Source organism: Oncorhynchus keta, chromosome 36 (assembly GCF_023373465.1).
Source record: "Oncorhynchus keta strain PuntledgeMale-10-30-2019 chromosome 36, Oket_V2, whole genome shotgun sequence".
Taxonomy (NCBI): domain Eukaryota; kingdom Metazoa; phylum Chordata; class Actinopteri; order Salmoniformes; family Salmonidae; genus Oncorhynchus; species Oncorhynchus keta.
The window spans coordinates 17,975,267-18,110,371 of NC_068456.1; the positions used below are offsets into that span (position 1 = coordinate 17,975,267).

Here is a 135,105-nt window from a genome sequence, read left to right on the forward strand (position 1 = left end):
GAGTGGCTACTCCTGGCTAACGTCTCTGTCCCGAAGCAAGCAACAGTTAGCCTGGAGCTAGCCTCGAGCAAGGCCCATCTCCCGGCTAGCTGAAGATGTCCATCAGCCAATTCTTGGGCTACAATACCAATTTTGCCAATTGGCCTGGACCATTTTCCTGCCGACACGCAGCCCCGCCGATCCATCACGACTGCTCTGCCAACGTAACCGTTCGAGGGGGTCCCAAAAGGCTCTTCCGTCACGATGTTCCCAGAAGGCACTTCTGTTAGCCTGCTATGCCCGGCCCGCTAGCAGTCTGAATTGCCATGTCTCCAGCTCGCCAAGCTACTCACTGGACCCTATGATCACTTGGCTTTGCATGCCTCTCCCTAATGTCAATCGGCCTTGTCCATTGCTGTTTTGGTTAGTGATTATTGTCTGTTTCACTGTAGAGCCTCCAGCCCTGCTCAATATGCCTTAGATAGCCATTTTGTTCCACCCCCCACACATGCGGTGACCTCACCTGGCTTAAATGGTGCCTCTCGAGACAAAACCTCTCTCATTGTCACTCAATGCCTAGGTTTACCTCCACTGTATTCACATTCTACCATACCCTTGTCTGTATATTCTTCCTCGCCCATAACTTTGCTCCTTTTACTCTCTGTTCCAAACGCACAAGACGACCAGTTCTTATAGCCTTCAGCGGTACCCTTGTCCTACTCCTCCTCTGTTCCTCTGGGGATGTAGAGGTTAACCCATGCCCTGCAGCGCCTAGCTCCACTCCCATTCCCCAGGGACTCTCATTTGTTGACTTCTGTAACCATAAAAGCATTGGTTAACATTAGAAGCCTCCTCCCTAAGTTTGTTTTATTCACTGCTATAGTGTAACGGATGTGAAACGGCTAGCTTAGCGGTGTGCGCTAAATAGCGTTTCAATTGGTTACGTCATTTGCTCTGAGACCTTGAAGTAGTAGTTCCCCTTGCTCTGCAAGAGGCCGCGGCTTTTGTGGAGCGATGGGTAACGATGCTTCGTGGGTGACTGTTGTTGATGTGTGCAGAAGGTCCCTGGTTCGCGCCCGGGTATGGGCGAGGGGACGGTTTAAAAATTATACTGTTACATTGATGCTGTTGACCCGGATTACTGGTTGCTGCGGAAAAAGGAGGAAGGTCAAAAGGGGGTGAGTGTAACGGATGTGAAACGGCTAGCTTAGCGGTGTGCGCTAAATAGCGTACAATAGCACACTCCACCAACCCAGATGTCCTAGCCGTGTCTGAATCCTGGCTTAGGAAGGCCACCAAAAATCCAGAAATTTCAATTTTACAACAAGAACTGACAAAGGGGGCAGAGTTGCAGTCTACTCCAGAGAGTTCTGTCATACTATCAAGGTCTTTGCCCAAACAATTCGAGATTCTACTTTTAAAAATCTACCTTTCCAGAAACAGTTGTTATAGACCCTCTTCAGCCCCAGCTGTGCCCTGGACACCATATGTGAATTGATTGCCCCCCCCCATCTATCTTCAGAGTTCGTACTGTTTGGTGACCTAAACTGGGACTTGTTTAACACCCCGGCAGTCCTACAATCTAAGATAATATAGGTGCCCTCAATCTCACACAATCTACCACACTCAATCTACCAGGTATAACCTTATATCTGTAACCATGGGCACCCTCTTAGATATCATCCTGACCAACTTGCCCTCTAAATACACCTCTGCTGTCTTCAACCAGGATCTCAGCGATCTCATTGCCTGCATGCATAATGGATCCGTGGTCAAACGACCACCCCTCATCACTGTCAAACACTTCCTAAAACACCTAGAATATGTGGACAACTACAAATACAGTTGAAGTCAGACGTTTACATACACCGTAGCCAAATATATTTAAACTTGGTTTTTCACAATTCCTGACATTTAACATTCACCACACATCACTGTCAAACGCTCCCTAAAACACTTCATCGTGCAGGCCTCTCTAATCGACCTGGCCCGGGTATCCTGGAAGGATACTGACCTCATCCCGCCAGTAGAGGATGCCTGGTTGCTCTTCAAAAGTGTTTTCTTTTCTATTTTAAATAAGCATGCCCCATTCAAAAAATGTATAACCAGCACAAAAGCATCCTGTTGCGTTCTGCATTAGCATCGAATAGCCCCCACAATATGCAACTTTTCAGGGAAGTCAGGAACCAATATACTCAGTCAGTTAGGAAAGCTAAGACTGGCTTTTTCAAACAGAAATTAGCTTCCTGTAGCACTAATTCCCAAGAGTTTTGGGACGCTGTAAAGTCCATGGAGAATAAGAGCACCTCCTCCCAGCTGCCCACTGCACTGAGGATAGGAAACACTGTCACCACCAATAAATCTATGATAATCAATCATTTCAATAAGCATTTGTCTTTACGGCTGGCCATGCTTTCCACCTGGCTGCCCCGGCCAACATCTCAGCACCCCCTACAGTAACTTGCCCCCACCCCCACCCCCACCCCTGTTGCAACCCCTGTTACTAGCCTATCCAACCTCTCTTTTGTATCCTCTGAGATCCCCAAAGATTGGAAAGCTGCCTCGATAATCCTTCTCTTCAAATGGGGAGACACTCTAGACCCAAACTGTTTTAGACCTACATCCATCCTGCCCTGCCTTTCTAAAATCTTTGAAAGCCAAGTTAATCAACAGATCACCGACAATTTCGAACCCCACCGTACCTTCTCCACTATGCAATCTGGTTTCCAAGCTGGTCATGGGTACCTCAGTCACGCTCAAGGTCATAAACAATATCATAACCAGCATCAATAAAATACAATAATGTGCAGCTGTCTTCATTGACCTGCCCAAGACTTTAGTCTCTGTCAATCAGAGCATTCTTATTGGCAGATTCAATAACCTTGGCTTCTCAAATGGCTGCCTCGCCTGATTCACCAACTACTTCTCAGATAGAGTTCAGTGTGTCAAATCGGAGGGCCTGTTGTCCGGACCTCTGGAAGTTTCTATGGGGGTGCCACAGGGCTAAATTATTGGACTGACTCTTTTCTCTGTATATATCAATGATGTCCCTCTTGCTGCTGGTGATTCTCTGATCCACCTCTACGCAGATGCCACCATTCTGTATACATCTGGCCCTTCTTTGGACACTGTGCTAACAAACCTGCAAACAAACTTCAATGCCATACAATACTCCTTCCGAGGCCCCCAGCTGCTTTTAAATGCAAGTAAAACTAAGTGCATGCTCTTCAACCGATTGCTGCCCGCACCCTCCCGCCTGACTCGTATCACTACTCTGGATGGTTCTGACTTAAAATATGTGGACAACTACAAATACCTAGGTGTCTGGTTAGACTGTAAACTCTCCTTCCAGACTCACATTAATCATCTCCAATTCAAAGTTAAATCTAGAATCGGCTACCTATTTTGCACAAAGCCTCCTTCATTTATGCAGCCACACATACCCACCCACCCACCCCTAAAACTGACTATCCTGCAGATCCTTCACTTTGGCGATGTCATTTACAAAATAGCCTCCAACACTCTACTCAGCAAATTGGATGTAGTCTATCACAGTGCCATCCGTTTTGTCACCAAAGCCCCATATACTACCCACCACTGCGACCTGTATGCTCTCGTTGGGTGGCCTCACTACATATTCGTCGCCAAACCCACTGGCTCCAGGTCATCTACAAGTCTATGCTAGGTAAAGCCCCGCCTTATCTCAGCTCACTGGTCACCATAGCAACACCGACCCGCAGCAAGCTCTCCAGCAGGTATATTTCACTGGCCATCCCCAAAGCCAACACTCCCTTTGGCCGCCTTTTATTCCAGTTCTCTTCTGCCAATGACTGGAACGAATAAGTATCAGCTGTCAGAGCAGCTTACCGATCACTGTACCTGTACACAGCCAATCTGTAAATAACACACCCAACTACCTCATCTCCATATTGTTACTTATCCTCTTGCTCTTTTTCACATCAGTTTTTCTACTTGCACATCATCATCTGCACATCTATCACTCCAGTGTTAATGCTAAATTGTAATTATTTTGCCTCCATGGCCTATTTATTGCCTTACCTCCCTACTCTTCTACATTTGCACACACTGTACATAGATTTTTCTATTGTGTTATTGACTGAACGTTTGTTTATGTTTAACTCTGTGTTGTTGTTTTTGTCGCACTTGTAACACACTTCTATGCGTAGTGGATGCGGCATAGTGAGTTCTGCGCCTGCCCATTACGCTCGGGGTGATAACCCGAGGTCAGGCTAACCGAGACCCCCAGACGCTCCATAAACGCCCTCCACACTCGGGACATGAACTGGATAAGCAGGTGAATCGATAAGGAAGAGACTAATCCGCTCCCTATGATCCCCCTGCGTTACCATGTCCAGTGGAACCGTGGCCTCCCTGACCAGCCCTGACCCTAATGGTCGGCTTTCTAAGGAGTGCACGGGGAAGGGAGGAATCCATCGGCACCAGCGGAATCCCCAGCTTACGGGCGAGTCCGCGATCCATAAAGTTCCCAGCTGCACATGAATCGACTAGCGCCTTATGCTGGAGAGAGGGAGAAAACTCAGAAAAATAAATTAATACAAACATGTGACCAATCAGGGAGGGCTGGGTGAGTTTGGTGCTGACTCACCTGGGGTGACCGAGAAGTGTTCTGCCTGCCCTCTCGAGCTCCTCCAGCACCAGTCGGAAGTGTGTCCTCCCCGACCACAGCTGGTGCAGGAGGAGCCTCCTCCTCCGGTACCCCTCGATGCGGCCCCCCCTACCTCCATAGGTATGGGAGTGGGAAGGCCAGAAGGTTTAACTGACAGGACCCTTTCTGAACGCCCGCGGGCAGCTAGCAGATTGTCCAGCCGGATCGACATGTTTATGAGTTCATTGAGGGAGAGAGTGGCGTCCCAACAAGCTAGCTCACTGCGGACGTCCTCCCGGAGGCTGCACCGGTAGTGGTCCATCAGGGCCATGTCATTCCACCCAGCCCCAGCGCCAAGGTCCGGAAGTCCAGTATGAATTCCTGCCCGCTCCTTGTCTCCCGTCTAAGGTGGAACAGCCGTGAACTCTGGGTAGTGGTCCCTAGCCGAGTCTGGGCCATTCCAAACTGCGTTGGCCCACTCCAGGGCTCGGCCCGTCAGGCAGGAGACGAGGACACTCACACTCTCTTCGCCCGAGGGAGTCTGACTCACTGTAGCCAGGTACAGCTCGAGCTGAAGCAAAAATCCCTAGCACCCAGCCGCTGCTCCATCTCCCATCGGTCCATTCTCTCCATCATTTGGTCTATCGCCGACCCAATCCAATGGAGGATGGCCGTATGATTGAGGACGTGCTCCTGCCTGACTCCATGAAAGGTGCGGGCTTCTGTAACGCACTTCTATGCGTAGTGGGTGCGGAGTCAGGCACAGGAAGCAGAGGGTAAAGGACAATGTTTTATTCCGGCGCAGGGCAATGGTCACGTCAAAACACTAGGCTCAATAACAAGATCAAAACCAGGACCCAACCAGCCCGGAGAAAAAAACCCAAGAAAAAACGCACAACCACAAACATGAAAAGAGGAAAATAAGCCCGCACAAAGAGCAGGCCGGCATTACCGGATTAAATAGCCCAACTAAAACCTAAACAAGAAACAGGTGTAACCAATAAGACAAAAGCAACAGAAAAGGGAAAAGGGATCGGTGGCAGATAGTGACGACCGCCGAGCACCGCCCGAACAGGGAGAGGAGCCACCTTCGGTGGGAGTCGTGACAGCACTGCTTTGCTTTATCTTGGCCAGGTCGCAGTTGTAAATGAGAACTTCTCAACTAGCCTACCCGATTAAATAAAGGTGAAATCATTATTGACTTTTTTTTTTAAATTAACAAAAGAGAAAAAAAGAATAAGAAACCAACATTGCAAAAAACAAAAGACATTAAGGACAACAAAAATCATTACAGCAAGGCCAACTGAATATGTTTGTGCATGTATGGCACTATTTACATGTGTGTGTGTCCATGTATGTGCACGTGTGTGCGTTTGAATGAGAGTGTGTGTATATGCATGTGTACAAACACCTGCGCGACATCACCCTCAGGCAAACAGGCATTAGCCGTAACAACGTTGCCCCACAGTGCCCATCAAATCCACTCCCACTTATCTCCAATTCCACATCCCAACCCTCAGCTTCCCTCAGCCCATCCCACCCATCTCTACTGGCCACCCTCTTTCGATTTCTACGCACAATATCTTTCATTTTTTATTCAAATATTTTTTGGTGTGAATTTCGACCAGCCCACCAGCAGTAGCGTAGACATGCTGGTCCTTCAGAAGTCAACCTTAGAGTGTGAGTCAGTCCTGGTATGAGTCAGTTACTGTATTATTCCCACCTGGGACATCATTTGGAAATTCACAAGACTAAGACTACACCACCCCTTATTACTTTAGCCCCACCATCACCCCAACCTCAGTCTCCCTACATTGCAGAGGTAAGAAAGAAGGCATCACGCTAAAACAGAGAAGATCAAGAGATTATTGATATCCCGTCCATGACATACAGTTCATGGCCCCTTTCGTGCTTTTTCGGTGTCAGTCTTTTTAAAATATTCATGATGGGGTTGCCTTATGGGTGTACAGCTGAATTTCTAATAGGGCAGTCAGTAGATAAACAATATGGCCATAAGCAGGACCATCACAGTGGTCAGCTCAAACAGAGATATCCTGATTTGGCCTGAGGGCTAATTAGCAGTAAGCATGCCCTGTTTGCAGGGGTTTCACCTGTGGGCCAAAGGATCGCTGAATTCACCTTAAATCACAGCATCCTGCCTTTGAAGCTACAAGAACTCCCTGTCTATAGCGTAATGACTGGGAGGTGAAGCACTTCTACTGTGTAACATGATAATCATCAATTAAAGTAGGGGAAATGGCAAGACGAGCGGATTTTAGCTCATTAAAACAATCCCACAAGAAAATGAAATATCTCTAGGTTTTTTTTCCCATTCCTCACTCTCTCCTGTCAATGTCTCCCATCGTTAGTTTTGTTTTTAAAGGTGAGCGGACATTTTGGGATTTCATTATGAAGCCGGGAAACAGACATACAGTACTAATGTAATGTGGCTAACATATGAATGACATTTGTTGTAAGAGGAGATTGGCTTGTCATGGTTTTTTGTCACACTCATTACTTGTCGATATCATTCAATTATGCCAACTGTCATGTTACTGCACAGTGTGGCAGCCGCTAAGGTCTGTCATTAATTCCTTAATGATCCCGGCAGATAAGTATCCGAATCTGACTCCATGGACACTAGCTGAAGATCTAATGGATGGAAATCTGAATCTGCTAATCCACAGATCATCATACTAATATAAACCAATCAGATTGTAGTGAGTGACCCACATATTTACAGTATTTGGCAAAATTGGTTAGAGTACAATGTTTCTCCTTCTACAGTGCACAAAACAGTTAACCGAGACCTGCTAACACAATCAGTATAGCCCAGTATAGTCCAATCATTATGTCTCGATGATGCCAGCATTACCAAATCGTTAACGTGGATCCAGGTAATTTGTTAGCATGCTGAGGCGGCTGCTATAAGGACATATAGCTCATCGCTACACTGGATATCCAGACATGAAAAAGAATTTCAGATTTCCCAGACTTCTTTGATGATGCGCTTCTTTTGAGAGAGGGTTTCTTTTGAGCATATCCAAATGTTTCTTTTTCCATCTGATATATGGACCAACTCAACATAATCTAATATAATGTACCAAGGATAATCTTCTGATACACAACAAAAGTTGTTGGTAAATTCACCATATAAATTGGTGATAAAAGAGTTTTCAAGGTGTTACTCAACTGTCTTACTGTATGATTCCTCTGCAATGCAGTATACAATAAACATGATGCTGACAACATAGCCAATATAACAGATCTAAAACTCTAATATGTGATTAGGCAATGCTAGAGCTCAATCTATCATGTTATGTCAACCTGACATTTGATCATATCTGTGTGGAAGGATTTCGGACTTCAGTCCTGAGGGTCATCAGTAATTATCCTATACTGTATATGGGGATGGGAAAGTGTGTCAGTTTCAAACACACACACACACACACACACACACACACACACACACACACACACACACACACACACACACACACACACACACACACACACACACACACACACACACACACACACACACACACACACACACATTCCTGAGAGATTTACCAACCAAAGACTGGTCCTTTAGTATGGAGATTATGGTTATTTACTTATTTTTTTAATGAAAAACCTTTCCCTAATTTGCTCATTAATGAGATGCAAATATATGTCTGGTGTGGCCCAAACTTTGAAAAAGATGTGCCCGTTGAGAAAGATGTGCCCGTTGAGAAAGATGTGCCCGTTGAGAAAGATGTGCCCGTTGAGAAAGATGTGCCCGTTGAGAAAGATGTGCCCGTTGAGAAAGATGTGCCCGTTGAGAAAGATGTGCCCGTTGAGAAAGATGTGCCCGTTGAGAAAGCTCTAAATGTAAACATTTGAAAAGGAATTAGTAAAGGGACCTTTTCATTCTTGTTCTGTAAAAAATTATATATATTCATATTTATTTATTACAATGCTGGCTGTCTATCAATTTGCCCGGACTAACAGAAATTAAAAGTGACAGCAATCTCATCAAGAATGAATGCCATTGTCTTCTACATAGAGCATTAATGATGGGGGAATTCCGGGAATGAAATACATACTTTGGCAATCTGAGTGAAACGTTGAGGACACCTATAAATCCTTGAGTAACAAAGACAATATATATTTTTCTTAATATCTTTTCAGTGATAGACATAAACACTTAAATGGGTATCGTTGTTCCAAAACTTACTTTCCAAGATCCATATTTTCCAAATATAAGGACCAATTACATACTGATAGATAAGTAGCAACATTAGTTGCTTTAATTGCAGTATTTCCTTGTGTAACTGATTGCAGTTTAAGATCCAAAAGACATTCATATTTTCTAGTATTACTCATTACAGTGTAGTTGTGATCTGAGAATGCTGCTGCTAAATGGTCAGGTTCCCATGTGAGCCAAATAAATGAAATATTAGTTTATTACATATTTAAATCTCTCTCCCCAGGCAGTTTTTCCCTCTCTTTCTGGGTTTTTGCATTATAATGTTCACCAAACAGTTTCCCAGCTAATGGCTTGCAACAACGTGGTCCTGCTTTTCCCCTTGATTTTGGTCTACATTTTCATAACAAATTACCCTGGTACTCTGAGGGGAGGGAGAATACTCAGACTTCCTGAAGAGGCAAGAGGGAAAAAATCTGTCTTTAAAGGGATACTTCAGGAATTTGGCAGATGAACTCATGGATACCAGTATGAAGGAAGTTAGAGGTAGTTTCATGAGCCAATGATAACTAGCGTTAGTGTAATGACTGGAAGTCTATGGTATCTACTAGCATGCTAGCAGATACTATAGACTTCTAGTCATTGCGCTATTGCTAGTTAGCAATTGCGTTAACGTTAGTTAGCAATTTCCTTCAAACTGCACGCGGAGACAAAAATGTGTCCACAAGTTCATTTGACTCAGGGGAAGTAGATAAAGAGCTTCATTGCCAAAATCCCGAAGTATCCCTTTAAGCGGTACAAAGTCGAGCATTGCTGATGGAACATTTTCACAGTGTGTGTCCGTTAAACATTGAGTAGACAATCAACTGCGGAAAAGTAATTTTTGTCCTGAGCCCTGAAAAAAAGTGAAAATCAATATTTTGCTAATCAGTATTAGGAGGTTAATTCATAATATTTGTTTTTCTTGTGTGAAACAGTCTGATTCCAGTGATGAAATAACAATGGAACATCAAGTTCAAGGCCACCTTTTTCATCTCAGATCTTTCCAAACTAACAATGCAAGAATCATCCTTTTAGACGCCAATACAGGAAAACAGAGGCCCCAAAAAGAGAGACATGATCTTTGACGGGCTCTGAATAATCATTAGGGCCCCCCCCATTCTCGTCATCTCAGGTGTGTGATTAAAATCAATTACATCACTCCTCCTGGTGTCAACCGAAAAAGTCTCCTGACAAATGAAACGGTGCTTTAGGAGGAGGAGGATGTTTCTACTAGTCCCTGGTCCTGTCGGCGCTTCGCTCATATTCACAAATGAGATTAAGATTAGGCTGCTCAGGGATTTCAAAGGGCTGTTTTCCATAAGAGCATGGAATACCCTAAGAGGCAGTGTAGGCTACATTAAGTCGACTTGAAAGTGTCTGCTGGAGTGATCAGCCATCGGCCCACAGCAAGGGGAACAGCATGGCTGAGAAAAAATAAAATGCTATTTACCTGTTCCTGTTAGGCATACATTAGAATATTTATTTATGTGATATTTTGAAGATACATATTAAATTGAATACACTGTACCATGAGTTTGTTTGACAATATACATTCTATGTTTATGTCTGCTGAGTCAGACAATCTACTGCTATTGTGTCTGCCTTTTCAATTTCATCAAGACAATGATGGAATATACAAATATCAATTAGATGAAAAATTGTTTCTTTGGTAGATACGGCACCACTTTCTATATTTAATCTACAAGAGTGTAATTTATGTATCTCTCTCTCTCTCTCTCTCTCTCTCTCTCTCTCTCAGACCTGTGTTGATCAGATGGGAGGCGAGAAATGAGGACTCCCCTTGCACCGGCCTCTTTATGATGAGGAGCAGACAAGTGAGATCTGCTGATCCCATCTCCAGTGGGCCTCTGTAGCCCTCCTCTGTAGCCCTCCTCTGTAGCCCCCTCTGCAACATTACGCAAGGCGCTAAATCAAAGTGTGGAGTCAGCCCGCTGTGTGTTTATTGTCCCCCTGCTCTTGTCACCAACGACCAGGGGCGGGCTGCCACGTGTCCTTGGCCTATCCCCTGGTGTCCTATCACTCCTTTATCTGTCCACAGGGCATGGCCCCTTTACCAAACACAACCACACATGCATGCTCAAGGAGGAGAGGTTTCTTCATCTCAACACTCAGGGAGGAAATGAGACGTTCCAAATATTCCTCCCCAGCACATATCTCTCTGTTTAAGACAATCATATTCAAACAGCTTAATCATCTGGCACATATTTATGGATGGGCAGTATGTGCTTTTATACAGTCTACTATTCATACAAAAATTGAAGTTCCAAGCGCAGATCTCAAATCAGAATTTAGCTTGTAAAGTGCTGTATAACACATCTGAAATGCCATAGGGAAGAGAACAAATCCAAAACTTACAGCATACCTACAGTATATAGGACACTGACCTGCATTTCATTTTGAAGTTAAAAAAACATTATAAAATACTTTTTAAACTCTGGGGTTCTACGGGGAAAACAATCAAAGACAGAATGTTTTTTCTCAGTGATGCAACACAGCACAAAGAAAGAGCATCTATGCCAAGGGATTTCAGTTATTCTCGAAAAGTGTGTAACCAATATTCCCAGGACTTTTGTGAAACGAGGGATCAAATTGAGCAGTAAAGTACATTTGATATTTTTTTGCCTGTCTTTGCTTAATGAGGAGGATAATCCCTTAAAGGGCAACTTTATGAATTATTTCATTTTTTTTGGTTAACTGACTAAGTCAGATTTAGCTGAAGATATCTACTTAAAACGTAAAAAAGATCTCATTTAGATAATATCCATAATGTTATTCCTCAATCTTGGTCAGCAAATTAAGTCATTTTTGACATGATGATACAAGTAGAACACTAGAATCAGGCAAAACTGTTTGAATGATACATTTCTGGAAAGAACTGATTTACAATAGCATGGCCTCAGTTGGGATGACAATATTCTTCCATTTTTAATAAGGCCTTATTTCCCATGGGGCACCAGGGCTTTGGGGGTCAGGAGTGTAGCAGAGGCCACAGCTTGTTCACCACAATTTAGACCCACTAATTGCTTGAGGTTCTGTGTGTTACTCTGTCAATTTGTCATAGTGGGGAAGGTCCTGACTGTCCCATTCTCAAAACAAAAGGAAGGCGTGCATTACCATAGTTACTTCGTTATGTAGCATTGTTAGCGCCATCCAATGTATTCGCTAGTATGTGGAAATTGATAAACAAATGTAGGATCTTAATGAGACCTGTATTGTCACAGAAGAATAACCCTGCCACAACAGGATTTTTATATTTAGTCCAATATGTTGCTTGATCTGTGGTCAGGCTATTAGCTGGTCAAAAGTAGTCTAAATGAGAAGTAAAATACTGTTAATATAACCATGTGTTAGTGTGGGTTTACTGTGAATTTAAGTAAATCACAAAGCTCATTTGCATTTCAAGCAGTGCAGGAAAATTCTCAGCAACAAAAGAGTGAACAAATTAAGATCCTACAGCTGTAGCCCTAATTACGCATTTCAGATTTGTTTTGAATTCTTGTTTTCACTTTATCCTGGGGTGTCCCCCTCCCTTTTTCCAATTGTGGTAATGTTATAAATGTAACAGAAATATTTGCAGTGATCCCCTGAGTGCGTGGTCTAACTCCATCATAATAACCCAGGGCAGTGTCTGTCTGACTCTCACCCATTCTCATTCCTGATTGCAGCTGATGCTCTAACCACAGCTCCTTTCCTGCAGGCAGTGCTGAAGGCTAGTTTAGAGCAGGTACACGCACACGCGAACGCGCATACGCACACACACATGCACACGCGCACACACACACGCACGCACGCACGCACGCACGCACACACACACACACACACACACACACACACACACACACACACACACACACACACACACACACACACACACACACACACACACACACACACACACACACACACACACACACACACACCACCCCCAAGGGATGAGGCCTCGGTTACAGTGCTTCTTACAAGAATCAAGAACCAAGAGGAGCCAGATAAAAGTGTTCCACAGTGGCCGGTAGCCACTCTCTACCGTGGTGATGTCCAGGTGTGTGTATGTGTGTGTGTGTACACACACTTTCATTCTCTCCATTTCTCCTTCTCACTCTGTTTTCAGTCAAGTTACTGTTACTCACCAGATGAATACAGGAATTAGTCACCAGAGAAATGCAGGAGGCACTTTTCAGAGGTTTTATGAGTTTAAAACGCTGATTACAGAAAGTGGCAAAGTTGTTGTTGTGGCAAAGTTGCGTTGTGAGACCACTTCAGCTCTAAAAAAAAACAAGTGGCTTTCATTGAACTCCAAAGAGTTCCTACTGGCAGGCAAACATGTTTTCCCTGTGAAACATCTCACGGTACAGAGCAGTAATGTCATAAGGGGATTTGATCAGTTTTACCTGCTCTGAAAAAGCTTCCTCTTTCAGCACAAAGGGAGAGAGGAGATCATTGATCAATATAAATGTGGCTTTTTGGAAAGAAGCTGTGGATTGATCAGTAATCGTCCCTCACACTGGAAAAAGAAAAATCACAGGAAAGAAAGTGAAAAGTTAAGTAGGACACTGTCAGACGCTCCCAGGGCTCGAGTCTCAGAAAAACTGTACAGCACAAATGAAAAAGAACAGAGGGAGCTGGTTGGGGAATTCAAAAAAAAGAATAATTAAAAACTCAAATCTGGATCTTAACTGTGAGAAGAGTGGTGTTTTACATCCACCAACAAGATACACTGGGATTGAGAAGTGTGTCTGCCGTAGGCTATTAAAATATTAACCACCGCTGTCTGTCCGAGCTGAGCCTTTTCCTCCTGGTATAGTGCAGTATCCTCGGCAGGCACATGGCCAAGGAGAGAGTGGGTTTGCTCCTGCTCGCTATTGCCCTGTGGGAGCCTGGCTTCCATGAGGAAGTGTTTTAATGTTCTTCAGTTTCTTGGCTCACTCAGGGAGCTTTGAGAGGGAAACTATCCACTGAGTGATTGAAGGTGTGCACACAGGGAGCGAGCTAGGTACTGAAGCTATAGCTGTGGGCTCGGTACGGTCCTGGGCTTGTGTCAGGAAAGGAATTTGGAGGAAGTGAACTTTTTCCACTCCCCTGTATTGGAAATCTTACAAGGGTTAGCCAAAGTAACACGTCATTGACTTAAGTTCCAATACTAATGTGTGTTTAGTGGCATTTTAAAATACATGTACAAAATACCTCATACTTACGCTCTGGGTAGCTTGATTGATCAAGAGCTTACAACCAACACATATTATGTCAAATAAATGGGATTATTTCTAAAGCATTTGGCAGAATGTCACACATGGTGGACTGCATATTCTTTTATTTCAAATGGCTATGTTTTAGAGGCTTTTACTAGCTTTAACAGATAACAGCGATTATTTTCAGTGAGTGTGTGTTTTAAACTCTGCCAAATGCAAGTTGGCAGTTTACAAAAAGACAAGTGATTCTCTTTGATACACAGATAAAATACAAGGGAGTTTTTTTTTTTAATAAACTATATTAAGTTGCCAGCTTTGTTCAGGTTGAATATTTAAATTAAAACGGAATACACAGAGTATATCAAATGATGAACTGGAATTTAAACGGTAAACAATTACCATTGTATGGATTTTTTTTTTTAAATGGCTACGTATGTGAAAGTTAAAAGGGCACTTCGGGATTTAGGATATTAAGCCTTTTTTCCTACTTAGCCAGAATCAGATGAACTCATGGATAACATTTGTATGTCTCCGTGTGCAGTTTGAAGGAAGTTGAAGCAGGGAAATAGTACTTCTAACTAGTCTAAAGCTGGGTGGTTGGTCATTTATAGTCTTACAAAGCTATACAGTAATCAATATTTTATAAATGTGTTCATTTGACTGATAAGAAACAAGATTCTATCCACTTCTTCATTCTATCCCGTTGTCGGCTAAAGATGTATAGGGATTGCAACGCTGTATCTGTCCCATTATGGCGTCTGTGAGCGCACGGGCAGCACCATTGAGACAGGAACACCTTCCTAATATTTAGTTTGCCCTCAGAATAGCCTCAATTCATAGGGGAATGGACTCTGTAATGTGTCAAAAGCGTTCCAAAGGGATGCTTGCCCATGTTGACTCCAATGCTTCCCGCAGTTGTGTCAAGTTGACTGGATGTCCTTTGGGTGCTGGACCATTCTTTATACACACAGGGAACTATTGAGCATAAAAAACCCAACTGCATTCTAGTTCTTGACACAATCCGGTGCGCATGGCACCTACTACCATACCCGGTTCAGAGGCACTGACATGTATTGTCTTGGCCATTCACCCTCTGAATGGCACACATACACAATCTATGTCTCAGCTGTCTGAAGGCTTAAAAATCCTTCTTACCCGGTCTCCTCCCCTTCATCTACACTGATTGAAGTTGATTTAACAATCACCTGGTCAGTCTATGTCATCGAAAGAGCAGGTGTTCCTAATGTTTTGTACACTCAGTATAGATTGGAATGTTGTATATGTCTCAATGGTGTTGCCCGTTCACTTACAGACACCATAATGGGACAGATACAACATTGCAATCTCTATACATCTATAGGCGACAACGGGACAGAATGAGGAAGTGGATAGAATTCTTCCAATTATCAGTCAAAATTAATGGATTTAAGGGCCTCCCGGGTGGCGCAGTGGTTAAGGGTGCTGTACTGCAGCGCCAGCTGTGCCACCAGAGACTGGGTTCACGCTCAGGCTCTGTCGCAACCGGCCGCGACCGGGAGGTTCGTGGGACGACGCACAATTGGCCTAGTGTCGTCCGGGTTAGGGAGGGCTTGGCCAGTAGGGATATCCTTGTCTCATCGCGCACCAGCGACTCCTGTGGCAGGCCGGGCACAATGCGCGCTAACCAAGGTTGCCAGGTGCACGGCGTTTCCTCCGACACATTGGTGCGGCTGGCTTCCGGGTTGGATGCGCGCTGTGTTAAGAAGCAGTGCGGCTTGGTTGTGTTGTGTATCGGAGGACGCATGACTTTCAACCTTCATCTCTCCCGATCCCGTATGGGAGTTGTAGCGATGAGACAAGATAGTAGCTACTAAAACAATTGGATACCACGAAATTTGGGAGAAAAAGGGGTAGAAATTCAACAACAACAAAAAAATAATGGATTTCTAAAATATTGATTACTAGCTACAAATGACGAACCACCCAGCTTTGTAGTAGAAGGTCAGAAGGTATATTTCCCTGTTTTTGAGAGGAGCCGGCTAGTAGTTCCTAGAGACTTCCAGAAATTGCGCTAAGCTAACGATATGCTACCATTAAATCCACATCGCGGAAGTTCAGCTGAATAACTGAATAAAAATGCCTCCTGTAAATGCCTAAATCCCTTTAAAACCAATGAACCAGTTGTCAGTGTAGCAAAGAATCATTAAACAACAAACTGCCAAGCACTAAAACTGCAGAGTACAGGCCTTACAGACTAACACGTTCTTGAGTTGTGCGGACGACCGCGGACTGAATAAAGAACCAGCTGGTCAGACATCATCACTTTCTCTCCATGAGGTCACAAACACTAAACAGACTAACACCACTCGACCCAACTCCGTCCCCGCTTCCTTCCTTACTTCTCCTCTTCTCCTCATCCCTCCTCCCGCTTATATGCGCGGTCTAGCAGGCAGATGGGGCAGATGAGGATAGCAGGGATTGGCTAATCCCTATTCTGCTCTCCTTGCCACTCTGGACCACTAAAAGAGAGAGAGAGAGAGAGAGAGAGAGAGAGAGAGAGATGGAAAGAGACGATAGAGGAGATGGAGCCAGCTGTCAGATGGAGGAGAGTCTTTCATGGTCCTGCGCACAGAACAGCTGTAGAGGGCCCGCCTGCTCGGCTCTGCATTATTAAGCATCTTTTTAGTTGATTCCAGATGCAGGCCTAGCTGTGTTTACCCAGCCTTTGTGCATTTCACATTGCCCCCCTACCTCCTCCCTTTCCCTTTCTCCGTTCACTCGTCCTCACCTTTTTGTGTTGCTTGGCGTAGTCATCATTTCATATGTGTCCCCATTTTGATGTATCAGCCAAGTACATCACCATTCACCTCAGCTCTCTGGACATGAGGGGACTAAAACAGGGGCTAAAAATCTAACACGTGTCATTGGCAAAGTGGGAGTTGTGGCGGTCCAATGTTGGGCAGGGTGCGGCAGCATAGAAAAAGGCATGATGTGAATTTATGTCCGTCTTACGTATTTAATCTCCCCATAAATCCTCTACAGTGGAGGCAGTGTTGCTTTTTCCATGTTAGGATATTGGATGATTGTCAAAAGGTGTAACCACAAGGTAACTATATTGCTTACCTGCAATTACATATCCTTGAATTGTTTCGACAATTCCAACTTACTTGGACACAGTCAGACACACAGGCATGCGTGCATGCGCACACACACACTAACCTTTTGTGAAAGCTGGGCTTTGAGGGGCTAATCTGAGCTCCAGCCTCGTCGCTTGTCAAGTTCAAGAGGGTTAACAAATCTTTACCTCCAGAACAGCCCTCCTCTTCCCCTTTTCATGTCCACATTTGTTCGCTGGATGTCCAAAAATCTACAGAGGCTCGTCCTGACTCAGTTGGGATTGGTTAGCTGGAGCGCTGGAGGCCTTTCAGTGGCTGGCATCTGTTGTTCCTCATCCCAGAGCTGAGCTGCTGGCAGTGAGTTAATGGCCAAGCTTGGGAGGCAGAGAGAGAACAGTGGCTGATTTCCCTAAAGCCAGCGCACCAATCCCAGCTCACCACCCTCTCCAGATGAGCCACCAGCAGCTAGACCATTCCAGCTAATGCTCCACTTCTCAGAGGAGCTGAGGGCAGATGTTGCTCACTGCACTGTCTTTTCCATGGCTTCTCCAAATGTCTTTTGGTGTTGGTCTTGTTTGAATGGTTTGATTTAATGTAAATCAACAATATACTTTGATTGATATTGAAAGGTGCCATGGACAAGATGTTCCCTCGTGAGAATAATAAAGTTATTGTAATCTTAACAGCCAGAACTTTCTTACTAATGTGGATAGGAATTAGAAGTCATGTTTTGAGTACCCGTGTGTGTCTGTTTCTTTTCAGTGCTGTGATAATGCTTCCAATGGATGTTATGGTTGGCCCTGATGTGCACTCCTCTACGTCTCCTTGATAGTGAAGGAGGATACTATGATTTAGTCAGTATCTTGTGACCCTAGAGAGTACGTCTGGATATGTTATCACAGAGGCTGTTCAAATGAATAATTAATTAATTAATTAATGCATTGATGATTAGCCGTCACATAAGCAATTAAAATTACTACAAATTATTCATTTTCAGAAAGGTACAGCAAAAAGGAGAGTGGGATTGCTTCAAAATGTCTTACATTTGAGCTGAAAATGTTATGTACTTGTTATTTTCAGTATTCAAATATTCATATTGTATTACTGTTCGTTCATAATGTTTTAGTCTCTCCTTAACTTCAGCGGCTTAGTAATAGTCACAAAGATATTTCTAACAAAACTATGGACAATACACAATGTTTTGTCTTTGGAATTGTACTCTGGTCTTCAGATGAACTAGTCAGTATTTGTTAGCATCATTGGTGTAAGGCTTAACTGCTCTGTGCTTTTGTCAAAGAAACAACAAAACTATTTGTGGCTCATGCTCCTTTTCGGAATAAATGATTAATTGTGACTGGCATAGTCAAATCATCCTCACAACATTCTCTTTTCTGACAGCCGCAGCAACACACACTTGACAGCTCAGGACCTCGAATCCCACAATGAATTACGTCCCTGACACATCCTTAATGACAGTCATCTTGATGATAGTAAATACATTATCATATCAGATCACGTCTGTGTCGCAATCGTCACCTCCATTTCCTTTTAATTAAACAGCAAAGCTGACGCCACATCTGTCAAAAAGGATGTGAGACTTTTTGAAAAAGGTGTGAACCTCAACTTCCCTTGCTTACTTTACTCATCTCTTTCCATGAACAATAGAGGAGGAAATGGCTTTGAAAGTTGCAAGCATTATCAATGGTTATCTGTCTCCTGTCAATGTCTTTCTTTCTCTCTTTCCTTCTCTCCATTTCGTCCTCTTGCGCTCTCCCTTTCTCTCTCTCCTCTCTGCTCTACTTGAAAGTCAGTGCAATGAGAAGGCTGTGTGAGGGTGTCTGACTGACTGTCCACAGAACACCAGTTGTCTGCAGAAGAAGTGAACGTTTACTGCAAATGAGACGACGCCAGTAAATTCCTTTTTATTCAGATTACTGTCATCATACATTGCCGCTTCCCTTGTAAACATTTGGCCCCGGCCTTTGTGACGAGGTGCCATTATTTGCCAGATTAGGTTATTAAGCTATTAACACGTCAAGTACGGAGGAAAACAATGCGGGGCCACACTTAAACAAGCAGAGGAGAATGGAGGAGGTGTCACTGACTTGACATATGAAGGCAGTTAAAAGCTACAGCGCCGAGGACTGAGGAGCAAAATTAAATAGACAGCTTTCAGAGGGAAATGGAGAGAGCTATCGCAAGTACTCTGCAGTGACAGAGCTGTTTCGTTTAACATAGTGATTATTTCCTGAGCTGAGATCACACGTTTTCTGTACCAAGACAATAAGAAACATATTTCATCTTTGTGTGTATGTTTATTGTATTAAGATGTTATTGGTATCAGTATTAGTGGGGACAGCTTTCATTTTTTCTATTTTGCCAACAGAGCAGACTGTATTTAATGGAGCACGTCAAATAAAACAGGCATTGTAGATATCCATCATAGCATTCTGACTCATTGTTTAACCAGTCTTAAAATAAGAGGACATTATAGACATTCATGCCATGGGCTTATTTTGAAATTACTGGGAAAATCTGTTTTGTTTTGTTCACCAGATATTAAATAAAACATGTCTTCATCATGAAATAAACAGAAGTCCCTAAGGTCACATGAAGGGACAGTATACATGGAAAGCCAAGTCAATGATTTCCAGTGGAAAATCCACGGTAACCTATTGAAACGGTTCAACTACAGCCAAAATCAGGCACAACAACAGCTACTTGAGCCAGCAACCCAGTTCAGCCAATCCGACAGCTTAGCAGTCTTAACACACAATCCACCAGTTATCATCGTCGGCATCCAACACCATGCACACTCGACCATGAAGAGGCTTGAGTTAAGCTGGTTAAAATAACACAAGACAATACAGGCACAACAGCTTCCGCTCTCCCTTTTGATGCCTGCTTAATTTGAATGGCACAATAGGCTGCCCTACCAGAGGACCACGGAGCTCTGTCCATCTCCCTTCCACATCAGGGGCTGCTGGAGGAGACCGGGGCCCCCTGGTACTGTGTGGCCTTGGCTGATAAAGGCTTATTGCAGGGCCTTCCAGTCAGTCTGTATCCCAATCCCCATAAGGGACACGGACAGACATTAAGGCAGGCTGACACTAGAAACGGGAGAGAGGGCAGATAGAGAGAGAGAGAGAAAGAGGGTGAGAGAGTGTGTGAGAGGGTGAGAGAGAGAAGGGGGCAGAGAGAGAGAGAGAGAGAGAGAGAGAGAGAGAGAGAGAGAGAGAGAGAGAAAGAGGGTGAGAGAGTGTGTGAGAGGGTGAGAGAGAGAAGGGGGCAGAGAGAGAGAGAGTTTGCAATGCATATGACACATTAGTTTGGTAGTTTACCATTTAATTTATTTCACTTTTCTTCTTGTTTTCGAGGGGTATGGTTTACCTCATGGTTTTAGACTTACCTTTTAGGTGCTGACACATGACTGAGGTCCTATTACTGCCACCCTGTTAGCTATTGAGACAACTGATACTCACAGACTGGTTCTGCTCCTGTGAAACATTTTACCTTGGGCTCATCGAGGATCTGACATGACCTTTGAACCCGAGGAGCACAGCTGTCAAATTGTTCCCCCTGCCTTTCCCTTCAGAGACACACTGATTCCTCACAGGCCCCCACACACTCAGCCGAAACACACACGCACGCACCCCCGCACACATGCCAGATGCACGGACGCAGGCAAATGCGCACACACAGTTCCCAAACTAGACCACAAAACCCAGAATACTGTGGATAGCAACAATTATTTGAAAACATTGGATGTAGTTTCATGAATAACCCCACAACTAAAAAGTTAGAGGAGGAGAACAAGGGAAGGAGGACATTAGATGTTAGATATACAAGCCCTGTTTTGGTGATTTCAAAACATATTCGGATTGTACACGGAAAACATTGTTTTGAAATAACTGTTCTTAATCCTTCATATTCAAATCAAAATTTGCATGGTTACTCCATATCTTGTCAGGCAGTTTTCTTCAGCCAAGCTTCCACTGATTCTGAAAAGAACCCATGCAATGACTGTAACTGCAGCCCCACCAACTGGCCAAATGATGTCTCACCGTTACAAACAAACTGACTTTTACCTCTTATGCTATTCACTAAAAGATTACTCACATGTATTCCATTGCCATTTCTTAATCTAAACAGTCTTGATATATTATTAGTGTGATCTTAAAAACAACAAGAAGGGAAAAAGTGTTTTCCCCCACCTCCAACCCCCTCGGAGTGGTTGACTTCATGGTATCCATCATCATGCATCTTTAATGACGTCAGGCCAGGGTAAAATCACTGTAGTGGCCCCAGGCTAAAACCAGCTAAAATGAGGTGCCCGTCCCATATGGAGGGAGGCGTACACACACTCAAGCACACACACCGGCCGAGAGGGAGAGAACATCACACCCATCGATCGCTGGGGCTGTAGCAGCCTGGCGGCCACTCACTGGTTTTAATGGATACGTTTGTACCCCCAAAAACTCTGGGTTGGATCGTGGTGGACCTCAGCTGAGAAGCGGCGAGACGGAGAGGTGACAGACGATAGACGCCTTGATTTATGGGTTCCCTTGCCTGACTGGGGTAAGGATAAGTTCCCACCCAATTTGGTTTCAATGTGAAAGGCCTATAGAGAGTTATCCAACAGTCCTGAAAAAGTAGAGACACTTTCTCCATTCAAAACAGCAAGAAGGTAACACAATGTGCTTTTGTCTATCTACGTAGTTATTGCAAGGTACAGTGTGCCTTGCCGTTGCTTTTGACATTGTCTCTTGTCTCTTGTCTCTTATCAAAGTTTGCAAAATCAAGTATTACAGTATTTATTCCCATTGGTGAATGGACAGAAGTGTAGTTGACCTTAATACTATTTTCTCAAATATACACTAGTGGACATTCAATACACAGCTTTATTAAATACAGCTCTGTGGCAAAACATGTTTTATGATGAACAGAGCAGAACACAAGAAACAAGCAATTAAATATCTCCCATATTCCCAGCCTCTCTCCTGTAAAACTATACGATAGTTAGTGTGGCTTGGAAACATCTTTCATTTGCCGAACCCCCAGCCTTGACCCCAGGGGTCAAAGTCAGTCAGGCTCTTCCTGTCTGTGGCTTTTCCCAGGATCCCCTGCCTGTCGACGTGTCAGCACCTCTCCTGTCTCCTCACCAACTCAGGATGTTGCTTTTGCCTTCCAAGAGTTTCCTGAAACTCGAGAAAAAAATATCTGTTTCCATGCAGGGGTCAGCTTATGTTAAAAAAGAAATACCATTAAAAATGTTTTACGCACGTTACAAATGTACGCTGTACAGTACTACGCTCTGACTCGTTCCTATTTGTGGAAACGAGGATGCGGGAACCTTAGGGACCATAGTTGCACAAGAAGAATTATTCCTACATTGGGCGTTTACAAGATCCACCCACCTCCTGTTCAATACAATTCAGAAATAATGCTTCAGCCGCCCATTCAAAACAACTCCGGCTCACAATTTTACCTCCAGTTTCCAGTCTAGACATTAAACAATAAGTACTAACACTGAAGGCTTTGAATACCGACAGTGAGCATAATACTACTTACTTTCACCCTTTTGATTGGCTTTACCATACAGTAAGCTCTACAGGAATTAGAAGAAAATGTGCTGAAATCCAATGCAGATTTTCCAATGCTCGACCAGCCAGATAATGAAGCAGAACATTAAAATGGGGTCAAGTTCCTAATGGTCACATTAGAGGGCAGGATGGACCATTAAGGATGACGCTGCTAAAATAGCAGAGGGTTTGTACGGAGGTGAGTGGAAATGGGGCACATCATTAAACACTATGCAGGTGCCTCTCCAGGTACACAGGAAGAATGAGTGCCGATGACAAGGTCGCACTCGCGGCTACACATGTCCTGATTACTTTGTCTCACAATCACCTCAGTAGCCTACCCATTGGCTTTATACCACTCTAACAATGGTCTTTATACCACTCTAACAATGGTCTTTATACCACTCTACCCATGGTCTTTATACCACTCTACCCATGGTCTTTATACCACTCTACCCATGGTCTTTATACCACTCTACCCATGGTGTTTATACCACTCTACCCATGGTCTTTATACCACTCTACCCATGGTCTTTATACCACTCTGATATAAGCATGCATCATTCTGGCGATCCTCTCAATTTCATTTAGGGCGTAATTCAATTCATGGTAGAAAATAAACAATTACTCCAAAAACATAAAGCAGTTTGAAAATCTTTTTACCCTGGCCTCTATTCCCTTGTTGGACAGCCCAAACAGTGTGTGTGTAAAAATGGAAGGCCTGTCATTTCACATTCATTAAAAGTGAAGCTCCAAAATTAATAATGTAAAAATATGGGTTTTAATTAGTCTTCTATTCTGCCCAATGTACTTAAATTGGATCATCTGCTCCCTAATGCCCTTTCACTTAATAAAGAATTAGCCTGTGATGTTTGGAGCTTGACAGGTAGGATAAAGTGGAGGAAATGGCTGCGGTTAAACTAAGGATATATCCGTTTCGAAGTCATTTGTAGCTTAGTACATTTGACAGGGGGGAGGGTCTCAGGTTTGGATTCCGTGCATGGGATCCTATTTAATGCACTTCTATTATGTCATGCCATGCCTTTGCTTTGCGTAGCTCACTTCTCACATACAATTCATTGGATTAATCCAATTTGACTAGACGTCTGGTTCACTGTAAATAGTATGTTCTGTGAGCATAGTGGATTCATGATAAGTGCACATTGGATAAGTGCTGCTAAAGTGATTTGCAGTTCACGTAACATCTTGCTTTCTTGTCTGCATGCTCTGGCTCAGTGTGCACATTCACGGCAGTAACAAAAGGTAACAAATATCTGGAGAAAGCATTAATTTATGCATGGATTAACGTGGCTTGATTGCATAGTTTACTATGGATTAAGCTAAGGGCATGGGTCATGTCTACACCTTAGAGTCTATTAGACAAAGGTTTGAGTTGAAAACCTATGGCATCTATGAATGATCCTGTACACGCTACGGCCATAGTGTTGTTTGTGTGCCGTTGAGCGGGCGACAACGTCGTGTTATAGGCAGGCAATGAGCCCAGACAGCTCCTTGCCTTCTCTCGCTCTCCCCCTCGCTTGGGACAGGCACAGCTGTCAGATCAAAATCAATCGCATTTTAAAGGACGTGCGAGCTAAATATTTCATTCTTGCCTTGGGAACCAATTAAGTGCTACACATGAAGTCAGAGGGACTGGTTGAGCCGGAGTCGTACTGGTACGTACCAGCTGCTTTGCGGCCTACACCCCCATGCAAATGTGTCAGTCGGAGTGTTCGGCTTCAATTACCTAGTGATGTTTTAAAAATGCACCAAAGCCAGACTGGCAGGCCGGAATTGGAAGGGATCCACCCCAGGTATGTTGTTTATTTTGTTGTTGTCTGTTCCTCTGGCTGTAACCCATTTGCTCTGATTGCAGATGTGAGGGGTTGTTGTGAGGAGGGGCCCCAGGCCTTCAAAGAGCCATGTGTCAGAGAACATACCACACCAGACTGGTAGGCTGGGACAACTGGCACCTATCCCTCAACCCACATGACCTCCACACACTGTAACAGAGAGTCCTCACCAGGTGATGCACTTTATTCAGATGTTCTATAAATCTCCTGATGAGGTTGATAATTGAATGCTTCATCAGCACATACTATGACACTCTTTAACATATACTAGTACAATAATGACAGTTAAAGAAAAAAAGGAAGAGTGTGCGAGCCAGAGAAAGAGATGGATAGAGAGAATTATAGAGAGAATAAAAGCGAGAGAGAGAGAGAGCAAGATAGGAACAGAGAGAAAGCAAGAAAGAGAGTGAGAAAGAGAGAAGGACAGAAAGTGAGAGAGGGAACGCGGGAGAAAGAGAGAGGGAGAAGGTATGATTGATAACGGTGCTGACAGAGGCCCTCTGGCCATGCTCTCTGTGGCAGAATGGGGAGACAGGGCCTCCCCGTGTGAGACTGAGAGGCCCCTCTCCTCTGTCCCAACACACACTCCACATCTGGTGGGATCGCCCACACTAGGCCAGGGGTCAAGGCACCATGGGGCTACCCCAGGACTCACACCCAAGGACTCACACCACAGGAAACTTGGAAAACACAAAAGCTGCTGGATCTATGAATTAATCTAGATCTATTGTGTATAGGCCCAATTGACCTCAATATATTTATCTTTGTACTGTAACGGATCTCAGGCATTCAGAAGTCATGTTATATTTTTGTAAATTAAACAGATTGACAATTTCTTTTAGAAATTAGATCATACTAAATGGAAACAAAGTCTAAGATTGTAGGGGTGCTTGTTTGTGTTGCATTGGTGGATGTGTGTGCGTGTGGCTGTGTGTACAGTACGTGTGTTCCTGCATGCGTACAAGTAGACAGCACTGATGAATTAGACATAAATTATGAAGTAGCTCAGGGACTGATTTGTGATAGCAAGAGCGCCCATCAACAGGGAACACTAATACTTTTGAATGCTATGCCGTTTGATGTTGATCAAGTTCAACTTGGTTGACAGGGCTGAGAAGACTGTGGGGAGCTGAGAGACCATACCAGAGAGCACACTCAGACAGGTGAAAGAAGAGAGGGACAATAACACACTCTCTCTCTCACACACACACACACACACACACACACACACACACACACACACACACACACACACACACACACACACACACACACACACACACACACACACACACACACACACACACACACACACACACACACACACACACACACACTCTCTCACACACACACACACACACCGGTAAACTGGAAAATTCTCCCCACTGCCCAAATGCTATTTAACATAAAATCTTAGTTTATTGGATTTGACCTCCTGATAACGTGTTGAGATGTTATGCTCCATAGACATTTTTTTCTGAAAACTTCCTTGAATAATGACTCATATGGTGAACAACTCTAACTGACTGGTGCATGCCATTCTATGTAAGCATGCATAATAGTATTCATGGCATTCTATTGTCATTTAGTTGCATGGGAGGCAAATCATTTGATGCCGTCACCATTTAACCAGAGAGTGGGTTGGGGGTGTCCACACCTCCTTCCTTAGCCCATGTGGGCTGAGTTAGGGTGGGTTTGTGGAGACTGGAGACCATTGCCTCATTATGAAGGAGATAAAGACTGTTAAGGCTGTTTGGTCTTGGGCCGGGTCCAGCCCCTATGGTGAAACACACCTGCTCCCCTCTTTAAAGAGCCCTGCTCCAGTTTAGCTCTTGGCCACGGACGGGTAATGACCTATCCAGGGGGCCGTAACGCCTGCTTCGTTTAGCCTGTCGTTAAGACCCAGAGTCAGCAACATACTGCGGCACAGCACCCTGCCAACAAGACAGTACACCACGTCCTTGCCAAAAATCTAATATCCAAACCAGACAGAATATAGGTGCTAACTACACTATACGATGGTGATGTACTAAGTGTTTAATATCTGTCTCCTATTGGAGTGAAGTCAACGATTTATAAGCCCAGTTTATACCTAGTTGTAACTTGCGTCCCTTGTCCTGATCTTGTCTGCATTCTGATTGTGCCCACATTTTTAGACAGGTGTGGGCAAACAAAAGACACATTGTGATCTGATTATGATCAGATCATCCTGCCCACCTCCGGAGGGAGTCGGACATGCATTGTGTCTGGATATCTTACAAGTGTAGACAGATCTGGACAGAGAAACCATTTAAATCATATTTATTCTCCCCTCTAAAATCATTGACATTTGGCACCATTGACTGATCTTACAATGAATAAATAAATATTATTTTCAAAGTATAGCTGTGAAATAATTTGCATAAAGGAAGGGACCAGGAAATCTGGTCACAATGCAGACACAGTGGACGGATAACAGACACATTTTAATACCATGTGTAGACACATATCTGGAAATGTGGGCACAATCAGAATGTAGACAAAATCAGGACAAAGGACCCATGTTAACACCAGGTATAAACAGGCCTAGAGATGCATTGTTAGGTTGCTCTCTATTCATGGAACTGATGTGTAAAAACACTTTAATACATAAAAACGTCAGACATTGCTAAACTGTATACTATGTGTGCGAGTGCAATACTAGGAAAACATTCAAGTGTATGTGCATATCGGCACTGTAATTAGAGAACAGAAAGCTGCAGCTTGACACTGCTTGGTTTCCCATTGTCGTTCGGTCTTTGTTGTTCCACGCAAGAAGAAAAAAAAGATTTCCCAGTTTCCCAGTTATGTTTTCATCAAAGCTTTTCTTTGGCACTTCAGAGCAGAGTCAGTATGGAAATGTGTTGTGCTGCCTGGAAAGCTGTCAAAAAGCTCCCACCTTGGATGAGAGACCACGGTAATTCAACTGGGCTTCTGTCTTCTGCGTGTTCAGGTCTCCTCATCATTCAGCTTTGCAGGGTAATGGCGTCTTGCTCTGTTTTATCTGTCAGCTCACAGGAAACTATAGTTTTTTAGCCCTGTATAGTAGATGCTAGCATCAAAGGTAGCTGTCTAAAAAAATACAAATAGGGAACACTCCCAGTAAGGCAGAAATGGAATCTCTTTACGTCTAGGGTGATGTGTGTATTGAGAATAGATTTGCTGGTTGGCATCTATGTGTTTGTTCTCGAGTAAACAGCACGGCCTGTTTGGGTGTAACTGTCAGGTATCTGTGTGTGTCCCGTGTGAAAATGGGTTTGTTCGCAAAGTGGGAGTTAGAAAAAAAAACACCAACACAAATGCACTGACACTGTCTGATCAATGGGGATTTAAGTTACCAGCGACAACTGCATAAGTGGAGTCAGGGAAGATGCACCACTGGCATAACAGCAACGCCAGCCACAAATTCTATGAGCAACTTTCGGGATGTCTTTTCTTTTTTTGCTTCAACTGAATGACACAAAAAGTATCTTAACAAACAAGAACATGGATTTGGGCCAGCAAGTTTGTTTTGAGTTGGATTCATCTTAGATTGGTAAGTTATCCTCTGCTGTATGTGTTCATATGGAACTACTGCGTCCTTGGGTGGTGGCCCCCACCAGAGCTTCAGTGGTGGCAGCAAGGTGTATGCCAGCGTAATGTGTGTGTGTGTGTGGAAGGGCTCTTCAGAAGGCGTGGGTAGAGCAAATTAAAACTCACCGCAGGAAACGTGCGCTCTTGGCACTCTTGTTCCCCAGCAGCTGCACACACCCCGACCATCATCTGCCATTTTGACACATCCACAGGGCGTAGTGGGGGTGCCAACTTGACACCCCACAGCTCCTAGAGTCTCCAGGCCCCTGCCTCCAGCCAAACAGGTGTGTGACATCATGCCGCTGGTTCCTCTTCGGGGGCCAGGGGAACAGGCACAGGGACTAGAGAAGACAGGGGAGAGGTGGAGGGAAGAAAAGGAGGTTAGGCCTTTACCTGACAAGCTCATTGATAACGTTTGGGAGCAGAGCCCTGAAGTCTGTGGAAAATTGCATGTGATGTCCCCTGCAGATCGCTGGCCAGAGTCAGGTGCTGGGCACTAAATGGACTCATTACTTATGATTTCTTGGATTTTCACATTCTATAATAAATAGAGCATGTTACTGTTAAGCCAGAGGGCTCTGTGAGGCTGGATATGTTATCAGTCTGTGAAGGGTTATTGTTGTCCAACTGTTGTTTAAAATCGAAACATTACAAATAGCACATTTACTGAATTAGAGATAGGGATTCATGTATAATATATATCCATGTATATTATTAATGTATAATCAAGAATTAATCTAAAAGACTAGAAAGTATTGATATACAGATGTAGGATCTTAAGTTGATCACTCTTTTGTTGCTGACTTGCAAACTTGTAGTATATTCAAGTTTTCAAAGGCTTCTAAAGTTTATAATTTCCACTTTAAAACATCAGACTTGATTTGCCTTACTCAAAAATGTATCAACCCCCACAAAAAATATCTATGAATGATAATCCACATAAAAATGCACATTTCCTGTTGTTATCCTGATGTAGCAAACTGTCTCAAATTAAGATCCTACATCTGTAGCTACCTGTTTAGAATTCTGCATCTGTCTCCAATACACTTCTTTACGTTTCATACTTCAGTCAAATCCCTAGACAGATTGCGTAGCAGAGGAGAGGGTGGCTGTGAGTAGCCTGGGGGGTTCCTGAAGGCACCCGTCTGGGACCTGTTCATTATCACTGGACAGACACACAGACACAGAGACACACAGACAAACACAGTCAGCGTGGTGGTACAGTTGTACAGCCTCTCTCCCCCGGCTTCCCCAGCCCCAGTCATTACCCCAAGGCTACCTCTTAAGGTGATCCCTTGGTCCGGTCTTTCTTCCTGGGCGAGAACCTCACATGTCGTCAGGTGTCTCCAGAGCGTGTTGAATGAGACCTGGATGTTGATGAGATGTTTCAAGTTTTAATGTCTCATGCACAAGTACAGTGGAATGCCTTTCTTGCAAACTCAAAACCCAACAATGCAATATTCAGTAACAATGCATCACTAGAAAAAAAACACAAGAAATAAGAATAAGAAATATGAAATACACAATATAGTAAGTAAGTAAGCATACTATATACAGGAAATATTTTAGAATGCCAGTTTCAATACCATATTTACAATGTGCAGGGATACTGAAGTGATGGAGGTAGATATGTATAGGGGTAAGGGGAATAGGAAACAGGATAATAGACAAACGGAGTAGCAGCAGCTTATATGTGAGTGGGTGTGCCGGTGTGTAGAGTCAGTATAAATGTATATTCATATTATGTGTGAGTGGGCAGATGATGGCGTGTGTGTGTGTGTGTGTGTGTGTGTGTGTGTGTGTGTGTGTATTTAAGTGAAAGTGTGTGTGGGTGTGTAGGGCCCTGTGAGTGTGCATACAGACAGTGCAAAATACTGAAATAAAAGGAAAATAAATACACAAGATAAACTCTGTCCGTGTAGCTATTTTGTGAGCTATTTATCAGTTATATTGTTTGGGGATAGAAGCTGTTAAAGAGCCTGCTGGTGTCAGACTTGATGCACCGGCATCCCTTACCGTGCGGCAGCAGACAGAATAGTCTATGGCTTAGGAGGTTGGGTTCTTAGACAATTTTCCGGGCCTTCTTTTCACACCGCCTGATATAGAGGTCCTGGATGTCAGGGAGTTCGGCCCCAGTAATGTACTGGGCTGTCCGCAAAACCCTCTGTCGCGCCATGTGATCGAGGTCGGTGCTATTGCCATACCAAACAGTGATGCAGCCAGTCAATATGCTCTCAATGGTACAGCTGTAGAACCTTTACAGGATTTGAGGGCCCATGCCAAACTGTTTCAACCTCCTAAAGGGGAAGATCCAAGATGGCGTAGCAGTCGGATGTCTGTTTTGTTTGTCTTGTCCCATCCTGTGTATATATCGTTTTTCTTTGTATGTATTTCGTATATATTTTTTATATTTTTAATCTCAATTTCCATCTACGGACTCAAATCAAATCAAATTTATATGTCACATACACATGGTTAGCAGATGTTAATGCGAGTGTAGCGAAATGCTTGTGCTTCTAGTTAATAATAATAATAATATATGCCACAATGCAGTAATAACCAACGAGTAATCTAACCTAACAATTCCACAACTACTACCTTATACACACAAGTGTAAAGGGATAAAGCATGTGTACATAAAGATACATGAATGAGTGATGGTACAGAACGGCATAGGCAAGATGCAGTAGATGGTATCGAGTACAGTATATACATATGAGTTGAGTAATGTAGGGTATGTAAACAAAGTGGCATAGTTTAAAGTGGCTAGTGATACATGTATTACATAAAGATGCAGTAGATGATATAGGGTACAGTATATACATATACATAAGAGATGAGTAATGTAGGCTATGTAAACATTATATTAAGTAGCATTGTTTAAAGTGGCTAGTGATATATTTTACATAAAAAATTCCCATTATTAAAGTGGCTGGAGTTGAGTCAGTGTGTTGGCAGCAGCCACTCAATGTTAGTGGTGGCTGTTTAACAGTCTGATGGCCTTGAGATAGAAGCTGTTTTCAGTGTCTCGGTCCCTGCTTTGATGCACCTGTACTGATCTCGCCTTCTGGATGATAGCGGGGTGAACAGGCAGTGGCTCGGGTGGTTGTTGTCCTTGATGATCTTTATGGCCTTCCTGTGACATCGGGTGGTGTAGGTGTCCTGGAGGGCAGGTAGTTTTCCCCCGGTGATGCGTTGTGCAGACCTCACTACCCTCTGGAGAGCCTTACGGTTGTGGGCGGAGCAGTTGCCGTACCAGGCGGTGATACAGCCCGACACGATGCTCTCGATTGTGCATCTGTAGAAGTTTGTGAGTGCTTTTGGTGACAAGCCGAATTTCTTCAGCCTCCTGAGGTTGAAGAGGAGCTGCTGCGCCTTCTTCACAATGCTGTCTGTGTGGGTGGACCAATTCAGTTTGTCTGTGATGTGTACGCCGAGGAACTTAAAACTTACTACCCTCTCTACTACTGTCCCATCGATGTGGATAGGGGGGTGCTCCCTCTGCTGTTTCCTGAAGTCCACAATCATCTCCTTAGTTTTGTTGACGTTGAGTGTGAGGTTATTTTCCTGATACCACACTCCGAGGGCCCTCACCTCCTCCCTGTAGGCCGTCTCGTCGTTGTTGGTAATCAAGCCTACCACTGTAGTGTCGTCCACAGACTTGATGATTGAGTTGGAGGCGTGCATGTCCACGCAGTCGTGGGTGAAACAGGGAGTACAGGAGAGGGCTCAGAACGCACCCTTGTGGGGCCCCAGTGTTGAGGATCAGCGGGGTGGAGATGTTGTTACCTACCCTCACCACCTGGGGGCGGCCCGTCAGGAAGTCCAGTACCCAGTTGAACAGGGCGGGGTCGAGACCTAGGGTCTCGAGCTTAATGATGAGTTTGGAGGGTACTATGGTGTTAAATGCTGAGCTGTAGTCGATGAACAGCATTCTCACATAGGTATTCCTCTTGTCCAGATGGGTTAGGGCAGTGTGCAGTGTGGTTGAGATTGCATCGTCTGTGGACCTATTTGGGCGGTAAGCAAATTGGAGTGGGTCTAGGGTGTCAGGTAGGGTGGAGGTGATGTGGTCCTTGACTAGTCTCTCAAAGCACTTCATGATGACGGAAGTGAGTGCTACGGGGCGGTAGTCGTTTAGCTCAGTTACCTTAGCTTTCTTGGGAACAGGGACAATGGTGGCCCTCTTGAAGCATGTGGGAACAGCAGACTGGGATAAGGATTGATTGAATATGTCCGTAAACACACCAGCCAGCTGGTCTGCGCATGCTCTGAGGATGCGGCTGGGGATGCCGTCTGGGCCTGCAGCCTTGCGAGGGTTAACACGTTTAAATGTTTTACTCACGTCGGCTGCAGTGAAGGAGAGTCTGCATGTTTTGGTTGCGGGCCGTGTCAGTGGCACTGTATCATCCCCAAAGCGGGCAAAAAAGTTATTTAGTCTGCCTGGGAGCAAGACATCCTGGTCCGTGACGAAGCTGGTTTTCTTTTTGTAATTCGCGATTGACTGTAGACCCTGCCACATACCTCTTGTGTCTGAGCCTATGAATTGCGACTCTACTTTGTCTCTATACTGACGCTTAGCTTGTTTGTTTGCCTTGTGGAGGGAATAGCTACACTGTTTGCATTCGGTCTTGTTTCCGGTCACCTTGCCCTGGTTAAAAGCAGTGTTTCGTGCTTTCAGTTTCACGCAAATGCTGCCATCAAACCACGGTTTCTGGTTTGGGAATGTTTTAATTGTTGCTATTGGAACGACATCTTCAATGCACTTTCTAATCAACTCGCTCACCAAATCAACGTATTCGTCAATGTTGTTGTTGGACGCAGTGCGGAACATATCCCAGTCTTGGAGCGTGGAATCAGATTGGTCGGACCAGCGTTGACAAGACCTGAGCTTCTTGTTTTAGCTTCTGTCTGTAGGCAGGGAGCAACAAAATGGAGTCGTGGTCAGCTTTTCCAAAAGGACTGAACATACTCTCCTGCAACCCGCCTCACCCAAAGTGGTATGAATCTGCTATTTGGCCAACATCCGGTGAAATTGCAGAGCATGAAATTCAAATTAAATTTGAATAAATAAATAAATATAAATAAATACTATAAATATTTAACTTTCATGAAATCACAAGTACGATACATCAAAATAAAGCTTAACTTGTTGGTAATGTCATGTCAGATTTCATAAAGGCTTTACGGCGAAAGCAAACCATGCAACTATCTGAGGACAGGGCTCAGCTCACAAATGCATAACAAATTATTTTCAACCAGGGAGTTGCATGGAGTTGTGACAACTGGGACTCCAAAAGGAGTGCATTACAAATGGTCCTTTTGTTCGATAAAGTCCTTCTTTATATCCATAAAAACTCAGTTTAGCTGGCGCTTCAGTCAATATCCACTTGGTTTCCCTCCTTCAAAATGCATACAAAATTAATCGCAAACGTTACCAATACACTTATCCAAACAAGTCAATCAACTTTTATAATCAAACGTTAGGTACCCTAATCCGCAAATAAACTATAAAATTTAAGACAGAGAATCGTTATTTTCTTTAGTGGAGATAAACAAATAGAACGCGCTCTCTCGGCCATGCGCTTGGAAACACTACAGCCAAAATGGGAGCCACTTAGAAAAACTACAACTTCTCCCTCATTATTCCAAAAACCATCCTGACACTATTTCTAAAGACTATTGACATCAAGTGGAAGCCCTAGGAACTGCAACCGGGGACGATTTCATCCTATTATAAAAGTGCTAGCCATTGAAATAGCCATTTCAGTTCTGTTATACTCACAGACTTTATTTTAACACTTTTAGAAACTTTAGAGTTTTTCCTATCCAAAACCATTTATACGCATATTCTAGCTTCTGTGCCTGAGTAGCAGGCAGTTTACTTTGGGCACAGTTTTCATCCGGACGTCAAAATACTGCCCGCTTGTCACGGTTTTCATATGGTGAAGGAGAGTCGGACCAAACTGCAGCGTGTCGATTGCAATCCATGTTTATTTAAACAAACGTAAACACGACTAAACATGAACACTACAAAACAATAAACAAAACGAAAACCGAAAACAGCCTATACTTGTGCCTAACATCGAACAAGGACATCAAGACACTCAGGACAATCACCCACAATACAACCAAAGAATATGGCTGCCTAAATATGGTTCCCAATCAGAGACAATGATAAACACCTGCCTCTGATTGAGAACCACTTCAGACAGCCATAGACTTTCCTAGAACACCCCACTAAACTACAATCCCACTAAGCTACAATCCCACTAAGCTACACACCACATACAAAAACCCATGTCACACCCTGGCCTGACCAAATACATGAAGAAAAACACAAAATACTACGACCATGGCGTGACACCGCTATCCCAAAGCAGTTAACTCACACATCTGCCAGCCTCAGCGTGGTCAATTCCTGCCAGTCTGCACAGCGCAATATCAACCCAGAGTATATCAGACTGTTTTTCTCTACCACATCTCCAGATTCCTACCGCAAGCTCTGAACCTTTACTCCGGATAATCACAGCTAGCTGGCTGCTATCCGAGTGGCTACTCATGGCTAACGTCTCTGTCCCGAAGCAAGCACCAGTTAGCCTGGAGCTAGCCTCCAACTAGGCCCATCTCCAGGCTAGCCGAAGAAATCCATCAGACAATTTCTGGGCATCAATTACCTCTTTTGCCAATTGGCCTGGACCCTGTGCTGCCGACACAGAGCCCCGCCGATCCATCACGACTGGTCTGCCGACGTAACAGTCCGAGGGGGTTTCAACAGTCTCTCCCATTGAGACGTCCCCCTGAGGCCCATCTAATAGTCTGCTAGTTTCGGCCTCCTAGGTGTCTGAATCGCCGTGCCTCCAGCTCACCTAGCTACTCACTGGACCCTATGATCACTCGCACATGCCTCTCCCTAATGTCAATATGCCTTATCTATTGCTGTTTTGGAGAGTGATTTTTGTCTTATTTCACTGTAGAGCACATATGTCAGAGTCAAGGCCCGCGGGCCACATCCGGCCCGCGAGAAGGTTTTTTACGGCCCCTGGGATGATCTTGATTTATTATTAGAACCGGCCCGCAGCCCGCAGATCTTTTACACGCACCAATACTACATTTCCCACAATGCAACGGTGACGCACCGAGCAGTAGGCTGCTTCATTTCAATATTTATTGGCACAGCAGTTGTCAGCATCACAGTAAAACGCGACAGGTGAGCTGACAGCTTATCATTGTATCATACACCAGGAAGCGTTGTGCGGTAAAGCCTTGAAAATGGAGCATGTAATGAGCATCATCACGCGCACAGTTAACTTTATCAGAGCCAAAGGTTTGAATCACCGCCAGTTCAAGGCATTTCTGACGGAGTTAGAAACGGAGCATGGTGATTTGCCTTATCACACAGAGGTGCGATGGCTAAGCCAGGGAAAGGTGCTTCAAAGATGTTTCGAGCTTCGTGAGGAGATTTGTCTGTTCTTGGACAGCAAAGGGAAAGACACAACACAACTCCGAGACGAAATGTTTCTGTGTGAAATGGCTTTTCTGTGTGACATTACGAGTCATCTGAATGCAATGAACTTGCAGCTGCAGGGTCGGGATCGTGTCATATCTGATATGTACAGTACAGTGAAGGCATTTAAAACCAAACTGACTCTGTGGGAGACGCAGATGCGGAAAGAAAATTTGAGCCACTTTCCCAGCTGCCAGACCATGAAAGAGAAGCTCTCTACCAGTGCGTTCCCGAGCGCACAGTTGGCTGATAAAATAGGTATGCTTGCCGCTGACTTTCGACGCCGATTTGCTGACTTTGAAGCACAAAAAGCAGGTTGGAACTGCTCGGTAACCCATTTGCTGTTGACGTGGAAAGCTCACCACCAAACCTCCAAATGGAGTTGATTGACCTCCAATGCAATGATGCACTGAGGGCAAAATATGCGGCAGTGGGTGCTGCGGAGTTCGCCCGTTTCCTCCCCGACACAATGCCCCAGCTGCGCATCCAGGCTGCTCAAACGTTGTCTATGTTTGGCAGCACATACCTGTGTGAACAACTGTTTTCTTTGATGAACTTGAACAAAACATCACACAGAAGTCGACTTACTGCTGAACACCTCCACTCAATTCTGAGGATTTCCTCAGCTCAGAGCCTTACCCCGAACATTGATGAACTTGTGGAAAAGATGGGACACCACCAAGTATCACCCTCAACCTCAAACAAGTGAACATTACTGTGCAATCACATATTTAGAGTTTTTACTCAGTTCAAGTTTAAAAGTTAAAGTTTAATATTTGTTTTCACTGCATGTTACTTCTCCTTAAACAAAGTGTTGTTTTTGATTAATAGATTTTTGTGCTTTATTTTATTGTATTTCAATCCAATTATATTTTAAAAATATTTCAGTTGAGTGGATGATAGAAAATTGCTATTATTGTTTTTTTTCTTTGAAGTAAATTTAGCCCACTTTTGCTAAAATAGAAAATATAGGCTACTGATGGTGCCTTGAATACCGGTTTCTTTCATTTAATGTTCATGTTATGGGGATTTTTATATAAAGGAAATTTGTCTTTTGTGTCTGTTGAAAATTAAAGATTACTGACAGAGCCATAAGAAAATATTGCTTTATTTATCTGATCATATTGGAATATATTTGTTAGGTTTTCAGTAGGTTCAATTAGGTTCACTAGACTATATGCGTCATTTAAAATTTTTTCAATGAACATTCGAACAGTCCGGCCCTCGGCTTGTAGCTAAATTTTTTATTTGGCCCTCCGTCCATTTGACTTTGACACCCCTGCTGTAGAGCCTCAAGCCCTGCTCAAAATGCCTTAGCTAGCCCTTTTTTCCACCCCCCACACATGCGGTGACCTCACCTGGCTTAAATGGTGTCTCTAGAGACAAAACCTCTCTCATCATCACTCAATGCCTAGGCTCTGCTCCTTTTTACTCTCTGTTCTGAACGCACTAGACAACCAGTTCTTTTAGCCTTTAGCCGTACTCCTCTCCTACTCCTCCTCTGTTCCTCTGGTGATGTAGAGGTTAACCCAGGCCCTGCAGCCCCCAGCATCACTCCCATTCCCCAGGCGATCTCATTTGTTCACTTCTGTAACCGTAAAAGCATTGGTTTCATGCATGTTAACATTAGAAGCCTCCCTAACTTTGCTTTATTCACTGCTTTAGCACACTCCACCAACCCAGATGTCCTAGCCTGTCTGAATCCTGGCTTAGGAAGGCCACGATAAATCCTGAAATTTCCATCCCAAACTATAACATATTCCAACAAGATAGAACTGCCAAAGGGGGCGAAGTTGCAATCTACTGCAGAGATAGCCTGCAGAGTTCTGTCATTCTATCCAGGTCTGTGCCCAAACAATTCAAGCTTCTACTTTTAAAACTCCACCTTTCCAGAAACAAGTCTCTCACAGTTGCCACTTGTTATACACCCCCTACAGCCCCCAGCTGTGCCCTAGACACCATATGTGAATTGATTGTCCCCCCATCTATCTTCAGAGTACTGTTTGGTGACCTAAACTGGGACATGTTTAACACCCAGGCCGTCCTACAATCTAAGATAGGTGCCCTCAATCTCACAAAAATTAACAAGGAACCTACCAGGTATAACCTTATAACCATGGGCACCCTCTTAGATATCATCTTGATCAACTTCCCCTCTAAATACACCTCTGCTGTCTTCAACCAGGATCTCAGCGATCACTGCCTCATTGCCTGCGGGCGAAATGGGTCCGCAGTCAAACGACCACCCCTCATCACTGTCACACTCCCTAAAACACCTAGAATATGTGGACAACTACAAATACAGTTGAAGTCTGAAGTTTACATACACCGTAGCCAAATACATTTAAACTCAGTTTTTCACAATTCCTGACATTTAATCCTAGTAAATATTCCCTGTCTTAGGTCAGTTAGGATCACCACTTTATTTTAAGAATGTGAAATGTTAGAATAATAGTTGAGAGAATGACTTATTTCAGCTTTTTATTTCTTTCATCACATTCCCAGTGGTTCAGAAGTTTACATACACTCAATTAGTATTTGGTAGCATTGCCTTTAAATTGTTTAACTTGGGTCAAATGTTTTGGGTAGCCTTCCACAAGCTTCTCACAATAAATTGGGTGAATTTTGGCCCAGAGTCAGAGTCAGGTTTGTAGGCCCCCTTGCTCGCACACGCTTTTCCAGTTATGCCCACAGATTTTGTATAGGATTGAGGTCAGGGCTTTGTGATGGCCACTCCAATACCTTGGCTTTGTTGTCCTTAAGCCATTTTGCCACAACTTTGGAAGTCTGCTTGGGGTCATTGTCCATTTGGAAGACCAATTAGTGACCAAGCTTTTACTTCCTGACTGATGTCTTGAGATGTTGCTTCAATATATCCACATAATTTTCCTTCCTCATGATGCCATCTATATTGTAAAGAGCACCAGTCCCTCCTGCTGCAAAGCACCCCCACAACATGATACTGCCACCCCTGTGCTTCATGGTTGGGATGGTGTTCTTCGGCTTGCAAGCATCCTCCTTTTTCCTCCAAACATTTCAATGGTCATTATGGACAAACAGTTCTATTTTTGTTTCATCAGACCAGAGGACATTTCTCCAAAAAAGTACAATCTTTGCCCCCATGTGCAGTTGCAAACCGTAATCTGGCTTTTGTATGACGGTTTTGGACCATTGGCTTCTTCCTTGCTGAGCGGCCTTTCAGGATATGTCGATATAGGACTCATTTTACTGTGGATATAGATACCTTTGCACCTGTTTCCTCCAGCATCTTTACTTGTGTCATGCACAAAGTAGATGTCCTAACCGACTTCCAAATCTATAGTTTGTTAACAAGAAATTTGTGGAGTGGTTGAAAAATGAGTTTTAATGACTCCAACCTAAGTGTATGTAAACTTCCGACTCAACTGTACCTAGGTGTCTGGTTAGTCTGTAAACTCTCCCTCCAGACTCACATTAAGCATCTCCAATCCAAACTTAAATCTAGAATCGGCTTCCTATTTCGCAACAAAGCCTCTTTCACTCATGCCGCCAAACATACCCTCGTAAAACTGACTATCCTACCGATCCATGACTTCGGCGATGTAATTTACAAAATAGCCCCCACACTCTACTCAGCAAACTGGATGGTATCTATCATAGTGCCATCCGTTTTGTAGCGCCATAAACTACCCACTAGCGCGACATGTATGCTCTCGTTGGTTGGCCCTCGCTTCATATTCGTCGCCAAACCAACTGGCTCCAGGTCATCTACAAGTCTATGCTAGGTAAAGCACCGCCTTATCTCAGCTCACTGGTCACCATAGCAACACCCACCCATAGCACGCGCTCCAGCAGGTATATTTCACTGGTCACAACCAAAGCCAACACTTCCTTTGGCCGCCTTTCCTTCCAGTTCTCTGCTGCCATTGACTGGAACGAATTGCAAAAATCACTGAAGCTGGAGTCTTATATCTCCCTCTTTAACTTTAAGCATCAGCTGTCAGAGCAGCTTACCAATCACTGTACCTGTACACAGCCAATCATTTAATAGCACACCTCATCCCCATATTATTACTTACCCTCTTGCTCTTTTGCATCCCAGTATGTCTACAGTATGTCTACTATGTCATCATCTGCACTTCTATCCCTCCAGTATTAATGCTAAATTGTAATTTTTTCACCTCTATGGCCTATTTATTGCCTACCTCCCTACTCTTCTATATTTGCACACACTGCACATAGATTTTTCTATTTTTTTTCTATTGTGTTATTGACTGTATGTTTGTTTATGTGTAACTCTGTGTTGTTGTTTTTGTCGCATTGCTTTGCTTTATCTTGGCCAGGTCGGTGTTGTAAATGAGAACTTGTTCTCAACTGGCTTACCTGGTTAAATAAAGGTGAAATAAAAAATGTTTAAAAAAAAGAAACACTGCTGTGCCTTCTTCACAACTGTGCGTGTGTGTTTGGACCGTTTTAAGCCTTTAGCGATTTGGACACCGAGGAACTTGAAGCTGTCTACCTGCCCCAATGCCACCCTGTTGTCCCCCCCAACCTACTGTTGTGTCAAATGGAGAGCTACAGTGTATTCAAGCTAACAATGATTACATGTGACTAAATTCACAGGCTCTATAAACTCTCTCTTAGATCTATCTTATTGTTGAATCAGTGATACAAAACACCTTTCAAAGGACATTGATGCCTTTATCAGGATTTTGATATGAATGTATTTCTAACAAAGCATGGCACATCATTGACTGATTTCTGTTTGTTGGTCTAAGCATGTACTGTACAGTAGCATCCTTTGATAGTGCTTCAGTGACTTCACAGACAGCAATTCCCCTGGCTTCGCCTTAGGGTATTTCTCCCCTTGTTGCTGTTCAACAACACTTTCCAACCTGATAAGTTGATCCTGGAGCGCCAGTAAACTATGGGCTGCAAAGTATATTATGTCTTTCTGGACATTCTTATAGTTGGCTGTGAGAGCTGGAGACAAACATTTAGACAAACACGTCTTATTTCCAAATGGTACGTGGTTCACCAAGATATCTGGATGTGAGGAGCAGGCCAGTCCTGTGCTGTCACCAGTTTGGTTTGGTTAGGGTTCTGAGCCAGCGGGCTTGAGATATGCTGCATTCATATGTGTGTGTAAACAAATGTGAATGCAAGTCATTCATGTCCATGAAAGACCTGAAGAAAAGTTTGAGTTACTCAAGCAGGGAGGAGAACATCCTTGACTCTGTGAATTAATTTGTTTATATTCTGTCTTCCCTGCTTCACCTGAGAACTTAGTTGGGGAAAGAGATGTTTGTGTGTGTGTGTTTGTTACGAGAGGGGACCAGATGTACCCACAAGAATAGTAAACAAACAAAATGTGGGGACATTTTGTTAGTCCCCACAATTTCAGATGCTATTTCTATGGGGTTTAGGGTTAAGGTTAGAATTAGTGTTAGGGTTAGAATTAGGTTTAGGAGCTAGGGTTAGTTTTAGGTTTAGGGTTAGGAGCTAGGGCTAGGTTAAGGGTTAGGGTTAAGGTTATGGTAAGGCTTACAGATAGGTTAGGGGTTAGGAAAAATAGGAATTTGAAATGGAGTAAATTTGTTCAAGACTATTTGTGTGTGTATGTTTTGTGTGTTTGTGTGTGTGTGTGAGTGCGTGTGTGCGTGTGTGAGATGGCATGCTTGTGTAGGGATAGGATTTGATTCATGGTGTGGGAGGGTTACCACCAGAGACGGCCATTGACCTACAGTCTGAGGGCTGTTGGACTGGAACCAGAGCCTTGTTCTGACAGAGCAAGCATTGCGTGAGCTGTGACGGATGGCGCCGGTCCGTTTGAGAGCCCCTGAGCAGGTGTGTGTCTCGCTCACATCTGCAGGGGAGCACAGTGAACCGAGACAAAATGGCAGACGCACTGGGCCCCATCCGTTACCTGTGCACTGAGACACACTAATGATTATGGATGCAAGCCTATTAACGGTCACATCTGTAAGGGAGCACAACAACCAGCACACTGGGAGTGAGTCAGCACTTCCAACTCCCTACTGGAAAATAGACATGCTGGAGTCAATGTGGGAAGAAGTTAAATCAAAATGGTGCCTCTGTCTTCTTCGTAGGGAGTACGATTTTACCATTCTTCTAGCTTTCAGTATGTGTTGGTGGGAGATATTCCTTCTCTATGCTATGGAGTTCAGAAGTTAGCCAGTTTAACTTTATTATGGACAACTGGATTTCAGCAAGTGGGGCAGACGTTAAGGACATGGAAGCGAAATAAGAAACTTGCTGATAAAGCTTTACTATCTAATGAATTCATCAACTTAAAAACAGCATTAAATATTAATTCTAAGAGTATAGGTAATAAATTAAATATTACTCATTGAATCACAATTTAAAAATGCATAATATGATTTGCATAGTTTTACTCCTGATAGGAAATAATAATGGGTGGTTGTCTTGTAGCGTCTTTCATGACGGATGAAGCTCGCGTTTTTTTAGTCCTCCATCCTCCCTCTCTCCTACTTGCTTCTCATTAAAGTTTTAAAGGGGTCTGTTTTAATTGTCAATCCTTAGACAGGTTGATAAAAGCAACTTGACAATTAAGTTCATGGGCACCGTTATGCATGTTAATTAGGTCTTATTTGGGTTTCTATTGTTATTGAAAGGAGCACTCTTGGTGGAGCTAAATGTCAACCATCAACTTTTTCTCTGCTATGAAATAATGTAATTAAGCCTGTTATTGTAAAACTGCCAGCTTCCCTTCCAAATCAACTTTAATGTACTTAATAAGACGTCAACTTCTGACAATTCTGCTTCTGATGTCTCTGCTGGCAATTTTTCTGTCAAATTTTCGATATAAGCCTAGCAAGAACATTATGTATGAGGGAGAGGGGCCCGGAGTGAGAGGAAGTAGATGAGAGAGAGGGCAATAGAGAGAATGAGAGAGAGAGTAAAACGATAAAATATACAGACCACAAATTCCAGTTGGCTGTACTTAAAATCTTTAACATCATCCTTGGCTCTGGCATCGTCCCCCAATATTTGGAACCAAGGACTGATCAACCCAATCCACAAAAGTGGAGACAAATTTGACCCCAATAACTACCTTGGGATATGCGTCAGCAGCAACCTTGGGAACAACCTGTGCATTAACTTTAACAGCAGAATCATACATTTCCTCAGTGAAAACAATGTACTGAGGAAATGTAAATTACCGTACGACCGTCCACGTATTCACCCTGCAAACCCTAATTGACAAGCAAACAAACCAAAACAAAGACACATTTTTCTCATGATTTCTCGACTCATTTTGGCATGAGGGTCTGTTATACAAATTTATCAAAATGGTGTTGGGGGAAAATATACATGATAAAATCTATGCACACAAACAACAAGCGTGCGGTTAAAATTGGCAAAAAACACACATTTCTTTCTACAGGGCTGTGGGATGAGACAGGGATGCAGCTTAAGTCCCAACCTCTTCAACATATATATTAACAAATTGTAGCCAAATGTAGCTACTGCTCATGTTTGTATCTATGCTGATGGCGCAAAAGCCATGACAGGGAGACATAGTGGAGTGGTAACACGCATGCAAGCAGTTGCTCCCGACGCCACTTGGGTACACTGCAGCATTCACTGAGAGGCTCTTGCTGCCAAGGGAATGCCTGACAGCATGAAAGACGTTTTGGACACCACAGTGAAAATGGTTAACTTTGTTAAAGCAAGGCCCCTGAACTCTTGTCTATTTTCTGCACTATAAAATGATATGGGCGGCAACCACGTAACGCTATAACAACGTGTGCTGGTTATCAAGGGGCAAAGTATTGACGCGTTTTTTTAAATTGAGAGACGAGTTTAAAGTTTTCTTAACTGACCACAATTTTCACTTGTCTGACCGCTTGCATGATGATGAGTTTCTCACACGACTGGCCTATCTGGGTGATATTTTTTCTCGCCTGAATGATCTGAATCTTGGATTACAGGGACTCTCCGCAACTATATTCAATGTGCGGGACAAAATTGAGCCTATGATTAAGAAGTTGGAGCTCTTCTCTGTCTGCATTAACAAGGACAACACACTGGTCTTTACATCATTGTATGATGTTTTGTGTGCTTATGGACAATGTCAAATATGATATAGTGAAGCACCTGAGTGAGTTAGATGCGCAATTACGCAGGTACTTTCCCAAAATGGATGGCACAAACAACTGGATTTGTTATCCCTTTCATGCCCTGTCTCCAGTCCACTTACCGATATATCTGAAAAAGAGATCCTCACCAAAATTGCAACAAGCTGTTCTGTGAAAATTGAATTGAATCAGAAGCCACTACCAGATTTCTGGATTGGGCTGTGCTCAGAGTATCCTGCCTTGGCAAATCGCGCTGTTAAGACACTGATGCCCTTTGCAACCTATGTGAGAGTGAATTCTCGGCCCTCACTAGCATGACAACTAAATACAGGCACAGACTGTGTGTGGAAAAGGATTTAAGACTGAGACTCTCTCCAATAAATCAAATCAGATCAAATAAAATTGTATTTGTCACATGCGCCGAATACAACAGGTGTAGACCTTAACCAACAATGCAGTTTTAAGAAAATACAAACAAAAAGTAAGAGATAAGAATAACAAATAATTAAAGAGCAGCAGTAAACAGCTGGGCTATTTACAGGGGGTACCGGTACAGAGTCAACATGTCAATGTGCTGGGGCACCGGTGTCAAGGTAATTAAGGTAATTATGTACATGGAGGTAGAATTATTAAAGTGGCTATGCATAGATAATAACAGAGTATCAGTAGCGTGGGGGGTCATTGCAAAAGTCTGGGTAGCCATTTGATTAGCTGCTCAGGAGTCATATGGCTTGGGGGTAGAAACTGTTTAGAAGCCACTTGGACCTAGATTTGGCCCTCCGGTACCGCTTGCCGTGCAGTAGCATAGAGAACAGTCTATGACTAGGATGGCTGAAGTCTTTGACAATTTTTAGGGCCAACCCAACATTGCAGAGTTATGTGCATCCTTTCAAGCACACCCTTCTCATTAACCTGTGGTGAGTTATTCACAATTTTCGATGAACAAATCCGGTTTTATATTTAAAGATGGTTAAATAAAGAGCATAATTATTGATTATTATTACATTATTGTTTGGGTACTGGTCCTAAAAAAGCTCTTTGTCACTTCCCACGAGCCGGGATGTGACAGAAACTCACACTCATTCTTCTGTTTAATAAATGTATCTTATAATGTGTGTTTGGCAGACTTACAATAATGGCAAAAAAAAAAAAAATTTGAGAGGGGGTACGCAGCTGGAAATTGAATGTTTGAAGGTGTACGGGACTATAAAAGTTTGCGAACCACTGCCCTAGAGCACACAAAAAACAATGCATACCTCGGCGTAAACACACCGTAAGTGCCACAGGTAACTTCCATAAAGCTGTGAATGAGCTGGGAGAAAAGGCAAGAAGGGACTTCTATGCAATCAAAAGGAACATAAAAGTTTACATACCAATTAGATCTGGGTAAAAACACTTGAATCAGTTATACGAGCCAAATTACTTCTATGCTCGCTTAGAAGCAAGCAAGCAACACTGAAACATGCATGAGAGCGTCAGCTGTTTCGGATGACTGTGTGATCACGCTCTCCGTAGCTTATGAGAGTCGGACCTTTAAACAGGTCAACATTTACAAGGTCGCAGGGCCAGACGGATTACCAGGATGTGTACTCCGAGCATGCACTGATCAACTGGCAAGTGTCTTCACTGAGTCTGTGATACCAGTCTGTGATACCAACATGTTTCAAGCAGACCAGCATGGTCCCTGTGCCCAAGAACACTAAAGTAACCAGCCTAAATGAGAACTGACTCGTACCACTCATGTCTGTAGCAATGAAGTGCTTTGAAAGGCTGGTCATGGCTCACATCAACACGATAATCCCAGAAACCCTAGACAGCACACCACACTGCCTTTTCCCACCTGGACAAAAGGAACACCTATGTGAGAATGCTATTCATTGACTACAGCTCAGCGTTCAACATCATAGTGACCTCAATGCTCATCACTAAGCTAAGGACCCTGGGTCTAAACTCCTCCCTCTGCAACTGGATCGTCCTGTACTCCCTGTTCGCTCATGACCGCATGGCCAGGCATGACTCCAACATCATCATTAAGTTTGCCGATGACACAACAGTGGTAGGCCTGATCACCGATGATGATGAGACAGCCTCTAGGGAGGAGAACGGGCCGTGTGGTGCCTCAACGTGATCAAGAAAAAGGAGATGATTGTGGACTACAGGAAAAGGAGGACCGAGCACGCCCCCATTCTCATTGATGGGGCTGTAGTGGAGCAGATTGAGAGTTTCAAGGTCCTTGGTGTCCACATCAAACACAACAAGACAGTAGTGAAGAGGACACGACAAAGCCTATTCCCACTCAGAAGACTGAAAAGATGTGGCATGGCTTCTCAGATCCTCAAAATGTTCTACAGCTGCATCATCGAGAGAATCCTTCGGTTCTGACTTAGAATATGTGGACAACTATAAATACCTAGGTGTCTGGTTAGACTGTAAACTCTCCTTCCAGACTCATATTAAGCATCTCCAATCCAAAATTGCAAACAAAGCCTCCTTCACTCATGCTGCCAAACATACCCTCGTAAAACTGACTATCCTACTGATCCATAACTTCGGCGATATCATTTACAAAATAGCCTCCAACACTCCACTCAGCAAATTGGATGCAGTCTATCACAGTGCCATCATTTTGTCACCAAGCCCCATATACTACCCACCACTGTGACCTGTATGCTCTTGATGGCAAGTCTTCGGCTTTGGAACGTTTTCATCAAACTTTAAAATCCTTGCTTCGTGCATACGGTACAGAACTGTCTGCAGATTGGGAGGAGGGCTTACCTTGGCTGTTACTAGCTGCTTGTGAAGTAGTGCAAGAAAGCACATGTTTTAGCCCAAATGACTTAGTGTTTGGTCATAAGGTGCGTGGGCCTCTAGCAGTGTTGCAGGATGGTTGTTTGCCTGAGGAACCACCTCAGAACCTTATTGAGTATGTAAATGGTTTTAGGTTGAAGTTGTATAAGGCTGGTGAACTGGCAAAGAAAAACTAAAATCTGAAATATGACAGAGAGGCTGAGCTGCGTGAGTTTAGTCCCGGTGATCGTGTACTTGCTCTTCTGCCTCTTGTAAGTTCACCTTTTCAGGCAAAATATTGTGGTCCTTTCAATGTGTTGCGTAAAGTGTAGTAAGTCCTCTAAATTATGCCATGTGAACCTGTTAAAATGTTGTCACTCCCATGATCTGAGCGGGATTGAGGGCACTCCAGCGGTGAGGTCAGCGTTGACTGCTGCTCCAGTCACTGTATCTTGTGGCTTTAATTTGGTGGAGGGGGGAGAAGAGGAGGACGTTAGAGTTTCGGATGAGGTCTTACAGGGTCGGTTGAAAAACTCCCAGACTTTGCAAAACCTTGGTTTTGGTAGATCATTTAGACTGAGAAACGTGATGAATTGGTAGCTCTTATTAGAAACTACCCTGTTTTGTTTTCTGACACTCTATCGCAAACCCACTTAATTGAGCATGATATAGACATCGGAGATGCTAAGCCTACCAAACAGAGATTTTATCGTGTATCTGAGGAGAAGAGATTGAAACTGGAAACAGAGGTGCAGTATATGTTGGACAATGGTATTGCGGAGCCATGTTGTTCAAATTGGGCTTCACCCTGTCTTTTGGTCAAAAAGTCTGATTCCACTTTCAGACCTTGCACTGATTATAGAAAAGTGAACAATGTTACTAAAGCAGACCTTTACCATCTTCCTAGGATGGAGTACTGTATTGAACAAGTTGTGTCAGCAAAGTATGTTAGCAAATTTGATATTTTAAATGGATATTGGCAAGTACCCCTTACCAAAAGAGCTTGTGAGATTGCTGTCTTTATAACTCTGTCAGGTTTGTTCTCTTATACAGTGATGCCTTTCAGCTTGCGGAATGCTCCAGCCACCTTCCAGAGGCTAATGAATCCGGTGGTCTCAGGTCTGGAAGGGTGTGCTGTGTTTTTGGACGACGTGGTCATCTACTCAGACTCCTGGGAGGACATGTTTGGAGAGTGCAAGTCCTGTTCGAAAGACTGGTGTGGGCCAGGTTGACTATTAATTTGGCAAAAGGTGAGTTTGCCAAAGCTACAGTCACATACCTAGGCAAGGTTGTTGGTCAGGGTTTTGTCTGTCCTGTGGAAGCCAAGGTCCAGGCTGTGAAGCAGTTCCCACAGCTGTCCACAAAGAAAGAACTGATGCGCTTCCTGGGAATGGCGGGGTACTACCGTGCTTTCTGTAAAAACTTTTCAGTAGTAGTGTCCCCCCTGACCAATCTGTTGAAGGCCAAGGCTGAATTTATCTGGTCCACCCAGTGTCAAGAGGCATTTGATGCAGTTAAGGCTCTTTTGTGTTTGGCACCTGTATTGGCAGCACCAAATTTTGGGAAACCCTTCAAATTGCAGGTAGACGCCAGTCAAATCCGCGCTGGGGCTGTGCTTCTCCAGGAGAATGATAACAATGTTGAGTGTCCAGTCAGTTTCTTCTCCCGGAAATTTAATAAGTATCAGAAAAACTATTCTGTAATTGAAAAGGAGGCTTTAGGTCTCATTTTGGCTTTACAGCAATTCGAGGTCTATGTTGGTTCCGGTTTGACCCCTTTAACTGTGTTCACTGACCACAACCCACTTATTTTTCTGAGGTCCCTGCAAAATCCCAACCAGCGCTGATGCGTTGGGCTTTGTTCTTGCAACCATTCAACCTTGATATTAGACACGTTAGTGGTAAGGATAATATCATTGCTGATGCTCTGTACCGTACTCCTTTAACCTAGTTTGTATCTTCACTCTGCTGACCCGTACGGGCTGTCTGCACCTCTTTCCTCTTAAATTGCTCTCCAGGTATCAAGGCTGCCGAGTTTGAGGGTTGGACAGTCAGTTGGGGGACACGGGGCTACTACTAGGAGCCGGGACTGGTATCCCTTTTGGGATGGGGGGTTTGAATGGTTTCGAATATGTTGGAGGAAGTTGGGTTGAGGGTGGGACCCTCATTTTAAGGAGTGGGGTGTCACGGCTCCTCCTCTGCAGTGCAGGGGCGGTTCCTCCTGCAGGCAGAGGAGGGTCGTTAGTGATTGGAGTCACCTGGGCTCTAAGTATTTAAACTGTCACTAATCACTTCTCTCTCTCTCTCTGCTCCTCCAGGTATGAACCTGTTTTGTTTGTTCTTTTGTAGTTTTGCATAGTTTTCACTCAGTCATTCACACACACAGATTCACACATCCCTGCACTTTACATACACCTTACATTATGATACTTCCACACCTCATTCCCTTTTCTTAGTTTAAAGTTCATCGTTTTGTTTACAATAAAGATCATTTTTTAATTGGCCTAAACCTGTTCGCGTCCCCTCATTTTTGCCACAGGCTATGAGCCGGCCTGTGACACTAAAGAGGGTAGTGTGTCTGGCCTGGGGCTAAGCTTCCATCCATCCAGGACCTCTATACCAGGCGGTGTTAGAGGAAGCCCCTAAAACTGCATTGTTGGTTAAGGGCTTGCAAGTAATTTCACTGTTGTATTTGGCGCATGTGACAAATAAAATTTGATTTGAGAACCCATTGCCCTTTATGGTTGTGAGGTCTGGGGTCCACTCACCAAACAATAATTCACAAAATGGGACAAACACCAAATTGAGACTGCATTAATTTTTAAATTTTTTATTTCACCTTTATTTAACTAGGCAAGTCAGTTAAGAACAAATTCTTATTTACAATGACGGCCTACCCTGGCTCAACCCGGACGACCAATTGTGCACCTACAGAATTTTACAAAAATGTTCTCTGTGTACAACGTAAAACACCAAATAATGTACGCAGAGCAGAATTAGGCCGATACCAGCTACTTATCAAAATCTAGAAAAGAGACGTTAAATTCTACAACCACCTAAAAGGAAACAATAACCTTCCATAACAAAAGCCACCACCTACAGAGAGATGAATCTGTAGAATAGTTTGCTAGGCAAGCTGGTCCTGGGGCTCTGTTCACAAACACAAACACACCTTACAGAGCTCCAGGACAGCAACACAGTTAGATCCAACCAAATCATGAGAAAACCAGAAGATAATTACTTGACACATTAGAAAGAATTAACAAAAAAAAACTCAGCAAACTAGAAGGCTGTTTGGCCCTGAACAGAGAGTACACACTGGCAGAATACCTGACTGCTGTGCCTGATCCAAACTTAAGGAAAGCTTTGACTATGTACAGACGCAGTGAGCATAGCCTCACTATTGAGAAAGGCCGCCGTAGGCAGACCTGGCTCTCAAGAGAAGACAGGCTATGTGCACACTGCCCACAGAATTAGGTGGAAATTGAGCTGCACTTCCTAACCTCCTGCCAAATGTATGAATTACCATATTAGAGATACAGATTTCCCTCAGATTACATAGATCCACACAGAATTCGAAAACAAATCCAATGTTGATAAACTCTCATATGTATTGGGTGACATACCACAGTGTTCCATCACTACAGCAAGATTTGTGACTTGTTACCACAAGAAAAGGGCAACCAGTTAAAAACAAACCTTATTGTAAATACAACCCATATTTATGTTTATTTATTTTCCCTTTTGTACTCTAACTATTTGCACATAATATGACAATTGTAATCTCTTTATTCTTTTGGAACTTTTGTGAGTGTAATGTTTAATGATAATTTATATTGTTTATTGAACTTTTTTAAATTATCTAGTTCACTTGCTTTGACAATGTTAACATAAATTTGCCATGCAAATGAAGCCCTTAAATTGAAATTGAAATTGAGAGAGTCAGAGTGTGTGTGTGTGTGTGTGTGTGTGTGTGTGTGTGTGTGTGTGTGTGTGTGTGTGTGTGTGTGTGTGTGTGTGTGTGTGTGTGTGTGTGTGTGTGTGTGTGTGTGTGTGTGTGTGTGTGTGTGTGTGTGTGTGTGTGTGTGTGTGAGTGAGAGGGAGAGAGAGAGAGAGAGAGAGAGAGAGAGATACTGAGAGAGAGAAAGAGAGAGTGAGATAGAGAAAGAGAAAGGGAGTGAGTGAGATAGAGAGAAAGAGAGAGAGAGCGAGAGCGAGAAAGAGAAAGAAGAGCCTGGATCTGCTAGAGCAGAGAGCAGTACTGCCAAACCTGGGCCCTGGCAGTAAACCCCAAAATGACTAAAATAATGAATTTCCAGATCTCAGGGAATTAGACCAAAGTTCTCAATTGGTACAAAATATATAGAGTAATGCACACACTACAATTACTTAGGTTTAAAAATAAGCTCAACTGGACATCTTAATGAGGCAGTCAATGAACTGAGAGAGAAAGCATGCAGGGCATTCTATGCCATTAAAAAACTAATTCAAATTGAAATACCTATTAAAATGTGGCTAAAATGAATTAAATGTGTCATTGAACCAATTGCACTTCATGGCAGCGAGGTGTGGGGTCCACTTGCAAAACAAGATTTCACCAAATGGGACAAACACCCCATTGAAACCCTGCATGCAGAGTTCTGTAAGGTTCTCCTACATGTCCAGAGAAAAACTACAAACAATGCATGCAGGGCAGAATTAGGCCAATATCCACTAATAATAAAAACTAAAAAAAGAGCAATTAAGTTTTAGAAACATCTAAAATACAGTAACCCCCTCTCATATCATTACCAAGCCCTGCAATGTCAAGAGCTGAGCAAAGAAAATAGTCCCCTCATCCAGCTGGTCTTGGGGCTGAGTTCACCTCAGGATCAGAATATCCAATCAATCAGAATAAACCAAATTACAACACAGTCAGAACAAAACTACATTGCATATTGGGAAACACAAACACAAAGCAAAATGCACTGCTATCTGGCCCTTAATCGACAGTACACCGTGGCTAACTATTTGACCATGGTTACTGATCAAAACCTTAGAAAAACCCTGACAAAGTACAGGCTCGGTGAGCACAGCCCTGCCATTGAGAAGGGTAGACACAGGAAAACCTGGCTCCCTGTAGAGGAAAGGCTGTGCAACCACTGCACAACAGCAGCACCTGAGAGAGAGCTGCAGTCCCTGACAAAATGTGAAAAATATAAAACAATTAGAGAGTGTCATTTCCCCGAATTTGAAACCCTTATTCGCGGTTTCAAATACCTCTCTAATGAGAGTAGGCTACCCGTCCTGTTGGGGGAGGACACAGAGAGCTGTGGGATGGCAGCACACTGCATTGCTGCCTGCCATAAGATGTGGGACAGTGTCTGACAGACCAACCAACCTGCACATGTCCTCTATGCTCATTGTTCAAAGTATAGTTATTTTGACCCTTGGTTATTGTTATTACTGTTGTCCCGTTGACAATTTTGATTCTTATTATTTTAATATTGTAAATATCCAAAGTAAGCTTTGGCAATACTATGTACATTGTTACGTCATGACAATAAAGCAAACTGAATTGAATTGAATTGAGAGAGAGAGCGAGAGAGAGAGAGTGAGAGAGAGAGAGAGAGAGTGAGAGAGAGAGAGAGAGAGAGAGAGAGAGAGAGAGAGAGAGAGAGAGAGAGAGAGAGAGAGAGAGAGAGAGAGAGAGAGAGAGAGAGAGAGAGAGAGAGAGAGAGAGAGAGAGAGAGAGAGAGAGAGAGAGAGAGAGAGAGAGAGAGAGAGAGAGAGAGAGAGAGAGAGAGAGAGTGATAGAGTGAGAGGGGGGAGAAATTATAAAGAGTGAGCAAGAGAGTTGGGTGAGGGGGCAACCAGATTACCCAGCACACCTTGCACACGCTCACATCAAAGCGGTACCCCCATCTGCCCGAGGCACAGTCCATCCCCCATGTCACTCCACACATCCTCCTGTTCATGTTGAATAATTGACAGATCTGTTTTACATGCTCAGCATTTGCTAGGACATGGCAGTGTGACTCCGAATGGGGCATGACTGGCTCCATCAGGGCATGGGGTAGGCTGACTTCATTACAATGGAGGCATACTAATACACTATGGGGATGAATTCAATCAAACTTGCACTGGTGGAAAGGTTGTTGTTACCGTGGAGTAGAGTACACTTCATAGGAAGAGTAATACAAAAAAATAAAGGTTACTTTGATTATGATAACAATTATTTGACAGGGCCCAGAAACATAAAAGCTTATTTTACTTATAAAGTGTAGGTTTGATTGAAAAAACACAGAATATATTTCATTCTTGGCATTTTAACATCATAGATTTAGCCGGTGGTAACTTGTGGAATCAACACAGGCTGGAATGTGGTTTTAACCAATCAGCACTCAGGATTAGACCCACCCGTTGTGTAATGTGTACTTATTACCGATTGTACTGAACTTTTTGGCTGTCTCACAACAAAGACAGAATGTCCATGTATCGAAAAGCACAAAGACTCCCCTGCTATCTGAAGGGGATGACTGTGTTTGTGCCAGGACAATCTCTGAAGTCATATAAGCCATTAGCAGTCTGTCAAGACAGGTCTCTTTCAGGGTCTCTTAATACCAGTTAGAAAGTTTAGTAGAATCCCGTTCACTTTGGTGCAGTACTAGTTTCAAAGACTGGAATGCAACAGTGGATAAGTCGTTTTTGGCGTGCACAAAACAATACCACAATGCTATGAAAATGATGGTTTAATAAAAGATTAGACTTGTTTAGAGGGCAAAATGTGACCATTATAATTGTGTGATAGAGGGAATTAATCTAAAATCCAAGCTTTGTTGTTATTACTGTGAAACCAAATAACGTAGTTATATCCTGGGAATATGGAAATTAGGATTGAGATAGACAACTGCGTACACAGTACTAGATATTTTTTCCCTCTCAAGACAGCAAGGGAAGCCCTGACTGTTCATTTTGATCCTTTACCTTGACCCATGAAGTGTGTCGCCACCACCCTGAGGGTTTGGCTCAGCCCAACCTTTCCCACAGCCCCCTGGGAATGATCATCTCAGTGTGGGCGTTTACTACGGGTGCCAGACACAACACCATTAGCCACAACCCTACTGCTGCTCATTAGGACCCCGATCGATAGAGGCGACCAAAGAGATCGCCACCGCTGCGAAACCACCAGCCAGCTATATCACTGTTCAGAGTTATTATTGTAAACAGGAGTGTCCAAGACTTAGGGCTGTAAATGAGGAAGGTTGACTTGAGTAAGTGAATGACTGTAGCTACCTTAATGAGAATATATACACTACTCTTTTGTGTTATGGTCTGCAAAAGTGTATTGGCACCCTGCAATAAAAAATGGATGTAATAAGTAGGTGTTCTGGTCTCCTGTCTTGTTTATGGGGTTTGGTATGTCACATTGTTAGGAAAAGAGAAAACTAGGCTGAGATTTAATGTGTTCGCACATTGTGGACAATGCGCCAATTAAAGGTCATATCCGATTGAGCCGAAATATGCAGTGTTTACCATGCATATCAACAGGGTTATATGGATTGAATCCTGGCCCTAGTGAGATTGCCCAGGACAGTAGAGTCTAATAATCCCTGGGAATATATTTGAGTGTTGATGGATTTCATATGCCATGAACAAAGTGTTGGTAAAATTATCATTGGAGATTATTATTTTTTCATGATGATTTGAATTAGTATTGTTACAATGGCAGTCATTTGTGTATTTCCAATGGTAACATCAAATGTTCCGAGAGACCGGTCCACAAGGTGCCAGTAAGGAGAAAATTAACTACCTAGTAGCTTTATAAAATAATGATTATAGGATCTGTTTTGTATTAATTTCTCTATTTATTTTTCTTTAACTGAGAGCTGTGGACCTATTACTCACAGGAAGTAGTAGATAAAATAAGCTGATCCTGTATTCAGCTGAGAGGTGAATCATATTGAGGCAAAATTGTGAAACTAAGAAAAAGGGGAGATGTATTGATTTTTGGTGGAGCCAGGCAAAGAAAAGAGAGGGAATAAAGAAGTGCTCTTTGGCCGATGTGTCCAAATGATGTCCAGTGGGAGCTGCTTAATGGTGGTGGAGGGGTGAGGGGTGGATAAGGGGGTGCGGTGGGGGTGACGAGGCAGGTGCCTACCCTGACTAAGGCATGGAACTGCCCTCAGGCTAGGGCTAATGGTATTGGCTGAGCTTACTATAAGCAGCTCTCTCCTAATGGCCAACTATGAGTGTGCCACAGGACAGACAGGTATTGATTGGTTCAAATGCTGTTGAGTTGACAACAGCGAAAGTGAAAACCTTTCAGGCATATATAAACTCCCAGCAAATTATGTCATGGCAAGGTAATTAAAAACAAGAGCTTAGAGTACACACACTCATTAAAAGTGCATATAATCCTTCATCTCTCACATACACACACATACAAACACGTACGTACGCACACACCATACACATTCTCTCTGTCCTGAATTCATCTGTCTTGTTTAAAATGAACGTCCTCTACTTTTTCACACTGACATCCTAGGTTACCAAGCTATCCTTGAAGAAGTTACATTTGTGAGAACCTTGAGAAACCATGCACTGTAATACAAATAATTAAAAAGCAAATTGTGTTTTTTTATTTGATGAATGTGTATTCCTTTTATACTCAAACAGTTATGGACTGTTCCACATAATGTAGAGAGTTGGCATACCGTGTCTCTTTGAAAAACAAGCAGTATACAGGTAGGCTTATATAGTACATGGAACAATAACATATATGTTTGCTTTGTTGCCACCCCCCACACACACACAAAAAAATTGCTGTGTACAAGCTTTTCTCTTATTCACAAGGGGCACTTTCCAGACTGCTTGAAGCGTCTGCTTTGATTGCATAATTCCCCAGAGAAGAACAACACAAAACAAAAATACTGACTGAATTCAGACCTATAATATACCGAACAAATAACAAACCAGCTCTACTCTTCGAATCCATGGTTCCTTAAAGAGAAGGAATTGGAAACTAAATTCTAACTTGAAAGCTTTGCTCATTCTGAAAGCACTGGAGAATAATCACGACATCCAAACCTTTTCTCCCCGCTGAAAAGCATATAGGCCATAACCCAGACTGTCTGTTGCCTAATAGGATCAACACTGTGATACAAGCCAATAGGACAGAAAGCTCCACTACTACTGTAAGTCACCTTCCTAATGTCACATCAAGACAATTTAGCAGATCAAAATATTGGGAGTAGTTTGGTTTCTGGGAAACAAAATCACACCAATTTGTCTTGTGTGATGTGCTCATGTAGGATAAAGTGTAAAATATACATATATACAAAATATACATTTCCATGTATGGTTTCCTCTGAACTTTCTCTACATTGTTCTGGGAGTTTACATTTGTTTAAAAGTGGGTGGACGGGGACACAATCAGACTGTATTGTGTGAATGTAGCTCACTAAAATGATTAGATAGAACATTTTGGAAAGAACTTCCGCATTCTAAGGATAAATCTTTTCTAAAAGCAGCAGTTTGCTCGTTTTCCATTAAATGCTCTTTCTCTGGCTGTTTGTGGCATACAGTGGAGTGCACTAGCTACATCGCTACTTTTTTCTTTACAGGGGCCCCTGGGCTCCCCAAGCAATAGGAGTAAATTAGAGTGCACCTGTTCCAGCTCCACGATAAGCCATCTCCAGGGGCTTTGCTCTGAGTAAAATGAAGTGAGTGAAGAATACACAGAATATCACAGCATTAACCCACCAAGGTGAAGTTGCAGCCACTCCGGGGAATGGGCTCGTTTTGCACAACACCCAGTGAAATAATATCATCCATAAAGTCCAATGCTAGACTGGAAGAACGGTCTGTTCTCAGAGCACAGTGAATACAGCTGTGTTTAGTGTTCTGAGCAAGGCAGTCTGTTTTTCGCTTTCTATTGGCAAGCTGAAGTTGAAACCTCTGATATAGTGGTAACAGTTTGGGTAATTTGAAACATGTTGGGACATAGAATCGACATACAACATCTCTAATGGTCAAATATTCATACAAAATGGTTCACATCGCTCATATTTCTGCACTAATACAAAATATATTCAAATGAGTTTCATTAGCTGTGCAAGGTCAACTGAGAGACGTGTCAGTGGATCTCCCCTTTTCTTCTCAGCGGCCTAGCTGCATGAGCTACCTCTAGAACTCCTTTCTTACAAGAAATAAAAGCCAGAACCCCAGTGTGCTATCTGAAGACCAATGGCCACAGATGGCTAGTATACAAAAAACACACTGTTGGTCCACACATAAAAGGAATGGATAATTAGAGGCCAGAATGTAATTCATCACTGCATACTGTATGTTTGATAATCCCATTCATTTTGTCTCCATATCCCCCTCCCCTATTAGCATCCCCCTCGCCCTCACCCCAGCACGGTTTCCCCCCATCTTTGTTCCACTATAACACATTATCATTATGTGGCTAATTGCATGGCTTGCCTTGAAGTCGGGTTGGAGACTCGTGATCTGGAGTTGAAACGTGGACAGGGATTCTGTCTTCCCTCACAGCTTGCAATATACTGCTAATTGCTGTGTAGCGACGGGCTAAAACATACTTAGGGGACATGCCATAGAGGCCAGCGTAGGTGGAAGAGTCTTGGGAGGAAGGTTTATGGCATGGGCCCAGTGTTAGATGTAGTGGGTCATGGGAATTGGTGTACCCAAATTATCACGTAAGTACTGTTACTGTTATGACCTATCTCTGAAAGGATCTAAGCGTGGTTTGGCCCTGGCATGGGGGCAGCCACACAGTCAGTAAGGGTAATCAAGCCAGGCACAGAGCTTCCCTCTAACAGTACAGGGACATTATCTAATCTCTGGTCCAAAGGCTGGCATTTCAAGATGAAAAGATGAAAGAGTGGGCAACAAGAGAAGGATATGTCTAAAAAGTACGAGGTCACCAGCATATACTAATGTTTCATTCCAAAAAGTGAATGTGATGATATCCCCCTTAATTCAAATCAACATTTTATTTGTCACATACACATGCTTAGCAGATGTTAATGCGAGTGTAGCGAAATGCTTGTGCTTCTAGTTCCGACAATGCAGTAATAACCAACAAGTAATCTAACTAACAATTCCAAAACTACAGTCTTATACACAGTGTAAGGGAATAAAGAATATGTACATAAAGATATATGAATGAGTGATGGTACAGAGCAGCATAGGCAAGATACAGTAGATGGTATCGAGTACAGTATATACATATGAGATGAGTATGTAAACAAAGTGGCATAGTTAAAGTGGCTAGTGATACATGTATTACATAAAGATACAGTAGATGATATAGAGTACAGTATATACGTATGCATATGAGATGAATAATGTAGGGTATGTAACATTATATAAGGTAGCATTGTTTAAAGTGGCTAGTGATATATTTTACATCATTTCCCATCAATTCCCATTATTAAAGTGGCTGGAGTTGAGTCAGTGTCAGTGTCAGTGTGTTGGCAGCAGCCACTCAATGTTAGTGGTGGCTGTTTAACAGTCTGATGGCCTTGAGATAGAAGCTGTTTTTCAATCTCTCGGTCCCAGCTTTGATGCACCTGTACTGACCTCGCCTTCTGGATGATAGCGGGGTGAACAGGCAGTGGCTCGGGTGGTTGTTGTCCTTGATGATCTTTATGGCCTTCCTGTAACATCGGGTGGTGTAGGTGTCCTGGAGGGCAGGTAGTTTGCCCCCGGTGATGCGTTGTGCAGACCTCACTACCCTCTGGAGAGCCTTATGGTTGTGGGCGGAGCAGTTGCCGTACCAGGCGGTGATACAGCCCGCCAGGATGCTCTCGATTGTGCATCAGTAGAAGTTTGTGAGTGCTTTTGGTGACAAGCCGAATTTCTTCAGCCTCCTGAGGTTGAAGAGGCGCTGCTGCGCCTTCTTCACGATGCTGTCTGTGTGAGTGGACCAATTCAGTTTGTCTGTGATGTGTATGCCGAGGAACTTAAAACTTGCTACCCTCTCCACTACTGTTCCATCGATGTGGATCCCTCTGCTGTTTCCTGAAGTCCACAATCATCTCCTTAGTTTTGTTGATGTTGAGTGTGAGGTTATTTTCCTGACACCACATTCCGAGGGCCCTCACCTCCTCCCTGTAGGCAGTCTTGTCGTTGTTGGTAATCAAGCCTACCACTGTTGTGTCGTCCGCAAACTTGATGATTGAGTTGGAGGCGTGCGTGGCCACGCAGTCGTGGGTGAACAGGGAGTACAGGAGAGGGCTCAGAACGCACCCTTGTGGGGCCCCAGTGTTGAGGATCAGCGGGGTGGAGATGTTGTTGCCTACCCTCACTACCTGGGGGCGGCCCGTCAGGAAGTCCAGTACCCAGTTGCACAGGGCGGGGTCGAGACCCAGGGTCTCGAGCTTGATGACGAGCTTGGAGGGTACTATGGTGTTGAATGCCGAGCTGTAGTCGATGAACAGCATTCTCACATAGGTATTCCTCTTGTCCAGATGGGTTAGGGCAGGTGGCAGTGTGGTTGAGATTGCATCGTCTGTGGACCTATTTGGGCGGTAAGCAAATTGGAGTGGGTCTAGGGTGTCAGGTATGGTGTAGGTGATATGGTCCTTGACTAGTCTCTCAAAGCACTTCATGATGTCGTTTAGTCGTTTAGCTCAGTTACCTTAGCTTTCTTGGGAACAGGAACAATGGTGGCCCTCTTGAAGCATGTGGGAACAGCAGACTGGTATAGGGATTGATTGAATATGTCCGTAAACACACCGGCCAGCTGGTCTGCGCATGCTCTGAGGGCGCGGCTGGGGATGCCGTCTCGGCCTGCAGCCTTGCGAGGGTTAACACGTTTAAATGTCTTACTCACCTCAGCTGCAGTGAAGGAGAGTCCGCATGTTTTCGTTGCAGGCCGTGTCAGTGGCACTGTATTGTCCTCAAAGCGGGCAAAAAAGTTATTTTGTCTGCCTGGGAGCAAGACATCCTGGTCCGTGACTGGGCTGGTTTTCTTCTTGTAGTCCGTGATTGACTGTAGACCCTGCCACATGCCTCTTGTGTCTGAGCCGTTGAATTGAGATTCTACTTTGTCTCTGTACTGATGCTTAGCTTATTTGATAGCCTTGCGGAGGGAATAGCTGCACTGTTTGTATTCGGTCATGTTACCAGTCACCTTGCCCTGATTAAAAGCAGTGGTTCGCGCTTTCAGTTTCACGCGAATCCTGCCATCAATCCACATTTTCTGGTTAGGGAATGTTTTAATCGTTGCTATTCAGATTACATCATCAGTTCTACAGTACATTATTAACTTATGCCCTCCAATGAGTCACAGCTTCTAATGGGCATTAGGAAATGAAAAGCTACACACGGTGGTGACAACGCCTCAAACACCTCATCCGCTGTTAAATGATCTCATACCATATATAGGAACTCTGGCACTACAGCTTGTTCTTAAAACTCATATTCCATTTGTCTAAAAGAGATTTCAAAATCAAACAAAAATGAATTGTACTGTTGTTCACAGTCATGTTTCATTTCATGTCTGATCTACAGTGTATTTGGAAAGTATTCAGACCCCTTGCCTATTTCCACATTTGGTTGTTGCAGCCTTATTCTAAAATGTATTAAAAAAATAAATCATCTCATAAATCTACACACAATACCCCATAATAACAAAGCAAAAACAGGCTTTTTAAATGTATGCAAATGTATCACATATAAGTATTCAGACCCTTTACTCAGTAATTTTTTGAAGCACCTTCGGCATCGATTACACGCCAGAAGCTTGGCACACATGTATTTGGGGGGTTTCTTCTATGCAGATCCTCTCAAGCTCTGTCAGGTTGGATGGGGAGCGTCGCTGCACAGCTATTTTCAGGTCTCTACAGAGATGTTCGATTGGGTTAAAGTCCGGGCTCTGGCTGAAGCCACTCAAGGACATTCAGAGACTTGTCCCGAAGCCACTCCTGCGTTGTCTTGGATGTGTGCTTAGGGTTGTTGTCCTTTTGTAAGATGAAACTTTGCCACAGTCTGAGGTCCTGAGCACTCTGGAGCAGGCTTTAATCAAGGATCCCCCTGTACTTTGCTCCGTTCATCTTTCCCTCGATCCTGACTTGTCTCCCAGTCCCTGCAACTGAAAAACAAACCCACATCATGAAGCTGCCACCAACATGCTTCACTGTAGGGACGGTGCTAGGTTTCCTCCAGACATGACTCTTGGCATTCAGGCCAAAGAGTTCAATCTTGGTTTCATCAGACCAGAGAATCTTGTTTCTCATGGTCTGAGAGTCCTTTTCGTGCCTTTTGGCCAACTCCAAGCGGGCTGGCGTTCCTTTTTACACACAGGTGTGGGCCTTTCCAAATCATGTTCAATCTATTGAATTTACCACAGGTGGACTCCAATCAAGTCAAATAAAAATCTCAAGGATTATTAGTGGAAACAGGATGCACCTGAGCTCAATTTCAAGTCTCATAGCAAAGGGTCTGAGAAAGGTACTTCTGTTTTTTATTTGTAATACATTTGCAAACATTTCTAAAAACTGTTTTCACTTTGTCATTATGGGGTATTGTGTGTATTTGAAAAAACATTTGATCAATTTTAGAATAAGGCTGTAATGTAACAAAATGTGAAAAAGTCAAGGGGTCTTAATAGTTTTTGAATGCACTGTATGTGTAAACAAAACAATGCTAACATACGTTGAAAAACTACCACACATTAGGATGGTTGTAAGAAACGCACTGGTAAGATAATATCTCCAAAACACAGATTTCCTTGCCTTTAGCAGTGCCTTACTGGGGTACTTTGAGACATATCCATCAGAACACAGCTGTATTCATTCATATTTCATACCTACTCCTTCTCCCAGTGCTTTAACACTGTTCTGTGATCAAAGGATAGAACTCGGTTCTCAACAGGAAGGTTCCCTGGCAGCATAGAAGTATAAAGGAGCCTAGTCTAGTGTAATAACTGCCGTATGCCGTAGAAAATTCCTCTTGTAGCAAATGCCTGTCGTTACAGTAACTAAGAAATGAAAATGTGTATTTATAGTACGTATTTTATGTACTTTTGTTCAGCTTTGCAAATCCTTCTGTGAAAACAGCATCCTGTGCCGCTCAAACGGATTGCAAGCGGAGTGCAACCCTACCTCAACAATTGAAAATACACTACACGACCAGAGGTATGTGGACAGCTACTCGTTGAACATCTCATTCCAAAATCATGGGCATTAATATGGAGTTGCTCCCCCCTTTGCTGCCTTAACAGCCTCCACTCTTCCAGGGAGGCTTTCAACTGGATGTTGAAACATTACTACGGGGACTTGTTTCCATTCAGCCACAAGAGCATTAGTGAGGTTGGGCACTGATGTTGGGTGATTAGGAATGGCTCGCAGATAGCTTTCCAATTCATCCCAAAGGTGTTCGATGGGGTTCAGGTCAGGGCTCTGTGCAGGCCAGTCAAGTTCTTCTATACCGATCTCAACAAACCATTGCTGTATGGACCTCGCTTTGTTCACGGGGGCATTGTCATGCTGAAACAGGAAAGGTCCTTCCCCAAACTGTTGCCACAAAGTTGGAAGCACAGAATCGTCTAGAATAGCGTTAAGATTTCACTTTACTAGAACTAAGGGGCCTAGCCTGAACCATGAAAAACATTCCCCAGACCATTATTCCTCCTCCACCAAACTTTACAGTTGGCATTATGCATTGGAGCAGATAGCGTTCTCCTGGCATCCGTCAAACCCAGAATCGTCTATCGGACTGACAGATGGTGAAGTGTGATTCATCACTCCAGAGAACGCATTTCCACTGCTCCAGAGTCTAATGGCGGAGAGCTTTACACCACTCCAACTGATGCTTGGCATTGCGCAGGATCTTAGGCTTGTGTGCGGCTGCTCGACCATGAAAACCCATTTCATGAAGCTCCCGACGAATAGTTTGTGCTGACGTTGCTTTCAGAGGCAGTTTGGAACTCAGTAGTGAGTGTTGCTACCGAGGACAGACCATTTTTATGCGCTTCAGCACTCTGCGGTCCAGTTCTGTGAGCTTGTGTGGCCTACCACTTCACAGTGGTGCAGTTGTTGCTCCCAGACATTTTCACTTCACAATAACAGCACTTACAGTTGACCGGGGCAGCTCTAGCAGGGCAGGAATTTGCCGAAATGGCTTATTGGAGAGGTGGTATCCTATGACATTGCAACATTTAAAGTCACTAAGCTCTTCTGTAAGGTGATTCTACTGCCAATTTTTGGCTTTGTGCTCGATTTTATAAACCTGTCAGTCATGGGAGTGGCTGAAATAGCTGAATCCACTAATTTTATGTGTGTCCACATACTGTTGTATATATAGTGTGTATTCTTCATGTTTTCAACAACATATACAACATGCATGTTGCAATCGGTTGAAGTGACAGTCGTTTGATTGAATTCTTTGTTTGATTTTGAGGAATGTTCAACTTGTATGATTGAAGTGCTGTGTGAGGTATAGACCAGATTCATAATCAGACAGCTCAAGAGTGTCACCATGTGGGGAAATATGGATATGACAAAACGTTAACATAAATATGTGGCACATTATGAAACCATTTTCATTCATTGAGCATTTTTTTTTTGGGCATAGTAACTACATTATTGCAATGGTGCTTCGTTGTTCACAGTCCAAAGTATAACAATAACATAATCATTATTTTTTTTAAATCAGCACCGCTGTCGTAGTTGAAATCCCAAATAATATCGACTGTCTCATCAAATAGGCTAATGATTTCACAAAATCCTCATACCACCAGATAACCTTGTCATCCCAAGTTCCTTGATGGACATCCTGACTATGAGTTGCTAAAATCCCTTTAAGTACCCTCTGAAGTATCAAGACCTTTCTGGCATTTAAACTCTTTCTGAAGACTGACTTTGCTTCTCTCTATAGCCTGCGGGAACATAGTAGCCTACTACCCACATGAAACTTCAGTTCCATATTCCGTCTCACAGTTACCTCATGGGATATTCACCAAGCTGTTAATAATAAGAGACATTGTAATAAGTCACCTACTATGGAATACAACTTTATCATACATTCATTCTTAACTGGTCTAAATGATGAATGTATGAAAATAGCATATTGAGACAATATGTTATACTGTAGATAATCGTCGAAACTGATTATGTAATTATGGATGTTTGTTGGATGTACTTGATTGACGTATACACTTCTATGAAATGCTTTAGCCTTGAATGTACGGGTTTTCAGACTCTTTTTTTTTCTTCCCCTGAAGCTATTATCAAAAAAAAAAAAAGTATTGTTTTGAAGATTAATAAATGGCACAAAGAATCAAAATGTATTGCCCTTCATAATAGTATTCCCTCCGAGCGAGGACAAGTAACAATGCACCATTCTACCTTCCTGTCCTTTCCCTCTCAATGCGCCAATGGATGTGACCTCCAAAGCTTGAACAATGGCCAACCAAACAAGCACTTGGCTTTCCGCCACCATCACTAAAGCCCAATAAGGTTGCTTTCATCTCTGTTGTTATATTTAAAGATGACATCCTAGCCTGCCGGCCTCTACCATTGTCTCCACTATGATTATTTGCCACTGTTGTTTAACTCCGGTTGCAGGTCTTTGATGAAAAGGTCACCCCTCAATTGGAAAACAGTCATTAGAATGCGGTGGGTACCAGTCACCAGTGTGCATAGGGGAGCAAACTGCCGAGCTGGTTAATCAAAAGTTAATTATATAATTTTCATGCAGATGAGGGCAACATTGAAATGAATCCCAACACTCCAATCATTACCACAAATAAATAAATAAATAAATCCAAAATGCTATAAAATGTTCAGGGACTAAGAGGTTGTAAACAATATGAAGTTTAATTTGAGGTAAACAAAGTGAATATCCACCCGGGGGTCTGGGAAGGAGAAAGTGAGGTTAAATCAAATTTGGAAACATAGATACCAGATAAAAAAAGAAGAAATAAAAATGCATTAAAAGATGTGCAATTAAACTGGAAAAGAAAGTTATATTTTCAAACAGAAGATTGCAAGGGGGATTTAAGAAGGTGGTGGTTACAACTGGAACAATATACAATGAATGTGTGGGTAGACCTAAACATATATTAACCAAATATATATACCACTAACCTGCCTCATGAACCAATTCTGTGTTACTTGAGTGAAAAAGTATGAAAAAAAACAACAATATATGAGCTGGAGAAACATAACCCAAGAATCACACAAGCAAAAGAGGCATAACTTCACCATAACCGGCAAAATCATAGATGTGTTTAGTTGCAATAGTTGGAGCATGTTCTCCAGCAACAAAAATGAGTAAAGTACGCTTTTAAAGTAAAATACATAAGTCTTTCCCCATCAAAGAAAAGTATTGCATTATGCAAATTGAACCATGAAAATTAAACTAACAATATGAGGTATCACAAATGAATAACCATTGTTCTGAAAGTGCAATGGAAATTGGTTTTATTTCTTTCCAATTCTACATGCTTTTACGGTTCACCTTTTCCCAAAAGTACCAGTGGTCTGGGTTCATTGGTGTGCATCACAACCACACGCTAACAGTGTAGGGTGTCCCTCGTGTCAGTACAGTTCATGAATCATGGGCCCCTAATACACTACGCGATTAGTACGGTACCCTGTCTGTGGGGCTTTGCCAGAAATGAGTTCTCTTTAAAACATATGCCCCTGCTAATTCCTTTCCTTGCCTGATATGCAATTCCAATTTTTATAATTAACAGCAATTTATTGAACGACATGAAAGTTTGAACACATTTTCTTTTTGTGATGCCTATAGTCCTGGCAAAACTATGAGAAACATGTCAACCCTCATGACATTTCAGAATTATTTTTAAATATGCAAATTCAATTATTCAACAAGTGACATACTCTCACAGAAATTTGAGGTGAAACAAATGTCCTGGTAGTGTGGATTTTCCCTTTGAAATTATGCATGACCGACAAGCAATAATCTATAATCTAATTACAAAAGGGACATAAACCCCTGTTTCAATGTTTTATAAATTGACTTAATTACCAGCTGTTGTCATGCTACGATCGTTGTATCACAAGTTGATCATGCTTGTCGGTCATAGCAAGCAAATGTATGTTAATAATCAATTAATGGTCTGTCAACTCCACCTAAAGATTTGGATGGATCACGAATTGATCAATTGAAATTTGGGATAGGACACTTAAGCTTCTGTATTGTAAGGACGTTCAATAGACATACAAAGATACTTCTCCTTTTGAATCACTTCTTTATTACAATTTTACAGAAGGTTAAAGTGTTATACTTCAAGTAAATAACATCAATCTAAATGTGATGTTTGTTGGATGTGGACAGAACTGTAGTTGGATGCTCCATCATTGATGTTGATAGTGATGCTGTATGTCTGCTTGATGTTGTCTTCTCGCTTCTTTTGTGAATAATGGTCTCAGTTGTTTATTTATGGGGCATCCATTTCTTCAATATCTAGGGAAATCAAAGCGTTAACTTCAGAAGTCTACTTTATGTTGTATATCTATATTATACTGATGTGTCAGACATGAGCAACATTGTCTCCCTACATTTATAGGTATCACTTCGCTAAATTCAGGGAAGATTTCCATTTGTCAGCCTTATCTAAACATTTATTTCAGATACTTTGGTATATTGTTTACAACATATTTTACCAGGAGAAAATGTAGCATCTTCAGATGAAACATAAATAATTGGCCATTAGGAATACAATGAATACAATATCTAACCTCATAAATTAATAAATTAATATGACTACTTACTACATCATATGGTCTCAGTCTCTCTGAGACATGTGCACTTGTCTCCTCAGGAAGAGCCACTACACCTCCTGTGTCCATCATCTGGATAGCAATATGTAGGAGGAATTTGTAATGCTATTACCCATATACCCTTTGTGCCACACCCTTACAGAGTTGAATTAATATACACTGCCAATATACTCTTGAAAAGGCCTCTTGAACTAATATTACACACAAACTATCCCTATAAATGCCACATTTAAATGTTCACAGGTTTTCAAGACACAGTAGATTTCCTTAAAGGACAATTACATGTACAGTATGCACATATAGACATAGCTGTAACAGTAGTTACAGGTAGAGGTAAATAGTACTTGCCTTGATGGTGGCCTCCAGCTCCCCAACACTTCTCTTCCCTCCAGGTAGCCAGCCATACGACCAGTGCTGAGAGAGCGTGACCTGCGCTACCAACGCCAACACCACCACCTGCACGACCGTTCTGTTGCTAAGATCCATGGGAGCTGGAAAGAAAGCTTGTCAAATACCAGCTAAATGTGATTGTCAAAAATAATGTATTTTTACATCAAGCAGAAGTTTGCGATCATCTTGCAATGATTACCTATTGAATATGCACATTGTACAGTATATATGAACTACCCACAAATGCACATTAGTTAACCATTTTAAATATACTTATATGAATCACATACTTTCTCCGTTCTGTGTATTCCTTCCTACACTGTGGTGGGAATATCATGAGTCCCTTTTATAGGGGTCGTTAGACATGGAACAGTCTGTGTCATCAGGATTAGAATCCCTTCTCCACAGGTGTGACACACTAAGTGCCTAATGGACACTAAATGTCACTAATGGCACCTGCTTAGTGCATAAGCTTCAAACTGCATTTGATGGAAACAAACATATTTATAATGTGTGAAGAGGTGAAGTCAGTGAACACGACTGTTCAACAGTTTGAGGTCACTTAGAAATGTCCTTGTTTTTGAAAGAAAAGCAACATTTTTGTCCATTAAAATAACATCAAATTGATCAGAAATACAGTGTAGACATTGTTAATGATGTTGTACATGACTATTGTAGCTGGAAACGGCAATTTTTTAAATGGAATATCTACATAGGCATTAAAAGGCCCATTATCATGAAACCCCACCTCTTTAAGGAATGAATACCTAGGATAGGATAAAGTAATCCTTCTCACCCCCCTTAAAAGATTTAGATGCACTATTGTAAAGTGGCTGTTCCACTGGATGTCATAAGGTGAATGCACCAATTTGTAAGTCGCTCTGGATAAGAGCGTCCGCTAAATGACTTAAATGTAAATATAATTATCAACAACTGTCACACCTGTGTTCCAATGGCACGTTGTGTTAGCTAATCCAAGTTTATAATTTTAAAAGGCTAATTGATCATTAGAAAACCCTTTTGCAATTAAGTTAGCACAGCTGAAAAATGTTGTGCTAGTGAAAGAAGCAATAAAACTTGCCTTCGTTAGACTAGTTGAATATCCGGAGCATCAGCATTTGTGAGATCGATTACAGGCTCAAAATGGCCAGAAACATCAGTCTCAACGTCAGTAGTGAAGAGGCGACTCCGGGATGCTGGCCATCTAGGCAGAGTTGCAAAGAAAAAGCCATATCTCAGAATTGGCCAATAAAAATAAAAGATTAAGATGGGCAAAAGAACACAGACACTGGACAGAGGAACTCTGCCTAGAAGGCCAGCATCCCGGAGTCGCCTCTTCACTGTTGACGTTGAGATAGGTGTTTTGCGGGTACTATTTAATGAAGCTGCTAGTTGAGGACTTGTGAGACACTAGACACTCTAATGTACTTGTCCTCTTGCTCAGTTGTGCTCCGGGGCCTCCCACTCTATTCTGGTTGGGGCCAGTTTGCGCTGTTCTGTGAAGAGAGTAGAACACAGCGTTGTACAAGATCTTCACTTTCTTGGCAATTTCTTGCATGGAATAGCCTTAATCTCTCAGAACAAGAATAGACTGATGAGTTTCAGATGAAAGGTCTTTGTTTCTGGTCATTTTGAGCCTGTAATCGAACCCACAAATACTGATGATCCAGATACTCAAATAGTCTAATGAAGGCCAGTTTTATTGCTTCTTTAATCAGAACAACAGTTTTCAGCTGTGCTAACATATTTGCAAAAGGGTTTTCTAATGATCAACTAGCCTTTTAAAATTATAAACTTGGATTAGCTAACACAACATGCCATTGGAACACAGGAGTGATGGTTGCTGATAATGGGCCTCTTTACGCCTATGTAGATATTTACGCCTATGTAGATATTCTATTAAAAATCTGCCCGTTTCCAGCTACAATAGTAATTTACAACATTAACAATGTCTACACTGTATTTCTGATCCAATTTGATGTTATTTTAATGGACAAAAATGTTGCTTTTCTTTCAAAAACAAGGACATTTCTAAGTGACCTCAAACTTGAATGGTGGTGTACATATTCTAATAATATGTCATGTTTGTAAATTAAACAATATCTGCTAGTCAACAAAAAAGTGACTTTGATATCCATGTTTTGTATCTTTTACAAATATTCAGAAATGAATGGCAAATTTGTTTATTTTCAATGCATTTATTGCGGACAGATTTTACAAATGAAATATTAACTTCATACAGACTTATGACAAGAGATATACAGGAACAAGATGCTTGAGCGCTACATTATGGCTCAATTTCATACTCTGTACACAAGACTGATTCTAAATGTTCTGTAAGAAGACATAATCCTTACACTTGTATCTTTACCTAACCGGCTATGAATCCATAAATGTACCTTTGGCATGAAAAGGATAGCCCTGTGGAGTGCCTTAACACTTAATAACTGGGTAACCAGGTCATTTGAATTTAAATTCTATTTATTTATGATCATTGCTAAAATATAGATTTCACAGTAAACTACAGCACGATGAAATTCAATAAAATATCTTCCTGAAACTTCCATGAATCAATTACTATTATCAATAACCCAGTTATTTAGTGGTATGAGAGCACTGTGGCTATAAATACTTACCAAGCGGAAAATTGCTGCCTGGCTCTAAATGACACTTTTCTAATTAAGAACTCTATACATTCAATACACATTTTGGGGGGTATATGAGCATTATAATCATTTGCTTTAATCCCAATCATGCTCTCTCTATACACTATAAGGATATCATGAAAATCAACTCATTGTATTGAAATCTTCTTCCTTTTTAGGTTAGTCTTGAGAAACATTAAACAAGTTGAAGTCACTTGGGGACAATTTGAACTTGATCAGAACATTTTTTCTAATATTTGTATGGCACTGTTTCATTCAAACATGCAAATGCTTAAATGGAAGGTCCAACATAGTTTAAAAAAAAAGTTGTACAAAAGTTATTACAACCGTGTACATATGAACAGCCATTTGTTAGTGAGGTCAGATCAAAATTGCTGTTTGAAACGGATGGCAATTCAAAGTTGTCCAAATAGATTGTTTTCCATTGGATACTCAATAGACTGTTATGATGAAACAGACAACATACACACCAAAAACTGAATGTTAATTTGTTAAGTCACTTGTCACAAACTCTCATGACAGGTTGTGTATTTTTTACAACAGCAGTAGTTCTACAGTATGTGCCATGTTTACAGTACAGACCACAGGCAACGAAAGGCAATCTCATGGTCATTTTTTCAACTCAAAATGTACATAAAATTCTACATTATATAAATAGAAAAAGATTATATGCATAACTTAATTAATACACACAGTATGTACATAATAACATACTTTTCAGTATTGTCTTGAGTCCGAGACCCTATTCAATTAAACCCTTTACGCCGGTTTTGGTCTTACGTTTTCAATTAAAAACATTTGACATACAAATGCTGAGGAGACAAAGCTAGTTGAAACGTCCGTGACTAAATAGAGATAATAATCCATTTTCATTTGGGCTCTTTTTAACAAACAGACAGATAAGCAAACATATACAGGTAACTGCCAAAATAAAGGAAACACCAACGTAAAGTGTCTTAATAGGGCGTTGGGCACCACGAGCCAGAACAGCTTCAATGCACCTTGCCATAGATTCTACAAGTGTCTGGAACGACACCATTCTTCCACAAGAAATTTCACAATTTGGTGTTTTGTTGATGGTGGTGGAAAACGCTGTATCAGGTGCCGCTCTAGAATCTCACATAAGTTCAATTGGGTTGAGATCTGGTGACTGAAACGGCCATGGCATATGGCTTACATTGTTTTTATGCTCATCGAATCATTCAGTGACCACTCATGCCCTGTGGATGGGGGCATTGTCATCCTATCGTGGGCATAGCCATGGTAGCCAAAACAATGGATGAATATACATGACCGTAAACATGATGGGATATTAATTGCTTAATTAACTCAGTAACCACACCTGTGTGGATGCACCTGCTTTCAATATACTTTGTATCCCTCATTTTCTTATTTTGGCAGTTACCTGTATAATAAAATATGGTACAATATGTTTAAGTATTGTGGGTAAGTGCAAAGTGTAAAAAGAGCTTGAAAGAGCTTAGAAAAGAAGGTTCTGACAAAATTGCATATGTTACGTGGAAATATACATGGGTATATAGCAGATATTGTCATTTAAAATTGGCATAGTCTGAGAAAATGTCAACAAAATCTTGAACCACTCTGTAGCAGAAGTCATATTGTTCCTGAAACGACAAAAACAACGAACAACATGACCATAAATCACTTACAATACAGTTGGAAAACCAATATTTGAATAAAGCATCATTGTCAATCTTTCGAAGATAATTTGAATGTATTTCACCTCTCTCTCATGCATTGAATCTCTATGACTAAATGGTATCCTACCATGAAAAACAATGTGTTTATACTACAATATATAATACCTACCACAGTCTGAACCATGTGTGGTCTCTTCATGCGTAAGCTCTTGACAGTCTGAAACACGTCCAGTAGGCCCTCTGCTTTCACCCGCTCCAGAATGTTACTCAGGGCGATGAATGTACCGGTCCGACCCGCACCAGCACTGAGAAATAAACCCAGGACAGAACCATCAGCATCTACAGCTACACTTGCTCTAAAACCCAGTAACTACCATTAGAGGACCTTTAATATGTGCTTAGAACTGAACGTGAGTCAAGGGAGTATACTACATTCCGTACACTGTCAGGGGTCTACCAGTTCGCCATCATGCCGATTGCACTTCATTGAGCGCCAAAGAAAGGCACCAATTTTACAACATATGTCTTTACAGTGCTGGATTTCCTTAGTGCTCAACAACACAGGGAAGTTGTCTAGTTGGTGGTTGATAGGAGAGATCTCTAACAGTAGAGTTGATGGATCTATAGATTCCTAGTCTCCCATTCCCCTAGTCATAGGGCTATACTGTGAACCCTACAGCTTACCCCAGTCTTTCCCATTTATATTGAAAAGAATTTGCTGGAAAAAAGGTGACCTTTGACTAATAGTACTAATAACACTAACACTAACGCGTCTGGTAGCTCTCTCAGCCTCTTTGGATTGAGTCAGTTCTTACAATGCCGGTGAGAGAGGTAGAGGAGAGAGGGGGGTTGTAATGGGCAAGCCCCCATTCCCAGCGGAGGAGAAAAAGCTTTAAAAAGCCCCTCTTTAGACAGGCCCTGATGAATGAATATGAGAGAGAGTGAAGACACCATTTCCTGTCGTTAGCTCATTCTATCAGATTAATCAAAGCAGGAGTCGTAGGAGATTTCACTTTGAGAGGTTTTAATTGACTGTGAATCAGTGGATTGGATCAATCCCAGTGGGCCGTGCTGCATTAGAAGTACTTCACCTGGAGCTATGTACGTTCTGATCATAGCTTTCACAGCAAAGTCTTTATAAAGAGTTGGGCTATAAAACAAAGGAGTCTACAAAGGCTAAATGTACTGTATAATGTATTGAAACCAATATTACAGAGTGGCAAAAATGTAAAAAGTAATCTATATTCTTTGAAACATAATTTTGTGTTTGGTATGATCCTAATATTTTATGTCAGAAAAAAAGGTCAGTTGAAAGAGTAATGGGAGTGTTTGCGGCTCCCAGATTTGGTTTGTGTTAACAGTATCCGTTCCTTACCTGCAGTGTACTATAATAGGGTGGTTTCCAGACTGTTGTTGCTGTCTCTGCACTGAAGCAATGATGTCGATCATTCCCTTTCCCTCTGCCGGTATTCCGATCTCAGGCCAGCCGTGGAAATGAAAGTGCCTGACGTGCCGTGACTGATTTTCCTGGTGATTGGAAACATGTGTTTCATCATTACATACATAAGTATACCTGATAATGAAAAATAAACATAACATGAACTTGACATGCTCAAGATAAGACACAAATTGAGATAGCAGAAAGCCATTGATTAGAGGACCAAACCCAGTCATCCACAAGGACAAAAATGACTTACATAACAAATAATATATTTAAAATGCACATCAGGTATCTTGTTTATGTGAAGGAAACTCACTGGTCCATATGTGAGCACCATGTCCTTCAGAGTGAAAGTGTCACATAGTGCATCCCCCTTCAGCTCCAAAGTGTAGTCTCCAAATGTCACAGTGCCCTCTGCTGGCCAGTACTGGAAACACTTGTCCTGGGGAAAATGACAGATTGAGGAAAGGCAGGTGTGTCAAACATGTGGCCCACGGGTGGGAAGAACGAATTCAATCTACATTTAAATGACAAATAACACATCAAAACTGTGTAGAAATGATAATGGTTTAAAATAAAAGGTAATGATAATGGACCTACATTTATACAGTCTCTCTGTTCCTCTACACCAGGGCTGGTGTTAATTCGAACTGAAGGCAACACAGACATTTTTTGTCCCAATATCAAATAATTTCTGGTTAAGAATTAAGTGCCTTAGTGTGATTGTTTTCAATTAAAATGGTCAAAAGAACCAAAAATAGCATCTTAACAAAGAGCAATTTCTCAAGCAAGAATTTTGTTGGGACTGTCTAGGAGTGGTCTGAGTGGGGAGGGGAAAACTGGAAACTAGCTGTTTTTTTATTTGATTTTGATATAGATCTATTTTAGTCTCCATTTGGACTAATCTTCCAAGAGTCCTTAAACATTAAAATACAATTTATAATACAAACACATTTTCAGATATAACACACTATTACAAACATACAGAATATACTAACATAATGACCCAATAAATACTCAATCTAAAAAATATTGATTCTTCATTTACTATAGTCCCACAACTGTTATTGGCAGAGAGGTTTGGAACTCTCTTTCTTATTGGTCTATTAACTAATTTACCGCCTGGTGATGTCACCAGGAAGGCCAAAACTCCATCTCACCAAAACAGACAGAAATTTCAGGTGGTCTATTCAAACAGATCTTACACTAAAAGGGTAGTATCATCATGTTCATAATTTCAAAGTATTATTCCAACCTCAGTGTGGAAATATGCATTGAGTGTGCAAAACATTAAGAATACCTGCTCTTTCCATGACATAGACTGAATAGATGAATCCAAATGAAATGTATAATCCCTTATTGATGTCACAGTAATTTGGTGGCAACTCTGCTGCCGGTATAATGCTATTATCACTTGTTGATGTCACTTGTTAAATACACTTCAATCAGTGTAGTTAAAAAAAAACTTTATTTAACTAGGCAAGTCAGTTAAAGAACAAATTATTATTTACAATGAAAGCTTACCATGGCCAAATCCTAAACTGGACAAAGCTGGGCCAATAGCGGCCGGTTGTGATACAGCCTAGAATCGAACCAGGGTCTGTAGTGACGCCTCTTGCATAGATATAGATACAGTGCCTCTGCGCCACTCGGGAGCCAAGAAGTGTGTTAAGAACTGCAAAACTGCTGGGTTTTCGCACTCAACAGTTTCTCATGTGTATCAAGAATGGTTCACCACCCAAAGGACATCGGGCCAACTTGGCACAACTGTGGGAAGTGTTGCAGTCAACATGGATCAGCATCCCTGTGGAACGCTTTTGACACCTTGTAGAGTTCATGCCCTAAAGAATTGAAGCTGTTCTGAGGGCAAAAGGGGTGGTGCAACTCTATATTAGACTCTATATTAGGAAGGTGTTCCTAATGTTTGGTATACTCAGTTTATATGCAAATGAGGCACATATAATTCTTTATTTTATCACAAAGTACAAAACACAATACCTGATACACTAAGAAAATGTATATATGTGATCCAAATATGTTTTTTGTCAGAAATGCCTTCTCGAACACATTAACTTCAATGTGTCTTAACAACAAACTTGTAAATACAAATAAAATAGTTAAATGAAGAGCCTTGTTGGTTTAGACAAAAAAAAAGCCAGCAACCTTCCCGCTAGCCATGATTGGCTGAGATAATAAGTGGGCTGGACATGCCGAGAGATGAGTTTGGATTGGTCTGCCATATAGCATGCTTCTGTCTATTTGAGCTGGTCAGTATGTCTAGGTAACCCTGTCTATTTAAAAATATGTATTGCGTAGTAAAACTGCACAAGTGTTCCTCTCCACTTTCTGGAAGACTGAGTTTTGAAATCAGTGTAATTCGAGTATGATAGCTAAGGAGATGGAGAATGTGTCCCTGAACAAAGGGGGGGAGGGTCAAAATCAAAAGTAACAGTCAGTATCTGGTGTGGCCACCAGCTGCATTAAGTACTGCAGTGCATCTCCTCCTCACGGACTGCACCAGATTTGCCAGTTCTTGCTGTGAGATGTTACCCAACTCTTCCACCAAGGCACCTGCAAGTTCCTGGACATTTCTGAGGGGAATGGCCCTAGCCCTCACCCTCCGATCCAACAGGTCCCAGACATGCTCAATGGGATTGAGATCCTGGCTCTTCACTGGCCATGGCAGAACACTGACATTCCTGTCTTGCAGGAAATCACGCACAGAACGAGCAGTATGGCTGGTGGCATTGTCATGCTGGAGGGTCAGGTCAGGATGAGCCTGCAGGAAGGGTACCTGTAACGCACAGCGTTGAGATGGCCTGCAATGACAACAAGCTCAGTCCGATGATGCTGTGACACACTGCCCCAGACCATGAGGGACCCTCCACCTCCAAATCGATCCCGTTCCAGAGTACAGGCCTTGGTGTAACGCTCATTCCTTCAACGATAAACGCGAACTCGACCATCACCCCTGGTGAGACAAAACCATGACCCGTCAGTGAAGAGCACTTTTTGCCAGTCCTGTCTGGTCCAGCGACGGTGGGTTTGTGCCCATAGGTGACATTGTTGCCGGTGATGTCTGGTGAGGACCTGCCTTACAACTATCCTACAAGCCCTCAGTTCAGCCTCTCTCACCCTACTGGTGTTGGCCGTTGTTGTTGCCATCCTGTACCTGTCCCGCAGGTGTGATGTTTGGATGTACCGATCCTGTGCAGGTGTTGTTACACGTGGTCTGCCACTGCAAGGACGATCAACTGTCCATCCTGTCTCCCTGTAGGGCTGTCTTAGGCATGTCACAGTACGGATATTGCAATTTTTCCCTGGCCACATCTGCAGTCCTCATGCCTCCTCGCAGCATGTCTAAGGCATGTTCAAGCAGATGAGCAGGGACCCTGGGCATCTTTCTTTTTGTGTTTGTCAGAGTCAGTAGAAAGGCCTCTTCAGTGACCAAGTTTTCATAACTGTGACCTTAATTGCCTACCGTGTGTAAGCTGTTAGTGTCTTAACGACTGTTCCACAGGTGCATGTTCATTAATTGTTTTTTGGTTCATTGAACAAGCATGGGAAATAGAGTTTAAACCATTTACAATGAAGATCTGTGAAGTTATTTGTATTTTTACAAATTATCTTTGAAAGACAGGGTACTGAAAAATTGACTTATTTTTTTGCTGAGTTTATATTGGTCATGGCACCCATATAGTGCAGCGGTCTAAGGCACTGCATCTCAGTGCAAGAGGCATTACTACAATCCTGGTTCGAATACAGGCTGTATCACATCCGACTGTGATTGGGGGTGCCATAAGGCAGCGCACAATTGGCCCAGCGTCATCCGGGTTTGGCCGGGGTAGGCTGGGATTGTAAATAATAATTTGTTCTTACCTGACTTGCCTAGTTAAAGGTTACATTTTAAAAACAACTAGCGACAACCACAGCACAATCAATAGGAGGTGAACAGTGGCTGGTGCTGAAAATATAGCTAACTTGTTACGCAAGTGTTGCACACCAACAGACGGAGAAATCCTACACCAGTTGAGCAATTCATTTCAACAATTATCTTAATTTTAATTTGACTTTACAAATAACAAGAGGGTTTAATTGGAGTCTATTTCTTTGGAGCCTAGACCTATATAATATAACAACTGGCTGAGGTAGACTATGAGGCTTACCAGTCTAATAGAAGTAGGATTTTTTTATTAGGCCTACTTACAATTGCAACTGATCAAAAATGTAGCATTCTACATAAAACAATAATTTAAAGAAAAAAAGTCTGCACGTTCAAACACATTTAAAAAAACTAATAATGAAAAGAGCGCATTTGTAAATCCCAAACTCTAAAAGTAATTGGAAAGGTAGATACAAATTATGTGTGACATTGTGGTTACAATAAAGAATTAAAACAAGATATAAACACTAATTACAGTAGTGATGGACAACTGGAGGCATTTTGAAAACAGGTTTTCAAACCCTTGTAGTACTGTAGCAGGTGTAGCCCATCATGCAAATGTTTCCTATTAGAAAGACAACATACTTTTTTTTAGCCCATCTACTGTAGTGAAAATCCCTCAACTTGCAATGTATTTGATGCATAAGTACTCCAAACTCAAAACAGCAGTACAGTATTTCTTCATCAACATCTATATGCTTTCTATATGCTTTCGTTAATAAAATAACGAGAAAAAAGACATTCAAATGTGGATGTTTATTTAAACTACATTTTAGTCGCACTTCCACCCATCTCCACGACTACAGGTAAAACCTTGCTGAGATGGTCAATGTATTTGTTGCATTGTTGTATCGACAAATGTAAAAGCCTATACTGTACAGTATTTCTTAATCAGAATCTTTATGCTTTCGTTAATAAAATAATCATAAAAATACTCTTTCAAAATGCTGATGTTTATTTAGTTATGGATCCATAACGAATTACTATGGGAATAAATATCACTGAATTACAGAAATATTGGAACAACGTTGTCCATAGGTCTCATAAGTCTCACTAGTGTTGAGTAATGTGCTGTTAAAAGTGGTGTAGGTCTTATTTATTTAAAGAACATATTGAAGATAGAAGCAGTAGGATTTGAAGCAAAAGCCTACAACTATTTTAGCAGCATTTCACGCTGCTCTGAGGCAAGCATGGGGACTGGTCTTGATAAATCAATGAGATTTTAATTTTCACTTAATCTCTGTTTGGGTATTGGTTAGACTAGAATTAGAAAATTTGGGTGCAGAAATGATATGCTCTTAGTGTAACCTTTATTTAACTAGGCAAGTCAGATAAGAACAAATTCTTATTTACAAGGACAGCCTACTCCTTCCTCCCAGTCGGGGCATTGAACCCTGGTTTCCAGCGTGCCCTGCCTGCACGACACAGGGATTCTTTAGCTAAATATCTCAGTACTGCCGATCGTCAAGTTGTACAACTCCATATTTTCCTTTCCATCCTAACAGAAACCCAGAGAGTTTTTCGCTTATCTTGGAATATAAACACCATAATAATAATCAAATTAATTAAGCAAGTACCAGTCAAAAGTTTGGACACACCTACTCATTCCACAATTTTTCAATTTTTCAATTTTTCTACATTGTAGAATAATAGTGAAGACATTCCAACTATGAAATCATTTAAGAACAAATTCTTATTTACAAGGACAGCCTACTCCTCCCTCCCTGTCAGGGAATTGAACCCCAGTCTCCCGCATGCCCGTATTCTCTAGTAGAGACATGGCCTGCTCTCCCTTATTTAAGGAATTAGGCACTTTCCCATGTTTACTACAGTATGTATTGTAGGCTACGGTTACTTGTCAGACTGCACAGTAGCCTAATAAACAAATGCAGGTGACTTATATCTTCAAAATGCTTTAAATGCTTTATTATCCAAATGTAAAAGCATATACTGCACAGTACTGTCTTTCTTCATCAGCATCTTTATGCTTTCGTTAAATAATAAATAATGATAAAAATATTATTTCAAAATGCAGATGTCGATTTAGTTATGGATCCATAATGAATTACTATGGGAATAAATATCACTATTTACAGAAATATTGGAACAAAGTTGTCTAATGAAGGCAAACAATTTAGAATCCTTCAATCCTCTTATGCTGTAACTTACTCCTGACCGTCATGTTGTACATATATATATATATATGCCATTTAGCAGACGCTTTTATCCAAAGCGACTTACAGTCATGTGTGCATACATTCTACGTATGGGTGGTCCCGGGAATCGAACCCACTACCCTGGCGTTACAAGCGCCATGCTCTACCAACTGAGCTACAGAAGGACCACACAGCACCATATTTTGATTTAAATGTTTTTTCTCGGAAAGAAACACCATAATATCAATCAAAATAATTAAGACAAATTTCTTAAAATCAATCCCATATACTATGTTATTACAAAAAGGTTTAAAAAGCTCCGGTAATGCCAATATGGAAGACTATAAAATGCTCCTCAAAGATGCCCTCTAGTGGTCAAACTAGCACTAACTTGCATTTTCCCAAAAAAATGGCTGACAATTAAATAATGTGCCACAGAATGCTGCAGCAGCCTGCAAGGTGTGCTGCAGTATGACACAACTTTTAAAGGAGGAACCACTGTAAGACCGAATCAAGGTGGTCGGTCACATATGAGTGCATTAGAAAAGCATTTTTACATTCATCAAAATAGCTGAACTCAATTAATTATTTGTCTGTGCGCTAGTACAATGTTTTATGTGCTATATTTCTGTCAATATCTGATGGATTTAAAAACATTCAAAAGTTTGGAGTATCTTCATCCATTGTCCAACTGTTGCATTTATTCGAATTGTATTTTCAACCTATGAACAATTTTGATGACTGCTACTAAAGTAAAACACAGCTTTTAATGATTATGTTGCAGTTAACTCTTGCCACAGTGGGGTCTGTACCTGTTCCCTCTCCTTGAGTTCAGTGAGCATGACGATAGAGTGACACCTGTACTCCCACACCATCCTCCAAAAATCCTCCACCGTGTGAGACTGGGGACCCTGGGTAGCGATGAAGTAGTCCTTCTGTCTGTATCCCTGGAAAATAACAGACTGTTTAGCGCATCATATACTTACATAAAGGGCTCTGGAGAAAGTTAGGCCGTAGGTGTTAAAAAGTGCTCAGTAAATACTTACATCAATAAATGATGCATTGATGTAGTCCGTGAACTCTTGGCCCCTTTTCATTGATAATATAACCCGGTTGAAGTCATCTGTGTTCAAGCAAATAACTTACAACTTAACAACTTACTTTATTTCCAACAATAGTTTAATAAATTAAATTAATTCCAAAAGTAAAACTACTTCAGAGAGGTAACTTGGTCTAAAATGTATAATATTTGATACAACACTAAGAGTTTGATGGTGGTAGGGTTGTGACGTATAACTGAAAATTTAAGAGTGTTAGGGTATCCCTTACATGGAATAATCTGAAGCACACGGTTCTTCTTCATGTTTGCAGGAAGGTTTCCAGTCCTCATGTTCTCCTTCATTATGCGTACATTGGTCAGTTTCTGAGGAGAGGATATGGGGTGAAATTAGGACTACTTGAGAGAGATGGCTTCCGTCATTTAAATGTGACTAGAACTGGCAGACAACTTAAAAAAGGTGAGTAAATTGTGTGACTGGGACTTACCCTGAACTCTTCCTCTAGGCCCAGCTTGTCAAGGGGTGTCCTGGTGTTGTGGAGTTTCTGCAGGTGGCCTTCCAGAGAGGACACGTCCAGCTCTGTGTCCCCATACATATAATACTCCAGCAGAGCGTGGTAGATGAACGAGTACTGCATCTGAACGGGAGACAGAGAGAGAGATAGGGTACATGAGGCATCTTTGCTGGTTTGTGCTGCATTAACACATTGAACTGTCAGGGAACACTTACATCGGTCTGGACGAGCTGAGAGCGCTGCTCCCGTATTCTGGTCACAAACCCAAAGACATCCAGCCTCTTCTCTACATGCATCATGTCAATCATGCCATCTATGACGATGAACGTCCCAGTCCTACCTACCCCAGCACTAGGGAAAGACAAGGGACAGGAGAGAAGAGTGACCCTTACATTGTCATAGACCTCCGAGGAACGTCTGATGATTCAATTCAAAGCAAATGCACTGTACTTCTGTGGCTGGGTTTTCCACAGGAATGTTGATTGTGGTATGGCATAAAAATGCTACATTGAAACATGTCCACAAGCGATATTCTAAATTGCTACGTCTACCAGCAATATTCTAAATTGCTACATGTCTACAAGCCAACAAGATCCATAGTGATTTAAGGACCAGTGACACAGACAGCAGTCAGGGATGCCAGCTTAGGGTGTTGGAGACCAATCAATGAGGCCCATTCAGAAAGCAAAGCCCCAATACCAACACCTGTTTCAACAGTTGTTCCTGCACGTCTCTGACTTCAGTGGTGTCTCTGACTTCAGTGGTGTGGTGGTTTCATATTACATGACATGTGCTTTGAAATTCCAGCCATACCAATACAAAATAAAGGGAAGCGGGTTGGCATACTTTTTTAGACACCACGATAGGTCAATTTGACATTATTATTATATATATATTACTATGATTGTGTTAAGTTATACATGTCATAAGGAACTAAATGAACTACTATAGCCTTCATTGAGTACAGCATGTAGACGAGATTTCCCAGTTAGAATCCCTAGACTCCTCCCCTGGTTCAGTACCTGCAGTGCACTACGATGGGTCCTGCATAGGACGGGTTGACTGTCTTCACCTTCTTGAGGAACTTGAGCATGCCGATAGGGGAGAAGGGCACCCCAAAGTCTGGCCAGCTGGTGAAGTGGAGCTGGGTGACTAAGCGGGGGGCCCTTGGGCCATCATTCCCCTGCTGTTTACAACAACAGGAAAACACATCAATCGTTTAGAAAAATATACTGTAAATGTCACAGGGTTTCTCACATCGTGTATTTCAAAGTGAGGGATCCTGTGCAGGGTTGTCATGTAGGCACATACAATGATACTTACATATTGTACACAGAACTTGCGGATGGTGTAGTCCACCAGTACAGTAAAGTCCTCCACTGACACCCTCACACTCCCATACATCCAACAGCCCTGGTCTGGCCAGTACTGGTAACACTTGTCCTGAAGAGAGGAAAAATGGACATTCAGCAAAGCAAAAAAAGAATACAATTTATAGTTCACCACTATGAATGGCAGAGACTTTTATGGGAATTCATATTACTGACTAGTAACTCTATTTATAGGTGATTGTCTGTCAGTCAATAAGTTCATCACTCTGATCTTCTAGACTGTTAATGAGAGTCTCAGACTAATTATAATCAAGCCTTGGACAACTTTATCAACAATTATTTAGTTATCGATCCCCCATCTCTGTTTGGTGGAGCTAAACCCCCTGTTTTGTTCTTTATTGATCAGCCCCTTGAGGTTCAATAAAATGTGATGCCAAGTCATTTGGGATGACACATTGTATGGATTGGGAAAGTTAGGAAAGGGTCAAATCAATTATACTCATGACCTTGAGGTGTGAGAAGACAAGAAAGAGTAAAGGACCCCTTAAGAACATCTAACATGAGAGCCCATGAGCAAATCTGAAGATTCTTTACTGGTTGTATTAGCAGATAATGGAGCAGACAAAGTGAGAGAAGAGAAACTCACCTCTTTTCTCTCTTTCAGGTTAGTGAGCATCACTATAGTAGCAGTCTTCTGTTCCCAAATCATCCGCCAGAAGTCAGCCACTGTGTCGTGCATCGGGCCTATGGAAAAGAGAGTGACACTTACTACATAGATGTAAGTGGACATACTAGTTATACAATAGGCCTATGGTGCTAGAAAAACGTATTTTATGTAAGGATATAATTGATTTCCATTCCGTAATCCTCTAGTAGTACAGTATTTAGCACAAAATGATTGTACAAAGTTATATTCACCTTGAGCTGCAATTAATTTGTTCTTCTCTTTATAACCCTGGTTAAAAAGAAAATGTGTTTTGCTGAGTTTATTAGACCATAGTGAGAAAGGAAGTTATACTGGACGCATTTAAGTTATCTGTAATGGGACAGAACGAAATACATAGTAAATATCAACAACTCACATCTATGTATGAGGCATTTATGTAGTCCGTACAAGAATGCCCATCTATTTGCGTTAACAATACTCTGGAATGGTCATCTGTTGAAAATGTAAGAAAGAGACAAAATTGTACAAGGAAAATAAGTATGCCTATTTAAAATGTTCATTATGTTATCAAACTGCTTTATCTCAAAAAAGTTCAAGCTACTCTTAAAGGTCAATTCCACAATTTTCAATGTGATTTTCATTATTTCTAGCACAATAACAGTGTCTACATATTTGAAAATGGCGCATTTCGAAGTTTTGTAGAAAAAAATATGAAGTTATGACATCAGCAAGAAAATACCCTCCCGCTGGCTAGAAATGCATGTGATGTCACAGACAAGCATTTTTTAGGAGCTTTCTTATCATCTTTTAAAACCAGAAATACCATAGAAACGCGCCGTGTTCATGTATGTTTTTGAGACAATGAATAGGAAGTTGAAAAGTAGCGTAATTGCCCTTTAAGTGGGTTTAATGGTTACAAAACGTATTCCCATAACAATTCCATCACTCACATGGTAGGATGTTTGGGTATCTGTTCTTGTCCTTGTTGATCTCCCTGCTAGCCTCCTCAAAGGAGCCATGGTGGTAGCCACAGGTCAGTGACTATACAGACACAAACACAGGGGTTCAAAATAAGCCAGTCATGAAGCCTTCAGACATGCAGCATTATATGTAACAGCATAAAGAAGTATGAACTCCTCCTGACATTATTAGGTATCACGTTACTACTGTAAGCACTATGTGTTGTTTGAAAAGCAACCCACATTGAACTCCTCTCTGAAAAGCTTGCAGTCGTCTGCCGAGCGTATTCGGAACTCGTCCTCCAGCAAGTCCAGGGGGATGGGGAAGTACCTCTTGGATGGAGAGGGGGATCGTGGGAGGAGGACCACTGTCTGCTCTCCTGTGTGAAACAAAAACATTGGAACGTCAATGTTTTTACATTCAGTACAAGAATTGTGAAATAAATAAAGTTCTGCCTCTCTTTTTAGAGACAGAACTAGGTCACCTCATTACACACAGGTGACTACTGCAAGTCGCCCTGGATAAGAGCATCTGCTAAATGACTAAAATGTAAAAAATTACTAGGCGACCATAAGGAGGGTGACCTCATACAAGAGATGTATATAAACAACTGTCTGGGCCTTCAATTCTTCACTCACACTTCACTTACTCAACATTGAACATTACATGTGAAAGTTACATTAATTACAAGGTATTTTGCTACAACTGTGGCAATGTAGACTGTGAATCTTATTATTATTTAGACTTGTCTGGTTCATGTCTTGACAGCTCTCAATACCAGCATACGCCAACAGTAGGCGTGTATGCCTACAGAATAGACTTGACTTTCTGTTTGGATTGTGATGACTTATCTAGAGCACAGATTCAATCCGTATGGAATTTCAAAAAGGACTACTGTACACACACAACCTAAGACTTGCATCACATTCCACAACACATACTCAATGGTTCAAATGCAATATTGTATACGTAAGATGGGCAATGTGCAACATAATGAAGACGAGACATACCTTGATCTTCCAAGAAGCCATTTTGAGTCTTCTGAGAGATAAGAGCCTTCCTGTGGTTTCTAAACCTAACCAGAGGGTGAGAGAGAGAACAGAAAAACGAAACAAAAACGTTATCTGACCATAACCCCAGAAAAAATAGTATTTCAGCTCAACAAGTCAGTAGAAATAGACACCCACCATCTGAACTGAAAGCTGTTCTTTCTCATGAGAAGCAGATTGTTAACTCCTCTCTCAGTGGTGAGGATACTGAGTGGGGGAATGGGTGAGAGCATGGTCTGATATGACCCAGCTAGCCATTTGTTGTCTATTTAACTGGTAGAGCAGCTGTTGGAGCACACACACACGCACACACACACACACACACACACACACACACACACACACACACACACACACACACACACACACACACACACACACACACACACACACACACACACACACACACACACACACACACACACACACACACAAAGTGGGGGTAGGCTGGGCTGATAAGAGCACGGTGGGGGTGGGGTGAAGCCATCCAGTGTTGTTCTTTGTTACCTTAGGAAGTATACAATCAGGAGAATGATGATGATGAGAAGAAGAGAGATCAGCGTAGGGGGAAGGACATGGGCACCCTGGGAGGTAGGGTTTTCTGGGAAACAAAGATACACACATTATTTTGTATACTACATATGCAACAAGTGTTGTCAATATTTACATGTAACCATTTTAATAGATACTTGAGCTATTGGTCTACCTGTTGTTTAAAGTTATGATCAAGTTAATTAATGCTGATTGTTCTGTTTAATTCACTATTCGTGCGGGAGTTAGTTACCTAAAGTCTGGTTCTCACGAGAGGAGTTATTCAAGGTTATTGTAGTTGCAATCAGAAACAACACCATTGTGACTGTGGAGATAAACAGAACATGAGTGAATACATAACACTGTAAGAAAATGCAGAAGCTGTGATGCTTCATTAATTCCACTAGAGGGCGTCCACGATACAAGCAAATCCTGGCCTGGTGATGACAGTGCTGTCTGTGAAAATAAGGGGATGATGTCAGGCCCTCTGACCATATGATTGTGTAACTCCTTGTATCCTATCCATTTCTTGCCCTGTCCTGTCCATATGCACTTAGCAGTATGGTGCATCACCTCAGATCTCACAACCCTAAAATACACATATCATGGTAACAGGAAGCACTATCTCATAGACGGCAGAAATCACATCCCTTGTAGTCCTAGACAGACTGGAGAAGAGCTAAACAAGCTCAAGGGATGTGAATCTCACACTGCAGTCTCACACACAGAGAAATAGCAATGAGAAGTGCTTGGATAGGGGGAGTGAGAAGCAGTGGAAAACAGAGAGAAAAATATAATTTTTCCAGAACGATCCATCTGAAGGGAGAGGAATGAGGAAACTCCTGGTCCCATTGAGTAGCACTATGTAGCGTGAAGCAATTCTCTATTTCATCACTATTACCTGCATTGCATCTCTATCACAAACTATGCATTTCTACCTCTCTGTAGTCTTTTTCTTGCTGGCAGTCTGTCTATAATTCCCTCACTCCTGGGCAAATCTATTTAAATGCAATGTATTATATAAGAGAACAGTTATTGCCCAGTGTTTTATCCATGCGCAGACTTGAGAGCATCACTTTATATTACATGTCTCCTTAGCCTTAGAAAAAGCTGTTTTGCATAGACATCATCATTCATACTCCAAATCTAGTAGCTTCACTAGAAGTGGATCATCCTGAAAGGCCTTATTCATGACTTTTTGGAAACACATTTGCCTCTCTCAATCTCACCCCCCACACACACACATATGTTCAAAGCCAAGGGGCATGTACTGCATATGTGCCACACTGTGCTGAAGGTGCCCAATCTCTCCCCAGTGTTAACAAGCTGACAGTGTCAACACCTGCTCCCTGCAGAACTCCACTGGGCAAAAACACATTCACTCACAGTGTTGGCATTCCACCATACTGGGCTACACACAACATTAACCATGAAGGCATCAATGATTCTGCCATTCCTATACAGCCTAACACTGTATATCACACGGTTTAGGCACATTTAGGCTTCCTTCCCGCACTGCAGTCTTTGTTTGCCAGAGTGCATGTTTGATTGAATTCTGCCCTGTAATGAAACAGGGTTGGGCTATGGCAGGATAACTTGGAAAGAAGCAGGGCAAAGCTACATCATTTAAATCCTTCAACTCAGCAGTCCTTCTCAGTGCTATCAAAAGTATGTTAAGAGTTGGACCCAGAACTACAATGTAATTATTATTGCTGATTCTAAAAGCTCCCAAACTCAACGAGATGGCCTCAATGGTATTTAGCATGCTGCAGTAGCAATTCTCAAGCATTGCATGATATGTTATTACCATCGTCAAAAATGCATTTACCTAAACAAGGATTTCTCCATGCAGGTAATGTTATTAATACATCACGTAATTCATTAAATATTATTAGATGTGTATATCTACAACAATGCATCAGAAACAAAAGGGGAAAGTTGCAAAACTCAATATTATAAAGTAACTCAATAAATGAGTGGTATTTATAAGAAAGACGCAGGATGTGAAAAATGGATGAAAGCCGCATCCAAAAAAGGACCAACTCGGTCTCACCTCAACTCTTTTACCCGCAAACCTAAGTGAGCATGACGGACCCTGAGAAAAATAGCATGCTCATACAAACGTATCCTTCCCTACAGAAGACTTGTAACCTTTTCATTGATTTGTATTATTAATTAAAGCAGAGATGTGCAGTTAAAAGTATGCATTCCATTCCAACTGGATACGTATTGTACAGGAGCTTTCAGATTTGAGAGGTTTTTCCCTTCATGTCCATTAGAGCCCATGAACAAGAAGGGTGATTCCACGCCAGGAAGACCCACATTGTTTTGGGTTATCTCAGATTGTTCTGGCAATTGTGGTAGCAGAATCAGAATCAAATGTTTTATTTACATTATAATGCTTACATGAGATATTTGTCATTAGGATGTCTTATTTTGGATAATACTGTTGGCAGTTTGCAGTTATCCCTTCTCTGCTAGAGCTTAGTCACTAGGGGCCCAGAGAGGGGAGAGGTCAGGATTGTCTTCATATGTCAATGTATCTGTTAAACCATGTGATGCTATGAAGAATATCAGAAGGGGAGGAGGACAGAATGGAGGCTTGTCTTCTTATGGGAATGTGTCTGTAACTATTGTATGTCCCCTCTGAGTCCCCCCTTATCTTGATCTAGTATATGACCTAAGAGGCTCACTGTCTTTTTTGATCTTGTCCAGGAAGGAGTGTATTTGAGATGGGAGTATCTAGAATTTACCATTGATATATGCCATTGGATGAGGTAATGGTTTGGTACTATGTTGTACCAAGAACTTATTTTAGGAAACCAAACTGAACGATAATTTATAGCTAATGCTATCTGGCTATGGGATACTCCTCTTTCAAGTAAGAGGTTATTTGTGAACTGTTCCTGAGATCTGTGTTTCGTCATGTGAGTTGAGATGGGTGTGTCTTGGCTATAAATGATACTAAGAACTGTTTTGTAAGCACTCTCAGAGAATTCATTTATAGACACGGAATTGATCTGAGAGTCACAGGGCTATGGTGAAGCTCATATATAATTCAAGACGGACTTTATAATATACTCTGACGTGTGTGTGGTTTGCTCTCTCAATGTTTAGTAATACAGGAAATTACCATGACACAATTCTCATATAGAAACTGCATTGGGAGGAATGATGCTTGACATGCTTTTTACATTTTTATCACAAACCAATTCAGAGAAAAAAAATCATGATGAAAGTGGCCATTTTAGGCCTTTTTTAAACCTATACACATGCCTCCTGATCTGTTAACCGTACATGATACAGACAACATCATTGTGTCATTATACTCTGTATACTGTGCTCTAAAATATGGAGTATGTCTGGATTCTGAAATACAATTTTATTACATTAATTTATTCAAAATAAAACATTTTATAGACATAGTTTTAAACAATATACTCTACAAGGACATTACATTTCCAGAGTGGTTACACTGCTAATTTTGCAGTTATGATAAGAGTTATGAGCACCACCAAGACAGTGAATGGGAAAATAGATTCAAAGGGTACTTACTCCCTCTGCTTGTGATTGGTTAATGACCTATAATGTCAATTTCTATGTAGAAAAGGTATAAAACACACATATATATATATATATACACACTGCTCAAAAATATAAAGGGAACACTTAAACAACACAATGTAACTCCAAGTCAATCACACTTCTGTGAAATCGAACTGTCCACTGAGGAAGCAACACTGATTGACAATACATTTCACATGCTGTTGTGCAAATGGAATAGACAACAGGTGGAAATTATAGGCATTTAGCAAGACACCCCCAATAAAGGAGTGGTTCTGCAGGTGGGGACCACAGACCACTTCTCAGTTCCTATGCTTCCTGGCTGATGTTTTGGTCACTTTTGAATGCTGGCGGTGCTTTCACTCTAGTGGTAGCATTGTGTGGTAACCCACACAAGTGGCTCAGGTAGTGCAGCTCATCCAGGATGGCACATCAATGCGAGCTGTGGCAAGAAGGTTTGCTGTGTCTGTCAGCGTAGTGTCCAGAGCATGGAGGCACTACCAGGAGACAGGCCAGGAGACGTGGAGGAGGCCGTAGGAGGGCAACAACCCAGCAGCAGGACCGCTACCTCCGCCTTTGTGCAAGGAGGAGCAGGAGGAGCACTGCCAGAGCCCTGCAAAATTACCTCCAGCAGGCCACAAATGTGCATGTGTCTGCTCAAACGGTCAGAAACAGACTCCATGAGGGTGGTATGAGGGCCCGACGTCCACAGGTGGGGGTTGTGCTTACAGCCCAACACCGTGCAGGACGTTTGGCATTTGCCAGAGAACACCAAGATTGGCAAATTCGCCACTGGCGCACTGTGCTCTTCACAGATGAAAGCAGGTTCACACTGAGCAAATGTGACAGACGTGACAGTCTGGAGACGCCGTGGAGAACATTCTGCTGCCTGCAACATCCTCCAGCATGACCGGTTTGGCGGTGGGTCAGTCATGGTGTGGGGTGGCATTTCTTTGTGGGGCCGCACAGCCCTCCATGTGCTCGCCAGAGGTAGCCTGACTGCCATTAGGTACCGAGATGAGATCCTCAGACCCCTTGTGAGACCATATGCTGGTGTGGTTGGCCCTGGGTTCCTCCTAATGCAAGACAATGCTTGACCTCATGTGGCTGGAGTGTGTCAGCAGTTCCTGCAAGAGGAAGGCATTGATGCTATGGACTGGCCCGCCCGTTCCCCAGACCTGAATCCAATTGAGCGCATCTGGGACATCATGTCTCGCTCCATCCACCAACGCCACGTTGCACCACAGACTGTCCAGGAGTTGGCGGATGCTTAAGTCCAGGTCTGGGAGGAGATCCCTCAGGAGACCATCCGCAACCTCATCAGGAGCATGCCCAGGCGTTGTAGGGAGGTCACACAGGCTCGTGGAGGCCACACACACTACTGAGCCTCATTTTGACTTGTTTGAAGGATATTACATCAAAATTGGATCAGCCTGTAGTGTGGTTTTCCACTTTCATTTTGAGTGTGACTCCAAATCCAGACCTCCATGGGTTGATAAATTTGATTTCCATTGATCATTTTTGTGTGATTTTGTTGTCAGCACATTCAACTATGTAAAGAAAAAAGTATTTAATAAGAATATTTCATTCATTCAGATCTAGGATGTGTTATTTTAGTGTTCCCTTTATTTTTTTGAGCAGTGTATATAATATATATATATGGTCGCCCACGAGATCCTCCCAGTCAGGTCCGTTATGCACTCCAGGGGCATGGCGAGGATATCTGCGTGCCCCCGACCAGGCTGAGGCCAAGAGGAGTCAGTGAGGCACTTTGTCTGGGAGTGCAGAGCCGCCAGGGAGCTGTGGAAGAAAGCAGGCCCCCTGATCTCCCCGTGTCTGCCAGCAGGGGAGGACCTAACGTCCCAGCTCATGCTGTATGGGGTGGGCTGAAGGCCTATTCCATAAAAGGTCTTCACCAAGCTCTGGCCCACCCTCACGTGTCTGAAGGAAGCACTGTGGTCCTCCCGCAACCTGCTCGTAGCGAAATGAGTAGAGACCACCCCCCAGGCAGTGTCCATGGTAGCCACAGAAGCCCTGGGGGGCTACAGAAGAAAGGGGGCCTTGACCCCAAGCAAAGGGTCCTCCACAACACCCACAGCGCTGCTGACTGCAATATGTCACTTTTTGGATGATGAACAAATTCACATAGATGTGCGCTATTTCTATACTTCCCATTCTTAAGTTTTGTTTTTGGGTCTTTTACTTTCGGTTTTGTACATCAGCTTCAAACAGCTGAAAATACAATATTTTTGGTTATGGAAAATATATATTCACATCAGTTTAGATGGTACAATGATTATCTACACTATACTTGCTTGTTTTGTCACAAACTGACATTTTTGCAATTTTAGCAACCAGGAAATGGTGGAGAGATTTCTGCATAGTGCATCTTTAATTCCCTTTGCTTCTAGGCAACCATTTGGTTTGTATAAACGGGGGTTAAAATAAGCCTTGGTAAACAGTTTTATAAAAGCAACAAGGCATGCAAGTCAGTGCTATATAATTAATACAGTAAGGTAAATGGATTGACTGGCCTGATGCAAACAACACCATTTACCTGTGACTGTATTCATTACATAGCACTACTTCTTGTGCCTTATTCTTTAATATATACATTTTTTAGATTTTGCTTATTTTCTACATTTTCTACATAGAAATAAATGTACATTAGGTCATTAACCAATCACATTCAGCAAATCACCAGCAGAGGGCGTAAAAGACCCTTTGAATAGATTTTTCCCATTCACTGTGTTGGTGGTGCTCATAAAATGTATCATAACTGCAAAATTAGCAGTGTAACCACTCTGGAAATGTGATGTACTTGTAGAGTATATTGTTTTGATGTTGAATAAATTAACGTGAAAAATTGTATTTCAGAATCCAGACATACTCCATATTTTAGCGCACACTATATAGAGTATAATGACACAATGATGTTGTCTGTATCATGTACGGTTCAAAGATCATAGGGTCTTACAGGAGGCGTGTGTATAGGTTTAAAATGGCCACTTTCATCATGATTTTCTCAAAAATGGTTTGCGATACAAATATAAAAGCATATCAAACATGCTTCCTTTCATGTTTCTAAGTGATCATTTCCAGAACAATCTGAGATACCCCAAAATATTTTCGGGCCTTCCTGGCATGGAATCGCCCAGAACATTTGTTCATATTTTAGTCACATTTCATCTCATTTGTTCTGGACGGCCAATGACTGGTTTATTTCACTTGATTCACCACTAAGCGGTGCAAAAATTGTTTATGTAAATTTGTACTGTGGCCAAATGTACAGTATGTGCTTTAAATGATGTGAAAGTAACTGTTTAAATGTGATGAATCCACTCTAATCTATTTTGACCTTCAGAAATACTGACGGTTATAGGTGGGTAAATATTAATCCCAGCCATAACCCTGAGTGGAAAATCCTATTTTTCATCATTACTTTACTCCAGGAAGCCCTGAAAAGCTATTGCACATCTGCACACACACACACACACACACACACACACACACACACACACACACACACACACACACACACACACACACACACACACACACACACACACACACACACACACACACACACACACACACACACACACACACACACACACACACACACACACACACAGGATTGCATGGATAACTGAACGGCACATCCATCTGACAAACAGGATGCATTGAATTCTGAATTGCACATTACTGTGACCACAATACCCACCCTGACATGAAGTGGCTATAGGTATAATATGGTTTACGGCCTGACATGAATCCAAATGAACCCAGCTGAAGAGCACATAGTGATGAGTGAACTTTAGATTAAAAACATCATGATTTATCAATTATTAAAACATATTTTTACAGGTTCCAATGTCAGAGGACAATGGATACTGTACTCGCAGGCATATAAATATGTTCTGTGTATGTTCTTTACCAATGAACATGGTGATACAAGCATACAGGGATTGCGACATTTGATCCAAGCATAAAAAAGGCACCCAAAATATAGCAATCCATTTACTGCCCTTGAAATCTTTCCTTATCTCCAATTTCAAAGAGATTCCATCAGACAGGCTAGACTAGTGTACCCTTTGTCTTAGGAAACAAAGAGAAAACATTCATCTTTATGTGACATCCCAACCCACATCCATTGAAGTTCAGGTTTCTTCATGAATCAATAAAACCTAAAAGCAGCATCTTTGCTTCAGGGATTAAAGATGGATGACACAAAATGTTTTTTTTTTTTACAAGGAGAGAGAGAACAAAGACAGTGGAGAGCAACCACAGAAGCATGGCTGTCTGCTAGAGCAGACACTGGACCTGGAGAACAAATACATGTCAGTGGAGCGAGTAGAAAGAGGAGGGGAGGATGAGAGGAGAGATGAGAGGCTTCAGAAGCTATGTATTAGCAGCTATAATGAGAAACTTCAATATTAGACAAACAGCAACAGTACTAAAGCGAAGGGTGGCTTCACTGGCAAGTAGCAGGCCATGCTACTGATAAAAATCTGGATCACCAGATCATAACCCCATGAAATCCATTGTCGTAAGAACGGTTATATTTCTGTTGTTGTGGTATGAAGGAAGGTTGAATATTTGTCTGTTCAGAAGCGTGCTACTGTATTGAGCCTCTCAGCCAATATGCGCTAAGCATCCATACATACAAGTCATCACAGCATAATATGCATTAATATTGAAGCTTTGACAATCTTATTTTCGTAATCTCCTATACATCACTAATCATTATGTCGGGAGCATGGTCAGGGTCAACAGTCAATTCAGGAATTGAATTGAAATCCTAATTGAAAACAAGGGTCCCTTTACATTAAAATAATGAATTTCGATTGATGTCCTAAATGGCCTGAGTTGAAATGAAATCGACTCAGGGGTTACTCACAGTTTAAAAGCAGAGCTGACCGGATTCAGTAGGAGTTAATCCAATAGTCCATAGCAGCCAGAAGGTCTGGTTCTCTTCCTGACTGGCCCCTTGGGATTCAGTACCCACAACCCAGTCCACATTCACATTGTCTCGGGAGGTACAGGGTCTGGTGGGAGAGTAGTCGATGTGATCAGGACACACTAGTCCTGTAGCTAAGGTCCAGTAGCTGGGTTTCAGGGGACTTCAGGGTTTTAGATCATGCCACAGAGTAAAGTAGGCTCGAGTTCAGTGACCTACATAAATGCATATCACCTGAAGAAAGACAAGACGAGAAAAAACGGTTAGACCCCAGTTAATACCATGGTTGCTGCTATAGAAAGCTCTATAACTTCCTCACCATGGTGTCACCCCCAGAAATAGTACATTCAAAGTAGCTTTAAAAAGACCAGGGCATTAAATTAATAAAGTCATGACCTGGACTCCACTCTGTTTACTTGTTAGTCATAGGGATTTTTCTCCTGTTCATTGTTTGGGCCTGACAGAGGAAAAGTCTAAGGGATTAACAAACTAATGAAGCTACTTCCTGTGTACAGAAGGAGTGGGAGTCTGTCTACTTGAGTGAACTGTACCGTAGAAAGAGAGAGATTGTACTATTCTAGACTTTGTGGGTAAGAGAGAAGGGAGGGTGGTAAAGCGAGAGAAAGAGAGAAGTGGTGTAGTGTTCACACGTGTGTGTGTATGTTTCTGTGTGTGTTTCTGTGTGTGTGTTATTCTGTTTCTTTGTCTGAACTGTGACAAACCACTTTAATCTAGCCCCCACAGCATGGCAAAGCAATACATGTCAATTTCAAGAGCTATTAATTGTTAAGCATACCAATCTAATCCCACCCACGGACAGAAATTCAGAGGAAAAGTGTGAGGAATATACAATCCGTTATGTTAACTCTCAAAAATAGAGACAATAAATACTCACAAAAAAATATACACAATAGCCAAGACTAACACCTTTACAATACTGTGATTGGCATGGCATAGATAAAACATATCCAATTCTATACATATTTGGAATTGGCAGTGTTTCATTCCACTGTGGTATAAAGAGCTAAGTATTGCTACACATTGTAGCATTTTGGAATCTGAGTGCCCAAAACAAAGCCTTGACTGTGATGTTACTCTATGGCTCTAGCCATGTATGATGGAGAGAGCATGGCTCTGAGTGCCCACATACTCCCTCTCTCCCAACACAGGGTTCCTCTACCCACAGGTGGAGACACAAAACCAGATTGTTTAGTGACCGGCCACTGAGTCAGAGCAGAGGTGAACCAGTGATCCCAGTTGGAGAAGCCCACTCATACAGAGCCACGATGGGTGAATGGGGCCTCTAGGAACAAGGGTGGGACTGGGGTTGCAAAGCTACCGGTTGTTTACCAAAGCTACCGGAATATTCAGTAACTTTGATAATTCACATGGACTTGATGGCAATCTTTTGTAATTTATATTTTAATCCTTAAAAAAAATACATTTATTCATATTTTGGTCACATTATTTACATCTGTGTCCATCTTGTCCATGAATAGGTAGATCATATAGAACATCATGAATTTTAACTACTGCCACCAGTACAGCCACAAAACATTTGCAACAAAGATATATTAACATAGTCAAATAAAAATAGCTTTTAGAAATACAGTGTACAGGTATTTCTGATATATGGAAATGTGGCTTTTCTTGTTGAAAATAATCTTATATTAAATCAAATATATTCAGGGCTTTACTTTTTGATTGCATTCTCCTTTCCAGACATTAGTAATAATAATAATAATAATAATAATAATAATAATACTCGGGGGATTGGCCTCCGTCATCCTTATTTCCTTCCGAGTCACTTTCAAGTGTATCTTTTGTCCCTTTCAAGTGTACGTATATTCTTCCGAGTCACTTTCAAGTGTATCTTTTGTCCCTTTCAAGTGTACGTATATTCTTCTGAGTCACTTTCAAGTGTATCTTTTGTCCCTTTCAAGTGTACGTATATTCTTCTGAGTCACTTTCAAGTGTATATTCTTTTGAGTCACATTCATCTTGTGTTGTGACATCTGTTATTGGCTCAAACAGTTTCAGATTGGAACGAAATGCCACCATTTGCTGGACCCTTTCGTCGGTCAGCCTATTGGACACCAAGAAAAGATGTGTACAATACACAGAACACCAATAAATACACAAATACAGTGACAATAAAACCAGCACATCCTCAATTCATTATAAAAACTAAAATTCCCTTGGTGTGTGCAATCCAAAAGAGTGACCAATTGCGCTCTGATGCAGCAGATACTACATCTGGTTTATACTACATCTGCAGTATAATTGAGGCAATGGAGGACAAGGCTTCAAAGCTGCAGAGTACATTCCACCAGGTTGACGCAGAGATGTGTTCAGTGGAATTCCAAAACCCATCATCTTTCCACAAGCCATCCTACGTCCTGAATATGGCCAAACTCCCCAGAACCTTTCTCTCATCCAGCTGAAGGTGGTGTGCCATGGCTGAAGTCATGTCGTATGCTGACATTATCTGCTCCGCAGATAGGATTGGAGGCTTTCTGGCACATTTTGTATTCAGCAAAAAAGCAGCTGCTTGGATGAGCTTGGTGCAGAAGTCTTGCCTTTTGTCAATCATTTCCAAAACTGCCTCTTCTTCTGCTTCATCCAGCAAAGACATTGTCAGTGCAGCACCAATCTGCTCACGCAGATCTGTGAAGAGCCATTAAACATCTGATAAGACTGCCCCATCTCCCTCCACCTGGTTAATGGCAGACGCAATTGGGGTGAGTAAGGTCAGGTTGTTGTCAATGTGCTCCCAAAACACATATTCAAGGAATGTCTTCTTGATGGTAGAATTAATTTCTATGGACTCTGAGATGGCCATATCTTGCAGGGCCACTTTCCCTACTAGAAGGCTTGTGCACATTATTACAGAGGAGCCCCATCTGGTTTTCACACTGTTTTTTTCTAAACATTGCTGAGGCCATTCATTTCCCTTTGACACATTTCACTAACTTGTAGGCTTTATTGTACAGGGTCTGCATGGTTTCCAGGCCCATGATGTCTCCCAGGAGAAGATTGAGACCATGTGCTGCACAGCAAATTGGAGTGATGTGAGGGAAGGCTTCTTCGACTTGTCTCCAAGCTGCTTTCATATTTACCACATTGTCTGTAACTACGGCAAAACATACTTATCAGCTCATCTGCAATGAATTTGCTTATGTGTCTGTTGATTTTTGTGCCAATGCTTTTGTAAAACACTGGCGGGGGAGTGCAAAAAATGTCATCGATAATACCTTCCCCACATACATTGGAGCATCTATCACAGCAACACATTCTGCCTTGTCAAAAGTGACCTTTTCTTGCACTGACATGTTCTGACTGCAACAAGTTGGTTGAATGTTCAAGAATCTTTTCCAGTGAACATTGATTGTAAGCATGAGAAGGGAGCATGTGGCATAGACGGCTCAAGCCAGGCATTCATCTGCTTTCTGCTTCTTTTTACATTTTTATATTTAACCTTTATTTAACTAGGCAAGTCAGTTAAGAGCAAATTCTTATTTACAATGTCGGCCTACATCGGCCAAACACGGACAACACTGCAGCAATTGTGCTCCAACCCATGGAACTCCAAATCACACCCGGTTGTGATCCAGCCTGGATTGGAACAACGGTGTCTGTAGTGACGTCTCAAGCACTGAGATACAGTGCCTAAGACCGCTGCGCCACTCGGGAGCCCTATCCAAACCATGGGTAGTTGCTGCTGACTCAGAAGTTGATGCTGTGCTGAGAGTTGAAGGTTAAGTAGAGGGTTGTAGTGACTTCTCTTTAAAGCTTCCTGGGCCCTTTGTACAGTTGTTCAAATGAAACTGCAAATTTGTATCATTTTTTCCCCCAAAAATTGAGCAGTAATTGCACATTAACTGATACCCTCCATCTTCACGAACTTATTTGAAATGCCTCCACATTAAAGGGCTTCCGTGTTCTTAACCACTGGTGTTCAGAATGGTGTTCATTGACTACAGCTCATCATTCAACACCATATTACCCACAAAGCTTATCACTAAGCTAAGGATCCTGGGACCCTCTGCAACTGGATCCTGGACATCCTGACGGGCCACCTCCAGATAGTGAGGGTAGACAACAACTCATCTGCCACGCTGATCCTCAACACGGGGGCACCTCAGGGGTGCGTGCTTAGTCCCCTCCTGTACTCCCGGTGGAACCCATGACTGCATGGCAAAGCACGACTCCAACACCATCACTAAGTTTGCCGACAACACAACAGTGGTAGGCCTGATCACCGACAATGATGAGACAGCTTATAGTGAGGTCAGAGACCTGGCAGTGTGGTACCAGGACAACAACCTCTCCCTCAAAGTGATCAAGACAAAGGAGATCATCGCGGACTACAGTAAACGGAGGGCCGAGCATGCCCCCATTCTCATCGACGGGGCTGTAGTGGAGCAGGTTGAGAGCTTCAAGTTCCTTGATGTCCACATCACCAACAAATTATCATGGTCCAAACACACCAAGACAGTCATGAAGAGGGCATGACAACGCCTATTCCCCCTCAGGAGACCGAAAAGATTTGGCATGGGTCCTCAGATCCTCAAAACGTTCTACAGTTGCACCATCGAGAGCAACTGGTTTGGCCACTGGTTTGGCAACTGCTCTCGGCATCTGACCGCAAGGCGCTAAAGAGGGTAGTGCATACAGCCCAGTACATCATTGGGGCCAAGCTTCCTGCCATCCAGGACCTCTATACTAGGTGGTGTCAGAGGAAGGCCTTAAAAATTGACAAAGACTCCAGCCACCCTAGTCATAGACGGTTCTTTCTGCTACTGCACAGCAAGTGGTACCGGAGCGCCAAGTCTAGGTCCAAAAGGCTTCGTAACAGTTTCTACCCCCAAGCTATAAGACTGCTGAACAGCTAATCATTTGTACAAGGATCTCTGTACTTTTCTCCATTCATCTTTGCCTTGATCCTGACTAGTGTCCCAGTCCCTGCCACTGAAAACCACCCCCACAGCATGCCACCACCATGCTTCACCGTAGGGATAGTGCCAGGTTTCCTCCAGATGTGACGCTTGGTTTCATCAGACCAGAGAATCTTGTTTCTCATGGTCTGAGAGTCTTTAGGTGCATGTCGGCAAACTCCAAGTGGGCTTTCATGTGCCTTTTACTGAGGAGTGGCTTCCGTCTGGCCACTCTACCATAAAGGACTGATTGATGGAGTGCTGCAGAGATGGTTGTCCTTCTGGAAGGTTATCCTGTCTCCACAGAAGAACTCTAGAGCTCTGTCAGACTGACCATCAGGTTCTTGGTCATCTCCCAAGCTCTAGGAAGTCTTGGTGGTTTCAAACTTATATTTAAGAATGATGGAGGCCCCAATGTTCTTGGGGACCTTCAATGTTGCAGACATTTTTTTAGTACCCTTCCCCAGATCTGTGCCTCGGCAGAATCCTGTCTAACAGCTCTACGGACAATTCCTTCGACCTCATGACTTGGTTTTTGTTCTGACATGCACTGTCAACTGTGGGACTTTATATAGACAGGTGTGTGCCTTTCCAACTCATGTCCAATCAATTGAATTTACCAGAGGTAGACGCCAATCAAGTTGTAAAAACATCTCAAGGATGATCAACGGAAACAGGATGCACCTGAGCTCAATTTTGAGTCTCATAGCAAAGGGTCTGAATACTTATGTAAATAAGGTATTTCAGTTTTTATTTTGAAAAATGTGCAAACATTTTTGAAAACATATTTTTGCTTTCTTATTATGGGGGATTGTGTGTAGATTGCTGAAGATTTGAATGTATTTAATCCATTTTAGAATAATGCTGTAACGTAACAAAATGTGGAAAAAGTAAAGGGGTCTGAATACTTTCCGATTTCACTATATTTAGCTACACAACATAAGACAGCTGTTTACATTCTTCAGTGTATGAAAACATAAAACTTACTTTATATTCTTAAAATGGTTTTAAGTGGATTGACCCTGGCTGAATGTTTCTGAATGAATCTTTGTACACTGACTAATCGCAGAACAAAAATATATAAACTAATACATCTACTAATCATTTTTTGGGCTGAAGTATACATGTTCTAATTGAAGCAGTGTGGATTAAGTCCATATCTTAATCTGACCAGTTTACTGCTGAGACTACAACATACATATCTGAAAGCAAGCAACATTACTAAAAATCACAATGAGGTCCTAGTATATGTCCTAAGGATTTAAATATACACATTACAACCTTGTGTCTATTGTGCATGTCTGTTTCTATACCATGACAAAGGATGTTTCCAACAATTAATGAAATACTCTGGATAGCCAAAGCATACATAATCTCCCTGGACCCCCCACAGAAACAGATGGGTGTGATTTTACTTTCTGTGAGTTGAGGTTTTGTAATGGCAACATAATTACATAAAAAGGATTGCCCCATGACAAATAAGTCAGTTTTCCAAACAAGTACAACAGCACAGAAAGTCACAAATATAGTAATTACTGACACACTCCATACAAGACTGAAAAACTAAATTGTAGATGAACAATAACAAGCAAGGAAAACACGATAAAAGCTGAACAGACAGAGGTCATTTTACTTAATCAAAGGAGTTCCAGTCTGCTGGGGAAGAATTCATCCAAGTATACAGCTAACATTAGCTTTGTGTACATATATTATTTGAAACCTAATTTTGTTACAATGTTATTTGCATTGCTAGTTAAAGCCTAATGTTAGCAAGCTAGCTAATGTTAGTTGCTTGGTGTCTAACGCCAGCTAATGTTATAAATCGTATCTTATTTTGTCAGAAATTCATTTGCATTGCTATTTAAAGCTAGCTGGTTGGTTAACTTTACCTGCAGATTAATACTGTGTGATTTATAACAATCCGAATGACACCCTCATTAAAATCACAATTGAACAGGAAAAGAGGTATGCTTAGATAACCTATGCAGAAAAATATAAATATATATTTTTTACATAGAATTAGGCATAATGATTGTGGCTCTAGATTGCAGGAAAATGCTGTTTCAGGTGTTTAAAAATGTAAAAATCTCCAAAACACCCTCCCTCCACCCTCACGTACTTCGTGCCACCTCTAAAATAATTGGTGCTTGACGCCCCTGAGTGCGGCAAGTGCCGCTGATTGTTGGTTAGCCTCTTTGCTCCGAGAGATCTCTACAGATATTTGTGTAACGTTATACATGTCCCCCGTAGCTAAGAGGCTAGCTGCTGGTAAGCTTTCTTGACTTGAACATACATTTTTGCCAACACATGGCTGATTATGATTAACCAGCTAAACAGCTGCTCTAAGTGAAAATGTTTTTGGGGTTAACAGTCTAGCTAATAGGCTATGTTAGAGTTACACGTCCTCTTCCAATAATAATGTGGTGAGTTCAAAATAATGAAAAACTATCTACCAAATCAATTGATTTTAAAATGTCGATTACTCCTTGAAATTATCAATCACCTGATGACAAGACATGATGGGGGTCTATAGGTTGCCGGTTTGCAAGGGAGGGAGTCCCTGGGCAGGAAAAGGTTGAAGAACCCTGAGATAGCGAATTTTAGCTATATTAGCATAGACATGACATCAGTCAAAACACCTGAAAACAAGACATGTTATCATGAACAAGATAAAACTAGCCGAAACAAACCACCTACGATTCCTTTTGACTTGGAGTTACATTGTGTTGGTTAAGTGTTCCCTTTATTTTTTTGAGTAGTGTATATTATAATTACAATGTTGTGCAATGTAGCACAGTTGGTAGAGCATGGCGCTTGTAACGCCAGGGTAGTGGGTTCGATTCCCGGGACCACCCATACGTAGAATGTATGCACACATGACTGTAAGTCGCTTTGGATAAAAGCGTCTGCTAAATGGCATATATTATATATATTATGACATATATTATAATATTTTAGACTTAAGGTTGCCACCCATTCGTTAAAATACGGGACGGTTCTGTATTTCACTGAAAGAATAAACATTTTGTTTTCGAAATTATCGTTTCTGGATTTGACCATATTAATGACCTACGGCTCGTATTTCTGTGTGTTTATTATATTATAATTAAGTCTATGATTTGATATTTGATAGAGCAGACTGACTGAGCGGTGGTAGGCAGCAGCAGGCTCGTAAGCATTCATTGAAACAACACTTTACTGTGCTTGCCAGCAGCTCTTAGCAATGCTTGAAGCACAGCTCTGTTTATGACTTATCAAGCCTATCAACTCCCGAGATTAGGCTGGCAAAATTAAAGTGCCTATAACAACATCCAATAGTCAAAGGTTTATGAAATACACATGGTATAGAGAGAAATAGTCGACGCATAATAATTCCTATATAAATTCCTATAATAAAGCCAACCTAAAACTGGGAATATTGAAGACTCATGTTAATAGAAACCACCAGCTTTCATATGTTCTCATGTTCTGAGCAAGGAACTTAAAAGTGAGCTTTTTTTCCTTGGCACATATTGAACTTTTACTTTTTTTGCATTATTTAAACCAAATTGAACATGTTTCATTATTTAGTTGAGACTACATTTATTTTATTTATGTATTATATCAAGTTAAAATAAAAGTGTTCATTCAGTATTGTTGTAATTGTCATTATTACAAATATATATTCAAAAAATCGTCCAATTAATCGGTATCAGCTTTTTTTGGCCGTCCAATAATCAATATCAGTATCGGTGTTGAAAAATCATAATCGGTTGATCTCTACCATGTATATTTCCTCTCCATTGTTATTTTACTGCTGCTCTTTAATTAGTTGTAAATTTTATTTCATTTTTTTTGTAGCCATTTTTCTTAAAACTGCAATGTTGGTTAAGGGCTTGTAAGTAAGCATTTCACTGTAAGGTCTAATATACCTGTGGTATTCGGCGCATGTGACAAATAGAATTTGATTTTGATTTGCTATTTTACTCATGGTCGAAACCTCAATGACAAGATAAGAACTGCGATATTGATTGATGCGTGTATATAATTAATCCTGTTAAATGATAGTGAAGATTGACAGCAAAAATGGCGTAGCAGTTACCAAGCAGAATTTGTGACATGCAAATAAACAAGTTACACAGTAATTTACTATAAAATACAGGTTCAGATTCTCCTCATCCCAGTACATGTATGAGGAGGATCTGAACCTGTATTTTACAGTAAATGACTGGTGTCTAATATTCCTTGTCATAACATAAGCTACTAACATCTGTAGTTGTGGTCTGCCGTTTCCAGAAAGATACTGAACACGGATGTGTTTGTGGAGTTTTTGCAAAGTGGATGTGTGCATTTGAAATGCTAACGGGATACATATTTATCATCACAGATATTGCATATCATGACATGAATGACTGTGATTGAGTTAGAGTCTGGATGGAAGAGCAAACCTCAACCACTGAGTCCAGAGATCCCACCCTCGAGTTTCAGCAGACCAAAAATGACACTTCTAGGCCACAGCCAAGGCGGGACCAGGAACAGGAAAACATAATCATTAGCATAAGAACTGAACAAATCATCCTACAATGTGGGTTCCAACTTTAACAGAAATGCATGGTAACTAGTGTCATAATCATAAAACACACTTTACAGTTTCAGTCTCTAATGTTCCAAGTTAGCTTCTCACAGTTGGGTTTCATGACTGCTAAACAGCTCTTCGTGTTATGATGCAGACAGGCTCATTAAAGTGAATAGACATTTCCTTCTCTCCCCCGTCATTTACTCACTGAAACCACTGGCATCACCTATTAATGAACATCGTCTCCACTGAGTCAGATCAGCATCAAGTTGTTGAACGATATCTGATGTAAAACACACATGAAATCACGACTTGACGGTGGTCATCCTGTTGATGACCTTGCCCCTCACTGTGATGCTGCTACTAACTGTTTATTACAGTAATGCTATGGCAAGGTCCATTTATTATACCAGAGGATATAGGGTTGGTATCACCAACACATCCCAGTCCCACAAGCCATATAAGGAACATAGGCAAATCCATTCCCACACAATGCATCATTATGACAACAAGGAAACTTTGTTGTGTGATCCTTTGGCAAGCCAACCTCCTCCCACGGCTTATACTACAGGGACAGTGCAAGGCGAGGCGTACCTCATTATCTTGGTTTGCTCCAGGGTGACTAATGCATTGTAAAATGCACATTGAGGTTGATACTTCAACATGTCATGTTTTCACTCCCCCATAAACAGATGTAGCCTGTGCACATGCATACAAGTGCATACAAGGTTTCTCTTCCTCTTCTTTTCTCTCACGCCAACAGGCCTCCTATTGACAGGAGCATCTTATTTCAATGACGCAAGGCAGACTAAATCAAATGCATAACATTCTAGAGCCTCTTAACTTTATAATATATATCCTCCCAATTGTAATTACCAGCCGCTCAAAGACAGATTTAAAGTAGCAATAAGCTCAGATGCACCCCCTATGTCAGCTTTAGTAGAACACATACCAGGGTGGTTTGCAAGCGTCACTCAATATGTATGGTCTGCAATATTTGCCAAATCCCTTACTACCAGGGGTTGAAAAATAAACAGTATGGATTGTATCAGCACCTTTGGGTATACAGGGCAGTTAAAAATAAAAAAGGTCCATTTTCTTTGAGAATGAATCAATTTTGATATAAGTGAGGGTCATGACGTTGGCCTGGGGGTTGGTTTATGACAGTCATAAATACCTCTTCTCCCCTTTTTCCTCTCTCTACCCTACTGATGTGACATTTGAAAACCCCTTGGTTAACATAGAGATTCTGGGAACATCAGAAGGTGTTATGGAAATGAACTATATTCTGGTAATCAGACCAATTGAACATATGCGGTGGAACTTAATGAATATGATGTCAGTTCGGTTGTTCTCTGAGACATTCTCATCAATGACAGTATGACATAAACTCTACAGTGGAATGTCTGCACATTGTAGTTATTGGAATCACATGGAATTGTTGTTCAATTTAAATGTTTGAATATAAAATTATTGGTGAGGATATGAAATGTAATTTTAGCTTCCAAATGAGAGATTTGGGTTTTCATAAGGTTAGGGCTCTGCTCAATCAGTGAAGAGACATGGGTTATAACATTTTTCAGACACGCCCTTCTCGCTCCACTATATAACGTTTTGACGAAAATGTAACCTCCTGTTCCAAGTACGTGAGGTCTGCAGCCTCTGCGTTAAAAGGACTAACATGTCAACTACAGAACTAAGCCAACCTCAGCGTGAGCTTTGGTTGTGAATGGTATGAACTTTGAACTCTTATTCACTACAGAAGTGATTCCTCCTAGCCATTGAGTTAACCACAGCAGCTGCAAACGCAGGCTAGGAAAGAACAGACAGAGTATTCTGTCTACCACACAATGATGTTACTACAACGTATCCAATTGACCACCAGAGACATTCTTCAAAGGACAAAGGACTCGGTTTGTTAACACGGCCTTCCATCTACCACCAACCTATCGAGGCGCAGCTCAGAGTAAATATTTATTGCATTTTCCTTTTCCAAATGGGCGGTAATTTAGAATGCATAAGATACTGTATTTACAATGGCACAGCTTCTCCCTTTGTCCCTCAGTCTTTCCGCTCTTTCACTCAAACCCAGCCCCTTTTCTTTTGTGTAACCAGCTGTCATATCTGTTCCGTCCGCTAGGGACGTTTTCCTTTATGATGTAATTTGTAATCAAGGTATGATTCATTCTTTGTATATGTAATTCTGTGTGATTAGTTAGCTATTTAGTAAATAAATAATTAAACCCAATTTTGTATTGCTGATTAATCTTGTTAGCCAGGGTTCGTGGAGAGAATTTACAACTTTCAGATGTGACTGAATTAAGGTGACGATTAATATTGACTGCTATATATTACTAGGTCTTTAAGAGTTTATTCGGAAGATAACAGCTCTATAAATATTATTTTGTGGTGCCCCGACTCTCTAGTTAATTACATTTGACATGATTAGCTCAATCAGGAAATATTAATTACAGAGAAAGGATTTTATAGCATAGCCAAAGACATGACACGAGCCATCTTAACACTTCCTGCCAATACTATGCAACTCAATCTTTGCAAAGATTTGAATGACTGAAACACAAAACCCTTCTGCATACTCTAAAATATGAATAATGACAGATGGATGAGGTAGCCTCTGTTTATTTTCTGCCATTTGCAAACACAGTGATGTCAACATGGTTCTCAGTGTCCTCCCTAGTGTTATTGTCTGTACATCTGATAACACTGACAACATATCATGGAATGTTATACAGTATACCACTTTGTGACATCGGCTGATGTAAAAAGGGCTTTATAAATACATTAGATTGATTGATTGAGTTTACAGCCAATTCACATTTCAGATTAGCATGGAAAATGGCTTGTTTGACCTCTCTCTGGACTCATTCTACTTAGAGATGGCCACTTTATCGATATCCACTTCCTCTCATCTAATCTCTCCCTGTCATCCTCCCCTACCATACCTTTTTCATCCATCCAACCCTAATGCTCTATTGTCCAGCCTCATGCCTGATGGGACTGTAAAGGTAGCAGGAAGAGATTTTTTAGCTGTAATATAATTGCACATCTATGGCAACCATTGAATTATTTCTCAGACAGACTGCAATCTGATTTTTTTCAGCAAACAATGTCAGAGCATGGAAGTGGATCTTGAAATTCATATAACAACTCTGTATAACCACAAGCATCTGCCTCTAACCCTAGGAAGCTCTTTGCCACCTTCTCCTCCCTCCTGAATCCCCCCTCCTCCCTCTCTGCAGATGACTTCGTCAACCATATAACAACTCTGTGCAACCACAAGAATCTGCCTCTAACCCTAGGAAGCTCTTTGCCACCTTCTCCTCCCTCCTGAATCCTCCCCCCCCCTCCCTCTCTGCAGATGACTTCGTCAACCATTTTGAAAAGAAGGTCGACGACATCCGATCCTCGTTTGCTAAGTCAAACGACACCGCTGGTTCTGCTCACACTGCCCTACCCTATGCTCTGACCTCTTTCTCCCTCTCTCTCCAGATGAAATCTCGCGTCTTGTGACGGCCGGCCGACCAACAACCTGCCCGCTTGACCCTATCCCCTCCTCTCTTCTCCAGACCATTTCCGGAGACCTTCTCCCTTACCTCACCTCGCTCATCAACTCATCCCTGACCGCTGGCTACGTCCCTTCCGTCTTCAAGAGAGCGAGAGTTGCACCCCTTCTGAAAAAACCTACACTCGATCCCTCCGATGTCAACAACTACAGACCAGTATCCCTTCTCTCTTTTCTCTCCAAAACTCTTGAGCGTGCCGTCCTTGGCCAGCTCTACCGCTATCTCTCTCAGAATGACCTTCTTGATCCAAATCAGTCAGGTTTCAAGACTAGTCATTCAACTGAGACTGCTCTTCTCTGCATCACGGAGGCGCTCCGCACTGCTAAAGCTAACTCTCTCTCCTCTGCTCTCATCCTTCTAGACCTATCGGCTGCCTTCGATACTGTGAACCATCAGATCCTCCTCTCCACCCTCTCCGAGTTGGGCATCTCCGGCGCGGCCCACGCTTGGATTGCGTCCTACCTGACAGGTCGCTCCTACCAGGTGGCGTGGCGAGAATCTGTCTCCTCACCACGCGCTCTCACCACTGGTGTCCCCCAGGGCTCTGTTCTAGGCCCTCTCTTATTCTCGCTATACACCAAGTCACTTGGCTCTGTCATAACCTCACATGGTCTCTCCTATCATTGCTATGCAGACGACACACAATTAATCTTCTCCTTTCCCCCTTCTGATGACCAGGTGGCGAATCGCATCTCTGCATGTCTGGCAGACATATCAGTGTGGATGACGGATCACCACCTCAAGCTGAACCTCAGCAAGACGGAGCTCCTCTTCCTCCCGGGGAAGGACTGCCCGTTCCATGATCTCGCCATCACGGTTGACAACTCCATTGTGTCCTCCTCCCAGAGCGCTAAGAACCTTGGCGTGATCCTGGACAACACCCTGTCGTTCTCAACTAACATCAAGGCGGTGTCCCGTTCCTGTAGGTTCATGCTCTACAACATCCGCAGAGTACGACCCTGCCTCACACAGGAAGCGGCGCAGGTCCTAATCCAGGCACTTGTCATCTCCCGTCTTGATTACTGCAACTCGCTGTTGGCTGGGCTCCCTGCCTGTGCCATTAAACCCCTACAACTCATCCAGAATGCCGCAGCCCGTCTGGTGTTCAACCTTCCCAAGTTCTCTCACGTCACCCCGCTCCTCCGCTCTCTCCACTGGCTTCCAGTTGAAGCTCGCATCCGCGCTACAAGACCATGGTGCTTGCCTACGGAGCTGTGAGGGGAACGGCACCTCAGTACCTCCAGGCTCTGATCAGGCCCTACACCCAAACAAGGGCACTGCGTTCATCCACCTCTGGCCTGCTCGCCTCCCTACCACTGAGGAAGTACAGTTCCCGCTCAGCCCAGTCAAAACTGTTCGCTGCACTGGCCCCCCAATGGTGGAACAAACTCCCTCACGACGCCAGGACAGCGGAGTCAATCACCACCTTCCGGAGACACCTGAAACCCCACCTCTTCAAGGAATACCTAGGATAGGGTAAGTAATCCTTCTCACCCCCCGCTAAAAAGATTTAGATGCACTATTGTAAAGTGGCTGTTCCACTGGATGTCATAAGGTGTATGCACCAATTTGTAAGTCGCTCTGGATAAGAGCGTCTGCTAAATGACTTAAATGTAAATGTAAATGTGTTCTGTATGTGTTTCGGTGTATGAACAAACTGTAGTAAACAACGAGTATCTCAAGATAAGAGCAACAAGGGATTCATTCAACTACACATGTACAGTGCCTTGCGAAAGTATTCGGCCCCCTTGAACTTTGAGACCTTTTGCCACATCATCTTTTTGACTCAACTAACCAGTGACCACATTCAGGCTGAACCATCAGCTACACCCATGCATGAGTATGTCAAATGTTTTAAAAAGGGGCTTCCTGTCTTCATCTCCTTTTCTTTATCGGCACCAATTTGACAACACAGAATATGTTAAATACAGTGCCTTGTGAAAGTATTCGGCCCCCTTGAACTTTGCGACCTTTTGCCACATTTCAGGCTTCAAACATAAAGATATAAAACTGTATTTGTTTTGTGAAGAATCAACAACAAGTGGGACACAATCATGAAGTGGAACGACATTTATTGGATATTTCAAACTTTTTTAACAAATCAAAAACTGAAAAATTGGGCGTGCAAAATTATTCAGCCCCTTTACTTTCAGTGCAGCAAACTCTCTCCAGAAGTTCAGTGAGGATCTCTGAATGATCCAATGTTGAACTAAATGACTAATGATGATAAATACAATCCACCTGTGTGTAATCAAGTCTCCGTATAAATGCACCTGCACTGTGATAGTCTCAGAGGTCCGTTAAAAGCGCAGAGAGCATCATGAAGAACAAGGAACACACCAGGCAGGTCCGAGATACTGTTGTGAAGAAGTTTAAATGGATACAAAAAGATGTCCCAAGCTTTAAACATCCCAAGGAGCACTGTGCAAGCGATAATATTGAAATGGAAGGACTATCAGACCACTGCAAATCTACCAAGACCTGGCCGTCCCTCTAAACTTTCAGCTCATACAAGGAGAAGACTGATCAGAGATGCAGCCAAGAGGCCCATGATCACTCTGGATGAACTGCAGAGATTTACAGCTGAGGTGGGAGACTCTGTCCATAGGACAACAATCAGTCGTATATTGCACAAATCTGGCCTTTATGGAAGAGTGGCAAGAAGAAAGCCATTTCTTAAAGATATCCATAAAAAGTGTTGTTTAAAGTTTGCCACAAGCCACCTGGCAGACACACCAAACATGTGGAAGAAGGTGCTCTGGTCAGATGAAACCAAATTTGAACTTTTTGGCAACAATGCAAAACGTTATGTTTGGCGTAAAAGCAACACAGCTCATCACCCTGAACACACCATCCCCACTTTCAAACATGGTGGTGGCAGCATCATGGTTTGGGCCTGCTGGTTTGGGCCCACGGAAGATGGTTAAAATTGATGGGAAGATGGATGGAGCCAAATACAGGACCATTCTGGAAGAAAACCTGATGGAGTCTGCAAAAGACCTGAGACTGGGACGGAGATTTGTCTTCCAACAAGACAATGATCCAAAACATAAAGCAAAATCTACAATGGAATGGTTCAAAAATAAACATATCCAGGTGTTAGAATGGCCAAGTAAAGTCCAGACCTGAATCCAATCGAGAATCTGTGGAAAGAACTGAAAACTGCTGTTCACAAATGCTCTCCATCCAACCTCACTGAGCTCGAGCTGTTTTGCAAGGAGGAATGGGAAAACATTTCAGTCTCTCGATGTGCAAAACTGATAGAGACATACCCCAAGCGACTTACAGGTGTAATCGCAGCAAAAGGTGGCGCTACAAAGTATTAACTTAAGGGGGCTGAATAATTTTGCACGCCCAATTTTTCAGCTTTTGATTTGTTAAAAAAGTTTGAAATATCCAATAAATGTCGTTCCACTTCATGATTGTGTCCCACTTGTTGTTGATTCTTCACAAAAAAAATACAGTTTTATATCTTTATGTTTGAAGCCTGAAATGTGGCAAAAGGTCGCAAAGTTCAAGGGGGCCGAATACTTATTTAACATATTTAACACTGTATTTAACATATTCTGTGTTGTCAAATTGGTGCCGATAAAGAAAAGGAGATGAAGACAGGAAACCCCTTTTTAAAACATTTGACATACTCATGCATGGGTGTAGCTGATGGTTCAGCCTGAATGTGGTCACTGGTTAGTTGAGTCAAAAAGAGGAAGTGTATACAGTGCCTTCAGAAAGTATTAATATTGATTTACGCCACATTTTGTTGTGTTACAAAAAAAATAATAACGTTCACCGGGTAAAAAATGTAATAATCCCCCTCAATCAGACACATGTTACTGTCAAGTTAAACACAAAAATATATATATATTTGGGCTACACTGCACATTATTACATTATACACTTTCTGCCTGTGGACATCTGTTCTACAATGTGCCAGCAGAGAATGATAACCTTTGTTGGCATAATTGATCTCTTTCAGGCAGAGAGTATACACCTTTTCATCCACTGTATTGAAAAGGTGAGAAAGAGGGAAAGTGTGTGGTGTGTGTTGTTTCAACTCTATAGTGACATCCAGCTTAAGCCAAAGCCCAAAGTAAACAGCTCCAGCTCCGCTTGATCTCTGAATCTACTTGTTTAACAAGCAACGCCCCATTTTCACCTAATTCTCTCATTCTGAAAATTAATCACATACTGTAGAGGGAAAACATTAGTTCACAGATAGTTCATTAGGTAGTTAAATTTTCACACAGATTTCCAGGGTCCAGTAAGCAACTAACGCGTTACAGCTTGAGGAACAGCAAGCAGTCCTATTCCAGTTAAAACTATAGAGAATTAAAGTATTAGGTTACTAGCATTAGCTCATCTGATGTTGTAACGTTGGTTAATGTTGCTCAACATTTCTCTGGCTAGCTAACGGAGAATTCGATTAGAGTAAACTGCCTGTTACTCAGGCCCAGAAGCTAGGATATGCATATATTTGGTAGCATTGGACAGAAAACAATGTCTGTGAGTATAACAGAACTGATATGGCAGGCAAAATCCATGTGGAATATATATATTTTTGAGGTCACAGGCCATTTCAGTGCTAGCCTATGGGAAATACAAATAGATAGGACCCAGAGTGCAGTTCCTATGGCTTCCACTAGATGTCAACAGTCTTTAGAAAGGGTTTCAGGCTTGTTTTTTGAAAAATTAGCATGTAGTTGGAAAAACTACAAGGTGTCTCTCATTAGAAAAGTAGTCTTGAGTTGCGCGCCCTTCGTTATTTATCTTCCCCATTGAACATACTATTCTCCGTCTTAAATATTATAGTTTATTTAGATATTAGAGTACCTGGGGATTAATTAGAAACATCGTTTGACTTGTTTGGACAAACTTTACCAGTAACTTTGTTTGTATGCATGTTGAACAACTGGATTACTGAGATCTTTGGCGCCAACTAAACAGACCTTTTTGGATATGAAGGACTTTATCGAACAAAACAACCATTCATTGTGTAGCTGGGACCCTTGGGATTGCAAACAGAGGAAGATCTTCAAAGGTAAGTGATTTATTTCGCTATTCGTGATATTGTGATGCCTGTGCTGGTTGAAAAAGTATTTTGATGTGGGGCCCTGTCCTCAGATAATCGTATGGAATGCTTTCGCTGTAAAGTCTTTTTGAAATCTGACAACGTGGTTGGATTAACAAGAAGTTAAGCTTTGAAATGATTTATGGCACTTGTATTTTCATGAATGTTTAACCTCTTGAACCTCTGGGGATGGTATTTCATTTTTGGATGAAAAACGTTCCTGTTTTAAACAACATATTTTGTCACGAAAAGATGCTCGACTATGCATATAATTGACAGCTTTGGAATTAAAACACTCTGACGTTTCCAAAACTGCAAAGATATTGTCTGTGAGTGCCACAGAACTAATGCTACAGGCGAAACCAAGATGAAATTTCATACAGGAAGTGAGCCAGATTTTGAATGCGCTGTGTTCCAATGTCTCCTTATATGGCTGTGAATGCGCAAGGAATGAGCCTACACTTTCTGTCGTTTCCCCAAGGTGTCTGCAGCATTGTGACGTATTTGTAGGCATATCATTGGAAAATTGACCAAAAGAGACTACATTTACCAGGTGTCCGCTCGGTGTCCTCCGTCGAAACTATTGCGTAATCTCCAGGTGCGTGCATTTTTCCATTTTGTTCAGAGGAGAAACCAAACTGCCACAAGTGATTTATCATTGAATAGATATGTGAAAAATACCTTGAGTATTGATTCTAAACAACGTTTGCCATGTTTCTGTCGATATTATGTTCATTTGGAAAAAAGTTTGCCGTTGTAATGACTGAATTTTCGTGTTTTTTTCTTAGCCAAACGTGATGAACAAAACGGAGCGATTTCTCCTACACAAATAATCTTTTTGGAAAAACTGAACATTTGCTATCTAACTGAGAGTCTCCTCATTGAAAACATCCGAAGTTCTTCAAAGGTAAATGATTTTATTTGAATGCTTTTCTTGTTTTTGTGAAAATGTTGCCTGCTGAATGCTAGGCTTAATACTATGCTAGCTATCAATACTATTACACAAATGCTTGTGTAGCTATGGTTGAAAAGCATTTTTTGAAAATCTGAGATGACAGTGTTGTTAACAAAAGGCTAAGCTTGTGAGCCAATATATTTATTTCATTTCATTTGCGATTTTCATGAATAGTTAACGTTGCGTTATGGTAATGAGCTTGAGTCTATAATTACGCTCCTGGATACGGGTTTTCTTCTTAGCCAAACGTGATGAACAAAACGGAGAGCGATTTCTCCTACACAAATAATATTTTGGGAAAAACTGAACATTTGCTATCTAACTGAGAGTCTCCTAATTGAAAACATCTGAAGTTCTTCAAAAGTAAATGATATTATTTAAATGTTTTTCTTGTTTTTGTGAAAATGTTGCCTGCTGAATGCTAGGCATAATGCTATGCTAGCTATCAATACTCTTACACAAATGCTTGTGTAGCTATGGTTGAAAAGCATTTTTTTATCTGAGATGACAGTGTTGTTAACAAAAGGCTAAGCTTGTGAGCCAATATATTTATTTCATTTAATTTGCGATTTTCATGAATAGTTAACATTGCGTTATGGTAATGAGCTTGAGGCTATAATTACGCTCCCGGATACAGGATTGCACGCCGCAACAGGTTAATATTACGATTTTTGTATTTTGAATTTCACGCTCTGCAATTTCACCGGATGTTGTCGTAGGTGTCCCGCTATAGCGGTTCAATGCACCCAAACAGGTTTATACTGGCAAACTGCCTTTCCACTCTCCAATTTCCAGAACGGGCGCTGATGCTGTAACTAGCAAATTGATTGTTCGTTCTCTCTTCAGTCGCATGCTGCATTCTATTTATATGTGAATGATTGGCTGAGCCTTGGATACAGCCAGTATTGGTCCAAACGCGCATCACTCGTTCGCATACAGCCAGTAGTTATCCAAAGCACCCCACCCCCAGAAATATACAATTTACATACAGTTGAAGTCAGAAGTTTATATACACCTTAGCCAAATACATTTAAACTCAGTTTTTCACAATTCCTGACATTTAATCCTAGTAAAAATTCCCTGTCTTAGGTCAGTTAGGATCATCACTTTATTTTAAGAATGTGAAATGTCAGAATAATAGCAGAGTGATTTATTTCAGGTTTTATTTCTTTCATCACATTTCCAGTGGGTCAGAAGTTTTCATACACTCAATTAGTATTTGGTAGCATATTTGGTAGCATTGCCTTTAAATTGTTTAACTTGGGTCAAATGTTTCGGGTAGCCTTCCACAAGCTTCCCACAATAAGTTGGGTGAATTTTGGCCCATTCCTCCTGACAGAGCTGGTGTAACGGAGTCAGGTTTGTAGGCCTCCTTGCTCCCACACACTTTATCAGTTCTGCCCACACATTTTCTATAGGATTGAGGTCAGGGCTTTGTGATGGCCACTCCAATACCTTGACTTTGTTGTCCTTAAGCCATTTTGCCACAACTTTGGAAGTATGCTTGGGGTCATTGTCCATTTGGAAGACCCATTTGCAACCAAGCTTTAACTTCCTGACTGATGTCTTGAGATGTTGCTTCAATATATCCACATAATTTTCCGACCTCATGACGCCATCTATATTTGAAGTGCACCAGTCCCTCCTACAGCAAAAAAAAACCCACAACATGATGCTGCCATCCCCTTGCTTCACTGTTGGGATGGTGTTCTTCGGCTTGCAAGCCTCCCCCTTTTTCCTCCAAACATAACGATCGTCATTATGGCCAAACAGTTCTATTTTTGTTTCATCAGACCAGAAGACATTTCTCCAAAAAGTACGATCTTTTGTCCCCATGTGCAGTTACAAACCGTAGGCTGGCTTTTTTATGACAGTTTTGGAGCAGTGGCTTCTTCTTTGCTGAGCGGCCTTTCAGGTTATGTCGATATAGGACTCGTTTTACTGTGAATATAGATACTTTTGTACCCATTTCCTCCAGCATCTTCACAAGGTCCTTTGCTGTTGATCTGGGATTAACTTGCACTGCGTGGTCCCATGGTGTTTATACTTGCGTACTATTGTTTGTATGATGAACGTGGTACCTTCAGGCATTTGGAAATAGCGCCCAAGGATGAACCAGACTTGTGGAGGTCTACAATGTTTTTTCTGAGGTCTTGGCTGATTTCTTTGGATTTTACCATGATGTCAAGCAAAGAGGCACCGGGTTTGAAGGTAGGCCTTGAAATACATCCACAGGTACACCTCCAATTGACTCAAATTATGTCAATTAGCCTATAAGAAGCTTCTAAAACCATGACATAATTTTCTGGACTTAGTGTATGTAAACTTCAGACCCACTGGAATTGTGATACAGTGAATTATAAGTGAAATAATCTGTCTGTAAACAATTACTTGTGTCATGCACAAAGTAGATGTCCTAACAGACTTGCCAAAACTATAGTTTGTTAACAAGGAATTTGTGGAGTTGTTGAAAAATAATGCTTAATGCTTCCAACCTGAGTGTATGTAAACTTCCCGACTTCAACTGTAAGTATTCACAGCCGTGAGTAAATAGATGTTAGAATCACCTTTGGCAGCTATTACAGCTGTGAGTGTTTCGGGGTAAGTCTAAGAAATTTGCACACCTGGATTGTACAATATTTTCACATTATTATTTGTTTTATTCTTCAAACTCTGTCACGTTTGTTGTTGTTCTCTACTAGGCAGACATTTTTAAGTCTTGCCATGGATTTTCAAGACGATTTAAGTCTAATCTGTAACTCGGCCACTCAGGAACATTCAATGTTGTCTTGGTAAGCAATCCCAGGATATTTTTGGCCTTGTGTTTTAGGTTATTGTCCTGCTGAAATATTAATTTGTCTCCCAGTGGCTGTTGGAAAGCAGACTGAACCAAGTTTTCCTCTAGGATTTTGCCTGTTCTTAGCTCTATTCCATTTTTTTATTCTAAAAAACTCCCTAGTCCTTGCCGATGACAAGCATACACATAACATGATGTAGCCACCACTATGCTTGAAAATATGAAGTAGTACTCAGTGATGTGTTGTGTTGGATTTGCCCCAAACATAACACTTTGTATCCAGGACATAAAGTTCATTTCTTTGCCATTTTTGTTTTGTTTTACTTTAGCGCCTTATTGCAAATAGGATGCATGTTTTGGGATATTTTCCTTCTTTTCACTCTGTCATTTAGGTTAATATTGTAGAGTAATTACACTATTGTTGATCCATCCTCAGTTTTAAAGTCACCATTGGCCTCATGGTGAAATCCCTGAGCAGTTTACTTCCTCTCTGGCAACTGAGTTAGGATCTTTGTAGTGATTGGGTGTATTGATACACCATCTAAAGTTTAATGAATAACTTCAGAATGCTCAAAGGGATATTCAATGTCTGCTTTTTCATTTTTACACGTCTACCAATAGGTGTCCTTCTTTACAAGGCACTGGAAAACCTCCCTGGTCTTACTGGTTGAAATGCACTGCTCGCCTGCACTGTGTGGTGTACAGAGATGAGGTAGTCATTCAAAAATCATGTTAAACAATATTATTGTACACAGAGTGAGTCCATGCAACTTATTATGTGACTTCTTAAGCACATTTTTAGGCTTGCCATAACAAAGGGGTTGAATACGTATTGACTCAAGACATTTCAGCTTTTAATTTTAAATTAATTTGTAAAAATGTAAAAAAAAAAAAAAAATTGCACTTAGACATGATTGGGTATTGTGTGTCGGCCGGTGACACCAAATCTCAATTTAATACAATTTAAATTCAGGCTGTAACATAACAAAATATGGAAAAAGTCAAAGGGTGTGAATACTTTTTGAAGAAACTGTAAGCTTACTCAATGCTAAACCATTTTGAGGAAACTCAAACCAGTAGACACGTCTGCTAAGCTGTTTCAATCAGCCTTTCCTTCTGCTTTCTTGTAAGAGTAGACATAGCATATTGAATGCTGAGGAGAAACCAGTTGGTAAAATATTTTGTCCAAGCAAAAGCATGAAGGATATTGTTGTTACTCCATGGGAATAGTACGCATTTACAAAGGTCCAAGTTCCCCACAAAATACACGTATTATGCCATTTGTTTTGAAATGTCTCAGATAAAGTATTTAAGGCTCCAATCACATTTTCAAAGCTGATCTGATTGGTCAAAAGATCAATTAGCAAAACCAAACTATCCGACTTGGGCTGCCTGTCTAAACGCAGCCTTACTGGATTGCAATTGAGCAAAAGACAAACCTGCAAGACACTGCTATTGAAGTGATTACTAATCCCCGGACTGTGAATTCTTGACATGTGGAAAAAAAGTAATCATGAAATGAATAATCTCCATTTGAGCAACACACTGTATGTAATTCCATCCCACATATCTCCAGGTTGAAAAAGAATGTCACAGCCAATAAATTAGTCATAGACTTCTGGATAAAGCGCCTGTATATCAGTCTAAAATGATCTAGCTTTATTGGGTAATTTGATCAGGGATAGTGCTGAAGGACATTACACTGATATTGTGAATGAACAACATCTATCTTGAATGCTAGGCCTACGTCAAATAATGGACCAATTACTGCCAAATGGGGCCGCATAGTCTATTTACTGTTATACAGGCTAATAGAGTTTTCCTTACATTACACAGAGCAATTACTCATTGCATATGGTATATCCTTTCAATTATGTGCCTTTGTTAAGAGGATCGGATTTTTAGAAAGGTATGCAAACAAATCCACTCACTCACTCATTCAATCAACCAATCCCCCCGGAAGCTGTCTGATAGGCTTAATGCAGGCTCCTGTTATGCACAAGATGGAAAAGTCAACATTACCTCACTGATGAGCACATAAACATATGCAGAGTTGAGCAGAAGTTATTGCTGAAGTATTTACACAATTCCATGTGCTTATGTACTTGGGGCTCCCGAGTGTCGCAGTGGTCAAAGGCACTGCATCTCAGTGCTTGAAGTGTCACTACAGACACCCTGGTTCGAATCCTGGCTGTATTACATTCGGACGTGATTGAGAGTCCCATAGGGCGGCTAACAATTGTCCCAGCCAGCGTTGTCCGGGTTTGGCCGGTGTAGGCCGTCATTCTAAATAAGAATTTGTTCTTAACTGACAATAAAAATGAAGAGAAATAATTTGTATAATACTTATTTGACAAATAACATATCTACTGCACCCCTAACAATTACCCATACGTAGAATGTATGCACACATGACTGTAAGTCGCTTTGGATAAAAGCGTCTGCTAAATGGCATATATTATATTATTATTACAGTATCAAGCACATTTTTAGACGCACAGCTAGACATCAGGCAACCTGCGGTATTGGACACCCTACTAATAAATATGCATTAATGTGTTCTCTGCTCCTCACCCCTTCACAACTCTGTCTAGACCAGGTGGACTAACCTCAACCTCCTTCACTAAAGGTGTGAGCAGGGCTGGCTCTAGCCTTTTGGGGGCCCTGTTTGAGAGGCCCTCCCATCAAGCGGGCAAATATTTTTGTGGTCCCCCTCTTGAAGGTGGAGAGAAAAATATACATTTTTAAAGTTCATTTCCTGCAATTGTACATATTTTGCCATCGGGTGGAGACTTTTTTGCAGTTTTAAAGCAAATTTCCTGCAATTCTACACATTTTGCCATGACTTATGCCATATTAATGATATCTGAGTGAGATAACTCACAAAATCAAAATGGGGACCTCCTGGATGTCAGGGGTCCTGGGCATGTGCCCTGTGTGCCCGGTCCGTATTAGGGCATGTTTACTAGATGTGTAGATAATTGGCTTGACTAACTAACCAATCTAATAATGAGTAGCTGACATGGCTTATTGAGCGACTGTCAGTAGCTGACAAAACAAGAGTACAACTTCTCATGCACAACCAAATTCTGAACTTGAACTTTGTGTACTCTCCTATTCTAACTCTCAACTGTAAATTGAGACCCCAACTGAGTTGCGGGGGCCCAAAGAGACCGCTTCTGCCTGGAGCCGGCCCTGTTTGTGAAAGTCTACTGCTGGTGAATATGAGCTACTGAAGGCTCAGAAATGTGCCATTTAAAAATGTTTAGATTCACAGTTATCAAACGTTATCAATGAATGCATTTGTGAATATTATTGGTGGGAGCAAGAGGCGCCGGCTTGCTCCACTAACCCACATTTACTGTAGCGTAGGCTGCTACTGTATGGCTGTGTGTAGGCGTTGCCTACATGGGGTAACCTCTGTCTCATGCCAATGTAAGGAACAGCGGTATGCAAAATATCGATTGATTCATGTTGCATTCGAAGACAGCGCACAATATACCTAGGCTACATGGACAATCTGATAATAAATGTTTTGACATTGCCATATAACGTTAGCCTTAATGCGGTAGGCCTATTTACAGAGCTCGTTGACGCGGATTTAATTGTCAAACATGATTGGGTGGGCTATGGTTAGCCTACATTGGAGTGATATCTCAATAATACAATTTCAATTGGTTTTATGCTAACGAGGCTCAGGCTGGCATATGAATAACAGAGGCATCATCAAAAAGAAGAGGCATTCTTACCGTAGATGTCGGAAATGTGATCTCGCGGCGTCTTGAGGAATGATATGGTTTCGTGTCTGAGAAAAAAAAAGCTCCGTTAATGTTTTAATTCACTGGTGTTTATGAGAAGTGCATATGGAAATGTAGCCTATCTTCCATGACGTAAACCTCTTAGGGGAGGATTTCTCTTGCTATTCGGCGGATAGAGAAGCCTTATGACAGTCCCTACATTAGAAATACGAGCGAACGAGTCCCTCCCCGGGGTGCATACATTAATCTGTAAGTGAGCACCGCAGCAGAGCATTCGCATCATCCACATTCCTGATGTTGATAGGATCTTGGACGTACTATGATAATAATTTCTCTATGATTAAGTATTTTAGCTGTAACCACCTTGCCTTACGCTTTGAAGTGATATCGCACGAGTACCGGCATAAGTGTAATAAAGATATTATAAGCAGGCACAAGGCACACTAACCGAAAGTGGAGAAAATTAAAATGAGATTATTATTTTGGTAGCCTAAATGTGTCGTTTTTGTTTTATGTAAAGGCCGATCTAAAATGTTGTATATTAATAAGTAATTAAGGCTACACACTTAATTATTAGCCTAAATCAAGTTTATTCAAGGATAATTAATGTTGTCAATCCAGTTCTCATACAAAACCTATACTAGAGTATCAACAGAGCCATCTGCTGGTAGGATTAGGCCTACTTAAATCGAGTGCAACTATAAAACACACATACACACACTTTCTATTCATATGCTGTACATATTGTGTATACACACACACCATCATCCAAAAGCCTCCTTCTCAAAACCGATTGGATGAGGAAGCCAGTCCCTCCCTTCTGATCTTCTCCTACAATGGAGTTTGAGCGGTGAGGAGAGAGGATGCGAGGATAATGCAATTGAGATTCTCCCACAGTAGGCCTACAGTGTGCATGGGTCAAATCACATTTTATTGGTCACATAGGCTTATACATACACTATATATGGGGCTCCCGAGTGGCGCATCGGTCTAAGGCACATCGGTCTAAGGCACTGCATCTCAGAACCAGACCCTGGTTCGATTTCAGGCTGTATCCCAACCGGCTGTGATTTGGAGTCCCAATTGGCCCAGGGTTGTCCAGGTTAAGGATTGGCGCGGTAGACTGTCATTGTAAATAAGAATTTCTCCTTAACTGACTTGCCTAGTTAAATAAAGGTTCAATAAAATAAAAATATATATACAAGAGTATGTGGTCACCCCTTCAAATGAGTGGATTTAGCTATTTCAGCCACACCCATTGCTGACAGGTGTATAAATCGAGCAAATAACCATGCAATCTCCATAGACAAACACTGGCAGTAGAATGGCCTTACTGAAGAGCTCAGTGACTTTGAAAATGGCACTGTTATAGAATGCCACCTTTCTAGCAAGTCAGTTTGTCAAATTTCTGCCCTGCTAGAGCTGCCCCGGGGCAACTGTAAGTGCTGTTATTGTGAAGTGGAAATGTCTAGGAGCAACAACAGCTCAGCCGCAAAGTGGCCACACAAGCTCACAGAAGGGGAACGTCGAGGTCTGAAGCATGTAGCGAGTAAAATTGTCTGTCCTCAGTTGCAACACTCCCAAGTTCCAAACAGCAAAGTCAGCACAAGAGCTGTTAGTCAGGAGCTTCATGAAATGGGTTTCCGCAGCCGCACACAAGCCTAAGATCATCATGCGCAATGCCAAGCGTCGGCTGGAGTGGTGTAAAGCTTGCATCGGACTCTGGAGCAGTGGAAACACGTTCTCTGGACTGATGAATCACGCTCCCCCATCTGGCAGTCCAACAGACAAATGTGGGTTTGGCGGATGACAGGAGAACACTACCTGCCCGAATACATAGTGCCAACTGTAAAGTTTGGTGGAGGAGTAATACTGGTCTGGGACTGTTTTTCATGGTTTGGGCTACTGTGGGCCCTTAAGTTCCAGTGAAGGGAAATCTTAATGCTTCAGCATACAATGACATTCTAGATTCTGTGCTTCCAACTTTGTGGATACATTTTGGGTAAGGCCTTTTCCTGTTTCAGCATGACAATGCCCCCGTACACAAAGCGAGGTCCATATAGAAATGGTTTGTCAAGATTGGTGTGGAAGAACTTGAATGGCCTTCATAAAGCCCTGACCTCAACCCCATCGAACCCCTTTGGGGTGAATTGGAATGCCTACTGCGAGCCAAGCCTAATGGCCCAACATCAGTGCCCGAACCTCACTGATGCTTGAGGCTGAATGGAAGCAAGCAGCAGTTGGTCCCCAGCAGCAATGTTCCAACATCTAGTGGAAATCCTTCCCAGTAAAGTGGAGGCTGTTATAGCAGCAAAAGGGGAACCAACACAATATTCATTCCCATGATTTTGGAATGAGATGTTAAACGAGTACATACTTTTGGTCATGTAGTGTATTTTGCCTATGCTATCGCAGGTTCAGTGAAATTATTATTTTTCTAGCTCCAACAGTGCATTAATACCTAACAATACACATTTTTTAAAATAAATATTAGAATGAGCAACGTCCAAGTCCCGAATATATATACTGTATATAAATAAAGAAAAACCCTTGAATGAGTATGTGTCCAAACCTTTGACTGTATATATATATATATATATATATATATATATATTTTATTTTTTTTCTCCTCATTTTATTCCGGACTTGGACCTTGCTCATACTGATATTTATTTATTTCTGTGTATTGTTAGGTAATACTGCACTATTGGAGCTACCTGTGATAGCATCAGCAAAATACAGTATGTGTAAGCCTAAGTGACCAATACAATTATATTTGATTTGACTCACACACACACAATAGGCCTACTGTGGGAGAATCTCAATTGCATACGTCCCCTCTCCTCTTCTCCTTCTCAAGACCCATTGGAGGAGAAGGTCAGAGGGGAGGGACTAGCTTACTCATTAAATCGGTTTTGAGAAGGTGGTGAGGAGAGAGGATGTGAGGAGTATACAATTGAGATTCTCCCAATCTCCCAGTGTCTCAGGACCAAAGGAGGTGATAGGTTGGTAGAACAGGATGCAAGAGTATTTCCAATAATATAATAATAATATGCCATTTAGCTGACGCTTAATTTTAGGTGCCTAATTTATTGAACTAAGGTTTAGGGAGCTATCATTGGCAACTGCATTAATGTGTTCAAGACCAAGGAGAAAGCAAGAAAAAAAGGAGCAAAATAAATTGGCCTAACTTGACATAGGCCCAACTTGACATCGGCCCTACATTGGAGGTGTCATAATACCCATAAAACCTTGTGGTCACACAGGGAAATGGTTCCAATCATTTTTCCACCATTCCTTTATCCCATAGGATATTTTAGAAACACTTAAAATAAGGGCTGTGTTTCATGTAGACTTACCCTGGCGTGACGTTGTGATAACCATGTAAATCCCTCTCGGATAAGGTTACTTTTATCAATATATTCAGCTCTATTTACTCTCAGAATCGAAAAAGCTAATTGATATCAAGGATATCCAAGAGAGATTTACAAGGTTATCAAAACATCACACCAGGGTAAGCCTACACGAAACACAACCTTTATTTTAATTGTTTCTAAAAAATCCCTTATTGTTTTTGGAACCATTTCCCTGTTTGACCTTTCAGTTTTATGGATATTATGACTTATACTGTGGTACTCTGTAGGCCTACTATCCCCATTCTGTAAACATATTACATCAGGTAGGCTAAGTAGCAGAGCTGCCAACTCTCCCGCATTGGCTGTGAGACACGCATTTGACCCTCTTCTCATGAATTAAAAAAATTATTCCCTCGTTATGTCGAGATCAAATTATTTCTCATGATCACAACATAACAAAAGTTGTTTTGTCAAGATCACAAGATCATTTTCTCGTGATCAAGACATAAAAAAAAGTTATTTTGTCGAGATCACGAGATAAACTATAAATAGGAGTGGGCGTATTGATGATAGATTGACAGTATGGCTGAGGCAGTAGAGGCCACGGTCGATCAGTGCATACGTTTTTATTGCTTGCCACATTTAGCGATGGTACATTTCATGCTAACATCATGCTTTCATTTGTGTTTGGAGCTCATTATCCGTTTATATTGTACATTAGAATGTTAGCAAGTTAAATGTCCCTTACCTTGAGCTAAGAGCTCATGGGGGAACTAAGCCCTCATGGGGCATTTAAGCAGTGAACATGTCTGACATGCAGCACTGTCTCCCAGGCACCCCCAAGACCACAGTCAATCACATGCAAGCAAACATAGCTAACTTGGCTAGTCTTATAAGCGAACTAGCTAGCTCGGTAATCTTGTTAAACAACTAGACAAAATAACTTTGTTTTGTCTTGATCATGAGATAATTCAATTGTGATCTCGACATAACAAGGGAATCATGTTTTATTCATATGACCTCTCTGGACTTCCGTATTTTTATGTACAACGTTGTCAACAAAATTAGGTTGCTGTTACTCCCGTCCCTATTGCAGACTGCAGCCTTTTGACAGCATGTACTAAAGTCGATTTAATCCACACATGCATTTAGGGGCTCCCGAGTGGCGCAGTGGTCTAAGACACTAGTGCAAGAGGTGTAGTACCTGGTTTGAATCCAGGCTGCATCATATCCGGCTGTGATTGGGAGTCCCATAGGGCAGGGCACAGTTCTCCGGGTTTGGCCAAGGTAGGCCATCATTGTAAATAAGAATTTGCTCTTAACTGACTTGTCTAGTTCAATGAAGGTTAAATAAATTTGTGTGTAAAAATGTGTAAATGTGTAAATTTGTCCCCTCGTTTGGTGATTGTTATTTAGGCTGAGACAACAAAAAAGGCAGCAGACAGAGACCTACTGTATGTATTAGCAGGGAAGTTTGGTAGGCTGACCTGATTTGTAACAATGAACATAATTTTTTCAAACCCAAAAGTATACGTTTCGAGAGGGGTGACAATAAATAGAACAATTATTTGGTTAGGGAGAGATGCAGATTGTCATCTTGTCATCGGGAGATTTTAATATTTATTTACTTTATTTAGTCTGATCAGTGGAACAATTTCATTCTTAACAATGGGCTAAAATATATGGTAATTAGTGTGCTTGTCAGCAATAACATTCATGTTATTCCCCACACTTATTTTATTATTCCACTTCTTCACAATTTTGCCATCAGAAATGTATTTTTGCAGCCGTTCATGGACAGTTTTGAATAAGTCATACAAATAAGCATTGGATATTAAATGCTCCGAGAATGAAATATAATTTGACATTTTAGTATTGTGCACATGCTAGGCAGAGATGGTAAGGGGACTCACAAATCATAAACACATATTTTGTCTATGTAGAGTAAGATCATGGCAAGGATCTTCAACAGGTAGGCATGAACCACCTAAATATTGATATTCATTATATTTTTCTTGAGGTTAGGTGATTTAGAGAAATTCATTGTTATAACAAGAACATTTTCAAACACCTAGTACTTGGGAAACATAGACCAGGCGTGGCCAACCCTCCTGGGGAGCAAGCAGGATTTTCTTACAAAATGCTTGTGTCTTTACTTTGCAAGCAGTCTATGGCCAAGGAGACTGCAATCTATGATTTGGTTACCCATTGCCAACAACCATAAATACTAGCAGGGCTATTTCCTGTGCAGAGCCTTGAGGTAGTGGTAACACTCCCCGACACGTATCGTATTGCATCATTTCCACCTGAGAACCGGGATCAGTCCCTGCTTCCAACCTCCACACTGTTACTCCCATTTGCCTGTCTTATTTCATTACTGTTTGAGTAAAGTGTCAAACCACCTAATACATATTAGCATATTTTACATTTCATTCCCCAAAAATCTAAAAGTAGTCACATTTTGTGTGTTCATTTAATGTTCCAAGAATCCTGAATACACCTAAACTGTGGTTTTTATTCTAAAAAATGTCCCACCCTGTTCATAGGCCTAAGCCATGTCAAAATAAGTAGAATTGCAGGACTCGGATCTACAGTCGCGCTGGTTTTGCTGTTGAGTAAGTTTGAGGGGTGAATGCAGCACATGTGGATGTGTGTGCCTGAACTGTCCCCACTTGCACCAGAGAATAGCTAGCTTTCTGCTTGGCGCTGACTGGTACTCGCTAAGCAAGCAGTGTGACATCCTTTACATTAGCATTTAGCAGTCACTTCTTCTAAACCTGAAATGGACAACTTCTACATGAATCTTCTCTTACCAGACTGGGTTCAAATGACTTCTGTTTCCTTTTTTCTTTCTGTCTGTCTGTCTATTATTTTACTGCTCTAGGGATGTTATTATTGTTTGGATAACCTTATTTACTATTGATTGATTGTATTGATGTATTGATTTTTACCCTTTTTTTTGTGCAATGTAAAGAACACCGGAAGAATGATCATTTAATTACCATAGTGAATTATTGTAATGTTTGTTTATTTGTAAATTAATACCATAAGGGATGGGTTGCTAATTGGCAATTTGACACGAATAGAAAAATATTAATTAATGAATTCCATTCATTGTTCTGTAGTGAAAACAGGCAAATACAGGTTTATATCCAAATCGGACTTAAACGGGATCGGTGTCCCTAAACCGGGACATTTGTTGCTAATGTGACTAGAATGACGTAAGTAACAGATAACTTTCCAGGACATAGTGTCACGTTCTGTCCATCGTTCGTATATGTTTTCCTTGTTTTAGTGTTGGTCAGGACGTGAGCTGGGTGGGCATTCTATGTTGTGTGTCTGGTTTGTCTATTTCCATGTTAGGCCTGATATGGTTCTCAATCTGAGGCAGGTGTTAGTCATTGTCTCTGATTGGGAACCATATTTAGGTAGCCTGTTTTGTGTTGGGTTTTGTGGGTGATTGTTCCTGTCTCTGTGTTTGCACCAGATAGAACTGTTTAGGTTTTCACTTTTCTTGTTTTGTTTAGTCTGTTCATGTATAGTCGTCTTTATTAAAAACATGAATAACCACCATGCTGCATTTTGGTCCGCCTCTCTTTCACCAGAAGAAAACCCTTACACATAGACATGTCTTATATGGGCAGAAAGCTGAAATTGTTGTTAATCTAACTGCCTTGTCGAATTTACAGTAGCTATTACAGTGACAAAATACCATGCTTTTGTTTGAGGAGAGTGCACAACAACAAAACACTTTTATCACTGCAAGGTAAATAATGTACTTACATTGAGGCCTGATTTGTCATCCTGAGGTTCCCAGAGATAAAATGTAGCAGTTTTGTTTGATAAAATCAATTGTTATATTTAAATGTAGGAACTGGGATCTACAGTTCGGATCCCTGCTGTCTGCCATGAAATGCTAATAACTCTCTCACCCTGAAAATAACACGTTTTGAAATCAGTGGAACACAACAGGCCAAGCAAGCTGTGCAAACTAAATGGAAACACAGGATGTCTTATAAAAGGGGTTGCAGCCTGCCGTGAAGCTTTCATCCATGTATACAGTTAAAAATCTAGCTACAGATAATATACATTTCTAATTTTGTCAAAGTTTTCATTGCAGGCTAAAGCTTGCTGTTAGCTAGCGAGCTGGAGTTTGATGGATGGCTGGCTTGCTAACTAACATTGAACCTAATGTTATTTGAACCTAACTTTAACTTGCTATGACAATCGGTTTGTATTGCTAGTAACGTTACTCTATGGATTGGGATTATAGTTCATGCTTTAGTTAGCTAATGTCAACGTGACATGTCTAAACAAAAGTTCCCAGCTTGCTGTTAACTAGCTAATGTTAGCTGAGGTTAGGTAGCTGAGATTAGGTAGCTGGCTTGCTAGCTAACATTAACTTATGTGTATGAGGTGTGACATTAGTGATGTTTTCCCAGAATGCCATTTTGCATTGCTAACTAGCTACCTTTGAACCTATTGGTTAACTTTAACTATGACAATCAGTTTGTATTGCTAGTTAATGCTTGCTGTTATCTAGCCAGCTGACATTAGATGGCTGGCTGGCTATATTAGCTAACATTACTTGTATGAACTGTGTGTAATTGTGTAAAGTGAACTGTGAGTTTTGTGCCGTCCCTAGGAGGGGTGCGTCACTTGAGTGCGTTGAGTCGCTGACGTGGTCTTTCTTGTCTGGAGTATTTCTCCTGTCTTATCCGGTGTCCTGTGTGAACTTAAGTATGCTCTCTCTAATTCTCTCTTTCTCTCTCTCGGAGGACCTGAGCCCTAGGACCATGCCTCAGGACTACCTGGCTTGATGACTCCTTGCTGTCCCCAGTCCACCTGGCCGTGCTGCTGCTCCAGTTTCAACGGTTCTGCCTGAGGCTATGGAACCATGACCTGTTCACCGGATGTGCTACCTGTACCAGACCTGCTGTTTTCAACTCTCTAGAGACAGCAGGAGCGGTAGAGATACTCTCAATGATCGGCTATGAAAAGCCAACTGACATTTACTCCTAAGGTGCTGACTAGTTGCACCCTCGACAACTACTGTGATGATTATTATTTTACCATGCTGGTCATGTATGAACATTTGAACATCTTGGCCATGTTCTGTTATAATCATTATACCCTGATGAAGACTGCTTGGTTGTCGAAACGTTGGTAATAACATTTTTGCATCTGAGCTCCTAGAGTGTGCGGCTCTCTTTTATTTTCAAGTTTTCTACTCCACTAGCCAGCACCTCGCCTAAATAGGTGTGCGTTTCTTTTTCTTCTAGATCGTTCTATTATAATCTCCCCCCGGCACAACCAGAAGAGGACTGGCCACCCCTCATAGCTTGGTTCCTCTAGGTTTCTTCCTAGCTTTTGACCTTTCTAGGGAGTTTTTCCTAGCCACCGTGCTTCTACACCTGCATCGCTTGCTGTTTGGGGTTTTAGGCTGGGTTTCTGTACAGCACTTTGATATATCAGCTGATGTAAGAAGGGCTATATAACTACAAATCAAATCAAGTGTATTTATATCTCAGAATGCCATTTCACATCTATTTGTATAATAATGCTAAAATATTTGTATCTGGAATTTGTCTTTCAGCTTCAATTAGTAGAACATGCCTGACTGTAATCCACCAGCCATCAAAAAGAGAGCTGGCACAAGCAATCAAAGGCAGCAGCGCAGTCATCAACTATGCATGCAAGTATGGAGTTGGGGAAAACACATGTGGACCTGAAATGTGGTAACTGCAGTGGCCAAAACAAGAACAAGTTTGTGCTCTGGTATTGTGCCTGGTGGACCATGCACAAGCTCCACCACAAGCTGTGGTCCTTCTGTAGCTCAGTTGGTAGAGCATGGCGCTTGTAACGCCAGGGTAGTGGGTTCGATTCCCGGGACCACCCATACGTAGAATGTATGCACACATGACTGTAAGTCGCTTTGGATAAAAGCGTCTGCTAAATGGCATATATTATTATTATTATAAGCTGGACCTTCACTTCCTGATCATAGGCCACACCAAGTTTCTCCCTGACTGGTGCTTCGGCCTCATCAAGAAGCTCTTTAGAAAAACCAGAGTGAACACTTTGTCTGAGATTGCTGGTGTTGTGAAGGACAGCACTGTGACAGGGTCAATATCCCACAGCTAGTTGGACTGGAGGATGGCACGGTTCTGGTGGAAAGCTATCGCTGTCAACAACACCTGACTCCGTACTTCAGGCCGCTGCCACAGATCAAGCAGTACCAGCACTTCAGGTAAAAAATATTTTCATTGTATGAGGTTATTAATTTCTAAACTTGGGAGGTGAATTGATGTTGTGCAGGATTGTAATGTCTCCTGATTGTTTTGTTGTTATTCCCTGTTTTACAGCTTTCATGCTTTGGTGCCTGGTGTTGTCGCCAAGGAGCTTTCGGACTGTCGGCACCAGGTTTCAGCTGCTGCGCAACGCTGACATCCTTCCTCTCATAGATGGTCTGCCTTTAAAAGCATCATCTGGACTGGACACAGCTAGACAAACTATATTTTTGACAAGATCAGGGACAAGATCACATGCTTTGCAACAAAAACAAGGGCAGAACAGAAACAGGCTCTCCGAATATAGATTTCCTTGTTCATGCGTGGTTTGGACGGACCAGTCATCAGCACTATCTGCAGTGCCTCTATTCACATGACTCTCTCCTAACACACAAGCCAGACGTTGCTGCTACTATTTGTTTTTATCCTGCTGTTCAACCACTTTACCCCTGATTGTATGCATATAACTACCTTGTCTATCACTGATATCGTTATTGATATTGTTCTTGTCCGTATATTTGATTTATATTGACACTATTTCTGATATTGCTACAATGCAAGTAACCATTTGGCTGTACCGTTTACACCTTCTGTAGAGACCCTCCACTTTGCAAGACAAAATATTGATATATAAAATGAATATTGATATGTTTGGTCGTAACATGATTTTGTGTTATGTATAAGTATCAAGTGTCCACCACATAAATATATGGTGCATGCATCTGTTTATATACTGTACATGTGCAAAAAACAACTCACTCAGGTTTCAAAAGGTTGCATGGCCTTAACTTATTTTTGGAATACTATGTGATAAGGGCCTAAAGTAAAGTATGCTAATGTACTGGTGTGAAGGTATTTGGGCAGTGGTGTAAAAATACTTTAAAGTGCTACTTAAGTAGTTTTTTGTGGTAGCTGGTATACTTTACTATTTATATATATTTTTTAATCTTTTCACTACATTTGTAAAGAAAATAATGTACTTTTTACTACATACATTTTTCTTGACACCCAAAAGTACTCGTTACATTTTGACAGGAAAATTGTCCAATTCTCTCACTTATCAACAGAACATCCCTACTGCCTCTGATCTGGCAGACTCACTAAACACAAATGCTTCATTTGTAAATTATGTCTGAGTGTTGGAGCATGCCCCTGGCTATCCATCAATAAAAATTAAAATAATTAAATTGTGCCGTCTGGGTTTATTAATATAAGGAATTTGAAATGGGTTATATTTGTAATTGAACTTTTGATACTTAAGTACATTGTGCCCCTGGCTATCTGTCAATAATAAAAACAATTGTGCCGTCTGGTTTAATATAAGGAATTTGAAATGATTTATACTTTTACTCAAGTATGACAATTTAGTACTTTTTCCACCACTGGATGTGGCTGGGGCTTATAGCATGTATTTCACACGATCCATCAATTTTGACAAGTGTATCTGGGTAATTTTTATCTGGACACTTTCCATTTACCTGGAATTGTTCCTTATTGTAGGCTACTACCACTTTTAGTCTTAATATTTACTACACTACTCACTGTTTATGTGAATCCTTAAAGAAATGAGTGGGGCTGTCTTAAAAGAGAATCTGAACAATGCTGAATGGGTGTAGACAAAGGAGAGCTCTCCAGTAGGTACCAAAACATTCAAATGCCCTTTTCTCAAAGGTGAGTTTCAAGTGTATCAACTTTCAAAGTATCATTACATTCCCATGGTTCTTGAAAAATGCTGTGTAGGATATATCATTTTGTCGCTCTGAGTCTACTTTTATCCAAAGTAAAACAAAAAACATTAAGACCGAATCCAGGTGGTGAGTCATATATATCAATTGACCAATTCAGCACATTTGGGCAAGCTCCTGGCAGACGATACAAAATAAAGTATAGTAATGTAATGCTTCACAGGATCAGTCAAACACTAAATTATACCTAAACTCCTATCTGATTGAATGGCCTTTCTTTCTCTTGCATTTCTAAGATTAAAATAAAATTGAAAACGCATGTTTTTTTCTTTGTATTATCTTTTACTATATCTAATGTGTTATATTCGCCTACATTAATTCCACAAAAAGTGTTTCCTTCAAATGGTATCAAGAATATGCATAACCTTGCTTCAGGTCCTGAGCTACAGGCAGTTAGATTTGGGCATGTCATTTTAGGCGGAAGTTCTGGGCCAGTTACAATACATAAATCATGACAGATTTTATGAATATCTACTTCGCTAGATCAGATTTGTTGGCTGTGTGCCAATCTGGTCAATGGAACGTCTGTGTCTGTGTTCCATTGACTCCGCATCTATTCCCAAACTACTGCCTGTGCTCTTCTGGGAGTGCACGCCAAGGAAATGACCTCTGGCGAACAAGGTAATGATACAGGTACGATTTTTTCTTGAATACTGGAATGGTAACTCAAATTACTCAAATGCAATTAGTCCTATATCAACAAAAACATTACTGTAATGGGCTACACAGGATATGGCTGAGACATAATGTTGCCAAACGCAGTCTGCTCATATTAGTTGCAAAAAGCATTTGAAACATCTATGCAAAATGTAGCCAAATCAACAAAATATTAGCGAGAGTAAAACGCTGCAAAACACTCAACTTTCAGTGTAAAGTGTAGCTTACACAGAGTAGAGAAAATGGTGCACTACAGTCACATGTTGATGGCCGTCATCACAGGCATACACACACTTTATTTATGTAGGCTACATCAGAGGCCTAATACTTAGTCAATTTACATTGGTCATGGGCCTGTAGCTTATGCATTTTTCAATCTGCTTGGTGGCAAATATAAGTGAAATGGATGACGTTGCAGGCCTACACTTCCCTCTCAAATTGTATTGGCCTAATTTAAACCATTACCAACCATGATTTTCTCATATTGAATATTCTCATCCTTACTCATATTAAACATTCCAGATGAATCTTACTGAAACTAGGGAGATTAAGTTTCACCCACCGCATCATTAGTATCATTTTGCAATTGCGTGCTGCTTGAAAAGTAGTCATTCTATGAATATTCACAGAATCAGAGTTCAGTAATTATGCATAATGCTGATATGCGGTTGATATGCTTTTTAACCTGAGTGAGAGGGTGGAGCATGAAATTGCTCCAATCCAAATGTATAAATGCATCATCACTTTTTAGAGAATAATTTTCTTAGTCGTACGGAAGCAACAATTTCACCCGAAGTCCACTAGAATCTTAATGGAGAGAGATTATGTACATCATAACTTAACTGTAGATTCCTGTATGTTCGTTTTTTATGCACAAATCAACCATCTTTATATCCAGGATATAAGTCTGTATGAAGAGGTGGAGAGCACACATCTATGGCACCAAATAACCTTCATAATGCCAACAGAAAACAACAGATTCAATGCTTACTATCAAGCAGCAGAGCAGTTATTCAAACACTGATACAGAGACTGAAACTTCAACCCGACTCCAAATTCGGACTCCCCCTCAGACATACACACAGTTTGCTGCCTTAATCAAATGGATACTTTGAGGTCAGACCACAAGTGGGTTGGTGTTATACCATCACACTCATGTCCAGTTAGGAATTAAGCCATCATGTTGAGTTTGTCCCCTTGGAGTTGCCACAACACCTCCCAATTAACACTTGATGGATAGTAGATGCTATTGTGAAATGCCAGGTCAAATGAATGCTTTGTTGTGGTTTGTTTTTAGACTCTTTTTTGTTGTTTAAATTTGTATTTTTTATTTTATTTTATTTCACCTTTATTTAACCAGGTAGGCTAGTTGAGAACAAGTTATCATTCACAACTGCTACCTGGCCAAGATAAAGCAAAGCAGTGCTACACAAACAACAGAGTTACACATGGAATAAACAAACATACAGTCAATAACACAATAGAGAAAAAGTGATGCTGGACAGGCGGGCAGGGGCAGGCAGCAATTGGTTGAAGAGCATGCATTTAGTTTTACTTGCATTTAAGAGCAGTTGGAGGTCACGAAAGGAGAGGTGTATGGCATTGAAGCTCGCCTGGAGGTTAGTTAACACAGTGTCCAAAGAAGGGCCAGAAGTATACAGAATGGTGTCGTCTGCGTAGAGGTGGTTCAGAGAATCACCAGCAGCAAGAGCGACGTCATTGATGTATACAGAGAAAAGAGTCGAGCCGAGAATTGAACCCTGTGGCACCCCCATAGAGACTGCCAGAGGTCCGGAAAACAGGCTCTCCGATTTAACACTCTGAACTCTATCTGTGAAGTAGTTGGTGAACCAGGTGAGGCAGTCATTTGAGAAACCAAGGCTGTCGAGTCTGCCGATAAGAATGTGGTGATTGACAGAGTCGAATGATTTGGCCAGGTCGATGAATATAGCTGCACAGTTTTGTATTAGAGTCAGATTAATACTAAACCTAATTTGCTGTAGGCCTTTATGCAATAAGGGATAACACAAACCAATGAGACTCCAATGTCATAGAACAAATCTCTGGTAGTCTACAGCCAATCATGGTGCTCTTCTCAGGGTCATTCTGATACCAGGAGTTAATTCCAGGTTGTCTGGTTTCAATTCAGCATATCTACCTACCCACCTACCAATCTCAGGCAGAGACAAAAACATAACAATAGGACAGCAATGGAGATGAATGACAGGGAGTGGAAGTATTATACATCCAGACCAGTTTGAAATATGTGCTATATCAGACTTGGAATGATTGATGTTGTACCTGTCTAATGGCTGAGAAATTCAACGTTCATTCAGGGCATCAGAATGATTTTGTCTGTAGTACATAACATGTGTCAGACGAGGGCAGTGTTAACCTAGTAAAACTGTTTTTCAACAGTATACTCAGTATAAGTAAGCACTATTTGAGAACCTTGTGATAAGCAGGTTACTCATTTTGATAATGTATTTTGATCATGTAAGGAATTGCATAGGGATTCCCCTGAGTATTTTGTATAATTCCATGTCAATGCAGCATTTAGTAGAGGTCAACATTTGTGTGACACTATTATGGCTTTCGTCTGTCTGATGTCCTCAGCTCTAGTTTCTGAGAGCCACAGTGTCAGCTGATTCCATATAATTACAACTCCAATTCCATCTCTTACTTGTGGTGAACTAATTATTGTCACTGGCGGCCAGAGAATCAACACCCCTGCTCTGAACGCACAACATTAACACATGATCCCAATATAATGTAGTGTAAGAAACTTTTAATCCTTCACACAGTTATTTACAGTGGCAAACCTTGCACTGGTAAAAGTCAAAGGGTTGCAACGATGTCCCCGGCTGACACAATTACTGTATAACTGACAGTTATGGATGAAGACCATGAAAATAATAATAACCATCATAACCGTAAAAAAAAAAACAGCTGACTGAAGATGGGACAGCCGGGCATTCATGCGGTTGAATCCTTTCTGCAATATGGACTCATAACATGACGAAACTTTGCTGTCCCTAAACAAGCAATGGGTTGTAGCAAATGATTAAAATGATAGGTTTGGAACTTCTAACCCTGGAAATTTGACTATTGAACTCATGGGTACTCCGCAATGGCTGACTGGTATTGTGAGGCAATAATTTCCGTAGTAATGTAGAATGTTCATTCAAATTGTTAACGAATCTGGCACATGCAATGGAATGTATTTTTTGTAAAGTCAGTTGAGTTGACTCAACAAATCACAGCACATATGGATGGGTACACTTCCTGCTTTTACTTCCTGCTTTGCTCCTATGGGTACATTCGCAATGGCTGCCAGTACACCCATTATGTCATCATTGACTTGAATGGGGACCTTCCGCTCAATTCATTATATTTCTATGGCAGCAGATGCAGTCAGGAGCGGAGGAAAGGAGGATATTCAAACATTATTAATGAGACAGCGGTCATTTATCTGGCTAATTAACATAATCCAAAATCCCATGACTGTCACAGCCCTACCCATCATAAACAGTTAGATGCAAATTTGAAGGACTCAGACTTTTGTGGAGACATTCACACTGTCATCACAATGACACAGCACTTTGCCTCTGTGGAAATATCACTACAGTAGAGAAAGACATGGTCTAGAAAGGGATTGAGATGCAATGGAGTACATCCACTCCCCTAAGGGCCCAGGAGACCTTTTAAGAGGGACATACATTACCAGTCAAAGGTTTGGACACACCTACTTATTCAGGGGTTTGTCTTTATTTGTACTATTTTCTTCATTGTAGAATAATAGTGAAGACATCAAAACTATGAAATAACACATGGAATCATGTAGTAACCAACAACAAAAAATAAGTGTTGAAAAAAATCAAAATATATTTAATTTAGTAGATTCTTCAAAGTAGCCACCCTTTGCCTTGATGACAGCTTTGCACACACCTGGCATTCTCTCAACCAGCTTCATGAGGTAGTCACCTGGAATGCAAACAGGTGTGCCTTGTTAAAAGTTAATTTGTGGAATTTCTTTGAGCCTTTGAGCCCATCAGTTGTGTTGTGACAAGATAGGGGTGGTATACAGAAGGTAGGGGTGGTATACAGAAGATATGGGTGCTATACAGAAGTTATATTATGGCAAGAATGGCTCAAATAAGCAAAGAGAAACAACAGTCCATCATTACTTTTA

At 41.7% G+C, this 135,105-nt stretch overlaps 2 protein-coding genes across 6 annotated transcripts; both read right to left on the bottom strand.

Annotated features, from left to right (window-relative positions):
- Nucleotides 1-65,772: 65,772 nt before the first annotated feature.
- Nucleotides 65,773-67,025, bottom strand: gnrh3 (gonadotropin-releasing hormone 3). Of its 2 annotated transcripts, none has more exons than XM_035754691.1 (4): nt 67,001-67,025; nt 66,669-66,811; nt 66,312-66,392; nt 65,773-66,003 (listed from the first exon to the last, which is right to left on the bottom strand). In XM_035754691.1, the coding sequence occupies exons 2-4, from the start codon at nt 66,804-66,806 to the stop codon at nt 65,974-65,976; spliced, it is 249 nt and encodes an 82-aa protein (XP_035610584.1). In that variant the 5' UTR covers nt 66,807-66,811; nt 67,001-67,025; the 3' UTR covers nt 65,773-65,973. The 2 variants fall into 2 exon arrangements, with proteins under 2 accessions (XP_035610584.1, XP_035610585.1); XM_035754692.2 differs by having other exon boundaries at nt 66,669-66,823; nt 67,001-67,020.
- A 1,869-nt stretch (nt 67,026-68,894) lies between these two features.
- On the bottom strand, nt 68,895-119,115 carry LOC118369740 (receptor-type tyrosine-protein phosphatase epsilon-like). 4 transcript variants are annotated; one of them, XM_035754399.2, is made up of 22 exons: nt 118,857-119,115; nt 117,043-117,096; nt 93,152-93,445; nt 84,941-85,012; nt 84,664-84,757; nt 84,118-84,182; nt 83,350-83,486; nt 83,098-83,188; nt 82,563-82,639; nt 82,399-82,435; nt 82,127-82,224; nt 81,473-81,592; nt 81,172-81,335; nt 80,365-80,500; nt 80,123-80,272; nt 79,907-80,000; nt 79,624-79,700; nt 79,390-79,524; nt 72,795-72,920; nt 72,413-72,564; nt 71,207-71,342; nt 68,895-71,001 (listed from the first exon to the last, which is right to left on the bottom strand). In XM_035754399.2, exons 4-22 carry the CDS (start codon nt 85,005-85,007, stop codon nt 70,927-70,929), a joined length of 2,031 nt encoding a protein of 676 aa, XP_035610292.1. In that variant the 5' UTR covers nt 85,008-85,012; nt 93,152-93,445; nt 117,043-117,096; nt 118,857-119,115; the 3' UTR covers nt 68,895-70,926. The 4 variants fall into 4 exon arrangements, with proteins under 4 accessions (XP_035610292.1, XP_035610293.1, XP_035610291.1 ...); XM_035754400.2 differs by having other exon boundaries at nt 117,039-117,096; XM_035754398.2 differs by lacking the exon at nt 117,043-117,096.
- Nucleotides 119,116-135,105: the final 15,990 nt, after the last annotated feature.

Bases quoted from the DNA above. Each gene is read 5' to 3' on its own strand.
- gnrh3 (XM_035754691.1), bottom strand. From the start codon at position 66,806: ATGGATCTTAGCAACAGAACGGTCGTGCAGGTGGTGGTGTTGGCGTTG. The intron at 66,393-66,668 runs GCAAGTACTATT...ATTGCTATCCAG, and splicing joins AGCTGGAGGCCACCATCAAG to ATGATGGACACAGGAGGTGT. The intron at 66,004-66,311 runs GTAAGTAGTCAT...TGATTTCCCTAG, and splicing joins GACTGAGACCATATGATGTA to ATATTGAAGAAATGGATGCC.
- LOC118369740 (XM_035754398.2), bottom strand. From the start codon at position 85,007: ATGGTGTTGTTTCTGATTGCAACTACAATAACCTTGAATAACTCCTCT. The intron at 83,189-83,349 runs GTGGGTTGCTTT...GTGTCTGTATAG, and splicing joins TTTTCAGAGAGGAGTTCAAT to TCACTGACCTGTGGCTACCA. The intron at 82,225-82,398 runs GTGAATATAACT...TCTTTTCCATAG, and splicing joins CAAATTAATTGCAGCTCAAG to GCCCGATGCACGACACAGTG.